The sequence below is a fragment of the Sceloporus occidentalis genome, unplaced genomic scaffold, assembly GCF_023333645.1.
Source record: "Sceloporus occidentalis isolate IW3139 unplaced genomic scaffold, rSceOcc1.0.p SCAF_286, whole genome shotgun sequence".
NCBI lineage: Eukaryota > Metazoa > Chordata > Lepidosauria > Squamata > Phrynosomatidae > Sceloporus > Sceloporus occidentalis.
The window spans coordinates 569,341-713,519 of record NW_028317266.1 but is presented as its reverse complement, the minus strand read 5'-3'; the positions used below and the strand labels follow the sequence as shown (position 1 = coordinate 713,519).

The 144,179-nt window shown below is 43.1% G+C and overlaps 2 protein-coding genes across 2 annotated transcripts in view; one reads left to right on the top strand and one right to left on the bottom strand.

The window, feature by feature from the left end:
• LOC149275462 (SAM pointed domain-containing Ets transcription factor-like) overlaps positions 1-2,965 on the top strand; it is a 16,653-nt gene extending 13,688 nt beyond the window's left edge. Inside the window, exon 5 of the mRNA XM_089504712.1 lies at positions 2,787-2,965. Coding sequence (XP_089360838.1) covers positions 2,787-2,965 — 179 coding nt within the window. The remainder of the gene's footprint in view (positions 1-2,786) is intronic.
• Positions 2,966-59,629: 56,664 nt separating this feature from the next.
• On the bottom strand, positions 59,630-133,919 carry LOC149275461 (protein kinase C and casein kinase substrate in neurons protein 1-like). Its single transcript, XM_089504711.1, has 8 exons — positions 133,826-133,919; positions 133,034-133,269; positions 132,790-132,945; positions 81,594-81,769; positions 71,986-72,106; positions 71,751-71,875; positions 70,546-70,739; positions 59,630-59,739 (listed from the first exon to the last, which is right to left on the bottom strand). The coding sequence occupies exons 1-8, from the start codon at positions 133,917-133,919 to the stop codon at positions 59,630-59,632; spliced, it is 1,212 nt and encodes a 403-aa protein (XP_089360837.1).
• Between the last annotated feature and the right edge of the window lie 10,260 nt (positions 133,920-144,179).

The following is a 144,179-nucleotide window of genomic DNA, read 5'->3' as shown; positions in this document are numbered from 1 at the left end:
ACAGTGAGCAATGGACACAGTGAGGTTTGTTTTCCACTTTAATGACTGAATCCTAAAGTGTTATTAGTATTGTTATATTAAGGGCTGTCTAAGGGCTGTCTTATCATGGTATGAAACCTGCCAGCCCTAACATTAAATAGAATGACAGGCCCAAAAAGCAAAGTCTGTTTTAATCTGATATACTATCTTTTTTGGGGTGTATAACATTTTATTATTATTATCTTTTATTTATATAGCCCTAACAATTCACGCAGCGCTTAATACAATACATATATTAAAGGGTGGAGAGGGCCCTGCTCGTGAGCTTACAATCTTGAGGGAATGGGGAATGAGAACAAAAATAAGGCACAAAGAGAGTGAGAGGTAGCGTGGGGGTTTTATCATTGACAGGTAAATTCTAGCAGCTAAGATGGTATGCTTCTCCGAAGAAGTGGGTTTTGAGATGTTTCTTGAATGTTGGGAGGGAGGGTGAATGCTGAAGGTTCCGTGGAAGTAAATTCCAGAGATATGGGGCAGCCCGAGTGAAATCTTGTAGGTGGGAAAAGGAAGAGGTGATAAGTGAGGAGGAGAGCCTTAGCGCCTGGGAAGAACTTAAGGATTGAGTTGGAGAGTATTTGTTTATGAGGGCAGAAATGTATGGATGAGCAGTGTTATGGAGGGCCTTATATGTTAGTACCAGGATTTTGAATTTAATGCTAAAGGTAATAGGGAGCCAGTGGAGGATTTCACAGACTGGGGAAATGCGTGCAGGGAAGATAAGCCTAGCAGAAACACTTAGGACAGACTCCAGAGGAGAGAGTCAAGACAACTGGTTGGAATGCCAACCAGAAGAGTGTTGTAGTAGTCAAAATGGGAAATAATAAGTGAATTAGTTTTTGTGGATTCCTGGGTGAGGAATGGGCGAATGCGAGAGATGTTTTTTAGGTGCAAACAGCTGGACCTGGCGATGGACTGTTTAATACATTTGTGTAACTTAACCAGTATATGTCTTGGGAAGAATAAGTTAAGGTTTTAAAGGAAAATTACTAATAAAGCTTGGGAAATTTCAGTGGGTTGCAAACAATATAGTATGTTCCATTAAACACCTTTTATAGATCTAGTCTGTCCATTTTCCCTGATGTAAAGACTAAACCTTTATCAGTCCTTGGTCTTAGATTCAGGATAGATTTATACCTATGCCATATTGGGTTGCCACCTGTACCAGTTTAATAGGACAATCTTCAAATACAGAGGTAGGTCCAGAGTTCTGGACCTACATTTTTATTTCCCAGAAACCGCCTGGCTGGCGGTTTCAAATAGAGGCAGAGGGGAAGTTCAGCTGGGTTAGGTAATGTCATGTTGCACTGTACAAACAAGCTGCATGAGTATGCAAGTGTGCCTCATCTGTTTCTACTATTGATTTTCTCTATTATGTCTTTCTCTTCTTTTGTGTTGTTTTCACTTATCTCACACTCTCCTCCTTGTCTCTTCTCTTTGGATTTCTCCTTGCTTCCTTTTCCTTCATGTCTGTCTTCAATCTCCTCTCATTCCTTCTTTTCTCTTGTTCCTCTCCTTTTTGAGTGTGTCCTTCTTTCACGTCACTCATCTTTCTTTTTTGCTCCCTTCTCTTCTAATGGACAAAATTTGGTTTAATTGATAATTGTTGGTTGATCTTAAAAACAACTACCGTATTTGTTCGATTATAAGACTAGGCTTTTATCAGAGAAAGACATCTGGAAAAATGACCTTGTCCTTTAACCAAGGTCATGCAGACACATTCCCTCTCCGATTGTATAAACGGGGAGAGGCTGCAGACATTCTTTTTCTCTGCAAATCCCTCTACAATATTCTGGCCTCTTGAGCACTCCAAAAAAGGGTGGAGTCTGTCCACTGTTCCTCCAATCCAGGGAGTGGTGTGTGCGGGACTCCACCCTTTCGCGGAGCTGTTACCATGGAGAAGGGGGAAGCCAGAAGATGCGGAGCTGCAAAAAAGGACACAGGGACACGGAAGTGCTCCTCGGAGAGGGTAGGGAGACATTGACAGAGCGTGAGAGAGAGTGTTAGAGAGAGAGAGAGTGAATTAGAGCGTGACAGAGAGTTAACAAGTGTGAGAAGTTTGGGGGGATCATCTAATAATCAGGGTAATTTTAAGATTGAGCAATTACGGTATACTGACTGATAAAAAAAACACAAGTTCTAGGTTCTTTTTAATAGACAAATTAAGTTATGCTAAAAGCTCAGAAAAAGATTGAGTTTATGCCTGTACTGAAACAGGATGGAAGAAAATTATGTTCTGATAAAATGTGTGCTTACTATTATAAGTGGTTTATTGAATAAGACAGGGAGACTGGAATTTTTGTCATAAAGGAACAGTATGTGATTTGTGTGATGGCCAAAACATGGTTTTGTGATGTACATAATTTGACTCTTAATTTAAAAGGTTATGCTTTCATCTGGGCGATTATTAGTACCACAAGGGTGTAGTGTGGATTTGTATGTCAAATCTAACTTGCTCTCCAGTAAAAGAGGCTGGATGAGTTTTTGTTATGTATGTGTTAACCACCCATTTTGTACAGCTCTGCGTACAATGTTGGCACTTAATAAATAAAGGGTAATAATAATTATTGCCTGTGGCAAACAAGACAGTGGTTCATTGTTAATCCCCTAGCCAAACACCCTGGGATCTATTCACTAAAGGGAGATATTTTAGGAGTTCTGCAACAGGTAGTTAAATAAGTAATATTTCTTCAAAGTCTCCTTACACATTAGATCATACATTTCCTTAAAAGGTACTTTTTGTATTTTAGGCATTTTCAAGATTGAAGATTCTGCTCAGGTTGCACGCCTCTGGGGAATCAGAAAAAACCGCCCAGCAATGAATTATGATAAATTGAGCCGTTCTATCCGCCAGTACTACAAAAAGGGGATCATCCGCAAGCCAGATGTATCCCAGCGCCTTGTCTACCAATTTGTGCACCCGCTTTGAGGTGCACATTTATGAAAAGACTAACTGGAATTGGCTACAAAAAAGCTAAATGCCTAGGTGCATTGCACTATGCTGCAGAGTAGCTTTAGAGGACATTTTTCCAGCAGAGCCATGGTTTTTTTTTTCTTCTTCTATAATACAGGTTAACAAACTGCCACCCTAAACTTACCAAGATCAACTGAGCATCCAATCCCAATAAACTGACAAATATCATACCTTTAGAAATGTAATACCCCACTGCTGTGCCTTGTTATATTTAACTGCCTCTGTCATCATTTTCTCTCCTTGTTTTTTTACTGGAAGTCACTGATGTGAGACCTCATGGACGCATTGACCTAAGAGGACAATGGGAGGTGGGAGCAGGCAGGACAGATTGACCACAGAGAGTTTTGGGCATACAAAAATTCTCACATGCCAAATTTCTGCAAATACTTATGAGACTGCCAGAGAAGAGAATTATACCAGCTATTCTAACACCCTGAAGAACAGCAAATTCCTTCCAGAAACTGAAACATGTCCAAATATTAAACTTGCATAATGTTCTTAGGATGCCATTCTGTTTTTTTTCCATAGAAGCTCCCTTTGGTATAATCAGTTGATAGGTCACACTCCAGGTATTGGTGAACTAGAGCTTCCTGCCAATCTCTTTTGTTTTACTTCCTATTGAATAATATAACTACTTTATGTACTTCATCCTGATTTTTTTTTCATATTTAGTCTGTGATGTCTGACACAGGTTTTTCTCCTGAGAGCAAGAAACTCTTGTGAAGTGCATCTACATTGCCATCTAGTCCAACAATTATGTATGATTTTGATGGGTCATAAGTGACAAATCCTGCACTGATGAGATTCAACACAGCTGTATATGTGTGCGGGCTTGTGCATTCCGATTCCATGCTGTACGTTAAAGCTAAGACTAAACAGCAAGTACAGACAAATGAGGGTGCCCATGAAAATCTTACTTGTTGGGTTCGTTACAGTGAAAGCTTTTAACACTTTTGACTTGTCATAACATACAGAATTATTGGCATTATTACACTGCTGTCTATTGTTTTGTGTATTTGCCTCCTCTTATTACAATAGTATAAATTGTTTAATTTGTAGAATATGTTACATTTTTGTTCTCTGATACATAGAATGTTAAACACGATTTCTGTGCCTTAATATATTCTTATAGCTTGGGTATATTTTCTACCAAGAACATATGAGGTCACTTCAGTTAATATAGAAACAGAATTTGAAAGCAAGGAAGAACCATTTTTAAATTTATCAACATTAAACTGCAGCTGTCAAACTCTAGACAGCTTAAATATTTAGCCTTTGTATTACACTTATTTATTACTCCTCTTGCTAACATTATCCACAGTGCTGTAAAATGTCATATTAAATGCATGAACATATACTTTTGCACATATAGATACAACAGGAGTTGAGGACCCTATAAGCTTGCTATGTAACCATTTGATAGTTTTGTACAAAGCTCCTGGCAGGAATGGTGCTTGTGAGTTTATAAAGTAAAATTAATTATAGTCGTAATTAATTAGTAGCTCAACAAAGAATGTAAATCGGCAAATAAGAACCATTTGGTCCACCCAGTCTGCCCAATTTCTGAATACCGTATTTGCTCGATTATAAGACGAGGTTTTTTCCAGAGCAAATACCCCTCTTATAATCGGGGTCCTCTTATAATCAGACCTAAAATAGGTCTGACTATGAGACTAAGATCCAGATTCCCTGCAGCGATGCAGGGGACCTGGATCCTCCTGTGTTATGCCCCCCCCCCAACTTACCGGTGCTTCTGAGTCCCCGGTGCTTAGTCCGGGCAGCGTGTAGAGCTCTACGCAATTCGCATAGAGCGGAAGTTGCCTTTTAACCCTCTATACGCCACTCTGCCTCCTGAAATGCCCTATACTGCCCTATATGCCACTCTGCCTCCAGAAATGCCTTATACCCCTATATACCACTTTGGCATTTAGGGGGTTAAAAGGCATATTATGGGGCAGAGTGGCACATAGGGGGTCAAAAGGCATATCATGGGGCACAGTGGCATTTAGAGGGTTAAAAGGCATATCATGGGGCACAGTGGCATATATGGGGTATAAGGCATTTCTGGGGCAGAGTGGCAAGCCTGGGGGCAGATGTGCATAACTGGGGGGGCAGGTTGAAAAAAAAAGAAATAAAAACAAAATATTTTTCTCAATCGTAGCTTTTATTAACAAACAATTGTTCACATAGTTTACATGAATTAACATTTACTGGTAAAACTTTTTTCCTATAGGGTCGTCTTATATTCAGGCTTTTTCTTTTTTTCATAAATTATTATTCAGATTTTGGGGGGTCGTCTTATAATCGAGCAAATACGGTACTTTCCTTAGTCCCTAGCCTTATCTTATATCTAAGATCGCCTCTTGTGGCACTTTTTTATCTTTTAAATATACTTTCCTCCTTTATCGTGTTAATTTTTTATGTACCGTATTTGCTCGACTATAAGACAAGGTACCCCTCGTCTTATATTCAAGGTCCTCTTCTAATCAGACCTCAAAACGAGGTCTGACGACAAGACTAAGATCCAGATCCGCTGCATCGCTGCAGAGCACCTGGATCCTACTCTCTGGCAACCTCCGCTACTGCTACTGCGGCACTTCCTCTGGGGCTTCTATGACTGAGCGCCAGTGTGACATGACCTTCTGGTGCTTAGTCATAGAAGCCCGGTGGAAGTACCGGCCAGCAGCGGCGGAGGTTGTCTGCGCACGTTCGCCGGCTGCCAGAGAGGTGGACCTGTAGAGGACCTGTATCCTCCTCTCTGGCAGCCAGTGGGCGCCTGGGGGATGCGCAGCGCGCAGCCATCCACCGGTTTCCCCCACTAGACACCAGGGAGTCTGATGTAAGGGGGACAAGTCTGGGGAAGCATTGGTAAGTCGGGGGGCGCAGAGTGGCATATAGAGGGTTAAAAGGCATTACTATAGGCAGAGTGGCATATAGGGGGTTAAAATGCATATCTGTAGGCAGAGTGGCATATAGGGGGTTAAAAGGCATATCTGTAGGCAGAGTGGCATATCAGGGAGGTATAAGGCATATCTGGGGCAGGGCCGTAGCAAGGGTGAGGGAAGAGAGGCACTCTCTTCGGGCGCAGCTGCGAGGGGGCGCACAGCCGCCCGATCAGCAGCTGCAGCCTCCAGGATTGGTTGGGGAGATCACTGATCTCCCTGACCAGACCAACGTTAATGTTACCATTCAAACGCATTGGGCACACTGGGCATAGTTATGAGGGAGCACTAAAGCAGAGGCATATAGTACCAGACCTTGCACTCTCATGACAGGATGGAAGATAGAAGATGATGGAGGATGAGAAAAGTAAGAGATGGGGAGAAAGGGGTGTAAGGGCTGTGTTTATGTGTGCATGTGTGTATGGGCAGTGTGTGTGTATATGCATGTTTATGGGCACGTGTGTGTGTAAGGGCAGTGTATGTGCATATGCGTGTTTATGGGCACGTATGTGTAAGGGCAGTGTATGTGTATATATGTGTGTGTTTGTAAGCTGGTGTGTATGGGCAGTGTATGTGTATTACCAGTGTGTGTGTGCAAGATCATTTGTATGTTTGTAAGCTGGTGTGTGTGTGTGTGTGTAAAGGGAGGGTTGTGTAAGGGCAGTGTATGTGTATATGCATGTTAATGGGCAGGTGTGTGTAAAGGCAGTGTGCAAGGGCAGAGTCAATAAAATAACCTCTATATAAAAATAGTTGGGGGGGCACAATTTTCCATTCTTGCCTCAGGCGCAAAAGGAGCTAGCTATGGCTCTGTCTGGTGGCAGAGTGGCATATCAGGGAGCCAGAGTGGCATATAAGGGGGTATAAGGCATTTCTGGGGCAGAGTGACATATCAGGGAGGTGGAATGGCATATAAGGGGGTATAAGGCATATCTGGAGGGCAGAGTGGCAAGCCTGGGGGCAGATGTGCATAACTGGGGGGGCAGCCTGGCAAATAAAACGCAATTTTCTCAATCATAGTTTTCATTAAAACATTTTTCCTATAGGGTGGTCTTATATTCAAGATTTTTCTTTTTTTCCTAAATTAATATTAACATTTTGGGGGTCATCTTATAATTGAGCAAACACGGTATTTAAATGTCTATCAAGCTATACATGTTAAAATTCTTTAACCTTTCCTGGTAAGTCTTATCCCGCAATCCATGAACTAGTTTAGTTCTCTCTCTAAAGTATCTTATTTCCTATGGAGATACATTCTCTAGTGCTGTATACAATACTCCATACAAGCGAGGTCTCACCAGTGTTCTGTAGAGCGGCATAAGCTTTTCCTTCTTTCTACTGCTAATACCTCTCCCTATACAACAGTGGTATCTCCAGCTTTCATATTTGGGGGGAACATGAGGGGACAGAGACCAAAGTAGGGGGGGGTAATTATAAAACACTACATACACACACACACACACACACACATATATATATCTTGTGGCAGGATGGCCCGATCAAAACAAGAAACTCCAAACACCAGCAGAATAAAAGCAAAATGTAGTTTATTGCAGCTTGCTGTAAGGTCCACAGTGTTGCACTTCACAGGATACATAAACAAACCAAAACAAAAACAAATCCTTCTCCATCTTGGAGACTAACTATACAAGATTCTTACCTCACTAACTAACCGAAAAAGTGTGAAGACCAGTGTAAAAAGGGTGTTTATGAAGAGTAAAGTGTATACTTTCCTTTCTTTCTTTTTCCGGATACCCAGCTGCAAACCTGTAACACCACACTCCTGGTGTTGGAAAGATAATTTTGGTCCATTAGGGGGCGCTTGTGTAAACCGGTAACCAACGGAGATATAAATAAAAAAAGACTATGATGGTATAGTAGTAGAGACACAGTGATCTAATGTATGGTATATTTATGCACTCACAACATGGATGTGCTGGTCTAGATCCATGTATAAACCCACCGCAATCCGGCCAGCTAATCCAGTCCCAGTCATCAAAGTAGTAGCAGCACCACACCGTTTGTTTGGACCATACCTTTTTTATTTATTTATTTATGTTTTGGGTTGGTTTTTTTTGTTTGTTTTTTTTTATAAAGTCTGAGGGCCTCTGGCTGACCTCCCAGCAATTAACCCCCTCATGCTGGGAATAATGAGCGTTCCAACCTGCTACTGATATACACAGACTCCGTTACCTTGCCACAATATATATACGCGTTAAACATGCATTTTTAACTACATAATTACTTATCTCTTTACTTCAAAGACCTTGATTGAAACATGATTTAAAAATAACAGCTGAACTGGCAGTTATTTTTCATTCTCCCTAGCATTCTCCCTAGCATGCAATCACTCCCTCCGCTACCACACAATAAAAATATTTGCCATGCTGACTGTAGATTAGGGAAAGGCTGTGAGAGTCAGTACAGTCTTCCCTCCTTCTGACCCTACCATGACTTTAAGAGGTCCTCTCCGTTTGTCCCCTCATTCACTAAGCCACACCTCTCTTTTACTTACTCCTTGTAGTTCAGGTACAGATCAAATAAACAAAAAAGGAAACAGCACGTGCAATTGAATAAGACATAATAACCCTGTATTTGCAGGTATACATAAATAATGTATAAAAATATAGCATTGCATGTATAGATCAATTGGAATTCACTTAAAAATTCAGCATTAAAGGAATAGATAAAAAACCCTAAATTACAGGCATAGATCACAGGTTGTACACCCCAAAGGCCAGCCTTGACATCCACACTGCCCACAAAGAACCTGACCAGCACCCAAATTACACACATAGGACTTGTCATTTTTGTCCCCAAACAGCCCAGCATATGACATATTTGTCCCCAAATAGCCAGCTTGGGCCATCTTTGTCCCATAAACATACTACCTGTGCCATCTTTGTCGCATAAACACCCTAACGGTGGCATCTTGGTCCCCAAGGCTTAAACACCCTGCTTGTGCCATCTTTGCCTTTCCACAAATAAATTATACACCTATGATTCACACAATAATTTACTCTTTCACACAAATTATTTACACATATTCATTAATGCATTCTCACAAATGCATTAATTCTCTTAACTTATTGACGCAATTTATCCACACATTAAATCATACTCTCACTCATTCACACAATTCATTCACACACTTATTCATTAATTCTCTCACTCATTTATTTCAATATTCTTGCTACCCCCCCCTTCTTACTATCCACGCCCCTCTCTCCCACTTCTCACTATCTACCCCCCCCTTCTATCATAGCTGCACAAAAAAAAGATGGCGTTTCAATTGGGGGGGCACAGCATGATGTAGGGGGGGACTCTGCCCCACCTGCCGACACCACTGCTATCATTTCCTGCTGCTCTATTGCATTGTCTACCTTTTCTTTCTCTGAACTAATTACCCCTAAATCCCTTAGGACTGTATCAAATATTTTAGAATCTGCCTTGGGTTTTATGCCCTAGGCGCATAATCTTGAGCTTATCCACATTAAACACATATCAGTTACCGTTAGCTTTGTGAATTCATTGCCACTTGTAGCGACCATTACAAGCCATTTTGGTGCCATTACAAGCCGTTTTGGCAGTTCTTGATGAGCTAAAGTGGGAGGAGACTGTATGTAGGAGGTTTTATGTAGTCGTGTGAAAAAGACAGGACATAATAACAATCATCTGTTCCTTAGCAGGTCTAAAGATTAGGCAAATAAAACCTCAGGTGAACAACACATAACATATTACATGGTGTCATGATTTATTCAATAAAAATGCAATCAAAATGGAAACAGTATTTGTGAAAAACTAGTTCACCCTAGGCCATTTTTTAAATTTGAAGTCCATTCTACAGCGAGAAAGATTATTCAAAAGTGGAAAATATTCAAGACAGTTGCCAATCTTCCCATGAGTGGAGGTCCCAGCAAATTCACCCCAAGGGCAGACTTGCAATGCTCAGAGAAATTGCAAAAATCCCAAGAGTTACATCTCAGACTCTAAAGGCCTCAGTTAGCATGTTACATGTTAGAGTCCATGACAGTACAACTGAAAAAAGACTGAACAAGTACAGTTTGGAAGGGTTGCCTCTTTTCTATAAAAAAAAAAAAAATAAAGAACATGGCAGCACAGCTTAGGTTTGCAAAGCTGCATCTGAACAAACCATAAGACTTCTGGAACAGAACAAGATCAAAGTGAAGAGGTTTGGCCATAATGCACAGTGCCACATTTATTGAAAACCAAACACATCAGCACAAACACCTCTTACCAACTGTCAAGCTTTCAAGCACAGGGGTTGGAGTGGGCATGTTTTGCAACCACAGGAACTGGGAATCTTGCAGTCATTGATTTGACCATGATCTTCTCTGTATACCAAAGTGTTCTAGGGTCAAATCTGAGGCCATTTGTCGGACAGTAAAAGCTTGGCTGAAACTGGCTCACACAATAGAGACAATAAGCCCAAGCACTCCAGCAAATCTACAACAGAATGGCTGAAAAAGGAAAGAATGAAGGTGCAATGGCCCAGTCTAGACCTTAACCCGACTGAAATGCTGTGGAGGGACTTTAAGAGAGGTGTGCATAAACAAATGCCCGCAAACCTCACTGAACTCACCCAACGTTGTAAAGAAGAGTGGGACAGAATTCTTCCACAACGATGTGAGAGGCTGCTAAAGTCATACAGAAAACGATTACTTCACATTATTGCTGTTAAAGGTGGTGTTAAATAAATGTAACACCATAGAATTCAGAGAGGGCATACTTTCTTTTTCCCTTTGGGAACATCTCCTAAATGTCATTCCTAAATCAGAAAACGCCCCGAAATTAGTCTGAGTGGAAAGGACGTTAAATAAAAATTGTTGCACCAAACGTGGCAAAAACAAAAATTTATTATGAAATGATTTTGCTTGCCGAGCACAAGCCTAATTTCCACAGCTCTGACCATTTTTCTAGTTTACCTAAATCATTTGTCATTTGGCTTTTCCGTCCAGGAACACCAACCCTGTGATAAATCTTTGTCTTCAACACATACCTTACCATCAAAACATTCTGCAATATCACTTTAAATATCATCCTAAAAATATGAAAGAAAATGAATCCAAGTATAGATCACTGGGGTACTACAACCCTCTGTTGTCTGTCACTCAGCCACCGCCTAATCCATTCAACAATATTGAGATCCAAACCCAAAGATTGCAGTTTATCAGTAACTCTCCTATGTGGGAGAGTTTCAAAAGCTTTACTGAAATCTAGATAAGCAATGCTCACTGCACCACCTTAATCTATTTACTCTCCAAATAAAAGAAAACAGTAATATTCATTTGGTATGATCTCCCTGAAATAAACATATGTTGTTACTGATCTTGAAATCCATGTGATTTTAGATTTCCAAAAATCCTATCCATTAACATAGTGTCCATTAATTTCCCCACTACTGATGTAAGCCTTACTGGCCTATGGTTGCCTAACGCCTACCTACTACCTGTTTTATGAATAGGGACAACGTTCACAGTTGTCCTCAATAATTCAACTTTTAAATACCGTATTTTTCTCTGAAAAATAACCCTCGTCTTATAATTGGGGTCGTCTTATAATCAGACCTCAAATAGGTCTTGGTGGGGGGGTGTTAAATGGGGGGCATAAGGCATTTCTGTAGGCAGAGTGCTCTATGATATGCCTTTTAACCCCCTTAATGCCACTCTGAATCCAGAAATGCCTTTTAACCTTATATACGCCACTCTGCCTCCTGAAATGTCTTATACCTCCCTATATGCCACTCTGCCCCATAATATGCCTTTTAACCCCCTAAATGCCAGAGTGGCATATAGGGGTATATAGGGGTAGAAGACATTTCTGGAGGCGGAGTGGCACATAGGGGGTCAAAAGGCATATCATGGGACACAGTGGCATTTACAGGGTTAAAAGGCATATCATGGGGTACAGTGGAATTTACAGGGTTAAAAGGCATATCATGGGGCACAGTGGCATTTACAGGGTTAAAAGGCATATCATGGGGCACAGCGGCATATATGGGGTTTAAGGCATTTATGGGGCAGAGTGACAAGCCAGAGTGATAGCTTTTTAAAAAAAATAGTTTACATAGTTTACATGAATTAACATTTACTGGTAAAACTTTTTTCCTATAGGGTCATCTTATATTCAGGCTTTTTCTTTTTTTCCTAAATTAATATTCAGATTTTGGGGGGTCGTCTTATAATCAGGGTCGTCTTATAATCGAGCAAATACGGTAACCCCATTTATCCTAGATCCCATTCAAACTGCTCCAGACTAATAATGAGTCTTACACATATTGTAATTTTGAAAACATGAGCATGAGGCTCATTTGGAATATGCATATCCAGATGGTTTTCAGGGAGGCCATTTGCTCACACTTGCCACAGTGATATGGAACTGCTGTTCCAAGCATGCATATTACATTACATTACATTTATTTATAAAGTGCCGGCAGATTCCGCAGCACTGTTACAGTCAGTAGAACAATTTAGAAACACGCACAATAACAAACTAGTGCAAAGGAGAAGAGGGCCCTGCTCTTGCGAGCTTACAATCTAGTCGGTGGTTGAGGGAGAAGTGGACTGCTTGGATGGAGCTGAGTTAATCTGGTTCCAATGATGTGTTGAAGCTGTTGATTGTTCAGATGGCTTGATTTTAATGATGGTTGGGAGTACTGGGAAAGAATGTCGTACACTTCCTTGAACATGTGGGCTTTCAGAGAGGTTTTGAAAGTTGCGTATTAGGTACAACGTCTGATGGAACAGGGAAGGGAATTCCACAGGAGGGGTGCAGCATGGGTGAAATCCTGAATAGGGGAGTAGAAGATAGCCGCAGGTCGTGAGAGGCTGATGCAGGCGGGTAGCGGTGTATTTGGATAGGATAGAGATGTAAGGGGTTGCAGAGTTATTGAGGGCTCTATAGGCCAGGGTCAGAAGTTGATTCTGAAGGGTATAGGTAGCCAATAAAGTGATTGGCATAGTGGAGCAGCGGTTGGAACGGCGGCAGAGAAAAATTAATCTAGCTGCAGTGTTGAGGATGGATTGAAGCGGTGAAAGGTAGGAGAGGGGGAGACTGGTTAGTAGGGAGTTGCAATAATCCAGGCGGGATATCACAACGGAGTGGATTAGTAACTTGGTGGTTTCTTGTGAGGAAAGGGCGGATTTGGGAGATGTTTTTCATTTGGAGGCAGCAGTATTTGGTGAGGGACTGGATATGAGGGATGAAGGAGAGAGCAGAGTCAAGTGTGACACCAAGGCAGCGAACCTGGTCTGTTGGTTGGATAATGGAGTTGCCAACAGTAATAGAGATGTCAGGAAAAGTGGACAGAGCAGATGGCAGGATTACCATGAGTTCCGTCTTAGAGATGTTGAGCTTTAGGTAACGGGACGACCATCCATGATGCAATACCTGATAGACAGTCAGTGAGGTGAGTTAGAAGAAAGGTCAGGAGCAAAAACATAGATTAGGGTGTAATCTGCATATAGGTGGTATTGGAAATTAAAGAAAGAAAGAGGTTGTCCGAGGGAAAAAGTGTAGATGGAGAATAGCAGAGGCTCAAGAATTGAGCCTTGAGGAATACCAATAGATAGCGGTAGTGGATGAGACACTGAAAGTACGGTTAGAAAGGTAAGATTTAAGCCATGAAAGAGCCGTGTCACAGAGGGGGTCGACTGTGTCAAAGGCTGCAGAGAGGTCCAAGAGAATAATTATTGAGAATTGGCCTTTTGTTTTAGCTGCGAGGAGGTCATTAGTAATTTTAGTGAGTGCAGTCTCTGTTGAATTCTGTGGATGGAAACCGGATTGTAGAGGGTCAAGTAGAGAGTTTGAAGAGAGAAAGTTTGTCAGTTGATTGTAAGTTAATCTTTCCAGCAGTTTGGAAGCTAGCGGGAGAAGTGAAACTGGACGGTAGTTTGATGGGTATGTGGGATCAAGGGAAGGTTTCTTTAGGATGGGGGAGATGATGACATGTTTGAATGAGGATAGAATAAACCAGAGGAAAAGAAGAGATTAAAGATATGGGTTAGGGTTGGGGTAAGGACACGAGAGAGGGGGTAGGAGATGTGAAGGTGCAGGGTCGAGGGGACAGGTGGTGAGGTGGGAGGACAACAGGACCTTGGAAACCTCAAAGGGTGTAACTGGGCTGAAGCAGGTAAGGATGGATTGAGGTGAGGAGGGAGGTTGAGGTACCATATGATTGACACTATGGGAGAGGATGTTGTCCTTGATGGTGTCAATTTTGTTTTTTAAGTAGGTGGCAAGCTCTTGGGCAGAGAAGTTGGAGGGCAAGGGTTGTGGGCCTGAGAAGGGTGTTAAAAGTGGTGAATAGAATAGAATAGAATTTAGGGTTATGGGAAAGAGAGGTGATTAATGAAATGAAACATGTTTGTTTAGAGAGATGGAGGGCCAATGTATAGGAACGGAACATGAATTTGTAGTGAATGAAGTCTTCAGGTGAACGAGACATCCTCCACAGGCGGTACGTGAACACCTTTGAAGGAGGCGCGTCTGTGTGGAATGCCATGGCTGAGGCGGTTGGCGTGGGGGATTGCATACCGTTATAGGGGAAACCATATCTAGGGCTGAGGCTAGTGTATGGTTATGCTGAGCTGTAGCTGTGTCAGGACAGGAGGAGGATATATTTGAGAGGAGTGGCTGTAGTGTATCTGTAAGCTGTGGCGCGTTGAGGTTGCGGTTGGTTTGTGGTGGTTTCTTGGGTAGAGAAGGTGTGTGTGGTATGTCAAGATTAAATGTAAGCAGGCTGTGATCAGACAGACGAGGACACAGCAGGTATGTTTCCAAGTGAGGCCTAGGAATTTATAGGGCTGCCTCACAAGTGGTCAGATAAGATGATTGCATACAAGAGGCCGATGTTTCACATCTTGGCTAACAATTGCAATTAAGACAGACTAGAGGGCACCAAATGTAACCCTTTGAGAGCAGCAGGGTATGGAGACAGGCAGGATACAGACATACCAGGTGGAAAACAGGGGTAACAGCAGGAGATGAAGGGTTCAAATAAAATATGTGATAGTTTTAGAGATTGGCAATAGAATAGTAGGTGCTAAGAAACAAAGAAAATAGAGATTATCTATTAAAAAAGGCCGACTTCTTTTTTAAAGAAAATATGACTCCTGAATTAGACTCGGCTACAATCTGGTTATCATATAAAGCAGTAATGACAGACTATATAATTAAAATAAGTAAACAAGACAAAAAAATAAGGATCCGGATTTGGCTGATTTATAGATGAAATATTTTAAATTGACCTCTAGTAACAAAAGAAGATAATTTAGTTGAAATCAAGGATCTGAAACAAAAAATAAATACTAAATTGGAACATAGGGTCAAAAAAGCTATTCGTAATTTAAAACTAAAGAGCTATTATAAGAGGAATAAAGCAGATAAAATCCTGACTAATAAACTTAAAAATAAAAGATCAGCAATTAGAATATCTAAAATCATCGAAGGGGATAAAATATTGTTAACTCCGGAGGATATTGGCCAGGTATTTAACGAGATATGTTCATTTACAGATCTTGCTAAAATGATACAACTTTCTGATAAAGACATATTCCAATACTTTCGCATGAAAAGTTTTTTGATAAAACACTTATTGTCTACCAGTCCCCTTAGTAACCTTCTTGAGGTCATTTTCGCTCATAAAAAAAAAATAAACTTGGTATTAAATGTAATGACTTAATTACTCTTAATTAATCTTTCCACCTCCATCTCTAAGGACTTGAGAAAAAGATTTAAATTTAAAATATCTCTAAAAGAATGGAACATAACAGCCTATCAAATAAAATACTGCAATACACTGCCTAAATTTAGTAGACAATCAATACAAATGATTATATAGATGCTATTTAACCCCCCAAAAAATAAATAAAATGTATTCTCATTTGGCTCATAATTGTTGGAGATGTGGCTCTTTTTTTGCTGTTTCAATATTTTGTTTATTATGTTGTTTCATGTTTGTATGAAATAAAGAATATTTTTTAAAAAAAATGAAATATGCATGAAATATGTCATACCAGGAGGAAACCAGGGGTAACAGCAGGAGATGAGGGGTTCAAATGAAATATGTGATAGTCATACCTGTAAGAGAAGGAGATATGGCAGACATTAGTGATTGCTAGAGGAGAGGTTGGATAAAAGCATGAAGACCAGGGATGGATGTGTGGATGGTCCAGTGTAACTCTTGTCCAATTATGAGGAGTTCACTTGGGAAGTAGCCACAGCAGCTGCATTTCCAAGCATACATATGGCATGATGTGCACTGAGTGGGATCTCCAAGCTTGCTAAATTATGTATGGAATGCACCAACTGATGTGGTGTACATACTCACATAAAGCAATGCAAGCCCTGTCCCTCCTCCAAGGAAGGTCCCATCCCTATCTATTTCTATATACGGATTAGATTATACATGTTTTATATGGCTGTTTTAAAAATGTTTTCACTGAGAAATATAAAAAAGTGAATTCTAGGCACAATATTTTAAATCCTGCTTGCCTCTATAATATGCAGTAATATTTACAGCTCTTATACAAACTGTTGTACATGCCATATGGTTGAGTCAGATATGGTTATCAACTACTTTTTGGGTGCAAAACTCCAACAAATATTTATATATGGGATGCACCTAAAAAGGATGTGACTGTGTGCCTTTTATGTTCAGATACGCTCTTGGTAGATTTTTTTTGAGAGTTTTGTGGGAAACCATGCTACTTTTAGCATTTTTTGCTCTCTGTTGTAACACTGTTAATTTAGGGGCAGTTATGGTTAATGGGGTCTTTAGGGTTAATTTAATGCTGAGGACTGAGAGTTAACTTCATTAATTTAATAAGGTTAACATAAGGTCCAGTTAGAGGTAAAGGTGTGCGAACTAAGGCGAATCTAAATCCTGGGCAGTGGAGATTAATCCCTTGACTGCTAACAGTGGCATGGTCTGATACAACTGTATCTCAGGCATCTAAGCAGCTACAGACCCCCAACATATACCGTTGGAAAGGTAATCACATCACATCACATTACATAAGGCTTGTATAAAAAAAAGAATACAAAATATTAAGTTAAAAAAATTAAAATGTAAAAAAAAAGTCTCTAAAGGCAGATAAATAAAGATCAAAATTGCCTAGAGACCCCCAAATTAAATTAAAATAAACTAGTTTAATTAAAAAAAAAAAAAGTTTAAGTATTCTAGCTAAATGATCACTGTGGTAGCCAATGTTACCACAGTGATCATATAGCTATGAAAAGTCACATTCCCTTTTTAAAAATGGTCAATACTAAATTTTAATCCCATGATCCCTTTGATCATGGGGTTAAATTTAGCCAATGGTAGAGGGAGGCAATTTTTGAAATCCTGATGAACTGTAAATGAACTGCAAATATTATTTAAATCAGCCATTTAGCTTGTGTGGTATGTGAGTAACCATCTCATCCCTGAAGCTCCTTGCATTTTTACTGCAAAACTTATTTTTGCTGTAAAAGGGATTTTTTTTCTCCCTTTACCATAGTTTCTTCCAGTGACATCCTCTCCCCCACTTTTGGGGAAATTCATAAGGAGATCACGTCCTAGGAGATGCAGACAAAGAAAGAAGACGACAGACATAACAGAGAAGTAGGGAGACATTTACAAAGTGTGAGAGAGAGAGAGGGAATGAGAGTGAGTGAACATGGACATGGGATAACAAATTTTGCCAACCTGCCCCTAGTTGTGTTAGGGGCAAACGAATAGCATTAGTGGAACCAAAGACCTAGAGAGGGTCCATTCGGTCTGAGGTGTGCCATGACCGACGTACCGTAAATAGAAATGAAAGAAAGGACAGAGGAGAAAAGAGTTAATAAAAGGAAGGAAATTAATAGAGGGGGGGGGGGCAAGGGATGGCAACGTTAGGCGCTGTAGCGTAGCTGTGGAAGAGAGAAGTGTTGGTTAAATAACCATAGCTCCTCTCACAACTACAGGCTAACATACATTAGCCTTAACATTTGTGTTAGGGGCAAACAAATAGGTTTAGTGGAACGGAGAACCAAAGACCAACAGAGGGTCCATTCGGTCTGAGTTGTCCCATGACCGATGTACAAGGTAGGCCTACAGGGGGCAAAAAGAAGACACAAAGTTAGTCGTACCATAACATGACAATATGAATGACCAAGCTTATAGAGCGAGTGACGTGAAGGCATTACGCATTTCCGAGATTGGTAGTGAGAGAAACAGGAGGAGTTACATCTGCCTAGCTTTTTAATCACATGGGCTGGAACCTTATTCTTAGATGCCACCGAGGTTGCCCCGATTATGCGAACGGGTTAAGGCCAGTCCTGGTACATAATAACCTAACATATCTGAGAAACGTTACTGACAACGGCTCCCTGGGGAAGGGCAAAAGAGGACTGGCTCTCGGTTTTCCAGTCAAAAAAACCACAACAAGGCTCCCAGGGCTGCAACTGGGCACCAAACGGAATTGGTAGGAAAGAAAGTAATTTGTGTACTTGGACCAGACTGATTAGTTGTCGTTTGACCAAGGGACAGAATGAACTGATCAGCAACAGGACACAAGTCTGAGACTTTCAGAAATGACGAACAATAAGGCATAATGGCCAGTACCCCAGGTCGCATGAACCAAAGAAGGCTGGCTTACTGTACCAGAAAAACAATAATGGTCCCAGGACTGGACACCAGGTGGCATTGGTAGGAAAAACTTGGTAGGAAGTACTCGGACTGGATTGATTTGTTTTGTATGACCGAATGACAGCCCGTAATGATCAGAAACGTGACACAAGTCGAAAATTTTAAGAACCGAAGCTGAATTAAGTACAGTAGCCAACTCACCAAGCTGCCTGCATCCAAAAAAAGTTACATAGAAGATTACACTATACATGTACCTAAACGGGATGTCCATTTAACATTAGCAAAGCTCTTACTCGCCATCAATTGGTAAATGACTGGGGGACTTCACTGGCTTGATCTTGCAGACCTTTAATAAGGTATTTCCGGTTGAGAAGAAACCAGAGAGGGTTCGTTGAAGAACTACAATATTTGATATTGGACATCTGTTAGGAAAAGCTTCATCGCTAAATGAAAAGGGCTAGTTTAGAATAACAATAGGCCGCGAAGGTTAGGAGAGTGCTAATCAAATTTAAAGGAAAACTCATCAGCTGGAATGAGGGAATTGATCCTGGGGCTCGTAGGGGGAATAAGGGGCAGACAAATCAAAATCGGCCTTTTCGATTTGAGAATTTGCTTACATCGATAGCAATCAGGCTAACCTTCTAGGTCAGAAAAGGAGGGGAATCAAAGGGCCGATAATAAAACCCTGTTGCCAACTCTTGTAACGAGAGAAAATCCTCCGCATCTGGGTCTACTTAAGGCCGAAATGAGGTTTAACATATGGAAGCTTCTTGAGGTACAGCCACAATACCTGTATAGGAACCACATGATAAACCCTTAATCAGGAATTTCACTAAACAGCAGCTTGTCTTAAAACCGGATTCCACACTAATAGGAGATACATTGCTTGAGAAATAATGGCCCGGGGCGCCTAGTTTTGGGAGGGCCCAATGGCATCAGTGCAAATATGCACTGCATTGACTAAATTGGCAACCAGAGGTGGCAGGGCATGTAGGAGAGGAAGGGGCGGCCTGCCGGTGCAGGCTGGGCTTCCAAAATTGGCTAACCTCTCGTGAATGTAGGCGGCCGATGCCACTAGTGAGTGGCCCTCATTGCGCCCCGTCCACAGAACTAGATTGTGGAGGGCTGGATCTTTGAAGAGGAGACAGGGGGACTAGCCAGAGCTGCCTAGCTGGAACTGCCTAGTTCAAGGAGGCCGACTACCTATGCGGTGACGAAACAAGGTCTCTGTAAAAGAGAATATTGCCTCCTATCTGAGGAACATCTGTTTCTTTCAATTATTGGAAGAGGGCCCTGTTGTAATGACAGGAACTGACCTGCCGGCAATCTAATTATAGGAATACGAGAAAACAAAGTATAACAGGAAGGGTGGTGCCCCTCACGAATAACCCGAAAAAACCTGATTTGCAACAATGTCCCTTCCTGAAGTTCCGTGACATCACTTCCTGTATAGCATCAGCCAACGTTAGGCTCTGTAACGTAGCTGTGGAAGCGAGAGGCGTCGGTTAAATAACCATAGCCCCTCCCAAAACTACGGGCTAATATACATTAGCCTTAACATTTATACATTAAATCCATTGCCCAGTGCTCACATTCACTCTTGTTCGCGCTCTCTCATGCTGTCTAAATGTTTTCTGCTTCCGCACCTTCTTGTACTTCATCTTTTCTCTTTTATCTTCTATCTTTGTTCACTTGCTGACATAATTTAGCGTGAACGTCCGCCAAAGTGCTGGTGCTTCCAGTAACATCCCCTCGCTTAATCATGCAATCTGGTGGGAGGATGTCATTGGAAGTGCAACAATTTTGGTGGAAGTTCACCTTAGGGTGGACAAAAATGTTGAGCTTTGTTTTCTTCTGCTTCATGGGGGGCCTAATTTGTCAAAATTCGGTAAATTTGCAGTTTGTATGAATCCGAATTCCTGCACATCTGCCCCCAGATATGCCTTATACCCCCTTATATGCCACTCTGCCTCCCTGACATCCCTTTTAACCCCTTATATGCCTCTCTGCCTCCAGAAATCCTTTATACCCACCCCATATGCCACTCTTACCCCCCCGTACTGTCAGAACCCACGACGGGGTTCTTGCCGGCATTACTTACCTGCTCCGGGTAGACGGTCCCACGCCGCGGCTGTCCCGTCCTCCTCAGCTGGCCGCGTGGTTTGTTCTAAGCGCGCGCCCTCACAAAACCTTATGTGTTCCCCGCCACAGCCCGCGGGGAACGCGCGCAAGTGACATCACGTCTATGGGCGTGACGATCACTAGCGGGAAGTTTAAAAACGTAAAAGTTATTGTTCCTTGTAGTTCCTGTTTCCTGTATTTTCCTTGCTGCCCTTCTCGTGTACCAGACCTAGGCTTTTTCTACGCATCCTATATTGGAGGTGTGCTCCAGCAGTTACCTGCATACCATGTTTCCACCTGTATTTCTGACACCGTTCCTGTCGCCTCACATAAGAACTGAGCGTTTATTATGGAACCCGCAGGCTTATCAGAAGCCATCACGGCTCTGTCTCAACAGATGGCTGTGATGAACCAGTCTTTGCAAGAAATGCATGCAAAACCAGAATCAATTGAGGCAACAAGTTAACCACCTCCAAATGCAACAGAACGCACATTCAGATCAAGCGGCTGCTGCCCCTGAACCTGCTATGGAAGGGGCCTCTGCTCTGGAACCTCAAGTTCCGCTTCCTGAGAGGTTCTCTGGAGAGCATAAGAAGTATCGTTCATTCATCACAGCCTGCCAGATTTTATTTAATCTCAAACCACGGATTTATTCCTCAGACTATGTCACAGTCCATACAGTAATTTCTCTGCTATCTGACGAACCTCAACTATGGGCACATCATTTGTTACATAGTCACAGCCCTCTCTTGGATTCCTGGTCATCGTTTTGTCAGGCACTCGACGCTCTATATGAGGACCCATACCGTATTTCTTCAGCTGCCTTCACCCTACGCACCCTTAAGCAAGGCCGTATGGCCGTAGAAGAATACATTACGGAGTTCCGTCGCGTTGCTCTAGAATCAACTTCGCTGGGGACTCTCGGACGCCATCAAGGATGAATTGGCTTGTACCAACATTCCCCCTGTTTTGGAAGACTTCATCAGATTAGTCACCCAAATTGATCGACGTTTGAGAGAGAGGAGACAGGAACGTCTTGTTTCCCCCTCAGCATGGACTCATGCTCAACCCTCGGTTCCTGTGCAGCCAGTACAGTCAACGGAAGAACCTATGCAAATAGGTATTGTTCGTGGACCCCTGTCACCTGCTAAGAAGGAGCGGCGCAGAACATTGGGGCTCTGCATGTACTGTGGCCGTGTAGGCCATCAGTTCAAAGACTGTCGTACCCGTGCCCGCTATTCTAAGGGTAAGGAGGCTGTTGGTCATTTATACACTTATACTGAGAAAGCACCTTGTTCTTCATCTCATCTCTTCCTTTCTGTATCATTACAGTGGAATAAGAGCTCTATACCCCTACGGGCTATGGTGGACTCCGGAGCCAGTGGCAATTTTATGGATTCTGACCTCATCAAGTCACTACTCATCTCTACTCATCCCAAGAAACATACAATTTCTATACAGCTGGTAGATGGCAGTCCTCTCCAATCTGGTCCTATCGGCACAGAGACTATTACTCTCACAATCAGAATAGGAACCAGCCATGTTGAAAGCCTACGATCCGACGTAGTTCCCTCTCCTATATCCCCTATAATTCTTGGACTCCCCTGGTAGAGGACCCACAATCCCTCCATCAACTGGGAGACCGGTGTTTTTAAATTTTCTTCAGCTCACTGTACTCAGACCCGTCTAAAGACTGTTTTACTTGGTCTCGCTCAAGACACTTCTGTTTCTGAAAATATTCCGATACCTTACAGGAGGTTCAAAGACGTATTTGAAAAGAAAAGCGCAGATAGACTTCCTCCTTCTCGTCCGTATGATTGTCCTATTGACTTACTCCCTGGATCTGCTATTTCTTTCGGTAGGATATACCCCTTGGCCGAACCTGAGTTGGCTACACTTAAAGACTACATCGATGAAAACCTTTCTAAAGGGTTCATCCGCCCTTCTACGTCTCCAGCAGGGGCCGGAATATTTTTTGTCAACAAGAAGGATGGGAGTCTTCGCCTCTGTATTGACTATCGCAAACTAAATAATGTGACTATTAAGAACAGATATCCCCTACCACTTATATCTGAGTTACTGGAACATGTACATTCGGCCATCATATTCACTAAGATCGATTTACCTGGTGCTTACAACTTAGTAAGGATAAGGAGAGGGGATGAATGGAAGACAGCTTTTAGATGCCGTTATGGTCACTTTGAGTACTTAGTAATGCCTTTCGGGTTATGTAATGCTCCCGCCACTTTTCAACATTTTATCAATGACATTTTTCGTGACTTCCTGGATCGCTTTGTAATTGTCTACCTGGATGACATCTTAATTTTCTCTTCCTCCTTGGAGGCTCATTGCGACCATGTGTGCCAAGTTTTATCCAGACTACATTCCAATGGACAGTATGCTAAAAACTGGAGAAATGTGTTTTTGAAGTTCAAACTGTCGAGTTCCTGGGATACATACTCTCTCCTACCAGTATACAGATGGACCCCCGTAAAATCTCCACTATCCTCCTTTGGCCTCCACCCACTGATCGTAAGGGGGTACAAAGATTCGTGGGATTCGCTAATTACTATAGAAAATGTATTCATTGGTCCACAGCTGCACAGAAGGCATTCTAACTTTTAAAGAACAAATTTATTTCTGCACCCATTCTCAAGATACCTGTTCCCCACAAACCTTACATCCTCGAGGTCGATGCTTCTGACACAGCTGTGAGTGCTGTCTTTTCACAAAGGCAAGATTCAGACGGTCACCTACATCCGGTCGCCTATTTTTCATGGACTCTATCTCCCGCAGAAAGGAATTATTGTATCGGAGAACGCAAATTACTGTCAATAAAGTTGGCATTAGAGGAATGGCGACATTTACTCGAGGGGGCCTTGTACCCCATTACGGTATATACTGATCACAAGAATTAAGAATATTTATGAACCGCCAAAAGACTACAACCCAGATTGGCAAGATGGGCTTTATTCTTTACAAGATTTCAACTCCATATTACTTACCGTCCAAAGCTGATACCTTGTCTCGGATCTACGAGATCTCCTCGGCACCTGGGGTGGATCACGATACCGTGTTATCACCCCAACATTCCATAGCGGTGACACATACACTATGGGACTCTATTCGGGATTCTACCTGTCAGATGAACCCTCCTAACGTTTCAGGATTACAATTTCGGCAAGGATTTTATTATCACCGTGATAGTATATTTGTACCTCCGGAGAATCGTATCCAGGTTATGCAAGCTTGTCAAGACTTGCCCCTTGCTGGACACGGAGGGGTGAAGCAAACACTGGAATTGATTCAACGTTCTTTTTGGTGGCCTAATATGACAGAAGAGGTTAAAGACTTCATATCCTCCTGTTCTACATGTGCACGTCCAAGGAATCACATCATAGACCCGCTGGCCTGTTACAACCCCTACCGGTTCCAACTAGACCATGGTCCCATATCTCTATGGACTTTATTACTGACCTTCCACCATCTAACCGTTTTACCACCCTATTTGTCATAATAGATCGATTTACTAAGATGGCTCATTTCCTTCCTTTTGATCATCTCCCCTCAGCTACGGAGACTGCACATTCCTTTGTTGGAGATATTTTTCGACTCCATGGGTTACCAGAGGACATTGTTTCTGACCGTGGATCCCAGTTAACTTCACATTTCTGGAAGGCTTTCTGCAAGCAATTACACATCCAACGCTCCCCTGTCGACAGCCTTCCATCCACAAAGTAATGGTCAGACGGAACGAACTAATCAGACACTAGAACAATATCTTTGTTGTTACACCACATATCTGCAAGACGACTGGAGTCATTACCAGAATTTGCCTATAATAACCATTTTCACTGTTCTATTAAGATGTCACCTTTCTATGCTACCTACAGGTTTCACCCATCTATGTTGCCTGTATCACCACTTCCCAGTTCCATCCCATCAGTCACCGAAGATGTCAAGAACCTTACCAAAACCTACCTGCTCTTACGCAATACATTACGTGAGGCCCAACTCCGCTACAAATTTTTTGCTGACCGTCATCGTCGTGTCGCTCCTTCCTATGGGCCTGGTGATAAAGTGTGGCTCTCTACTTGTCATCTCAAGCTTACGTGCGCTACGAAAAAATTAGGGCCTAGGTTTATTGGGCCTTTTTCTATCATCCGTGTCATTTCCTCATCTGCTCTGGAATTGAAATTACCTGATTCCATGGTCATTCATCCAGTATTTCATGTCTCCTTGGTCAAACCGTGGACAGCTAACCCCTTGTTCGTTGTTCTACTCCTTCTATCCTTGTCAACAATGACACAGAGTACGAGGTCAAAGACATTCTGGATTCCCGTCTATGGCTATGGCCCTGAGGAGGACTATTAGGAGTTTGCTTATGAGGTCCATGCTCCTCGTCTTGTGTCCTCGTTCCATCGTCACCATCCTAGTCGTCCGGGTCCCCCGGGAGTCCAGAGGCCTCTCCTTGGGGGGGGAACTGTCAGAACCCATGGCGGGGTTCTCGCCGGCATTACTTGCCCGTTCCGGGTAGACGGTCCCGCTCCGCAGCTGTCCCGTCCTCCTCAGCTTGCCGCGTGGTTTGTGCTAAGCGCGTGCACCCTCACAAAACTTTATGTGTTCCCCGCCACAGCCTGCGGGGAACGCGCGCGAGTGACGTCACGTCTATGGGTGCGACGATCACTAGCGGGAAGTTTGTGCCTTGTAGTTCCTGTTTCCTGTATTTTCCTTGCTGCCCTTATCGTGTACCAGACCCCGGCTATTCCTGACATGCCTTCTCGTGTACCAGTCCCTGGCTATTCCTGACATGCCTTCTCGTGTACCAGACCTGGGCTTTTTCTACGCATCCTATATTGGAGGTGTGCTCCAGCTGTTACCTGCATACCGGGTTTCCACCTGTAATTCTGACACCGTTCCTGTCGCCTCACACCTACTTACCAGTGCATCCCTAAATTTGTCAGGCATGCTTAAGATTCCATGGTGTCTAGTGGGGGCAACCGGTGGAGGTCTGTGCGTTGTGTGGCAAACACGGAGGTTGTCTGTGCGCATCCTGCAAACGTTCAGTGGCTGTCAGAGAGGAGAATCCAGGTCTCCTGCAGCGCTGCAGGGATCCTCCTCTCTGGCAGGCGGTGAATGCCTACAGGATGCACACAGACAACCTCCGCTGCTGCCGGCACTTCCGCGAGGGCTTCTATGGTGGAGCACCTGAAGGTCATGTGATGCCGGTGCTCTGTCAAGGAAGCCCCAGAGGAAGTGCCAGCAGCATCAGAGGTTGCGCACTCACACAAACATCCAATGGCTGCCAGAGATGGGGATGCAGGTCCCCTGCAGTGCTGCGGGGTATCTGGATCTTATTATAAAACGTCCTTGAATATAAGACGAGGTCTTATAATCGAGCAAATATGGTATTTTTGATCTGCATATCTGTACTTTCATCTGTAAATTACAGCACACACCTTTATTTGAGAGCCACAATAGTTACATAGTCTGAAAAAACACATGCGTCCATCAAGTTCAGCCTTTCCCACATCTGTTAATTTGCTGATACAAAAAAAAGGCAAAAAAAATCCAGTTTGTAGCTCTTTCCAATTTTGCAACAAAACTAGGGAAAAAATCCCTTCTTCTGGATCAAGAAGCAGTTTCCCCATAATTAAAAAAAATATATATCCCTGAATATTATGTTTTTGCAAGCATTCGTCCAGTTGCCGTTTAAACGTCTGTACAGACTCTGATAAAACTACCCCTGCTGGCAGAGAATTCCACTTTCTAATTGTCCTTACTGTAAAAAACCTTTGCCTTAGACTAAATCTCCTTTCATCTTCCTTTCATCTACAAATAGATTTCCAGACAATTGTTTGGCCCTGAATATATTTATATAATGCTATCATATCCCATCTGAGGTGCCGCTTTTCTAAACTAAACAGATTTACATTAGTTATGAAGAAAGGTTAACAAAAGTGTTCCATTTCTTTTATTAATTTTGTAGCCCGCCTCTGCACCTTTTCCAGTGCTATAATATCCTTTTTTAGAATAGGTGCCCAAAATTGCACAGCATATTAAAGGTGTGGTTTTACCATTGATGTATATCAATTGTATATTTATCCTGCAAATTGATGCCCCTTTTTATACATGACAATACCTTATTGGCTTTAGCAACTGCTGATTGGCATTGCACAGTGTTGGCAAATAAAATGAAATGAAAACAAGAAAAACAGGCTTTTTCTTTTTTTCTAAGGGGGTTGTCTTTTAATCGAGCAAATACAGTATATATGTGCTGACGCCATTTTAACTTGTCAGTAGCAGTAGTTACAGACTGATGAGTGTGAGACAGTGACAGCTTAGCAGAGTCTGAGATTAATGCTCATTGCTCACCTACCATACTGCAAATTAATTAATAGCATATTACAGGGAGTGCAGCAGACATTTTCCCCTGTTACTGAGTACATATTAGTTGATTAACACAATTGACCATTGTCTGTGGACAAGTTATTTTTTATTATCTTTCTATCGTATCATCTATTATTCTTCACTGATAAATATTAGTGACAATAAATATTGATGACAATATGTATAATATATAATATTGGGGAAATTCAGTCCTGCTCCATGGAGCTGCATGTGCTTATCCTCTATCGTTTATTGATCAATTACTATAATGAGAGGTGAGTCCCGAAGGTGTCAGGGAACCCCTTCTCTGGGAACGCTCCCCAAATGTTTTTGAATAAAAAAGGCCTCTGAATTTCATCCAAGCTGAACGGCCAGGAAACTAAATTGGTTGCCCAAAAACGAAACATGAATTTCCGCTGAAGCAATTTTGCTTGCAGCGCACATCTAGTAGCAACAGCAGAAAAGTTTTTTTAAACTTGTTGAAAATTTCTGGATTCGCTAATCTTCGCCATTTTAGTGGCTCCCGTCTGAACTCTTTTCAAAATGTCAACCTTCTTGAAATGTAGTCTCTAGAACTGTACGCAATACTCTAGGTGAGGAGACCAGAGATCTGCTACCACTGTCTCTAGCTATAAAACTCAGCATTCTGCTTGCATTTTCCTTTTTTTAATTTTTTTTATTTTTACAAAAAAGGTAAGGAACATATAAAATTAACAGACAATACTCATACAGCATAATTAAAGATAAAGTTGATAAAAATACATAAATTATACACATCACAAAGAAAAAAGAACACACACTTCACTAGGAGTCCCGGATCCGTTCATCTATTTCCTATAATTAATGCAAAGTCGTCTAAATTTCGCATATTTTATAATACCACTCAATTTTGTAGTGTTAAAATCGATCTATCTCAAATTTGTATGTCACTTATTGACAGATGTGGTCTTCTAATTCCTCTTTCCATTTGCAGCTGATATAAAAGTTGTTGTTTAAGGTGTAGTTCAGAAAAGTTTTTCCTTGCAATTAAGATTTTTGCAGCCATTATACAGTGGATAACTAAAGTAGTTAGTGTTTTACTTAAGGGGGCAATTTAAGTGTAATAACATTGTTTCAGGAAGGATTGTTGGAAGTTTTATATTTCCTAACCTTTGCGCTATTTTTAAGGTCATGTCCCACAGAAATTTAATTTGAGTGCATTGCCACCAAAGATGTATGTAGTTCCCTTTTTCAGATTTACACCTCCAGCACCAGTCTTCATGTATTTTAGCTAATTTTGCTGGCATTAAATACCACCTGTTTAATAATTTGAATTGTGTCTCTACTAGGGAGAGACTGTGTATTTCTTTATTTACTTTTTCAAATGCTTTACATCATTCAGCTTCCTCTATGGCGATATTAAGTTCTTTGTTCCAAGATATAATGGCTGTTGGGGATGTTTCTATTAATTTAAAGTAATACATTTTTTTTTTGATCCTGGTGTATTGAAAACTAATTTTAGTAAATTATAATTATTGTCTTTTAGTACTACTCCCCTGTTAATTAAATAGTTCTTAATTCTTAAATAATTAAAGATCTCACAATTAGGAAGTTTAAATGCTGAACAGAAAGTTTCAAAAGGTTTAATCTTATTTTCCTTCATGAGATCCTCTATACCTATAATCCCTTTTATTTTCCATTATTTCAAGGTTAAATATTCTATATCGTTTTCTATAAACTCTATTTTTAAAAAAAATCTAATATTTTTATTTCTATATTCAATCTTCTTTTAATCTTAGTCCATATTAGGATCACTTTTTTTTAGAATGTAACAGGCACTGTATACATAAAACCCCAGCTGACTTGTTTTCTCGAGATGCAGCGTCAAGTATGTTAATCAAACGCCGAACGATATTACTTGCTGCCCTACCGGAATAAACCCGGTCTGATCGGGATGTATAATTCCCGGAAGGATAGTTTTCATCCTTTCCGCCAGAACAGATGCAAACAACTTAACATCCACGTTAATAAGGGAGATAAGTCTATAGCTCTTTATATCTTCAGCTTCTTTGTATGGTTTAAGTATTGGTAATATATTTGCTCTCAGCATTTCCGATCGAAAACTACCAGTTTTTACTAGACTTGGGCGCAGGGGGGGTCTTCGGAGAATATCCGCGAATATTCACCCGGTCCTGTCTTCTCTTAGGGCGAATATTCGTGGACATACTTCTTGCGCGTTTTATCTTCGTTTTTCTCCCAGTTTCCTAGCAAGGGTTAATACGGGGGAAACACATCGGAGCAGCAGCAGACGCTTTGGCGCCATGAAGGTACGTGTGTGCGACTGTATTGGTTGCCGGCAGGGGGCTCGCCTGGCATCAACGAATGAAATGCAGAACTGCAGAATGCACTTAATTCGTTGATGGCAGACGAGCCCCCTGCCGACGACCAATACAGTCACATACACGGACATCATGGTGCAATCCGAGGTGTACACAAATACACATTGTCTGAGACGTTCTGAGCAACTTGGCCTTGGAGAAACGGGACTTATTTATTTATTTATCATACACACACATCCATAGATGTTTAATAAAAGAATAGGGATTTTACATTTTTTATTTGATTTTAGACCACTTTTAAATACATGCCTAACATTTGCTACTAATTTACAATGGCATACTTTCCAACAACCCAACTTTTATGGGACAGGACTGAAAAAAAGCAGGACTGTCCTGAAAAAGTTGGGTCTGTTGGCAGGTATGCGGATGGAAAAATGTTGGACAAGAACTAAAAATAGCTTAGGGTTAATGTACGGTTATGTTTAAGAGTAGTAATAGGTCACTGGTTTGGTTAAAGATGTATTATGTCTAAATAATAATTTAATTTTAAATTTAAAGGGTGTTTAAAAAAAATAAGGGGGTTAATTAATTTTATTATATTTTTAACGTTAGATTTATTTACTTTTTTATATTTATTTATTGTTTATAGTTCTACCTACCTAGCTACCTGCATTTGCATACCTAGTTTAGCTAAATTTGATGGGACAGGACTGGAAAAAAGCAGGACTGTCCCGAAAAAGTTGGTTCTGTTGGCAGGTATGCGGATGGAAAAATGTGGTTATAGGGTGAAGTGTGAGTTATAGCGTTAATTGTAGGCTAGTGAGTGTAGAAGTGAAGGCCAGGGCAAATAACAGGAAAGGTCCTTGTGATTTGTGAATTATTGTACATGTGTGTGTGTTATGTTTGGTTGGTTGTGTATCAGACGGAAAAAAATGAAATGAAAGATTTGCTGAGGAAAAAGGTAAATGAGTGGGCAACTTGCGACCCACTCCCCTGTTTCACCCCAGAGCAAAGAATCCAAACACTGTCAGTCCATGACGTTTGGCAGCGGACTTCCAGAGCTCAGACACTAGGGCCTGGGGTAAGCTTGCTACACCAGCGGAGGTAGCAGGCGGTGCCACACTGTAAACGGACGCAGCCAGGGGGGAGAAACTACCCTTACCATTATGGACATTTTGGGCATGACTCTAGCCAGGAAGTGAACTGTCAGAGAAGAGAGGCTGGCACCACCACCAGCAGCATTGGAAAAGATGCATGAGTGGGCAATTGGCGACCCACTCACCTGTTTCACCCCAGGGCAAAGCATCCAAAACACTGTCGGTCCTAGACGTTTGGCAGCAGACTTCCAGAGCTCAGACACTAGGCCCTGGTGTAAGCTGACTACTCTGGTGGAGGTAGCTGGTGTTGCCACACCACAAACAGATGCAGCCAGGGGGAGAAACTACCCTTACCATTAGGGACATTTGAGGCATTATTATAGCCAGGAAGCAAACTGGCAAAAGATGCTGGCACCATCACCAGCAGCATTGGAAACGGAAAAAGGCGAATGAGTGGGCAATTGGCGACCCGCTCACCTGTTTCACCCCAGAGCAAAGTATCCAAACACTGTCAGCCCTTGACGTTTAGGAGCGGACTTCCAGGGCTCAAACACAAGGGCCTAGCATAAGTTGGCTACACCGGCAGAAGTAGCAGACGTTGCCACACCGCAAACAGACGCAGCCAGGGGGAGAAACTATCCTTACCATTAGGGACATTTGAGGCATGACTGTAGCCAGGAAGCGAACTGGCAAAAGATGCTGGCACCACCACCAGCAGCACTGGAAACGGAAAAAGCGGAATGAGTGGGCAATTGGCAACCCGCTCACCTGTTTCACCCCAGGGCAAAGCGTCCAAACACTGTTAGTCCTTGACGTTTGGAAGCGGACTTCCAGAGGTCAAACAATAGGCCCTAGCGTAAGTTGGCTTCACCGGCGTAGGTAGCAGATGTTGCCACAACGCAAACAAGCGCAACCACCGGGAGAAACTACCTTGACCACTAGGGACATTTGAGGCATGACTTTAGCCAGGAAGCGAACTGGCAAAAGATGCTGGCACCACCACCAGCAGGATTGGAAACGGAAAAAGGCGAATGAGTGGGCAATTGGCAACCTGCTTCCAGAGCTAGGCCCTAGTGTAAGTTGGCTACACCGGCGTAGGTAGCAGACGTTGCCACATTGCAAAAAAGCGCAACCAGGGGGAGAAACTCACTTTCCAAGCTAAGAGCTGGGTACCCCAACTTGGGCGGATTGAATTTAAGAAAGGCAATCTGCTCCATCATATGAGGTGCCATGCGTGAGTGCTGTATGTTTCCATAAAACACGCGCTCACTTTGAACAGTGGTTGGCGGACATGATAGTTGCTGCTGCGCAACCCATGAGAGTGCAGGCCACACACTCTTCTTTTCATCCCAGTAGCTAAGAGGGTCAACATTAGGCGCAGAAGGAACTTTACTGAGGTAAAGTTTGACCATTTCAGCAGCACTACTCTTCTTTCTGCTGCTAGCTCTGTCAGATGGTCCAACTATACTCCTAAGTGCCTCTTCCCAAAGCGCAGCTGCTCCACTCAGCTGTGTTGTGCTGCTTGTGGAACTGCTGCTGATGCTGCTGCTAGGAGTAGCAGACAACATCATCTCTTCCTCCTCCTGCACCTCTCCCTCCTCGGACAGCATTCCCATTTTACGCTGCCAGTCATGCACCTTTTGAACCAATTGTTCCCAGTTGCTACTAAGAACATTGAATTTGATTGCTAGCTTTCCCTTAATCCTTGGATCACAAAGGCACGCTAGCATCATTTTGGGACTTTATTCCATGCGTTTGCGTAGCAGATCCTTCAGCTTCCTGACTATGGCTGGTACGTCAGGATGTAGAGTGCCACCTTGAACAGCCTCATGTTTTTCAAGGAACACATCCATCTTGCTGCCTAGATGGGAGAACACTGGGATTACCTGGGCCAGACTGGCAGTGTTTGAGTTTAAATTTTCTGTGGCATCCCTGATCCCCTGGTTTAAGGACTGCCACTAGCTGGGTGATCACTGTCCAATCCTCCCTATTCAATGGAGATGTAATCCCAATATTATGCTCTGAGGCAAGATTATGGATTGCCCTCCGCTGCTCCAAAAGCCTCTCCAGCATCTTTAAAGTGGAGTTCCACCGCGTACTGACATCCTGTGTATGGGAAGACTTGTCCTCTCTTGCTCTTCCCTCAAAAGCTGGCTAGCCTTAACACTATGGTGGAAGTGCCCAGCGATCTTTCTGCAGCGTGACAGAACTACTGCTGCTAAATTAGTTCCTTCTGACATTGCTGCCTTGACTACAAGATGGATGATGAGGGCTGCACCGCTTTCACCATATTGGCACCTCTGTCAGTTACCACAAAACAAACTTCAACATTGTTGCCCGCCTCTGCTCCAACCCAAAGGCTAAATATTTTCCTCATTGCATGCAGAATATTTTCGGAAGTGTCCTTTTCATCCATCACTTCTGCATGGAAAAGGAATGATAGGTAGCCTGCTGCAGCAGCTTCTTTTCCAAAGAAAGAAAGGCATGCTACCCGCTAGGTGCACTCCACAAATCTGTTGTGAAATGAACTCACTGACCAGCAGCCTTGGAAAGCTCCTCTTTAACTGCTGAAACACAGGACCAATACAGTGAGGGGACAATGTTCCTACTGAAAGTGGAATATGACGGAACTGTGTATTGTGGAGCCACAGCCATCATCATTTGAAAGGCTTCCCTTCAATCATGGAGAAGGATGACCCTCCAACAGCAATGAACTGACCAATAAGTTGGGTTACTTTATTGGCCTGCTGTTTGGACATTGACCTTTTGGAGTGGAATGCCCAAATTCTTCCAGGGTGGGCTGGACATGCAGTGCTCCAACCTGCCTTGGTCTCTGGCTGCCAGCACTAACTGTAGCTGCTATTGTCTCAGAAGTAGCTGTTGTTGTTGTTGCTGTAGTACCACGGCCACCAGCTATGCAGCCTGCAAATTGGTGTGCGGAGAGCCTTGGGTGCTTCTTCTACTGCTCTGGGTGGATGAACAGCGGCAGAACTAGTGGTTGGTCTTATTGGCACAGTTACAGTACTGGTGGTGGCACTGGTGGTACCAGTACTGGCCATAGTGGGACTGCTAATTGTTTTACTATGTGTAGCCCTCTCTCTGTCTTTACAAAAATATTGTAAGGACTTGGTGGCTTGCTAGAGGTGGTGCTAGGAGGACATGGAGTGGTGGTACCGGTGGGAACAGTAGGCGCAGCACTAGTGGTGGTAGAGGTGATGGTTTTCCGTGCAAAGGAATGAGATTGCTTTGGTTTGGAAAACCCCCTCTCAGTCTTGCTGCTAATTTTGCTCTGCTTGGTACCTTGCATGCTGCTCGTGAATGGGGAAGATGCTGGTTGGGGCAAAAGGCACTTCTTTTTACTCACTGGGCTAGTAGAAGAAGTACTAGTTGTGCTACCCTTTAACTTTAGTGGTGCTTTAGGCTTTCCGTAAAAAACCATAGAGCTTGTGGGCCTAGCAGCACTACTACTACCTGCTTTTGGTGCCTTTCCTTTACTTGGTGATCCTTCAAGCAAAGCTTCCCCAAACGATAAGCGAGAGCTTGGCCTACTTGGCTGACTAGACTGATGCAAAGGCTGCATCGTAGAAGAACTGGTGGTGGTGGTGGTAGATGGAGCTTGTCCCTCCTTAGTCCCAAAAGGAGGATCCACTTCAAATTTTTTGTTGTGTGTGTACTGTAGTGTTTAAAACTAGGGGGGCAGGGAAAATAAATTTATTAAGAAAAATAGGATAAAAAATAAATAAATAAATAAATAAACACAAAACAATTAGAGGATGTTTCTCTTCAGTGCTACTGCTGAAAAACTATGCACATCTGCACTGTGTTATTGTGTGCAATCTGCCAGAGTGCTCAGGTTATTTCAATTATTAACTAAGAGCCTATTACTATGCTAAAGTTATATTTCCTTACTATTCTAAGTCTACCTCTAGGCAAACGCAAACACTCTCAAGCCCACTAAGCTAAAGTGAGGTTAGATCAGTATATGATTTATTAATATTAATTTATATAATATTAACAGATTATAAATTACAATTACTTATTATATTATGTGGTTAAACAACTTCTAGTTTAAATCAGATACAAAAGCAAACAGATATAGTTGTCCTACTTCTGCTTACTTTACAAAAATGTGCTAAATTATTTTCTTTATTTTCTAGTACTACAGCTACCTTGAAGCTTTGCTTAGTACAATTGTCGTCACACAGTCAATCTTCCTTGAAAATAAATTAGAAAATAAAATTTAACAGCAAAACAGTTAGCTTCACTGCTTGCTGAACAAAAAAAACACAGCACTTATGGGGCTGCACTCACTAGCCCAGCAAGTTCACTTCACTGATGGACTAAGGTGAGCAAAACAAATGAAATTAAATTAGATAATAATTAAGTAATTTAGCTGTTGCTAAAACAAAGCACAAACTAAAGAGCTGCAGCACCAGTACTAATAAGATTAGCTTAACTATACAATTAAAATGTATTAACTAAGTAAGTAATTAATAATTAGGGTTTAGGGAGTTTTTATATTAATATAATTAATAATAAAATTAATTATCAAATTCTAGGTTGAGCTTAAGGGTAGTAGTGGACTGGTTCATCTTTACGTGGGATAAATTATTAACCCTTTTACCTGACAGACTGTCTCAAGCAAAATAAACTAATATATTAATATAGCTAATTCATTATTAAGCTAGCTAAAATGAATAATATTATTATTATTAATGATTTTAGATTACACACTAGTAGTTGTCTACACTAGTATACTATATGAAAATATTATTAATTTATTATGTATGATATATTATTTATGATTATATGAAATTTATAAATTCTATTATTTAATTAATAATTCTAACAGTGCAGCTAGGCACTGCCAGCCCCGGGCAAGGGAGGCACTGTGTGCAAACTGTCAACTCAACAGCACTACACAGTTGACAGACATAAGCACTGGGAAAAAAAAATTACTAAATTATTAATTCAGTAGAACTGAAGAAGAATCAGTACACTGTGAGAAATGGCAGGCTGAGGCTTACCAGTCTCACACAGAACAATCTCTCACTGTAACGCTCGGATGCAGCACAGCAGTGTTGCCAAAGCAGTCACAGCGAAAATGAATAGATCTCTCAGACAAGCTCTGGTCTTATAAATGCGGTTTCTGAATTAAAAAAACAGCAGCACAGGCATTGGACGAGACCCTTAGCTTGACGTCACAAGAGCGAGCTGATTGGACAGACGAGGATCAGCTCACTCAATCTGTCTCCTCCTGTTTGAATATTTGGTGGTTGCGCCGCAAAACGTGTTGTACGTCTTACCGGCACTGTATTCTGCTCTATGCTTCTTCAGAACGAACATAAAAACGCACTCTTTGTGTTCGTTTTCATGTTCGTCCGAAGACGAATGCACAAGTCTAGTTTTTACAGCATAATTAAAGGTTTTCACTAGGTGATCTACAATATTTGTTTTCATGGCTTTGTAAAATTCATTTCCAAAGCCATCTGGACTCGGTGTTTTACGATTAACCAATTTTTCCAATTGTGTTTCTTATTTCTTTTTTAGTTATGTCTTTATTGACAGTTGCTAATTGTGTCTGTGTTATAATTGGATTTTTTACTTCTAAGAGATATTTTTGTATATCTGTATCTGATCTTATAGATTTTAAACTCAAAAAATTTTCAAAAAGCTTTTTAAAAGCTTGTCATATTTCTGCTGGAGCTGGATTTTTTTTGTGTTCCTTAGACAGATTATAAAATGCAATATAGAGTAGATTTAAAGGGAGACCATTTTTTGTCTATACTCTTTAACTTGAAACAGTGGCCTCGCATAACTGCCTTGTAAGTGCACCAGATTACATCTTCTTTTATTCCTTGTGTCTTATTTTCCCTAAAGAATAATTCAGTCATTTCATCTAGATGTTCTCTATTTTCTTTATTCGTTAACAGACTTTCATCAAAACTCCACGTTCTATTCAGATAAGTTTTTTTCCCGGAGACTAGATCCATTATAACCGTATCATGATCTGACCATATCTCAATTTTTTTTTCTTTATTAAATAAATTTGGATCTCCCAGGAAAAACTCTATTCTAGAATGTGAGTTATGGGGCCATGAAAAAAAGTAAAATATTTTAACAAGGGATTTTTTAACCTCTAGACGTCCAGTAAATTGGATTTATCTTATAATGTGTTAAGAGATTTCGAATATTTTTCAGCTCTTTTATCTATATTACCAGAGTTTTTACTAAATTTATCCATACTTGGATCCAAAATGTAGTTGAAATATCCAACTTATGCCTATTGAAACCTTTTCAGCTCTGTCTAAAATTTGATTCTGGATGAATATTTGTTAAATATAAGTTTATTAAAGTATATAATAATTTTTCTATTGTACAAACTACTATCATACATCTACCTTCTGGATCTATATCTGTATGCTTGATTTCTATGTTAAGATATTTCGAAAAAAGGGGATTGCTACACCGCTTCTTTTTTCTTTATCTCTAGAAGCTTCAACTATCAAAGGATAGTATTTCACATACCATCTTGTTTTATCCTATTTTCTCAAGTGTGTCTCCTGAACCATAACCACCTGAATCTCTTCTTTACAGAGGAAATCATTCAAGGACCATCTCTTTTGTGGGATATTAAGACCTTGAATATTTATGCGAACTTAATTGTCTGCATTTTTCTGAAGTTTTAAAGGTTATACATGGTGACTCCCAGTGACTAAAGAAAACTACGCATATATAAAATACACCAACAAACACATCCCCGCAAATGGGTAACAATAATAATATAAGAAGGTAAACTTGTTTGTGTCCCCTTCTCTGTTGGTATTTGTGCCTTTCATCCGGACGGAGCCTCCCGGAAATGTAGAGTTCCTACTCTTTTTCCCGTCAAAACGAAGCTCCGGCAAACAACAGAATAGAGAGAAAAAAAAGGTCGAAGGGGCCGTCACGTCACTAGAAACGCGGAAATACTGAGCACATAAGAACCGACGGGACCGTAGACACACACGCAGATTCTCTTCAATTACCAGTGACAATTCTCCTGAGGAAGCCATAGAGAAGGACACTAGACTTGAAGATTTCGCTTTTTTACCGGATGGTCATGGACTTTTTTAATATTTGAAACTTTCAAGTTGTGCCACTACCAACTGTAAGTTCATCCTGATTTCTTAAAGCATTTTATCCAAAGATACTCCACCATTGTAGTCCACTTTCTTGCAGATTTTAAGAAGCCATTAAACTGAAATTTTATCTGAATTCTCTAATGGGTCCGATTCACCAAGTTTGTTTGTGAGTGAATTTCATATCACATATTACACAATTTTTTATTATTATATATTACACAATTATTATTTTTCATTTTTCCCCTTATGTACGTGCGCTCCAATGGTTATATGGTATACTTTTACACCCTGAGGAGAGTTTTATGGTAGCTGCTGTCATTTGGGAAGTATTTCACATTTATAGGGACGTACTAAACAGCATATTGGGATGATGGGATGATTGGCTGCAATGCTCAGCACTATCAATAGGTGTCAGTACACATTTTACACTCATGGTAAATCAAAGTATGTTCTTTTAGGTAGTTCTTGATACTAAATTGCAACGAATACATTGCAAAAAGAAGCTGCAAATGTTTAACTATTTACTTGCTGAAATATATACAGTTTTATAACGGAATCATGGTAAATTCTATAGAACAGAAAAATGTTATGTAATCAACATATTGATTTAATATGGTACATGAATGTGCAACACCATATTTTACCTGTTTTGATTGGCACAATATGGGAATATATATTTTAAACATGGGGATTATGGGTGGAATATTATAGTTACACATGCAAAGGAACACATTTGACCAATTTCTGATAAGAATATGGGCATTTTATTATTTTTACATGGGGATTATGGGTGGAATATTATAGTTACACATGCTAAATAACACATTTGACCCATTTCCGATCAGAATATGGGTATAATATTTTTTTTACATGGGGATTATGGGTGGAATATTATAGTTACACATGCTAAGTAACACATTTGACATGTTTCTGATAAAAATATGGGAATATTATTATTTTTACATGGGGATTATGGGAGAAATATTATAGTTACACATGCTAAGGAACATATTTCACCCATTTCTGATAAGGATATGGGTATAATCTTTTTTTACATGGGGATAATGGGTGGAATATTATAGTTACACATGCTAAGTAACACATTTGACCCATTTCTGATAAGAATATGGGTATAATATTCTTTTTACATGGGGATTATGGGTGGAATATTATGGTTACAGATGCCAAGGAACACATTTGACCTGTTTCTGATAAGAATATGGGCATTTTATTATTTTTACATGGGAATTATGGATGGAATAGCACATGCTAAGGAACACATTTGACCTGTTTCTGATAAGAATATGGCTATAAATATTTTTTTACATGGGGATTATGGGTGGAATACCATGTTTACAGATGCCAAGTAACACATTTGACCTATTTCTGATAAGAATATGGGCATTTTATTATTTTTACATGGGGATTATGGGTGGAATATTATAGTTACACATGCTAAGGAACACATTTGACCCATTTCTGATAAGAATATGGGTTTAATATTTTTTTACATGGGGATTATGGGTGGAATATCATGGTTACACATGCCAAGGAAGAAATTTGACCTGTTTCTTATAAGAATATGGGCATTTTATTATTTTTACATGGGGATTATGGGTGGAATATTATAGTTACACATGCTGAATAACATATTTGATCTGTTTCTGATAAGAATATGGGTATACTCATTTTTTTACATGGGGATTATGGGTGGAATATTATAGTTACACATGCTAAGTAACACATTTGACCTGTTTCTGATAAAAATATGGGAATATTATTATTTTTACAGGGGATTATGGGAGAAATATTATAGTTACACATGCTAAGGGACATATTTGACTCATTTCTGATAAGGATATGGGTATAATATTTTTTTACATGGGGATAATGGGTGGAATATTATAGTTACACATGCTAAGTAACACATTTGACCCATTTCTGATAAGAATATGGGTATAATATTCTTTTTACATGGGGATTATGGGTGGAATATTATAGTTACACATGCTAAGGAACACATTTGACCTGTTTCTGATAAGAATATGGCTATAAATATTTTTTTACATGGGAAATATGAGTGGAATATCATGGTTACAGATGCCAAGGAACACATTTGACCTGTTTCTGATAAGAATATGGGCATTTTATTATTTTTACATGGGGATTATGGGTGGAATATTATAGTTACACATGCTAAGGAACATATTTGACCTGTTTCTGATAAAAATATGGGAATATTATTATTTTTACAAGGGGATTATGGGTGGAATATTTTAGTTACACATGCTAAGGAACACATTTGACCTGTTTCTGATAAGAATATGGGTATAATATTTTTTTTACATGGTGAATTATGGGTGGAATATCATGGTTACAGATGCCAAGGAACATATTTGACCCATTTCTGATAAGAATTTGGGTATAATATTTTTTTTATATGGGGTTTATGGGTGGAATATTATAGTTACACATGCTAAGGAACATATTTGACCTGTTTCTGATAAGAATATGGGAATATTATTATTTTTACAAGGGGATTATGGGTGGAATATTTTAGTTACACATGCTAAGGAACACATTTGACCTGTTTCTGATAAGAATATGGGTATAATATTTTTTTTACATGGTGAATTATGGGTGGAATATCATGGTTACAGATGCCAAGGAACAAATTTGACCTTTTTCTGACAGGAATATGGGAGTATTATTATTTTTACATGGGGATTATGGGTGGAATATAATAGTTACACATGCTAAATAGCATATTTGACCCATTTCTGATAAGAATTTGGGTATAATCTTTTTTTTTACATGGGGGATTATGGGCAGAATATCATGGTTACAGATGCCAAAGAACACATTTGACCTGTTTCTGATAAGAATATGGGCATTTTATTATTTTTACATGGGGATTATGGGTGGAATATTATAGTTACACATGCTAAGTAACATATTTGACCCATTTCTGATAAGAATTTGGGTATAATCTTTTTTTTTACATGGGGGATTATGGGCAGAAATATCATGGTTACAGATGCCAAAGAACACATTTGACCTGTTTCTGATAAGAATATGGATATAATATTTTTGTTACATGGGGATTATGGGTGGAATATTATAGTTACACATGCTAAGTAACACATTTGACCTGTTTCTGATAAGAATATGGGAATATTATTATTTTTACATGGGGATTATGGGTAAAATATTATAGTTACACATGCTAAGGAACATATTTCACCAATTTCTGATAAGGATATGGGTATAATCTTTTTTTACATGGGGATTATGAGTGGAATATTATAGTTGCACATGCTAAGGAACACATTTGACCTGTTTCTGATAAGAATATGGCTATAAATATTTTTTTACATGGGGATTATGGGTGGAATATTATGATTACAGATCCAAAAGAACACATTTGACTTGTTTCTGATAAGAATATGGACATTTTATTATTTTCACATGGGGATTATGGGTGGAATATTATAGTTACGCATGCTAAGTAACATATATGACCTGTTTCTGATAAGAATATGGGTATATTTTTTACATGGGGATTATGGGTGGAATATTATAGTTACACATGCTAAGGAACACATTTGACCTGTTTCTGATAAGAATATGGCTATAAATAATTTTTATATATGGGGATTATGGGTGGAATATTATGGTTACACATGTTTAGTACCTTAATCGACAAGTTTCTGTTAAGAATATGGCTATAATTATTTTTCTACATGGGGATTATGGGTGCAATATCAAGGTTACACATGCCATGGAACACAATTGACCTCTTTCTGATAAGAATATGGGTAAAATAATTTTTCTACATGGGATTATGGGTGGAATATTATGGTTACACATGCCTAGTAATATATTTCACTTGTTTCTGTTGAGAAAATGGTTATAACTGTTTTTCTGCATGGGGATTATGGGTGAAATGTCATGGTTACACATCCCTAGTAACATATTTGACCCATTTCTTATAAGAATGTTGGTATATTTTCTTCTACATAGGGATTATGGGAGGAATAGCATGGTCAAAGGGACACATTTGACCTGTTTCTGATAGGAATATAAATTATAGATATTTTTTACATGGGGATATAAGGGGATTTTGCGTGGAATATCATGGATACACATGCTAAATCATATATCTGGCCTTTTTCTGATAAGAATAAGGATATTTTTCAACATGGGGTTTATGGGTGCAATATCATGACAAGGAACACATTGGACCTTTTTCTGATGGAAATATGGCTATAATTATTATTTTACATGGGGATTATGGTGAAATAGCATGGTTGCACATGCCAAATAACACATCTGTTTTTAATGGATAATTCTTATATATGGGAATCACTGATAGACTACCAAGCTTTCATATAGGGAAGGTAGGATCAGTCATGTATTGTTACCTTCATTTTGGGGCATTTATTGGTGTTTTATATGTAAGGACTCCTTATACTTTTTTGTTGGAATTGAGTATTACTTCATGGGGCATACAGAAAGCTGATGTCCTCTGCTAACTCATGAAAAAGCGAGTGGGCATTTTCTATAACCCTTATCGCAGACTGTTTTGTTGCACTATGATGTTTTGATATATTTTTCAATGTAATTGGCCATTAAGCCATCACTTCTAAAGAGGATTGTTTATTCCTTTTCTTATGCCGGTAAATATTTAGTGTCCAAGGTGTGGCATAGTGCACCATTTCCACCAGTTTCATTACTTACCTAATTAAGATGGAATCATTGTCCATAATGTATTTTTATATGGCCAACATTTGTTATTTATTTCTCCAAGCGTTTTCATTTGTACCCTACCGCCTGCTGACTACCACTCTTGGCTACCCTGCCTGGTGTGGCTGAGTACCTTGCACAGCTACCCTGCCTCTCTTGCGGCTTACTACCACGCACATCTACTCTACAGAGTCCAGTGTCTGCATCCAACTGCTTACTACTGACTCCTGTATCTCCTTCTGCAATTACTGTTGGCCTTAGTAACAGCCTGAGTTTTTTCTCATTTATTCACCCTACTATACTTCCCATCAGAGCACCTCAACCGTGTGTTCCTGCCTATCCAACTCTGGTATCCTCAGTAAGTTATTCTTTTTATGGTGTTTGCACAGAGATAAAAAGAATATGATTTTCACATAAACTTTTAATAAAGGATAGATGACAAGTACATGCTACAACTAAACGTTTCTACAAATTCTTCACGAGAAATATTTTTAGTTCACAACCTCAATCAGCCCTCAACCTGTTTTTATACGGTCACAATTTGCAGAGGCACTGTGCACTGTACACAAACAAAATATTTTGATATTCAACCCATTATATTCAACACATAATCACCATATATAAAAATATTTATAACCATACTCTTATAAGAAACTGGTCAAATATGTTACAATGAATGTGTAAGCATATTATTCCTTCCATAATCCCCATGTAGAATATGATTATACCCACATTTTTGTCAGAGACAGGACAAATATGTTACTGGGCACGTGTAACCATGATATTCCACCCATAATCTCCATGTAAAAAAATATCTATAATTATATTCCTATCAGAAACTGATCAAATGTGTCCGTTTGACCATGCTATTCCTCCCATAATCCCTATGTAGAAAAAAATATACAAACATTATAAGAAATGGGTCAAATACGTTACTAGGGGTGTGTAACCATGACATTTCACCCATAATCCCCATGTAGAAAAACAGTTATAACCATTTTCTCAACAGAAATAGATTAAATATGTTACATGGCACGTGCAATCATATCATAGTATCCATAATATCTATGAAAAAATTTAATCATACCCATTTTCATCAGAAAGAGGTCAATTGTGTTCCATGGCATGTGTAACCTTGATATTCCACCCATAATCCCCATATATAAAAATTATTTATAGCCATATTCTTATCAGAAACAGGTCAAATGTGTTCCTTAGCATGTGTAACTATAATATTCCACCCATAATCCCCATGTAAAAAAATGATATTCCCATAATTTTATCAGAAACAGGTCAAATGTGTTATTTAGCATGTGTAACTATAATATTCCACCCATAATCCCCATGTAAAAAAATATACCCATATTCTTATCAGAAACAGGTCAAATATGTTACTTAGCATGTGTAACTATAATATTCCACCCATAATCCCCATGTGAAAATAATAAAATGTCCATATTCTTAACAGAAACAGGTCAAATGTGTTCTTTGGGATCTGTAATCATGATATTCCACCCATAATCCCCATGTAAAAAAATATTTATAGCCATATTCTTATCAGAAACAGGTCAAATGTATTCTTTGGCATCTGTAACCATGATATTCTGCCCATAATCCCTCATGTAAAAAAAAAGATTATACACAAATTTTTATCAGAAATGGGTCAAATATGTTACTTAGCATGTGTAACTATAATATTCCACCCATAATCCCCATGTAAAAATAATAATACTCCCATATTCCTGTCAGAAAAAGGTCAAATTTGTTCCTTGGCATCTGTAACCATGATATTCCACCCATATTCCACATGTAAAAAAAAATATTATACCCATATTCTTATCAGAAACAGGTCAAATGTGTTCCTTAGCATGTGTAACTATAATATTCCACCCATAATACCCATGTAAAAAAAATATTATACCCAAATTCTTATCAGAAATGGGTCAAATATGTTCCTTGGCATCTGTAACCATGATATTCCACCCATATTCCCCATGTAAAAAAAATATTATACCCATATTCTTATCAGAAACAGGTCAAATGTGTTCCTTAGCATGTGTAACTATAATATTCCACCCATAATCCCCATGTAAAAATAACAATATTCTCATATTCTTATCAGAAACAGGTCAAATATGTTCCTTACCATGTGTAACTATAATATTCCACCCATAATCCCCATGTAAAAATAATAATACTCCCATATTCCTGTCAGAAAAAGGTCAAATTTGTTCCTTGGCATCTGTAACCATGATATTCCACCCATAATCCCCATGTAAAAAAATGAGTATACCCATATTCTTATGAGAAACAGATCAAATATGTTATTTAGCATGTGTAACTATAATATTCCACCCATAATCCCCATGTAAAAATAATAAAATGCCCATATTCTTATCAGAAACAGGTCAAATGTGTTCCTTGGCATCTGTAACCATGATATTCCACCCATAATCCTCATGTAAAAAAATATTTAAAGCCATATTCTTATCAGAAACAGGTCAAATGTGTTCCTTAGCATGTGTAACTATAATATTCCACCCATAATCCCCATGTAAAAATAATAAAATGCCCATATTCTTATCAGAAACAGGTCAAATGTGTTCTTTGGCATCTGTAACCATGATATTCTGCCCATAATCCCCATGTAAAAAAAAGATTATACCCAAATTCTTATCAGAAATGGGTCAAATATATTACTTAGCATGTGTAACTATAATATTCCACCCATAATCCCCATGTAAAAATAATAATACTCCGATATTCCTGTCAGAAAAAGGTCAAATTTGTTCCTTGGCATCTGTAACTATGATATTCCACCCATATTCCCCATGTAAAAAAATATGTTATACCCATATTCTGATCAGAAATGGGTCAAATGTGTTCCTTTGCATGTGTAACTATAATATTCCAACCATAATCCCCATGTTTAAAATATATATTCCCATATTGTGCCAATCAAAACAGGTAAAATATGGTGTTTGCACAGTCATGTACCATATTAAATCAATATTTTGATTACATAACATTTTTCTGTTATTTCTATAGCATTTACCATGATTCCGTGATAACCATGATAAAACTGTATATATTTCAGCAAGTAAATAGTTAAACATTTGCAGCTTCTTTTTGCAATGTATTTGTGGCAACTTAGTATCAAGAACTACCTAAAAGAACATACCGTATTTGCTCGATTATAAGACGACCCTGATTATAAGACGACCCCCCAAAATCTGAATATTAACTTAGGAAAAAAAGAAAAAGCCTGAATATAAGACGACCCTAAAGGAAAAAAGTTTTACCAGTAAATGTTAATTCATGTAAACTATTTTTTTTAATAAAAGCTATGATTGAGAAAAATATTTTTTTTGTTTTTATTTCTTGTATTTTCCAACCTGTGCCCCAGTTACGCACATCTGCCCCCAGGCTTGCCACTCCAATATGGCACTGTGGCCCATGATATGCCTTTTAACCCTCTATATGCCACTGTGCCCCATGGTATGCCTTTTGACCCCCTATGTGCCACTCTGCCTCCAGAAATGCCTTATACCCCTATATGCCACTCTGCCTCCAGAAATGCCTTATACCCCTATATCCCATTCTGGCATTTAGGGGGTTAAAATGCATATTATGGGGCAGAGTGGCATATAGGGAGGTATAAGGCATTTCAGGAGGCAGAGTGGCATTAAGGGAGTTAAAAGGCATTGTATAGAGCACTCTGCCTCCAGAAATGCCTTATACCCCTATATGCCACTCTGGCATTTAGGGGGTTAAAATGCATATTATGGGGCAGAGTGGCATATAGGTGTATAAGGCATTTCAGGAGGCAGAGTGCTCTATTAAATGCCCCCTTAACGCCACTCCAGAAATGCCCTATGCCCCCATTTAACACACACACACACACACACACACACACACACCCTATACCCCCATTTAACTAACACACACACACACACACACTCTCCCCTCCCCTCCCCTCTCAGCCCTCTCTTACCGGTGCTTCCAGCCGGGGCAGCGGGTTGACGTCGCCTTCTGCTGCAGCCGGAAGGAGGTGGAGTTGGCAGCGGGGGTTTGTATCCGTCCGTCGCGTATACTTTCCCCGGCTGTCAGAGATCAGAGTTCCCCGCACCGGTGCGGGGAACTCTGATCTCTGACAGTCGGGGAAGGTTTGCGCGACGGACGCAGACAACCCCCGCTGCTAGCCACACCTCCTTCCGGCTGCAGCGGACGTTGTCTACGCGGATCGCGTAGACGTCAACCCGCTGCCCCGGCAATACAGCAGGAAGCACCGGTAAGTGTGTGTATGATGGGGGGGGTGAGACAGGAGGATCCAGGTCCCCTGCAGCGGTGCGGGGGATCTGGATCTTAGTCTCCTAATCAGACTCTATTTGAGGTCTGATTAGAAGACGACCCCGATTAGAAGACGAGGGGTATTTTTCAGAGCATTTGCTCTGAAAAAAACCTCGTTTTATAATCGAGCAAATACGGTACTTTGATTTACCATGAGTGTAAAATGTGTACTGACACCTATTGATAGTGCTGAGCATTGCAGCCAATCATCCCATCATCCCATCACCCGAATATGCTGTTTAGTATGTCCCCATTTATATTTATTATTTATTATCATTTACTTATTTACACGAAAATTAGGTTTGCATATACATTGTTGTCAATTTATCTTTAACTGCAATATTGATAGGAGAGACTCCCTTCCCTATTTTTTCATCTTTTAAATCCCCTTTTTTTTCTCTTTTTTTTGACAGATTTTTCTTGGGGTCTTTTTGCCACCATCCTATTTCTTATAGTTGAGGGAAGAACAATCTCATCTTTTTTTTATTTTTTTTAATCCGTAATCTTCAACATACACCTTTCCACAGAGTTAAAGCAAAGTTAAATCATCAGGTAGCCCCAGTCTAGCGCTCTTATATGCTCAAGACTTTATAGTAAAGCAACATTAGAGGATTAGTCAGTTCAGCGTAAGCTTGAAAACTTTGTAAAAATTGCTTTAACTTTAGAATTCTAACACCTTTCATTCTCTGTATTAAAGTTTTTCCCTTTAAAGTTCAGTATCCATATAAACAAACAAACAAACAAAAAAACCAGAGTACTTATCATTCAGCCGTAGTTTTATAGAGTAGAGGAGGAGTTTTCTTAATTTCTTTTTTTTGTTTTCCACCTTTTCCTCTCTCTCTCTCTCTCTCTCTCTCTCTCTCTCTATATATATATATATACACACACCACACACACACACGTTCTTTTTATTCCCCTCTTCTCTTTTGCGCATCTGTGGCGTTAAAGCAGTTAATACCCCCCCTCCCAATTTGAGCAGGGTGGATTTGCTTTCAGTGGAAGTTGCTTCTATGAAGAGCTGAACACCTCCCGCCTCCATCTTTCAGTTAGTAGTGCAGCATTGTGGTGTTGAAGCAGTTAATACTCCCCCTCCCAACTTGAGCATTGCTTTCACTGGAAGTTGCCTTGAAATGTTTACATCCCAGGTGCAGTATTTAAGATTTGTTAACATTAACCCCTTCGTGACAAAGGCTGATTTTACTTTTTGTACCCTTCGCGACAATGGCCGTTTTAACATTTCTGCGCTGCTCGTGTTTAGTTGTAATTTTCTTCTTTCCCGTTTACTGAACCCACACACATTAGATATTATTTTTTTCAGGACAAGAAGGGCTTTCTTTAGATGACATTGTTTTGATTGTATCATATTATTTACTATTAAAAAAAGTATAAAATATGGTGAAAAATTTAGAAAAAAATGACTGTTTCTAACTTTTAGTTGAAAAATCTTTTACTCATCTATAAAAGGTAATGAAAAAACCTGCTAAATAGATTCTACTATTTGTCCTGAGTTTAGAAATACCCAATGTTTTTATGTTTTTTTGCTTTTTTCTACACATTATGGGGCAAAAAGTACAGGTAGCGTTTTGCTATTTCAAAGCCATTTTTTCCAAATCTGGTAATTCTTCCCCCCATGTGCCATTTCGGGTATCTTTGAAGCCGGCCAATGCAATTTACCCCATCAAGTCATATATTTTTGAAAACTAGACAGCCCAGGGTATTCCAAGTGCTAGTATTTTAACCCTTTCCAAGCACTATAATTCTACCATCAGCCTTTGTCAAACTTTATGGTAGTCATTTTTTTTGCATTTGTTTTTTCACACACTTTACTTTAGGTATGAATAAACAGGTTCTGGTATATGTCACTATCATAAAACACCCCAATATGTGTTTAGCAACATCTCCTGAGTACAGCGATACTTCACATGAATGATTTTGCCTGGGTGTTTGGGGGCAAAAGGGCCACATTTGGGGCATGCGCATTTTCAATGTTGAACTTTGGCATTTGGGGATCCACTGCCCATGCCCTATTGGCACATCTTTGAGCCGGGCCATTTCAGTATGCCCAATAAAGCCATATATTTTTGAAAACTAGACACCCCAGGGTATTTCAAATGCTAGTATTTTAACTCTTTCCATGCACCATATCTACCACCAGTCTTTGTCAAACTTTGTGGTAGTCATTTTTTTGCATTTGTTTTGTCACACACATTTTACTTCAGGTATGAATTAAAAAGTTCTCGTATATGTCACTATCACAAAACACCCCAATATGTGTTCAGCAACATCTCCTGAGCGCGGTGATACCCCACATGAACGATATTGCCTGGCTGTTTGGGGGCAAAAGGGCCACATTTGGGGCATGCGCATTTTCAATGTTGAACTTTGGCATTTGGGGATCCACTGCCCATGCCCTATTTGGTACATCTTTGAGCTGGGCCATTTCAGTATGCCCAATAAAGCCATATATTTTTGAAAACTAGACACCCCAGGGTATTTTAAATGCTGGTATTTTAACTCTTTGCATGCACACACTTTACCACCAGCATTTTTTCAAAGTTTGCAGTAGTATTTTTGTGTGTGTATTTTTCCCACACACACCTACGATCACGGATCGATTTTTTTTACCCGTTTTAACAAATGACGGTCCTGGCACGTCATTTGTCGTTAACGACATGTTTTTCCGTGACGTGCCCGGACCGGCAATTGTCATCAAGGGGTTAAACTCCAGCTGCTACACTCTTGACTGTTCTTCATGTATGTGAATAAAATAATAAATGGGATTTATTTTAGTGAAAATGTGGTTACGCAGAAATATCTAGTACTTAGTTGATGTGGCATTATTATTATACAGTAGATAAATATTTCTCCAACTTTAAATACTTCTAAACAAAGAAGCATTCAATATAATTGCATATATCAAGATTCCCTTTACTACTTTTGCAGTTGGAGCTGTGACAAGTTTATTTATATGTATGTATGTATGTATGTATGTATGTATGTATATATATATATATATATATATATATACACACAGTGGGGCAAAAAAGTATTTAGTCAGCCACCAATTGTGCAAGTTCTCCCACTTAAAAAGATGAGAGAGGCCTGTAATTTTCACCATAGATACACTTCAACTATGAGAGACAGAATGGGGGGAAAGAATACAGGAAATCACATTGTAGGATTTCTAATGAATTAATTGGTAAATTCCTCGGTAAAATAAGTATTTGGTCACCTACAAACAAGCAAGATATCTGGCTCTCACAGACCTGTAACATCTTCTTTAAGAGTCTCCTCTGTCCTCCACTCGTTACCTGTATTAATGGCACCTGTTTGAACTTTTTATCAGTATAAAAGACACCTGTCCACAACCTCAGTCACACTCCAAACCCCACTATGGCCAAGACCAAAGAGCTGTCGAAGGACACCAGAAACAAAATTATAGACCTGCACGAGGCTGGGAAGACTGAATCTGCAATAGGCAAGCAGCTTGGTGTGAAGAAATGAACTGTGGAAGCAATTATTCAAAAATGGAAGACATACAGGACCACTGATAATCTCCCTCGATCTGGGGCTCCACACAAGATCTCACCCTGTGGTGTCAAAATGATCACAAGAACGGTGAGCAAAAATCCCAAAACCACACGGGGGGACCTAGTGAATGACCTGCAGAGAGCTGGGGCCAAAGTAACAAAGGCTACCATCAGTAACACACTACGCCGCCAGCTACTCAAATCATGCAGTGCCAGACGTGTCCCCCTGCTTAAGCCAGTACATGTCCGGGCCCGTCTGAAGTTTGCTAGAGAGCATTTGGATGATCCAGAAGAGGATTGGGCGAATGTCATATGGTCAGATGAAACCAAGGTAGAACTTTTTGGTAGAAACTCAACTCGTCGTGTTTGGAGGAGAAAGAATGCTGAGTTGCATCCAAAGAACACCAACCTACGGTGAAGCATGGGGGTGGAAACATCATGCTTTGGGGCTGGTTTTCTGCAAAGGGACCAGGACGACTGATCCGTGTAAAGGAAAGGATGAATGGGGCCATGTATCGTGAGATTTTGAGTGAAAACCTCCTTCCATCAGCAAGGGCATTGAAGATGAAACATGGCTGGGTCTTTCAGCATGACAATAATCCCAAACACACCGCCCAGACAACAAAGGAGGGGCTTCGTAAGAAGCATTTCAAGGTCATCACTGCTCTAGAGAAGATCTGCATGGAGGAATGGTCCAAAATACAAGCAACAGTGTGTGAAAACCTTGTGAAGACTTACAGAAAACGTTTGACCTCTGTCATTGCCAACAAAGGGTATATAAGAAAGTATTGATATGAACTTTTGTTATTGACCAAATACTTATTTTCCACCATAATTTGCTAATAAATTCTTTAAAAATCAGACAATGTGATTTATGCACTTTGTTGTCTCATTCTGTCTCTCATAGTTGAAGTGTACCTATGGTGAAAATTACAGGCCTCTCTCATCTTTGTAAGTGGGAGAACTTGCACAATTTGTGGCGGACTAAATACTTTTTTGCCCCACTGTGTGTGTATATATATATATAGATATATATATACACACACATACCTCAAAGATGATTTGGTATATCTAAAATTATGCAGGTATTTACTTTTGTTGGAGTAATAAGCAATAGACTTGTGCACGAGGCTAAAAATCATTTCAGACAAATTTTATTCTGGCCTTTGAATTCGGACAATTAAATTAAGAAACTAAATTCAGGGACCAAAAACATCTCGCTCTCTCTCTCTGTCCCCTGCCTTGTATCTGTTCTCCCCACCTGCTCAATTACCTTCTCCAGCTGTTTTCTTATCTTCACTGGCAGATTTAGAGACCATGCTGACACGGAGCAGGAAGAGGGGGTCAGTATGTGAGACAATGTCCTGCTAAAAAAACAGGGGGAGGGGTGTGTAGTGCACATACAAAGTGCCTGCGATAGAAGCCGCTCATTTATAATAAAATCCTTGCTTGTCTGTAGAGGTTAATCAATGCACAGCTTTCCTTGCTGACATTAAAATGGTTAATTGTCATGTGCATATTATGTTCCCCCTGAAAGTTTTACTTTTATTTAATGTAATAAAAAGTTTCACCCAATGTAAGGAAGACTTACTTTACTGTGGGGGTTGTGGATATGTGGAACACCCTCCCAGTAGAAGTAACTTGAGGTCCACAGAACCCATGAGATCTTTATTTTTCTTGTATGTAGGTAGTGTGTATCGTGCATTGTAAACCCAAAACCAGTTTAACCCACCAAATAACGACACGGAGACCGAAATTGGATAAAGCAGGCCACAGCACAATTTTATTATAAAACCATAAAACACTGTGTTGGCCCAAAACACCATAAACCAATAAGAATAATATACAATAACCGATAAATAATAAATACAAATATACAAATATACATAACACATTACCGTAACATATTCAAAACATAACCAACACAGGAACCGAATTAACCCCGTCCTTGCCGGCCTCTCACACTGCACAATCCAGACCACAGGTACTCACCTCCCCCCTCGTCCAAACAAAATTGACAGCTACCTTTCGCTGCCCCACCACCAATGCTAACCACCAGCCGTCCAACAAGCTCGGTGGGCACGTCCAATAAAACACCAGAGGTTAGGGGAGGATTGAGCCGTCCATTACACCAGCATCCAAACTCCATCACTTACCAAAACCAGACCGGCAAGGGCACACAAACCGCCAGCTGTGACAAAAGAAAGAAAGGTAGTACACAAGAAATAGGGAGGGAGGGTGGGAAGCAGGTAAGACTGTTGGCCGTGCCTGTAAAAAAGGACAGTGACCGGGGTCACCCAGAGGGCACCTTATATCACCTAGGGTCTCCCACCCCTCAATTAACATACCCCAATCAAAACACGGACATGCCCTGAGCATGCACTAACCCACACACATACATGCTCCCTGTCCATTTAGCTACGCTGATTCCCAGGGGCCTTGTATGTAGGTAGTGTGTATCGTGCATTGTAAACCCAAAACCAGTTTAACCCACCAAATAACGACACGGAGACCGAAATTGGATAAAGCAGGCCACAGCACAATTTTATTATAAAACCATAAAACACTGTGTTGGCCCAAAACACCATAAACCAATAAGAATAATATACAATAACCGATAAATAATAAATACAAATATACAAATATACATAACACATTACCGTAACATATTCAAAACATAACCAACACAGGAACCGAATTAACCCCGTCCTTGCCGGCCTCTCACACTGCACAATCCAGACCACAGGTACTCACCTCCCCCCTCGTCCAAACAAAATTGACAGCTACCTTTCGCTGCCCCACCACCAATGCTAACCACCAGCCGTCCAACAAGCTCGGTGGGCACGTCCAATAAAACACCAGAGGTTAGGGGAGGATTGAGCCTTCCATTACACCAGCATCCAAACTCCATCACTTACCAAAACCAGACCGGCAAGGACACACAAACCGCCACTAACCCCGCTGTTTAACCCCTTAAATCAGCGGGGGCCCCCACCAACACACGCCATGGCCTGACTGATAGCCTCCTGCAGAGCCAAATTGAAAAGATCCAAACCGATGTCATTCAAATGAACGCCATCACTCCGAAACAAATTAGCCGCGTCCCTCTCAAACACCCTATGCCGAACCGTCACGCCATTAACGCTAGCCACAAACCTGGAAATCCAACGATTAAACTTAACCCGCGACCGCTCCAGGGCCCGCTGGTTAGTCGCCACCCGCCAAAAATTCCGAGACACCACCTCGGACCATACCAAGCGGACATCAGGAAACAAAACAAGAACCCTAGCAAGGTCCCGAAGAACCGTGTCACCCAGAGACCTGACCGGGACTACCCCAAGATCATTCCCCCCGAGGTGAATCACCAGGACAGAGGGAGGACCCAATAACCGAGACAACCGGACCAGCTCAGGGAGGAGATGAACCCACCGCATCCCCCGCTTCCCGAACCACCGCACCTCAACCGCAAGAGGAGAGAACCCCAACTGCTCCCCGTTCGGGCGGACTGCCGCCCGCCTCCTGGCCCAGAAGATGAAGGAATGTCCAACGAGCCAGACTTGAGGGAGAACCACACCTACAAAAAACAGAGAACATTAAACAGGCATATCCAAACGAACATACGACCTAAAACGACCCGATCGCCAGCGCCCAATACGTTGCACAGAGGAATCAGGCAAACCAACCCGGGTAGCCTCCGTGGCTGCACCAATCCGAAAGGAATGACCCCCAAAAGACCCGGCAGGAACACCCAAGACCGACAGCGACTTCCGAAAAACGCTGACAAACTGGAAATGGGATAAAAACGACCCGTCCTGATGCACCAACAGCGGACCCCCCACCGCCGGGCGAACCAAGAGAAACTCGTGAACTGACGACACCGGGCAAATAGGTGAGCCCGCAATGGCACCCAAACGAACACAAGACCCCCGACCCAGGACATCCGTCTTGGAGCGCCGAATGCGAAAGCACAGACCACCATCCCCCAAATCCACATCCTCCGCCAAAACACCGCCAGGCACACGCTTACTAGGGCTAACCAACTCCCCTATCCGCATAGCCCCGAAAAAGGCTAAGCTAAAAGCCGCCCTAAACAACCGAACCTCGAAGTCTGAAACACAAACAGAACCCAACACCCCACACAACCGAACCAGCAACGCAGCCGAAACCGGCCGCCGAGTATCCCTCGCAACAACCCCCTTGCGCCATCCCCTCAAGGCCTGGCGAACAAGGAAATCCTTGGTAAAATCGACGATGCCCATCAACTTACACAAAAAACTAAGACCCGACAGGCGAGCAGAAGCCGCGGACGGGGACACCCCGGTCGAGTCCCACTGACACAGGAGGGAAAGCAAGCCACGAACCCGAGCAGCGTGAGTCGGGAAACCCCCACAGCCATCCTCAAAGGCCGCCCACTCGTCCCACACTTTACCATACCTCCCCCAGGTGGACCTGGAAACCGAATTGCGAATCCACTCCGTCACTCGTCCAACCCAAGGGACCACAGGTCCACTGGACACGGGACCCCGTCTTCGTCCGCGAACGGTGCCGTAGCTCGAAACTCCGCCCACTGAAAGCGAGAAAGAGCATCAGCCGTCACGTTGTTGACACCGGGTATATGCACTGCCCTACAGGTCACATTCAGACCCAAACACCGCAACACCAGCCGACGCAAAAGGCGAACCACCGGAGGAGAGGAAGCCGTCAAAGTATTGATAGCCTGAACAACCCCCAAGTTGTCGCAATGAAACAGAACCCGCCGATCACGGAGAACATCACCCCATACCTCTACCGCCACCAAAATGGGAAAAAGCTCCAGGAACGCCAAGTTCCGGGTGAGCCCCGACTCCCTCCAGGAGACCGGCCATCTCTCAGCACACCAGTGCCCCCCCAGGATAGCCCCGAAACCCACCGACCCAGCCGCATCCGTGTAAAGATGCAACTGGGAATTAGAAACCTGGGGTGTCTGCCAATACGACCGACCATTGTAGGTATCCAAAAAGGAACCCCAGACAGCCAAGTCGTCCCGCAGCGGACGAGTGAGCCGAATAAAATGGCGGGGCCGGACAACACCCGCCGTCGCCGCAGCCAGCCGCCGGCTAAAAACCCGACCCATCGGCAAAATGCGACAAGCGAAGTTCAACTTCCCCAACAGCGATTGCAACTGACAAAGCTGAATTTTCCTCATCCCCCGCACCCTGGCAACAAACCCCTTCAGGTCAACCAGCTTATCAACAGGCAAGCGGCACTCCATCGCCACAGAATCGATCTCGATTCCAAGGAAACTCAGACAGGTCGAGGGACCCTCCGTCTTGTCGGCCGCAAGAGGAACTCCAAAACGACACATCACGGCCTGCACGGTGTGAAGGAGACGAAGACAATCCCCCGAATCCCCCGCCCCGATACACAAAAAATCGTCCAGATAATGCAGGATAGAAGCCAAACCCGCCTCCTCCCGAACAACCCACTCCAAAAACGTGCTAAAACATTCAAAATAGGAGCAAGATATAGAACAACCCATCGGGAGGCACATATCAACGTAAAAACAACCCTCAAACTGACAACCCAACAAATGATGGCAGGCCGGGTGAACCGGGAGAAGGCGAAACGCCGCCTCAATATCTGTCTTTGCCAACAGGGCCCCACGACCCGCCGACCGCACCATGTCAACCGCCTTATCAAATGACGCGTAAACAACCCGAACCATGTCAGCCGAAATGCCGTCATTAACCGAACTACCACGGGGGTACGATAAGTGATGAATCAAACGAAACTTACCAGGATCCTTCTTAGGAACCACCCCGAGCGGGGACACCCGCAAATTTGCCAAAGGCTGCACGGCGAAAGGGCCCGCCATGCGCCCTAACTCAACCTCCTTACGCAACTTGTCCCTAACAACATCAGGAACATAATGGCCAGCCACAGACCAATGTCCATCTGATCCCAACCGATAGACGGCCGGACCGCCAAGCGTTGGCGGAACTGCTCATCGTACCGCCACCAGCCCAGACCCCCATAAGTCCGACACGCACTCCAGATGAGATCCTGATACGCAAAAAGTGCCGAACATTTCTCAGGGCACTTTTCGCCTATCACACTAGCCAAAATAGAAAAGGCGCGAATCCAATTCCCAAAGGTCTTTGGAATCCGCCGATACCGATACTTCTCTTTTTCCTTCTCCTTTTCCTTATCCTTCTCCTCCGCCGCAGGGGGAGGTGCCTCCTCCAGCGGCAGAAGGGAGAAAATCTCCAAAAACTCCCCTTTCCAGATCTTGTCTTTAACCTCCTGTTTCAAATGCAGGCCAAGCGGGCCAGACCAACACATGTAGGCCGCCCCGCGAGCCACGTCCGCCACCCCTAAAGCGGCATCCACAACTGGCACCGAGCCAATCACCGCAGCAGCCCCGCCAGCCGGCGGGGCCACCGCCACCGGAACCCCGGGTGCCACCGGGCCAGACGTCCCGGCATCAGCAGACCCCGCCACAGCAGGCACAGAAAAGGAAACCGAACCTAAAGACCCCGCGCCACCACCAGGTTGCTCCCACACGGACCTAACCTGACTATCCAGCCCCGACCCCGATGTACCAGCACCCCTGTCGCGCTCCCACGCATCCAAAAAACCCCGCAGACCTGACAGAAAAGCACCCATAGAAGAGCCCGAGCGACCCTCCACCCCGGCTCCCAAGAGGCCCACAGAATGAGAAGGCAACTCACCACCAAGCGACCGGCAGACCTCCTGCGGCGCCGTAGCCGAAGCCGTATTGCTAGAAGGTCCCTGAAGTCCCGGTCCCAGCAGCGGCGAAGCATCCTGCAGCAGCCCACCAGACACAGCCTGTGAAGAGGAAGGGGGTGAGAGCATAGGTCCTGGAACAGTACCTGCAGTACCAGAAACCGCCACCAGGGGGCCGAAACTTGGCAAGCCACCAGCAGGCGCCGTAATGAAAGGGGGGAGGGGGGTAGCGAAAGCCTCCTCATCAGAGGAGCCGTACTGCAGCCTGGAAGACCCCACCATCCCCCCACCCTGAGGAGGTAAGCGGGCCGAGGGCCCTGGAGAGAGGGCCGGGTCGTCCCCGGAGGACCCCCCTGCCTCCTCCGAGACATCCCCCCCAGCAGGTCCCCCAGCCGCCCCCCGTGCAGCCCCGCCGGGCCTACTCACCCCCCCCCGCGGCTTGCCTGACCCCTGATGGGGCTGCCGCAACCGCCCGCGACGTCCTCTTCGGGCGGGCAGCGGAAACGCCGCCCGCCGCTTCCCGCGCGGCCTCCAGCCGGCTCCACCGATCGGCCGCGGCCACCGGAGCGGCCGCGGCGAAGTGCCGCATCCCGCGGCACCTGTGCAGGCGCCGGGGCCTCCGTCGCCGGCCCCGGCAAGGGAGCAGCAGGCCTCGCGAGCCGTGAGGCAGCCTCGCGAGACCGCCGCGAGGACGCACGCCGCCGCCATCGCGGGGACGACGGCGGCGAAGACGGCCGCCCGCCCCGAGGAGACGCCTCCCGGGGCGCGCGCGGCCCGGGATCCGGACTCCTGCTCCGGTACCGAGCCCCCCCACCCGACACGGGGCTCAGCCGAGCAGGAGGGCGGGCGCGCCGGCGACCCGAAACGCGCCCGCGAGACGGTGCCTCCGCGGCCCCACCAGACCCGGCAGGCACCACAGGCACCGCAGCCTGGGGAAGCAGGTGAGCAAACTGCTCACGCAGCGCCCTACCACCGTCCTGGTCCGCACCAGCCCTGAGAGCAGCGAGGATCGCCTCCACGTCCATACTCCAGGCCGTCACACCGAAGCTCAAGCAGGTAAGACTGTTGGCCGTGCCTGTAAAAAAGGACAGTGACCGGGGTCACCCAGAGGGCACCTTATATCACCTAGGGTCTCCCACCCCTCAATTAACATACCCCAATCAAAACACGGACATGCCCTGAGCATGCACTAACCCACACACATACATGCTCCCTGTCCATTTAGCTACGCTGATTCCCAGGGGCCTTTTCCTCATCTTTGATTTTAGCATTTGCTAATATGTAATAAGCAGCACCTGTTATATTTATTGAGCTCTGAATGCTTAACACATGTACCCACTTTGAATCTTAACCACATTTTCTGGGGATGCTGCCAAAATGCTAATCCTTGTTTAAGCCTGTATGACCCCAGATAAAGCCACATTTTGTAATTTCTGCCAACTGAAATTGTGTGAGAAGGAGAGGTAACTCATCTATAGCAGGCAAACCAACGAAGGAATTTAACAAAATGTTGGCACTTTTGCGCTTTATTTTCATTAGTTTCATCGGGGATCGCACTTGGTTTCGGAGATTCGTATGAATGTATAAAACAGTCACTGTCGTTTAAGTTCATACTGAATCCACAAGTCTAAGCAATATATTTTTTTTTTTATTGTAAATCACAACTGACATCTCATCTAGACAGTTTTCATCTATCATCCATATTATTGCTGGCATACAGGAGATTTGCAGAATGGACATAATTAGTTTGTTTCTAAAAGTGAAAGCATAAACACAGAGAAGAGTCCCATCTGTATTTGGATATTTTATGGATCATTAACAGACACTTAAGAGTCTGTAAATTGCTGCCTTGTTAGCATATTCTAGTTGGAGAGCTTGTTGCTATTACTGTCACATATTCATACTGGAGTGTCCTGTTTGTTAGCAGAATACCCAAAGGTTTCAGCCCCGGAGCATTGTACGATAATTTGGATGGTTTAAAGAGGGAGTTAACCAGGGCGTTTTGGAAGTGATGTGGTTTCAACTTACAAACTACACTATGCATTATGATGGGCAAACTCTGACAACTTTCTCCCACAGATTACCAGAGCTAGGAATTCTTAATGCACAGTTCGATTAGTGAGGTGATTTTCAAAATCTCTTGCTCAGTTAACTATAAATTATACAGGGCCAACCAAGCTCTTCATGCCAGAGGAGCTTGATGAGGTTGACTCTTCCTAATGCCTAGTACTATCAGGAAGGTGTAATGTTCAAACTCTCGTCCAGACTACCCTTTACTTAAAGACTTAAGCAAATATAATTTAAACTTCATCCGTATTTTTTTTTCTGGTGGTTGAATAATATTTATAGATTATGTTTAATGAGATGGATTTTTTTATTATGTGGGACAATATGAGAGAATAATTAAAACAAAATTACAAATGTAACATGCGGAATGTTTCCATATTTTTAATATCATCTAACATTAAAAGGAAATATGTATTCTGAATAATATTTTTTGGAAGCAGTGACAGGGATATTTTGGAGGGTAATGTCTAGTAACATGGTGTCAATCAATCATCTTCCTTCAGATTGTAAAGATCACAGCATGTTGGAAGATTGGGTTTTTTCAGACAGTTAACAAGACATGAAAAATCTCATGTCTTCAAATGGTTTCAACATAATTAGCTGGGTAGAGGCCTTCTCGCCCATTGTCCAGTTGTCCCCTGCACCAGCCTTGCTCATCTTCCTCCTCCAACTTTGTCAGTTCTTCACCTGAGTGAGATCATAAAGGCTATATTAAACATACATTTTAAATTGAGCTATAGGAATGCCTTATTGAACTGTATCTTTCATACATATGATGGATATTATGGTTTTTAGACCTTCACCTCAAAGGTTTGTAAACCAGAATTTTATATAACTACCTAATTGCAGAAAAAGTACTGTACTATCTTCTGTGATACTACCATTATTTTTATTATAAATTGTTGGCTAAAACTATAGCAAAACCATTTGGTCACTATATAATGGCAATACTTTCTTAAGACAAATCAATTTAGATACATTAACATACAAAATTTGTGAACATGATTAATGATTATTGTGATTTGCTATATGAAACATAAAACTATTAAATAATACAAAAGGCAAATTATGACCTTTGACATGGGTAAGTGGCAACAAAAAACATCACTGTGAACTTGCATACACAGAAAAAAAGCCCAACTGAAAAATAGGAAAGAAATAGAGAAGAAAAAAAGAAATATTGGAGTTAGGGTATATTTATAATAATATAAACGGATTAATTAGATCCTCCTGTTCCAGCAAGTGGGGGGTAATAATAAAAAAAAAAAAATTGAACCCCTGGGGAAGCATACTCTCACTGACCCACCACCAGCCCACTGGGTTAAATGGCATAAAAGAACACTGGATTTTCCCCCCTCTCACACCCAATACCTCCTCCCCATTGCCTATCTTTGTTGGCTCAAAAGATAGGCTTCCTGATGGAAGGCAAATGTTAATTACCCATTAATAAGAAAATATATATGATCACATTAGTAGTAGCTTACAGACTAGCAAGTACCTGCACAACATGAGAACTTCAGTTTACATTAGCTGAGGTGGTAAAGATTAGGCACAACTATTCAACAATAATAGGCCACCACAACTTCAGTCTAAAACTACAATTCCCACCAAGTTCAGCTAGCAATATCTGATGCACCTCCTTCTCTGTGGGACTCCTAAGGCGGTATTGTAGGAACAGTCTACCCCGCATGTAATGGGAGGTGTGCGTCGGGGAGCCCGGCTTGGAGTGCCCTGCGGTATATTTATCCAGAAATTCATATTCAGCAGAAGGGTCCACAGCAGGGGAGGTGATCTCGGGTCCCATGCATGTATGTATATGTGTGTGTGAGCAACCTGTATTTCTTCTGAAGTTCCCTGTGGGTTTTTCTTTGTTTCATGAACAATTCTTGTGCGTTCAGCTGTTTTTTTTTTTTTTTAATGCTATTACCCTGCCTCCTTCACCTGACGCCTAGACCACTCACACCTGACCTAATGAACAGGCTTTATTTCCCTGCCTCCCAGTAACAGAGTTGTGACTTCATTTGGAGCCGCAGTTAATGCCGGACTCTGGGTCTGTCTATTGGATTTACCTGCCTGCCTGTTACCGGACTGCCTTTTGGATTTGCCCTTTTGCCAGCCTGTTGCCTGTTTGACTTGGAATGCCTACTGGATATCCCCTTTTTGCTTGCTACCTGTCCCAGACCCTTTTGGATACCTACCTGGACTTTTCTACCTTCATACTCCGAAGTAGTCTGTATACATGATATGCCTCCTACTCTGCTGCGTATGATGTCTGCTTTGCTTTGTGTAATATACCTATAACCAAACATTCCGTTTGTTTCTATCTGTGCGTTCTTACACTCCTGCGCTCTGGACTCCAACGTTAAGGGCTGCAATATGATGAGCCTGACAATATGATGAAATATGTGTTCAGCAACATCTCCCAAGTACAGTGATACCCCCCATGCATGGGTTTGTTGGGTTGTTTGGGAGGTAAAACGCCACATTTGGGAAGTATGTGTCGTCCCGCCCCTTTGGTCAGTCTGTGCCTATGCCTATCTTTGAGCCCAGTCACTGCAATTTACCCCATCAAACCAATCATTTTTTAACTGGATGGTTACTCTGATGCATAATTATTTTTAAATGTTACCACTTTTTTTCCCATATTTTTTTTTTTTTTTAAATATTTTACTAATCACAGTGATTAGAAAGCTGGGCTCCATTGACTTGCATGGTTGAATGCAGTACCTGTTCAGTGTCGCTGAATGCCTCGTGATCGAGGCATTTCAGCAACACCACTGAAGTTAAGGAGGTAATCGTTGATCGCCTCCTAAATTTTAAAAACGGAAGTCCACGGGGAGGGGCCAGACATGGCCCATTATGCCGATCTCGGTGTTGATGAATGCCTCGACATCGAGGCATTACAGCAACACCGTTTAAGTGAAGAAAGTTATCGTAGATCCCTTTCTAAGCTTTTTTAATGAAATGACGTGTCAGGCATGTCATAGGTCGTTAAGTGACTGTTATTTCGTGATGTGCCTGACCCGTCAATGGATGTTAAGGGGTTAAAAAGGTAAAGAAATAATTTTTAATACCCGGGTAAAGCACTTGGAGGAAGGGGAGAAGTGCACTTGCTTTTTTTTTATACAAATATCTCAAAAGAGAGAGACCTAATTTTAGAAATGGAAGGCCAGTCCTCCACTGCAGGCATTTTAAACGTGTCACAAGAATTTTACCACAACCTTTTTAATGAGAAAGTTATAAATCCTTCCTTTTTAAAAGATACTCTATGGGCCATAACTAATGTTTTAGGATCTGATGATCAAGTGGGTTTTAAGCAGAAAGCTGTCGTTAACCGAAATGCATGATGCAATTAAAAGCTTTTCTGCTGGTAACTCCCTCTATTGAATTTTAGACATGTTTTTGGGAACTTAAAGGATGATCTTTTTAGTATTTTTATAGAGGCTTTTAATGCCCAGGAGTTTCTGTCTTCCTGGAGAAGAGGCATCATTACTCTAATTTTTAAGAAGGGTGACAGATCAAAATTAGAGGACTGGAGGCCCTACTGATGCCAGACTATACAATTATGACCAAGATTTTAGCTAACAGAACAAAAGATGTAATAGATAAGGTTATTCACGCAGATCAGATTTTGTTTATCTCTTGATTAAAAAAAAAAAAAGAAAAAAAAAAGCTTTTGATCGTGTATCCCATGAATATATCTTTATGGCTTTAAAGAAAATGGCATTCCAAGATGATTGTATTCAGCGTATTAATGTTTTATATAAGTTGTCTTTTAGCAACATTTTAATCAATGGCTTTTTAAGTCTCCCTTAATTCTGGGGTGAAGCAGGGTTGTCTGCTTTCACCCCGTCTTTTTGTCTGTGTCATTGAACTTCTTTTAGCCCTTCTACGAAAGGATACATTTATCCGGGACGTCCCCATCCTGGAGGGGGGCAGGGGTACAGGTAAAGGCTCTGGGCTACATGGATGATATTAGTGTATATTGCACAACCCCAGAGTCCTTGAAAACAGCTATTCGAACAACTGACTATTTTACATGTGCCTCTGGTTTTAAGCTGAATCCTACCAAATGTGACTGTTTTACTATTGGTGATTGGGATGCTGTCCAGACTTAAGGTGACTGCATTTTAGGAAAATTAAACCGCAAAATAGAATTATGGCAAACCCGAAAGCTTACAATGGAAGGGAGAGTTTTAAGCATGGCAATATTCTTACCGATTAATTATGTACTTAGGAGTGATATTTCCCCCTTCTGAATTGTACGCAAAGAAACTTATGAGTGTTTGTTTTATGTTTTGCTGGAACTCCAGAAGTGAGAAACTTAACCTCTTCAGTCCCCTATGGACATACCGGTACATCCTGCACTTCTTGCAGCGGCAGGGACACATCCCTGCCGCTGCACGGGAGATCAGAATGTCATTTCACAGCCTGGATTGCCCCCTGAATACATCGTTGACTTGCTGTTGCCCGAACTCACGTAACAGCTTCCGGCACAAAAGAAACTGTTACATTTTTAAATGCAGATCGCACGGTCGGGCATTCCCTTCTGGGTCGCGTTACTGCTGATGTCACCCGGAAGGTCATCAGAGGACAGGATATCCTCTGTGACTTGCATTGAGATCACAGTGTGATCGGTGCAGGGGGATCACAGGGAGGAGATTGAGAAACCATGTTTCTCACTGTCCTAAAAAACGATTTAAAAAAATTAAAATAAAAATCACTAAAATAATACAATAAATAATAATAAAAAAAAACAATAAAGTAAGCTAAGTGATGTCATTGTGACATCACTGGCATTAATAACATGTTCAAGAGGTCCCTAAGAGGACCTCTTACCATTAAAAAAAAAAAAATAATAAAAAAGATACAAAAAATAATATATAAAGATAATAATAAAGTATATCCCATTGCCCTAACACAACATCTGCATCAAATGGTTAGGTGAATGAGGCCCTGCTGACACCACCAATTTGCTGCCAGAGATCCAAAAACCTGTGAGCGTGAGCTCCAGAGCTGGATAAGCAATAAGCGGAATTAGACAGAATCTCGGCATGCAGGGTGGAACTTTGACAGCTTATCTGAATTTCAGTAAGGATTTTGACACTGTCCAATATATAACACTTATCAATAATCTGCAATTGGATTCCAATACTGTTGAATGGCTTAGGCAGTGACAGAAAACAGAGGGATGAACAGAGTATATTCGGAGGAAGGTCTTGTTACCAGTGGGGTACCTCAGTCCTCTGTACTTGGACCCAGGGCCGGAGGTGTGCGAGCTGTGCAGCCACACAGGGCACCATGGCAGCAGGAGCGCCATGCGGCCGTTCTATCACCAAGGCCAGGTGATAAGAGTGAGTAAGATAATGAATGAAGTAATGTGGGGATAAATTGTGGGAATGGGTGAGAGAATTAACTTTGTGGATGAATTATGTGAATGAGTGAGAATTAATTTTTTGTGTGTATCATAGATGTATAAATGATTTGGCACAGGCAGGGTGTTTGTGGGACAAAGATGTCACAGGACGGGCTGTTAGGGGACAAAGATGCCTCAGGTTGGGCTGTAATGTGTATAATCTGGGTTCTGGTCAAGTTCTATGTGGACACCAGGGCTGGCCTTTTGGGTGTGCAAACTATGATCTATGCCTGTCATTTTTTTTTTATTTTTTATCTATACCTTTTAATGCTGAGTTTATATGTGGTTCACAGTTGATCTATACCTGCAAATCCAGATTTGTGTATTCTGTTGATCAATATTTACTATGCTATGTTTGCATGCATTATTTATGCACCCTGCACATACAGGGTTTGTATATCTTATTTAGTTGATCTATACCTGCAGTGCTGCAGTACCTGCAGTGCTGTTTACCTGTGATCCCCAGTTGATGCTATACGTATACGGGAGAGAGGACCTTTCAAACATACGGTAGGGTCAGAAGGAGGGAAGACTGCCCTGACTTTCACAGTCAGTGTGGCAAATACTATATTTGAATATTAATTTAGGAAAAAAAGCCTGAATATAAGACTACCCTATATGAAATAATTTTTCACTAGTAAATATTAATTCACATGTAAACTATTTTCATATTTAATAAAATATTAAATGCCAATGCTTCCCCAGACTCGTTCCTCGTACTTCAGATGGTGTCTAGTGGGGGCAGCAGGAGGACGTCTGCGCAATGTGTGTAGACAACCTCTGCTTCCCGTTAGTTCTGCCCGGGCATCTATGATGGAGCACTGGTGTGACCTTCCGGTGCTCAGTCATAGAAGCCCTGGCGGAAATGCAGGCTGCAGCGGAGGTTGTCTGCGCGATATTAGCGCGATATTAGCAGTAGAAAGGAGGGGTTTGGGTTCATGGAGAACTGGGCCGACTTCTCTGTCGGATACAGGCTCTACGGTAGGGACGGGCTGCACCTCAATGGGGAGGGTGCAGCTGTGCTAGGGGAGAAGATGGCCAGAAGGGTGGAGGAGTGTTTAAACTAGGTAAAGGGGGGGAGGGAAACTACAATATAGAAGGGGAAGATAGTGTAGATAGAAAGCTGGGGCTTATAAATGTACCTGGGGGTGGAGCGGAGGGAGGGGTTAGAATAGTCAATAGGGATAGGCTTCATAGGGAAAAAAACCATACACCTCTAAATTGTATGCTTACTAATGCCAGAAGTCTGACCAATAAAACTGACGAACTGGAGTTAATAATGTCTGAAGAAAACTATGACATAGTGGGTATAACAGAGACATGGTTGGATGATAGCTATGACTGGGCGGTTAACATACAGGGTTATAGTCTATTCAGGAAGGATCGAAAAAAACGAAAAGGGGAAGGAGTTTGCCTTTATGTAAAGTCCAGCCTAAAGGCCACACTGCGGGAGAATATATGTGAGGGAAATGATAATGTGGAGTCATTATGGGTAGAAATATATGGAAAGAAAAATAATAAAATACTGATCGGGGTTTGCTATAAGCCACCAAATATAATGGAAGCAGCAGAAGATCAATTATTAAAGCAAATAAACAAGGCAGCAAATAACAATGAGGTGGTTATTATGGGGGACTTTAACTATCCCGACATAAACTGGGAAACAGAGACCTGTGAATCTCATAAAGGAAACCGGTTTCTGACTATAAGTAAGGATAATTATCTGTCCCAAATGGTACAGGACCCGACCAGAGGGGGCGCCCTACTGGACTTAATATTAACCAACAGACCTGACAGAGTAACTAATGTGCAGGTCAGGGGGCATCTAGGAAATAGTGATCACAATATGATACATTATAACTTGTCCTTCAATAAGGGAACTCTTAGAGGAGCCACAAGAACCATGAACTTTAGGAAGGCAAAGTTTGATCAACTAAGAGACACTCAATGGGAGATTTTTAAGGATATCTTAAATTCTCACTGTGAAAGGTACATACCGTATGGGAATAAAAGAGTCAGGAACAAGAGAAAACCAATGTGGATAAATAAAAATGTAAAGGGGGTAATAAATGGCAAAAAAAAGGCATTTAAGCTACTAAAACAGGAAGGCAGTGAGGAAGCACTAAAAAGCTATCGGGAAAAAAATAAAATATGTAAAAATCAGATAAAAGCAGCAAAAGTGGAGACAGAAAGACTCATTGCCAAAGAGAGTAAGACAAACCCCAAAATGTTCTTTAACTATATAAATAGTAAAAAGGTTAAAAATGAAAGCGTTGGCCCCTTAAAAAGTAATGAGGGAGAAGTTATAGACGGGGATCAGGAAAAAGCTAATCTATTAAATATATTCTTCTCTGCTGTATTCACAGAGGAAAATGAAATGCCAGGTAACATACAGCAGGATGAGATAACTGCCCCAGTACATGTCGCCTGTCTAACCCAGGAAGAAGTGCAGTGCCGCCTAAAAAAAATCAAAATAGACAAATCACCAGGTCCAGATGGCATTCACCCCCGCGTTCTAAGGGAGTTAAGTAATGTAATAGACAGACCCCTATTTCTAATATTCAAGGACTCTATAGTGACAGGGTCTGTTCCCCAGGACTGGCGCATAGCAAATGTTGTGCCAATATTCAAAAAGGGGACAAAAAGTGACCCGGGGAATTACAGGCCTGTTAGTTTAACTTCTGTTGTGTGTAAACTGTTTGAGGGTTTCCTAAGAGATGCTATTTTGGAGTATCTCAATGAAAATAAGTGTATGACTCCATATCAGCATGGGTTTACAAGGGATCGGTCCTGTCAAACTAACCTGATCAGCTTTTATGAGGAGGTGAGCTCAAGACTGGATCGGGGTGAATCGCTGGATGTCGTATATCTTGATTTTTCCAAAGCATTTGATACGGTGCCACATAAAAGCCTGGTACATAAAATGAGAATGCTTGGGCTGGGGGAGAATGTGTGTATGTGGGTAAGTAACTGGCTCAGTGATAGGAAACAGAGGGTGGTTATTAATGGTACATACTCTGAGTGGGTTACTGTTGCTAGTGGGGTACCACAGGGGTCAGTTTTGGGTCCTATTCTTTTTAATATATTTATTAATGACCTTGTAGAGGGATTGTATAGTAAAGTATCAATCTTTGCAGACGATACTAAGCCCTGTAACGTGGTTAACACAATAGAGGACAGTGCACGATTACAAATGGATCTGCATAGGTTGGAGGCTTGGGCTGGGATGTGGCAGATGAGGTTCAACACAGATAAATGTAAGGTTATGCACATGGGGAAGAAACATCCAGGCTGGGAATATGTATTAAATGGGAAAACACTGGGGACGACTGACATGGAAAAGGATTTAGGAGTTTTAGTTAACAGTAAATTTACCTGTAGCGACCAGTGTCAGGCAGCTGCTGCTAAGGCAAATAAAATCATGGGGTGCATCAAAAGGGGCATAGATGCCCACGACAAGGAAATAATTCTACCACTGTACAAGTCACTAGTCAGACCACACATGGAATACTGTGTACAGTACTGGGCACCAGTGTACAAGAAAGATATAGTGGAGCTGGAGAGGGTTCAAAGACGGGCAACCAGAGTAATAAGGGGAATGGGAGGACTACAGTACCCAGAAAGATTATCAGAATTAGGGTTATTTAGTTTGGAAAAAAGACGGTTTAGGGGGGATTTAATAACTATGTATAAATATATAAGGGGACAGTACAGAGATCACTCCCAGGACCTATTTATACCCAGGACTGTATCTATAACAAGGGGACATCCTCTACGGTTGGAGGAAAGAAGGTTTCTACACCAGCACAGACGGGGGTTCTTTACAGTAAGAGCGGTGAGATTATGGAACTCTCTGCCAGAGGAAGTGGTTATGGCAAACTCAATAAAAGAGTTCAAAAGGAGCCTGGACGTGTTTCTTGAAAGCAATAATATTACAAGTTATGGATATTAGATTAATAGGGACAGAACGTTGATCCAGGGATTTATTCTGATTGCCATATTTGGAGTCGGGAAGGAATTTTCCCCCTGGTATGGGGCAATTGGCATCTGCTTCATAAGGGTTTTTTTGCCTTCCTCTGGATCAACACAGTAGGGACACAATATGTATATAGGTTGAACTTGATGGACTTTGGTCTTTTTTCAACCTTATGAACTATGTTACTATGTAAAGTAGGAAATGCTTATACCGCTGTACGGAGGGCTGGTGAGACCTCACATGGAGTATTGTACACAGTACTAGAGAGTGTATCTCCAGAAGGATATAGATTTCTTGGAAAGAGTTCAGTGGGGCTACGAACCTGGTTCATGAATTGCAGGATAAAATTTACCAGGAGAGGTTAAAGAATCTTAACATGTATAGCTTGCAAGAGAGACTACACAGGGTGGATATGATAGAAACATTTAAATACATTAAAAGGAATTAACATGATAAAGGAGGAGACTATGAGTAAAAGAAGAAAAACTACCACAACTAAACCACAGTCTTAAAGAAGTTTAAGCATGGCATAGGCATACGGCTATCCTAGATATGAGATAGGGCCAGGGATTAAGGAAAGTATTCTGCGAACACATTCTATTAGGGCTGCAACTAATGATTATTTTCATAATCGATTAGCTGGCCGATTAATTTTCCGATTAATCGGATAAAAAGAAAATTTTCCATTTATTTTAAATAATTTAACAAAAAGGATGTTTAAAACAAACGGCAGAATAAAAAAAACTTCGATAAAAATGCATTTCTTGTTTTTATTTCCCAACCTGCCCCCCCCACTTATGCACATTTGAACCCAGGCTTCCCACACTGCCTCCCAAACATACCACATGCCTCCCAGATATGCCACACTGCCTCCTAGATAGGCCACTCCGGCCTGTAAACACATGCCTTATACTCCCTGATATGCCACTCCATCCTCCCCTGATATGCCACACTGCTTCCCAGACATGCCACACTGCCCTCACCACATATGCCTTATATACCCTAAATGCCTTATACTCCCAGATATGCCTTATAGCCCCAGATATGTCACTCCGTCCTCCCCAGATATGCCTTATACCCCCAGATACGCCATAGTGCCCTCATAGATTCACAGACTCGTTCACAGCACACTGACACAATACTTATAAATAAATACAGGATTAATCTACACTGCCCCCAGGATTTAGATTCCCCGTAGTTTGCCCCCCTTTACCTCCAACGGCACCTTAAGTTAACTTTATTAAATTAAATTAAATTAACCCTCAGTCCTCAGCATTAAATTAACCCCAAAGACCCCATTAACCATAACTGCCCCTAAATTAACCCTAACGACCCCATCAACCATAACTGCCCCTAAATTAACCCTAACGACCCCATCAACCATAACTGCCCCTAAATTAACCCTAAACGCCTCATTAACCATAACTGCCCCTAAATTAACCCTAAACGCCTCATTAACCATAACTGACCCTAAATTAACCCTAAACACCCCATTAACCATAACTGACCCTAAATTAACCCCCACCTCCCCTAACTTTCAGCAGCCTAAATATTAATTTTATACTCAGATGAGTGTCTGAGCAGTGTTTACTGGGACTGGGAGAAAAAGGGGCGGGGCAAATCATCAGTGATTGCAGGGAGGGACTAGGAGAAGGAAAGGGGCTGGCCAATCATCAAAGTGACTGCAGGGAGGGGACTGTAAGTAGTAACTGCTGTGAGTCACACTGAATGAAATGGATTATAAAATGAGGGGTATTTCTCAGTGCATTTGATCTGGAAAAAACTCATTTTATAATCGATTCAACTAATTGATAATGAAATTCATTGGCAACGATTTTCATTATCGATTATCGATTTTATCGATTAGTTTTTTCAGCCCTACATTCTATGTTTCTAACATTTAAAAAACCAACACATCTGTTATAGTTTCCATTTAAGTATTTACAGTAAATAACTGATTATTAGCCACATGAGAAGTTGTGCTGAGTGTGTAACACATTTCTGGAACCTTTTTACACTAGCTAAGTTAAATTTCCTGAAAGGTATGGGGAACATGGCAGATAAGGTTTAAGTAGTACTCAGACAATTAGTACTCCTGTACCTGCTTTAAAGCTCAGTTCGTCTTGCTCTTGTCCTTCATAGTCATAGAGTGCTCGAACACGAACTCTTCCAGCAGACTCCTCCTCAAATGGGTTAGCTCCTCCATTTGAGTCAACAGCTGGATATGCGCTGCTTCCACCCTCATCATCGGACCAATCCGCAGTGTAGATCTGGGCTTTTTCGTAACTACTCACACTATTAGATATATAAAAATGTATAAAAGCACATGTTTAACGTTATATGCAACTTTCAGCTTTTAAACATGCATTCAAAGCACGATTGAGCAAGTAAATCTAGGTGCGCATGGGAGAGGCTTCTATAACACAGAGGCTTCTATCAATGACACTATAGATCTGTGATGAGTAAAATTTTTTGATTCACGTCCTGCCTAGTTATCATATGGGAAAAGTGCAGTCAAAATATCTAGACATGTCCAAATGGGACAAACATGATTCAGACAAATTTTTCGGTTCACCTGACCTTTTCAGGCAACAAATTTTGTTCTCTGCCTATTCTGATCCGCCTAAAATTTTGAGACATTTTTAATTCGGGAATGCAATTTGTTGCATGGTGCCCGCATTCACTCTCACTAATTCTCATTCACTCTCTCTCTCGCTCATGCTCTCTAAATGTTTCCTTACCTTCTCTGCCGACCACTTCCCCATCTTAATCTTCACCCTTCTCTTCAATCTATCTTCGTCAGCATCTCCACCGACATAACACAGCGGGAACATTTGCCAAAAGTGCCCCCAGTTCAAGTGAGGACAAAATTACATCCTCTCCCCGCCAGGTCATGTATACAGGGATATGGATGAAGATAGTAGACAGCAGATCGAAGGGAGAAGATGAAGATACGGAAGAAGAAGGTAAGGAAATATTTGGAGAGACTAACTGTGAATGAGAGAGACTGTGAGGAATGTGGGCCCACAGATGAAAATTCTGAGCTTTTTGCTTTGTCAAATTCGTTGAGGGTTTTGCCTCGTTTTCAGGGATTCAAAGTTACCATAATTCTTGAAATTTGCAATTCTAACGAATCAAATTCACGAGTCTAATACTTATCTTGCATGCTTCCTCATATTGTTAACTTTGCCATTATTCATCCTTCTTACTTCCAGTTTTTTTTTTGTTTTTTTTTCCATTTTACCCCCTCCATTTCATTCTGTGCCTTGCCAAAACAATTCCTTCTTTGTCCTACTGGTCTCTCACCTCCCTCGGTCTCCAGCTTGGGAGCTGGTGTCAGAGGTTGAAGTCACATTGGAAGATGTAGTTCCCTCTACCTTACGAGTTTTCTCTTTGCGAGTGACAGTGTGGGTAAGATCTGGATTCCATTCCTAGGTAACCAGAGAGGTAAAGTGTCAATTCTAAAAATTAGTAAAGAGCTTACTATAATGTCTTCCACTGCTGTTTCTGTTTTATTAATTTCCATTTTATTTCACCTCACCTCAAATTGTGGCCAGTTCATATGCATTCCAGGACCATGGGCAGCTCTGAACCAGCGGAGGTCTTCTTGCACATCAGAACTTTGGATGGTTTGCTCCAACTCCTTGTAAACTACCGCATAACTGTTGAGATATTACCAAATTTAATGATAACATGCCCACAGAGCCAAAGCAGCATTCACAACAAATCATTTTAGTTGGGTATAGGAAAAGTCCTTCTCAAATATACAGGACAACTGGCTCTAACCTGGGTTTAACAGATGCCTGGAAGAGGATATGCGTCTCTATTGTCTCAATGCACTGTGAAGAGGATGGTACGAGTGGCTGAAAAATCTCCATGGATCACAACTGGAGAATTGACGAAGTTAGATAAGTCTTTGGGTCAGAAAGCCTTCAACCCTACAATCTGATGTTACCTACATCACCACAAGTTGTTTGGAAGGGTTCCATAAAAGCCTCATCCAAAAATAAACTCAACTATCTTTGCCAGACACTACTAGAACTTCAAATGGGATCAGGTTCTACGGTTAGACAAAACCAAAATAAAGCTTTCTGGCAAAGGTGGTGATGATTAAATATGGTGGTGGCTCTTTAATGTTTAGGGGCTGTTTTTCTGCCAGAGGACCTGGAAATTTTTATAAGATACACGGCATCATGGCCTCTGCCGGAAAGCTTAAAATTGTCCGTGGTTTTAGCTTCTAGCAACACAATAATTCAAAACATACATCAAAATCAACACAAAATGGTTTACTGGTTTAAAGAGGAGAGTCCACCAGCGTCGACCTCTAAATTTTAATTATCTGAAGAGATTCTGTATGGAGGAATAGTTTCAGATCCCTTGCCATGTATTCTCTCACCTTATCAGCCATCAGCAGAAGATACCACAATGTATTGACTAAAAGGGTGCCAATAATTTATATTTAAAAATTTTTTTTTTATAAACCTGCATTGTGTTGAGATCTATGAAAGAAAAGTATTTTTTTAAGAAAAGATCAAAGAGTTAAACATGACAATTTTATTTACAGCCTTATTTGATCATATTTATGAAAGGTACTAATATTAGTGGAGGGCACTGTATTTCTTCATAAAAATGGTATTAATCCACAAGTGATATAATGTGTGATTCTTATAGTGGACAAGAAAGAATTGTTGACGCTTTAAGGACTGAAAACTACCTTTCTGTACTTGTGCTGAAACTTCAGCAGGGATGTTATCTCTGTTGCTGGTATTGCAATTGGATAAGTTAAAGGCCCACAAGGCCAATTACACAGTTTGGTCTTTACAATTAGGAACTGTGTCTCTCCTGAAGATTGTCAAGCCAGCCAGAAGTAATTTTAGCTGACATACGAGTTGGAAACGATTCAACATTTTGTACAGGTGTTCCTATTCCTGTCATTACATGCACATACTCAGGGTTGTTGCAACATCATAACATAATACATTAATAAAAATTTCAAGAATTATATTTACATTAACTAACCAAGGAATTTACACTATATGGACAAAAGTATTAGGGCACACATCTTAAATATTGAATTCAGGTGTTTCAATCAGATCCATTGTCACAGGTGTATAAAATCAAGCACCTAGAGATGCAGTCTGCATTTACAAATATTTGTTAAAAAAATGGGTTCTGAAGAGCTAAGTGAATTCAGGCATGGTACGTGGGATCATGTGATTTTCCAGCATGGCGCTGTATGATCACCCGGGGGGGTACCGGGAAACGCGAAAGTGATGAGGTGGGTGTAGAGCAATGAGATTGCGCCCGGGTGTTTTTTGTCAGTCCAACTAAGGCGTTCAAACTGGGATAGTGATGCCATTGTGCGGGGAAATTTGAGCACGGATAAAAAGGACCTTCGTAATACCCTGCTCTCTCCACCAGCGGAAAGAAGCTGGAGCCAGGCCCGCGGGGAAGTCCGGGTAACGAAATAGGAGTGAGATTGGAATGTGAATGAAGCCTCTCTTTCCTCTTAGTTGAAGCTAACCTAATGAGGGTACCGTGGATAACCGCCTTGTGCACCTGCCAGAGTGTCCCAACTGCCAAGTTAGGGGAGGAGTTGACAGTAAAGTACGCCTCCAGGGCTTCCGCCACAGACTCACTGATGACAGGGTCTGCATGTAAGGAGTCGTTCAGTTTCGATGTGTAGCCTGGGGGGTGAGGGGAGAGACCCGAAAATACACCCTCGACTATCCCGTGGTCAGACCAAGTGATTTCGTGAATAGTGGAAGAGAGTAAAGCCGGAAGCAAGTTCTGTGAGGTAAAGAGAAGGTGCCAAAAGAAAGTGATGAAAACCAGTGGGAAAAGGGATATTCAAGGAAAAACAGGAATTAATATAAATACTTCCCTTCTTACGTTGACCGGATACCCAGCTGCAACCCGTAAAAAACACTCTCCAGGTGTTTGAAAATTGCTAGAAAGACCACTAGGGGGCGCTCGAGTGTACCGGTAAAAAAATAAAAATAAAACAAGAAAAACAATAATAGTGTAGTCGTATTTGTGAACGATCAAATTATGTAGCTATTGTATGCACTCACAATGTGTGTGTATATATTCAAGCCTCATGTACATCAAATCCTTAGGGTGGCAGTATGGGTTATATATGAAGGAAGCAGAAACACACATAGGAACACAATGGTGTAGTATCAAGGAACTCTGGAACACGCCAGAGTAGATGTGCACTTACACTTAGTGTAGGAATGTATTGCCCATACAGTTCAGATCTTTCTCCTCTGTTTGCCTCCGGATGTCCAGGGTATTACCTAGCTTTCAGCCGGTGTGGAAGTGTATCCAATAGGTAAAATTGAACAGATCCCAAGAGATGATAATGTAAGATAAATTCTATTTATTCAGGGCTACAAGCCCAAAAAATACTATAAAAACAATAAAAGATCTGATAAAATGTGATAAAAAAAAAGCTCTAAAAGAATGTCCTCAACGCGTTTTGCCAGGTTTGTGGCTTCATCAGGAGTAGTAGCTGTGCCGGTACGCGGTCCTTTTAAATCATGCGAGACGCCATCTTTGTTCTTAGACGCCCGTGCGTCTTGACGTCCGTGCGTCTGACCTCGATGTGTGTGGAGTCCGTCCTCCTACGTATTAGTGGTCCGTGATGCGTGCGGCAGGTCTCCGAGGTAAGTGAAGAAATAGAAATGATTAGTAACGGATAACGGGTCTCTCGTTTAAAAATATAACGAGGATCTCAGGTCCGTATTGAATAAGTGAATGTGGCTAGAGATATGTGATTGCCGATATTCATTTGATGGGATGGGGCACGAAGAAGGCTATTATCGATTATCGTTTAAAAGAGAAATACAATTCCCTCTATTGTCCCGGATAGGTAAGTATAAAATGCAGAGAATGAATGAAGGTGATAATGTGTAATACTTTCTTTCGTAGGTAATCAAAGAAGAAGAAGAAGAAGGTAAAGAGAAGGTCTATGCAGGAGTAGCTGTCATGAGGATTGGAGTTGATGGAGTAGTCCCTATCCCTGGGGTGGAGCGCGGGCCAGATATCAAACAGGTTAATGTGTTTCATGAAGTGCTGTAGGGGTTTGTCAAACTTTGTGGTAGTCATTTTTTTGCACACACATTTTACTTCAGGCATGAATTTATATGTCCTGGTATATGTCACTGTCACAACTCCCCAATATGTGTTTTGTAACAGTTCCTGAGTACAGTAATACCACCCATACATGGCTTTGCCTGGTTAATTGGGGGCAAAAGGGCACAATTTGGGGCACACACATTTTTCAACTTGGAACCTTTACATTTGGTGATCCTGTGCCCATGCCCTATATGGTACATCTTTTACGTGTAGTGCCAGGAATGTCACTGTCACTCAGTGCTCAGTTTTTGTGCCGTGTAGACCCTTTTGCCCTTGCTGTATTATTTTCCTTGCTGACTCACCCTGTAACAGACCCCGGCTTTTCAATTACGTCTTCCTGACTCTCCATGTACCACACCCCGACTATACTTTTGTTTTTGCTGCCCTCCGTGTTCCTGACCCCGGCTCTCCTTGTCGACCCTGGCTTTTGTTGTACACCTGACTCCATCTACCTTGGTGTTTTGTGGGTTACGATTGCCTGCATTCCGGACTCCACCTATATTCACCTGGCACCTATATCCACTGCTGCTTCCTGTCATATTAAATGCCGGCACCGCGACCGAGCTAGAGCCCAATTGAATCAAAACATATGCTACTGCAAACATTTTTAATTTTTAGATGAAAAAGTTCCATTTTATTCAGTGGAACAAAACAGTGATCACATTATTCTTCACGATATTCTTGTAAGAAACTTTTATTTCTTTATTAATTCATGTGAACTTTTTTCATATTTAATAAAAGCTATGATTGAGAAATGTGTTTTTTATTTGCCAACCTGCCCCCCTAGTTATGCACATCTGCCCCCAGGCTTGCCACTCTGCCCCATGATATGCCTTTTAACCCCCTATATGCCACTCTGCCTACAGAAATGCCTTATACCCCTATATATAGGGGGTTAAAAGTCATATCATAGGACAGAGTTGCATATAGGGGGGTATAAGGCATTTCTGGAGGCAGAAATGAATCTTCACTGCCCCGCCAGGATTTAGATCCCCTTTTGTTTGCACCCCTTTACCTCTAACTGCACCTCAAGTTAACCGTATTAAATTAACTCTGTCTTCACCATTAAATTAACCCTAAACACCCCATCAACCATAACCCCCACATCCCCTAACAGCCCAAATATTAAGTTTTATACTTACGGCTGAGCAGTGTGGACGCTCTACGGAAAGGGGTGGGGCCAATCATCAGTGTGACTGCAGGGAGGGACTGGTAAATAGTAACTGCTGTGACATCGAATGGACCGGATTATAAAACGAGGGTTATTTTTCAGAGCATTCAACTAATCGACAATGAAATTCGTTGGCAACGATTTTCATTGATTATTATCGATTTTATCTATTAGTTGATCCAGCCCTAGTTGAGAAACGATGAGTCTGACATTAAAAACTAGACACCCTATGGTATATTTAACGCTTTCCATGCACTAATTTTACCACCAGCCTTTGTCAAAATTTGTGGTGGCATTTTTTGTGTCTTTTTACACACATTGAAGTTCAGGTATGAATATACAGCTCCTGGAATATGTCCCTGTCAAAAACACCACTGTGTTCAGCAGCGTCTGAGTACGATATCACCGATGCATGGGTTTGTCGAGTTCATTTTTTTTTTTTTATTTCAACATCTGGTCCGTCTGTGCCCATATCCTATTTTGGGACATCTTTGAACAAGGAAAATTCAATGTACCCCATCAAATGATACATTTATTTAAAACTACACACCCTATGGGCATTTGGACTGCCAGTATTTAAACTCTTTTCATGCAAGGATTTTTGTGAAGATATGGTGCTAATTTTAAAACAATTGTTGGAAATGGATGTTCCCCTAATAGCATACCTCCCAACATTTCAAAATGTGAAAGAGGGACACTTTTTTTTTTTTTTAATCTCACTGAACCAATACAAGCAATTGCACTTTAAAATGTTGCGCTTGCGTCGCAATTTAAAACTTGCTTCATTTTTTGTCAGCACAGTCATGCATATTAAAAATAATTTTATTGAATTCCAATAAGGCTCAGCCAGACATACTACTACCATGATGCTGGATGAACGTCATGGGAAGTGCAGCAACAGTAAAGCTGCAGATGCTAGCTAAAATTCCTATGATTCTCAGCCATGTGTCCACCATGCTGGCTGAGCATCATTGGAAGAGTAGTCCACAGCAGCAGAGATTTTTTTTTTTTTTTTTATTATGCCACTCTGCTTCCAGAAATGCCTTATACCCCCTATAGGCCACTCTGCCTCCAGAAATGCCTTATACCCCTATATGCCACTCTGGCATATAGGGGTTTAAAAGGCATATCATGGGACAGAGTAGCATATAGGGGGGGGTTATAAGGTATTTCTATTGGCAGAGTGGCATATAGGGGGTTAAAAGGCATTTCTTGAGGATGAGTGGCATAAAGGGGGTTAAAAGGCATATCATGGAGCACTCTGCCTCCAGAAAAGCCTTATGCCCCCCATTAACCCCGACTTACAACTGCTTCTGACTCCCTGGTGTCTGGTGGGGGCAGTAGGTGGAGGATGGCGTTCATGAAATTAAAGGGGCTAGAGTGCACGCCAGCCCTTTTAATTTCATTAGGCGCCGGAAGAGGCGGCTTTCAATCTTGCTCGCAGCAGCTCGGCGGCTGTGTGGAATGTTGGTCTGCCGGGCACCCTGCCCACGGACCTGCCGGCCCACCGGGGATTTTATTTTTCTTACACTTCGTGGCAATGGCCTTAACCGCCTTAATGGTTTTAACATTTTTGCTGTGCTCGTGTCTTGCTGTAAATTTCTCATTTCCCATTTACTTAACCACACAAGTTAGAAATTGTTTTTTATCAGGACAAGAAGGGCTTTCGTTTCATTATTTTGATTGTATCGTATCATTTACTATAAAAAAAGTATAAAATATGGTGAAAAAATGACTTTTACTTGAAAAATCTTTTATTCATCTATAAAAATGAATGAAAAAAAACCTGTTAAATAGATTCTACTATTTGTCTAGAAATAGTTTAGAAATTTAGTTTAGAGTTTAGAAATACCCAATGTCTTTTTTGTTGTTGTTTTTTTCTGCTTGTTATAGGGCAATGATTACAAGTAGTATTTTGCTATTTCAAAACCATTCTTTCCAAATCAGCTAATCCGTCCCCTATGTGCTATTTTGGGTATCTTTGAAGCCAGCCAATGCAATTTACCACATCAAACCATATATTTTTTAAGACTAGACACCGCAGGGTATTTAAAATGCTAGTATTTTAACTGTTTCCATGCACTTATTCTAACACCAGTCTTTGTCAAACTTTGTGGTATTCATTTTTTTGCACCCCCCCCCCCATTTCAATTCAGGTATGAGTTTACAGGTCCGGGTATATGTCTGTCACACAACACCCCAATATGTGTCCAGCATCTTCTGAGTACAGTGAATGACAAATGTGGGGCAAAAGGGCCACATTTGGGGAATGCGCATTTTTCAATGTTGAACTTTGACATTTCGTTATCCTGTGCCCATGCCCTTTTTGTTACATCTTTGAACCTGTCCAATTCAATGTGCCTTTGAAAACAAGACACATTTTTTAATTTACATTTTGATAAGAAAGATGGGTCCCATTGACTTGCATGGTTGAATGCAGTATCTGTATTCAACATACAAGGAGAGCCAGAGTTCTCAGGTCTGGAGAAAAACTTTTTTTCTTGCAGGTGGCAAAATCTCTCACAGTGGCGCTCTTCGGTGTGCCTCGGGGTGGGTGTTTCGGTGTCGCTGAATACCTTGCTATCGAGGATTTTTAGTGAAACTATTGAAGCTTAGGAGGCGATCACTGATTGAGGGGTTAATGTATGATTGATCAAGAGTTAATTAAGTTCATTGCATGATTCATTAAAAATAAATCAGCTTTATTAGGGGTATATATTTTATCATGTTTAATTGGATTTGATATAGTATTTTATGCTTGCTAACAAAATCACTTGGATCACGAACATTATCAACATAACTGAATCAACAAAGGATTAATTGCAGTCCACACAGTACATCACTGTATGCTGGATATACCCCTGTAAGAATCATTACATTGATAGATTATATCCCACTTGTCCTGATCGGGACTACATCATGTACTAGATGTTTTGAACTATGATCGTGATGATCTGTTTACCATCATTATTTAATTCATCCTATATCCCCACAAGTTTTGCGTGTCAGATTTTCGGTTAGGAAGTCCTAGCTGGCGAGCCGTACCCATATTGACTCTCCTCCCCTAGAATGTGATCTTCAGATTGCTAAATCCTATGTTGAATACACCTATAGAGAGATTGGTTTTGTAGGTGCCTGTAAATTTTCCTTAGTTTGGTTGAATACCAGCCCTCTTTTTTTCAGAGCAGATCAAATACAAACTAGTTTTTTCTTTTTAGAAGACCTGGAATCTCTCTCTCCCTCCCTCCCTCCCTCCCTCCAGGGACTGCAGGTATGGCCACCGCTTTGCAGAACCCCAGCTGGAGGCCAGTTTAAAGCGGCCCACATGCTTCCTAGATGCACATAGGGGAGAGACCGTGTCCTCTATCGAAGACCACAAAAAAAACCAAAAAAAAACAAAAAAAAAAAACACTTGGGGGGAGGTTTCCTTTGGCTCACATGGTTGAGCAGGAAAAAACATGGGGTCTAGGGGAGGGGTAATTTATTGGGGGGGTTTTTTCCAGCCCTACCTGAGCTGGGACGACAATTCTCTTTCAATATTACAGCCGTCAGGGATGGCAAGGAAAAGTAAATCAGATAGTATTGTTGAAATCTCATCTTTTCTCTTTCCCTTTTTTTTCTCCTCCTCTCTAACACCTTCCTCATTCTTTCTCCTTTCACCTCATCTCTTTTTCTATTTCTCCTCCTTGACTCATCTTTCCTCTTCATTATGTCTCCCATTTCTCCATATCACTTTCTTTCTCGTTATCTCTCTTTTTTCCTTATCCCTCCTCGTACACATCTCCCCCTTCTCTCTTCTCCCTAGCTCCTTATCTCTTTCTTAATTCCTGTGGTGGGATCTGTTCCTGTTTCAGTGCTCCATCACGTTGTGCGCGGCTTACGTGTTGAGGACTGGCATATGGCAACATCGCTCATGTCAGGCCTACCTATGCAGAAAGACTGTACCATGCACTGCTCGCTGGCTAGGTGACAGGAGTGGTAACCTATAAGTGGACTGAGCAGGGGGCAGGTAAACGGGCTGATACAGGGACTCCAGGATATGAGCTAGCAGACCACTGTTATTCTCGAACTGGCAAGTAAGCTGAATTTGCAGACCACTGGCGATTCGCAACTGGACAGGAGCTGGAACTGGCAAATGCGAGGTAGTCTGGTGGCAGAAGAGTGGACGCATGCAAACTGTGGGAATTCTGGAGCCAACAGAAGCAGGAGCTCCAACAGTGGGAGTGTAGACAGCAGCTGACAGCAGAGAATACCTGGGACTTGTAGCAAAAATGAATTAGCAGACAACAGGAACTTGCATACTGCAGCAGATCTTGAAATGGATCTTCGCAGCAGAAACTGTAGAAAGCTGCCCCCAGCGGTCGACAGGAGACACAACTACTAATGGAGCGGGATGTAGTACACGGGGACAACAGAGGCACCGGTGATACTCTTCTGCCCTATACCAGTGTAAGAACACAACAGTGGTCAGGAGTCAAGCCGAAGTCAGGAGCTGATAAAGGATCAACACGGGTCAGGCAAAAGAGTAGTCAGGGTCAAGAAGCACAGTTCAGGGTAGGCTGCAATCAGCGGTAGCCAGGAACCAAGCAGAATTCAATACCAAAGACTCAGAGAATAAACAAATCGCTAGTGAAGAACAGAGGCACTATCACCTATATTTTTTTTAACATTCCAAGCCCAGAACAGGATCAACCCTTGGCATCACAGCTGAAGACAGCCATTCCCTAACACTTCTAGGAATTGGGTTCAACTCCTTACCGAAGACAACACTGCCAGCTAAAATGCTGAACCTCAAAGGATCATTTCATAAACCTAAAATTCAAAAGAACCTTAACTACCTGTTGTTTTCCGCAAGATTGAGATGATGTTTGATGTCTAGAAGAACTTCCTTGAGAAAAAGCAGACGTTTCTCTTCCAGCTGTTGACACTGCTCAAATACCAGGTCCATACTTTCCATGTACTGCGGAGTGAATTTCTGCATCTCATCCAATACTTTTTCATAACGCTCTTGTGTCTGTAATGATATATTAACATGTCTACAAGTTAAATAAGGTAAATGAACAAATGATATTTGTAATGAAAATATGAACACCAAATTATATGTGTAAAGAAAACTATCCAAGTAGTGAGTGTTAATTAGCCACATTTAGGGTAACCACATTTTATTTCTGCCACTCAGTGACACAGTATAAAACAGATGGGATTACACACACACACACATCACATACATACACTGTGACAGGCCTCCCTTTTCCTTGGGATTTTTGTCAAGGATCTTGGCTGTAACCACAGTCTTCTAGGGTAAATGAAGTCCAGGACACATCCAGCTCAGCTTCAATGTTTATTTTAAAGGAATAAACAGCAGCAATTAAAAGTAGAATAACAGTCTTTGCTTTAGCACTTGCTTAGGACAAAACAGGTCACAAGTTACCATCAATATGGCTTTGCAGAGAGAAACCACCCCTCAGTTTATCAGCTCTCCTAACTGGCATAACAGTGGCTTCCTCCTCTGAAGACACATTGGGGTGTTTGACAGTGACATATACCAGAACCTGCATATCTATAACTAAAGTACAATTTGTGTGAAAAAAAAATAATAAAAATTACTATTACAAAGTTTGACAAAGTGTAGTTGTATAATTGGTGCATGGAAAGGGTTAAAATAACAGCATTTTAAATACCCTGGGGTGTCTAGTTTTTAAAAATATATGGTTTGAATGGGTTAAATTGAGTTAACCGGCTTCAAAGATGTTCCAAAGAGGAGATGGAGGCAGACTGACCAGATTTTTTAAAAAAGGTTTAGAAATCATAAAACGCTGCTTGTACTTATTGCCCTATAACTTACAAAAAACAGCAAAAAAACATAAAAAAACATTGGGCATTTCTAAACTCAGGACAAGTAGTAGAATCTATTTAGCTAGTTTTTTTACTTGCTTTTTTAGGCGAGTAAAAGATTTTTCAAATAAAAGTCATAAAATATGTTTTTTTTTCAATTTTTCACCATGTTTTTTTTTTTTTTTTTTATAGTAAATAAGATGATACGAAAGCCCATCTTGTCCTGAAAAAAACAATATATAACTTATGTGGGTACACTAAATGGGTGAGGAGAAAATTACAGCTGAACACAAGCACCACAAAAGTATTAAAACAGCCTCGGTCCCACAGGGTACAAAAAGAAAAAATGAGCCCGGTCCTTAAGGGGTTAAAGCAGGCTACTATTGACCAAGGCTGGTCTAATATACCTGCCATCTATCACTTTACCACACCTTTTGTCACAACACATTGTGAGCAGGGCCGGCCCAAGACAAAATGCCGCCTGGGGCGAAGTTTAAAATGCCGTCCCCCCCCCCCCAAATTATCTACCCTTCCTCTCCCTGCCACCCCCCCATTATCTACCCTTCCTCTTCTCCCCTGTACTTACCTTTCAGCAGTCCTGCGGTGAGTCTCCCTGCTCTCGTGACGTCATCTTCCGGCGCTCAACGTTACAAGCCGGCACCGAGCTAGAGGGCTCGCAAAGGAGAGAGAGAGGGGCGCCGAGTGGTTACTGACAACTTGGTAAGATAAAACCACTCGGCGCCCCTCTCTCTCTCTCTTCTCGGCCTTAAAAAAAAATAAATAAAAGGGGCCTGCCCCACTCGGCTCCATTGTCGGGCCGGCCCCGATTGTGAGGTTTTCACCCTGCCTGCCTGTATCCTGTCTGTTATACATTGCCTTGCCTACCTGCAGCCACTAGTGGCCACCCTTCCATCTCAGGAGCCGTAAAAAGTCCAAGTTGTGCAAAGGATGTGGCACGCCAGACCATGTATATAAGGACACACAGGACCTGAAGCAGCCTATCACTTTACCACACCTTTTGTCACATATCTTCCCCCCAGCTCAGACCTAAGGGGTTGAGCGACCATGGATATCAGAGCATGTACTCTGGAAAGGCCATCAGCATTTCCCTGTTTGAGGCCTGCCCTGTATTCCACTGTGAAATTAAAGGATTGCATACTCAAAAACCACCTGGTAATTCTGGAGTTTTTCTCTTTGTTTTGACACATCCAAGTCAAAGGTGCGTGATCTGTTATTAATCGGAATTTCCGACCTAGCAGGTAGTATTTAAGAGACTCTAATGCCTTTTTAATAGCGAGACACTCCTTTTCTACAATAGAGTAGTTTTTCTCTTGTGGGTTTAGTTTTTCACCCTGATATTCCTGGGAAAGGACAGCTCCTAAGCCCACATCAGAAGCATCCGTCTGAACTATGAAGCTTCTGGAGAAGTCCGGAGTTACTAAGACTGGTTGGGCACAGATAGCCTCCTTCAGTCTTTTAAAAGCTTTGTCTGCTTCAGGGCTCCATTTAACCATAACTGGGTACCTTGCCTTAGTGAGGTCAGTTAGAGGAGCAGCAATGGTAGCAAAATCTGGAATAAACCTCCTATAGTAACCAGTCAAACCCAAAAATGCCCTTGTTTTTTCGTAAGTGGCTGCGGCCATTTTTGTATGGCTTCCACTTTTGCAGTTTGTGGTTTAACCAATCCTCTCCCAATTGAATATCCTAAGTACTTAGCCTCTTCTAAGCCAATAGTACATTTGGAAGGATTGGCAGTTAAACCTGCCGAGCGGATAGAATCAAGCACTGCTTGAACTTTTGGAAGATGGGATTCCCAGTCTGTACTGTGGATGACAACATCATCCAAATAAGCAGCGGCATAGCGAGTATGGGGTTTAAGAATTCTGTCCATCATTCGTTGGAATGTGGCAGGTGCACCATGTAACCCAAATGGCAATACAGTATACTGAAACAGGCCACTAGGTGTTGAAAAGGCTGTTATTTCCTTGGCCCGGTCTGTGAGAGGGACTTGCCAGTAACCTTTTGTCAGGTCTAGAGTTGTCAAATAGCGTGCTTTACCCAGTCTTTCTATTAACTCATCAACTCTTGGCATTGGGTACGCGTCAAATTTTGAGATGCCATTCAACTTCCGATAGTCATTACAGAATCTCCATGTGCCATCAGGTTTTGGCACCAATACAATAGGACTGCTCCAGTCACTCTGAGATTCCTCAATGACTCCAACTTTTAGCATTTTTTCGACCTCTACGTTTATAGCCTCCCGCCGGGCCTCAGGTATTCTATAGGGTTTCAGATTAACCCTTTTCCTGGTTCCTTGACTATGTCATGTTTGATAACATTAGTCTTTCCTGGGACTACAGAGAAAACATCCTTATTTCTTCTGATAAAATCCCTGACCTCTTGCTTCTGATGTATAGCTAGTGTCTCGGCTATATTTACCTCAGGAGGTTCTGAAGGCTTTAAAGCCACCAAGACCTCTCTGTCTTTCCAAGGTTTCAGCAGATTTACATGATACAACTGCTCAGGCTTTCTTCTACCTGGCTGCCTAACTTTATAATTGACGTCACTCACTTTCTCGATTATCTCGTATGGTCCATGCCAAGTTGCCAGGAACTTATTCTCTACTGTAGGGACCAGCACCAACACCCTGTCTCCAGGCTGAAACACTCTGATTCGAGCATTACGATTATAACTGTTTTTCTGAGCCTGCTGAGCTTTCTGCATGTGTTCCCTGACAATAGGCAAAATAGTAGCCATTCTATCCTGCATTTGAGCTATGTGCTCAATTACACTCCGGTGGGGTGTGCTCTCCTGCTCCCAGGTCTCTTTAGCTATATCCAGCATTCCACGGGGATGCCTCCCATACAACAATTCAAAAGGAGAGAAGCCTGTGGAGGCCTACGAAACCTCCCTAATGGAGAACATTAGATATGGCAATAAACAATCCCAGTTTTTCCCGTCAGTGTCAATTACTTTACGTAACATACTCTTAAGGGTTTTATTAAATCTTTCTACTAAACCATCAGTCTGTGGGTGATATACAGAGGTCTTAAGGTGTTTAACCTGCAGGAGTCTGCATAGCTCTTTGGTGACCCTGGACATAAAAGGGGTCCCCTGGTCCGTCAGGATTTCCTTGGGGATACCCACTCTGCTAAACATCAGCATTAGCTCCTTTGCTATTGACTTTGCAGAGGAATTACGTAAGGATATGGCTTCAGGGTATCATGTTGCATAGTCCAGAACGACTAGTATATACTGATGCCCTCTAGCGGATTTTATCAGTGGCCCTACTAAGTCCATAGCGATCCTTTCAAAGGGTACATCTATGATAGGTAGGGGAACTAGCGGACTACGGAAAGCCTTGAACGGGGCCCTGTGCTGGCATTTAGGGCATGAAGAGCAATAGTTTGTTATAGCAGCAAGCACTCCAGGCCAGTAAAAACGTTTAGGGACTCTCTCTCTGGTTTTATCAACTCCAAGATGTCCTCCTAGTATGTGGCTGTGAGCCAACCTCAATACTATATTACAGACCCCCAATTAGTTCCTCTCCCAGGCCTATTATGTCTGGTTAACCCTCTGAGTCCTGGAGTATTGTCCCTGGTGTCCTGAGAATATAGCTGCAGTTCTTCACCCCCCCTTAAACCCAGAACAGTCTTACCAAGTCTTGCAGAATCCTTGACCTTAGAATTGCGGGGTTTATCTGGTGAAGCAGGGCTTAACAGTTCTCCTGCAGCCACATATCTTTCCACCAAGGCAATTAGCTGGTCTGCTGTGTGTGGATCACTCTGGCTGACCCATCGACGAAGGGCCGCTGGTAAACCACGCAAAAATTGATCCATCACTAGGATTTCCATAATGTGGCTAGCTGAATTAACTTCAGGTTGTAACCATTTCCGGGCCAGATGTATGACGTCAAACATTTGGGATCTTGCAGCTTTGTCCTGGGAAAATGCCCATGAGTGGAATCTTTGGGCACGTACCGCAGAGGTTAACCCTAGACGTGCCAGGATCTCAGCTTTCAATTTTCTGTAGTCGCTTGCTTCTGCAGGCTCTAGGTCATAGTACGCCTTCTGCAGCTCTCCGCTCAGGAACGGTGCCAGTACGCTTGCCCACTCGGTAGCCGGCCATTTCTCTCTCTCTGCTGTGCGTTCAAATGCCAGAAGGTAGGCTTCAACATCATCTGATGCAGTCATCTTTTGGAGGTAGTGGCTTGCCAGAATCATCTTTGGTCCTGGGGATCACACCTCAGGGTCCAAGTCCAGCTTTTCAGAAATAGCTTGGATCTCCTGCTGTAGCACACGGGTAGCATTTTGCTGCTCTTCCCGGGTTACTTTAAATGCCTCAACTTGTGCCACTGCAATCTGTTGCACTAGGGATTCAGTGCTTTCTATTTGTGCTTTGGCCAGGAGTTTAGCATTCTCTGCCTGGGTCAGTACCAATTGCTGCAGAACTGCACTGTTTTCTGTAGCTCTCCTGTTGCACAGTGGTGTATTGGATCAAAGCCTTGATAATATCCTCCATGCTGAGCTGTAACTGACTTCTACCCACAGACTTACGTGGATGCCCGCATTCTCCACCATATGTGACAGGCCTCCCTTTTCTTTGGGATTTTTGTCAAGGATCTTGGCTGTTACCACAGGGTAAATGAAGTCCAGGACACATCCAGCTCAGCTTCAATGTTTATTTTAAAGGAATAAACAGCAGCAATTATAAGTAGAATAACAGTCTTTGCTTTAGCACTTGCTTAGGACAAAACAGGTCACAAGTTACCATCAATATGGCTTTGCAGAGAGAAACCACCCCTCAGTTTATCAGCTCTCCTAACTGGCATAACAGTGGCTTCCTCCTCTGAATCAGGCTCAAACCCTTTAACCTTCTGCCTGCTAATTAATCAGCCACAGGTGAGCTGTTACTTAGTCCACACCTGTGGAGCTCCTGTCCAGAATGCAAGCTCTGGACTGGATCAAAACAGCAATTAGTGCTGTTGGAGCACTGGCCCACCCTGCTCTTCCAGATGCTCTGCCCCAGGGACCCTTACCATGTTTTGCAAACTGCCAGTAGTGCAGTTTGTAAACAAACAACATATTTCCCTGGGACATATTTTAACCCCTTCAATCCCAGGGGTTTTTGGTACCTCAAAGCCCAGAGCAATTTTGCCATTTTTGGGGTATGTCGGTTTAGCGATGATTCTCTGTTCCTGTGAATAGTGTACCCATGTAAACTATATATTGTTTTTTCAAGGAGAGATAGAGCTTTCGTTTGATACCATAGTTGGGTGATTAGCTGAAAATTTAGAATGAGAAATTTAGTAAAAACTAGCGAAGATTAGAAAAATAAACTAATTTTTTTTACATTTTCCCTCTGAATCCTCACAAAATTAGGTAAAGTGATGGAAAATCCCCTCCAAGTTTATCAATTCAGGTGTCCTGATTTCAGAAATACCTAATTTATATAGATTTTCCAGACTTTCCCAGCACCAGGGAGCGTTCTATTAGGTGTACAATTTTGTATAATTTTTATGCCTATGGCTTAACGGGTTTGGGGGTTGTGAACGAGGGTTATACTGGCTAGATGTTATGCTAGGGCAATGGGAAGTAAGGTTTTTTAATAATTTTTTTATTATCTTTTTTTATATATTTATTTTTAATTTTTATTTTATTTTAATTTTTTAAAATTTTTTTTTATTTTTTATATATTATTTTTACACAGTAGTGGTTAGAGGTCCTCCTAGGGACCTCCTGAACATGTCAGTGATGTCACAATGACATCACAGCCCACATTATACATTTTTTATGTATTATTTATATTAATATTTTAATGATTTATTTAATATTATTTTTAAATGAATAACGGGGTTTTTTTTTTCTGCTTTTCCCCTACAGGACGGGAGGGGGAGTGAGAGAGATGGTTTCTCACTCCCCTCCCCGCGATCCCCCTGCACCGATCACACTGTGATCTCTATGCAGGTCCTCACAGACCTGCATAGAGATCGCAGCGTCTCTGTGCCTCATCGGAGGGCAGGATATCCCCGCAGGGGATATCCTGTCCTCCGATGACCTTCCGGGTTACGTCAGCAGTGACGTAACCCGGAAGGGAATGCCCGATCGCGCGATTGCAACTGCGCTCGCGCGATCGGGCAGTTTACCGGTAACAGCTTACCGGCTTTCATGCCGGAAGCTGTTACGGGCGATCGGACAGCAGAAAGCCGGCAAAGCCGGCTTCTGCTGTCAGTGGGGAGTCCAGGTTGTCAAACGACAGCCTGGTCTCCCTTGCAGCGGCAGGGATGTGTCCCTGACGCTGCACGAAGGGCTGGACGTACCGGGACGTCCATAGGGGTTTCTTTGTGGGCGTTTTTTGGACGTCCCGGTACGTCTATAGGGGATTGAAGGGGTTAACCCCTTCGTGACAAAGGCTGATTTTACTTTTTGTACCCTTCGTGACAATGGCCTTTTTAACATTTCTGCGCTGCTCGTGTTTAGCTGTAATTTTCTTCTTTCCCGTTTACTGAACCCACACACATTAGATATTGTTTTTTTCAGGACAAGAAGGGCTTTCTTTAGATGACATTGTTTTGATTGTATCTTATTATTTACTACTAAAAAAAGTATAAAATATGGTGAAAAACTTAGAAAAAAATGACTGTTTCTAACTTTTAGTTGAAAAATCTTTTACTCATCTATAAAAGGTAATGAAAAAACCTGCTAAATAGATTCTACTATTTGTCCTGAGTTTAGAAATACCCAATGTTTTTATGTTTTTTTGCTTTTTTCTACCCATTATGGGGCAATAAGTACAGGTAGCGTTTTGCTATTTCATTTTTTCCAAATCTGGTAATTCTTCCCCCCATGTGCCATTTCGGGTATCTTTGAACCCGGCCAATGCAATTTACCCCATCAAGTCATATATTTTTGAAAACTAGACACCCCAGGGTATTTCAAATGCTAGTATTTTAACTCTTTCCATGCACCATATCTACCACCAGTCTTTGTCAAACTTTGTGGTAGTCATTTTTTTGCATTTGTTTTGCCACACACATTTTACTTCAGGTATGAATTAAAATGTTCTCGTTTATGTCACTATCACAAAACACCCCAATATGTGTTCAGCAACATCTCCTGAGCGCAGTGATACCCCACATGAATGATTTTGCCTGGCTGTTTGGGGGCAAAAGGGCCACATTTGGGGCATGCGCATTTTTCAATGTTGAACTTTGGCATTTGGGGATCCACTGCCCATGCCCTATTTGGTACATCTTTGAGCCGGGCCATTTCAGTGTGCCCAATAAACCCATATATTTTTGAAAACTAGACACCCCAGGGTATTTCAAATGCTAGTATTTTAACTCTTTCCATGCACCATATCTACCACCAGTCTTTGTCAAACTTTGCGGTAGTCATTTTTTTGCATTTGTTTTGCCACACACATTTTACTTCAGGTATGAATTAAAATGTTCTCGGTTATGTCACTATCACAAAACACCCCAATATGTGTTCAGCAACATCTCCTGAGCGCAGTGATACCCCACATGAATGATTTTGCCTGGCTGTTTGGGGGCAAAAGGGCCACATTTGGGGCATGCGCATTTTTCAATGTTGAACTTTGGCATTTGGGGATCCACTGCCCATGCCCTATTTGGTACATCTTTGAGCCGGGCCATTTCAGTGTGCCCAACAAAACCATATATTTTTTAAAACTAGACACCCCAGGGTATTTTAAATGCTGGTATTTTAACTCTTTGCATGCACACATTTTACCACCAGCATTGTTTCAAAGTTTGCAGTAGTATTTTTGTGTGTGTATTTTTCCCACACACACCTACTTTATGTATGAATTTACAGCTCCTGGTATATGCCGCTGTCACACGACACCCCAATATGTGTTCAGCAACATCTCCTGAGTACAGTGATACCCCACATGCATGAATTTGTCATTTTTGGGGGGAACTAAAAGGCCACATTTGGTACGTGTGCATTTTTCTAATTGGAAATTAGATGTGTGGCCATCCTTCCCCCGGTGTTAATTGGGACCTTGTTGAACCTGGCCAATTCAGTTTACCCCATCAAATCATACCTTTTTTAAAAGTAGACACCCCACGGGCATTTAATATGCCAGTATTTTAACTCTTTCCATGCGAGAATTGTTTTAAGCTAATATGCTAATTTTAGGACTTGCTCACAAAAATATATTTTTTATATATATATTTTATATTTTGTTGCCTTTTTTAAAAAAAAATTTTAAACATTTTTTTTTCAACTTGGAGGTTCCCCTGATAGTGACATCAGTGGGAAATGATTTTTACATTTTACTGTTTTTTTACTATTTTTTTCTAATTATTAATTTTATTTTATTTTTTTTATTTTTTTTTTACTAATCACAATGTGATTAGAAAGCTGGGCTCCATTGACTTGCATGGTGAATGCAGTACCTGTATTCAACCTGCAAGTGGAGCCAGAGTTCTCTAGATGGTCTGGAGACCGTCTAGCGAGCTTTTAAAACTTGCTTGTTTCTCTTGCAGGGCGGCGGCCATCTTCCTTGATGGCGAAGATCACCGGCAGCTGCGGCTGTGACCGCTCTCCGGAGCGGTCACAGCCCACCGAAAGGTAAGTGTTTGGTGTCGCTGGATGCCTCCTGATCGAGGCATTCCAGCGACACCATTTAAGTTTAGGAGGCGATCGTTGATCGCCTCCTAAACGCTTTTAAAACGGGCGTCCGCCGCCATACAAAGTATGGCGGATGTTGACGCCCCATGGAGGGGCCAGAGATGGCCCCTTCGTGCCGATCGCGGCGTTGCTGAATGCCTCGAGGTCGAGGCATTCAGCAACGCTTTTTGGGTGCAGAAAGCGAAAGTAGATCGCTTTCTGCACCCGTTTAAAGACGTGCCGGTTCTGGCACGTCAATTGTCGTAAAGCACATGCTTTTCCGTGTCGTGCCAGGACCGGCAATTGTTGTTAAGGGGTTAAAGCAGGCTACTATTGACCAAGGCTGGTCTAATATACCTGCCATCTATCACTTTACCACACCTTTTGTCACAACACATTGTGAGCAGGGCCGGCCCAAGACAAAATGCCGCCTCCCCCATTATCTACCCTTCCTCTCCCTGCCACCCCCCCATTATCTACCCTTCCTCTTCCCCCCTGTACTTACCTTTCAGCAGTCCTGCGGTGAGTCTCCCTGCTCTCGTGACGTCATCTTCCGGCGCTCAACGTTACAAGCCGGCACCGAGATAGAGGGCTTGTAAAGGAGAGAGAGAGGGGCGCCGAGCGGTTACTGACAACTTGGTAAGATAAAACCACTCGGCGCCCCTCTCTCTCTCTTCTCGGCTTTAAAAAAAAAAGGGCTTGGGGCAAAGTGCCGCCCCTTCAAAAGTGCTGCCTGGAGCGGTTGCCCCACTCGGCTCCATTGTCGGGCTGGCCCCGATTGTGAGGTTTTCACAAAAAACAAACAAACTCGGCTTTAAAAAAAAAAAAGGGCTTGCCCCACTCGGCTCCATTGTCGGGCCGGCCCCGATTGTGAGATTTTCACCCTGCCTGCCTGTATCCTGTCTGTTATACATTGCCTTGCCTACCTGCAGCCACTAGTGGCCACCCTTCCATCTCAGGAGCCGTAAAAAGTCCAAGTTGTGCAAAGGATGTGGCACGCCAGACCATGTATATAAGGACACACAGGACCTGAAGCAGCCTATGATGGTGATGCCGCCACTGGATGATCTTGCTGTGAAACCGGTTGTTTCGGGTCCAATGGATCCCTCTCCAGTGGTCGGTCCTGCAGATCCCAATGTGTTTTTAAATCCCTGTGTACGTCCTTCTACGAGCCATGAGAGTCGCATTCCTGTGGAAGACCTTGAGAGCAGTCCTGACAGCAGAGGTGGAAAGTCCAGCAGTGAGATCTCACAATCAAGTCCAGGACAAGTGTAATATACAGCTGTTGTAGAGGAGACTGTCCAATCACTAATCTCCATTAACATTATACGATTGCTTTGATGGAAGCTGATGTGGAGTATCCAGCTGGTCCCATGCCTAAGAGGTGGAGGTCTGACAGTGAATCCTGTTTGGTACCCTTTCTGGAGGCTGAAGTGGAGGTCCTGGGAGACAACACTGAGGAGAAATCCAAAGTAGAGTTTTCCGGGAGCCCTGGAGATGGGCCCTGGAGTAAGAGCTAGGAGATCTTCCGGAGTCATCTGTCCGGATGGTGGCTCGAAGCATAAAGAGCTGTGCAGGTGTTGCTGATATGGGGCTTTCTCTGTCTGATCGTTAGATTACAGCAGCATATCAGAAGCTTCAGACTCTGAAGGTGAGAGGGAAGCTGATAAAACATACTAGACCTCTCACACTGGATCTCATTGTTGCCTCATTTAGTCGAGGAGTATGAGGAGCCCTGTCAGAGGGGCTGCTTTATTTGCATATTTACAGAATTTAAATGTGGACATCGTTTTCTTACAGGAGTGTGCAATAGATTATGGACTGTTTTATGGACATTTAAAGAAGGACTGGACCTCTGGTCCGCGTCCGGGTCTTACTGGTCCGAGTCAAATGATAATAAAGCTGCTGGGGTTGGAATTCTTTTTAAGAACAAAAATGTGGTTTTAAATTTTATTATTGAAATTGCTCCCGGGAGAGCAATTTTAATTGATGCTGTTTTTAAAGGTTTTAATGTTTGTCTTATGAATGTATATGGTTCACCAATTAAGAACGAAAGAATGGAAATTTTAGAGCATACAGTGGGGCAAAAAAGTATTTAGTCAGCCACCAATTGTGCAAGTTCTCCTACTTATAAAGATCAGAGAGGCCTGTAATTTTTACCATAGGTACACTTCAACTATGAGAGACAGAATGGGGGGAAAGAATACAGGAAATCACATTGTAGGATTCTAATGAATTCATTGGTAAATTCCTTGGTATAATAAGTATTTGGTCACCTACAAACAAGCAAGATATCTGGCTCTCACAGACCTGTAACATCTTCTTTAAGAGTGTCCTCTGTTTGAACTTGTTATCAGTATAAAAGACACCTGTCCACAACCTCAAACAGTCACACTCCAAACCCCACTATGGCCAAGACCAAAGAGCTGTCGAAGGACACCAGAAACAAAATTGTAGACCTGCACCAGGCTGGGAAGACTGAATCTGCAATAGGCAAGCAGCTTGGTGTGAAGAAATCAACTGTGGGAGCAATTATTTGAAAATGGAAGACATACAGGACCACTGATAATCTCCCTCGATCTGGGGCTCCACGCAAGATCTCATCCCATGGTGTCAAAATGATCACAAGAACGGTGAGCAAAAATCCCAGAACCACACAGGGGGCCTAGTGAATGACCTGCAGAGAGCTGGGATCAAAGTAACAAAGGCTACCATCAGTAACACACTACGCCACCAGGGACTCAAATCATGCAGTGCCAGACGTGTCCCCCTGCTGAACCCAGTACATGTCCGGGCCCGTCTGAAGTTTGCTAGAGAGCATTTGGATAATCCAGAAGAGGATTGGGCAGATGTCATATGGTCAGATGAAACCAAGGTAGAACTTTTTGGTAGAAACTCAACTCGTCGTGTTTGGAGGAGAAAGAATGCATCCAAAGAACACCATACCTACGGTGAAGCATGGGGGTGGAAACATCATGCTTTGGGGCTGTTTTTCTGCAAAGGGATCTGGTAGATAGAACTTCTTGCCAGCCTAACATTTTTAGGGCTGCAACTAACGATTATTTTAATAATCGATTAGTTGGCCGATTATTTTTTCGATTAATCGATTAATCGGATAAAAAAAAACCAATATGCAAACTTTTCGTTTATTTAAAATTTAATGAACTGGATGTTAAAAAAACAACTTAAAATTTACATTAACATTCTTATTTTGTTACGAGAACCCAAACACAATATTTATCAAACTAGTAGTTTAATACCTAAACCACTCACTTTGCACCCTGCACTTTGCACCCAGCACTTTGCACCCAGCACTTTGCACCCTGCACCCAACACTTTGCACCTAGCACTTTGCACCCTGCACCCAGCACTTTGCACCCAGCACTTTGCACCCAGCCCTGGCACTTTGCACCCGGCACTTTGCACCCAGCACTTTGCACCCAGCCCTGGCACTTTGCACCCAGCACTTTGCCCCAGCACTTTGCCCCAGCACCCAGTCTCCAACTCTGCCCTACACCCAGCCCTGCCCCTACACTCACACCCTGCCCCCACACTCTGCCCTGCACCCACACTCTGCCCTGCACCCACTCTGCCCTGCACCCACACTCACACCCTGCCCTGCATCCCCCCCACCCCCACTCTGCCCTGCACCCACACTCACACCCTGCATCCCCACCCCCACTCTGCCCTGCACCCAGTCTCCTGCCCTGCCCCCCCCCAGCCCTGCACCCACACTCACACCCTGCCCTGCATCCCCACCCCCACTCTGCCCTGCACCCAGTCTCCTACCCTGGCCTGCCCCCCCACCCCGCCCTGCACCCACACTCACACCCTGCCCTGCATCCCCTGAAACCCCACCCCCATCCCGCCGTGGACCCCCACCCCGCCGTGGACCCCCCCACTCTGCTGTGGACCCCCACTCTGCCGTGGACCCCCACCTCCACTCTGCCGTGCACCCCCACTTCCACTCTGCCGTGCACCCACACATTCGCACAGAGCAATTCGCACATAGACATTCGCACACACACATAAAGAATACTTACCTCCGCTACGGACTTGTTCCACTTCCAACCTTCAAGTTTAAAACTTTATTGAACTCTTGATTGAAGCGCGTCACATCCGTCACGTAGCTAAAAGAAGGCGGAGACTGCAAAGTGTGTAGCAGAAGCGGGGAACGCTCGCGGAGGTAAGTAAAAGGAGCCGAGTGCTCCAACAACGAATCGATGACTCGATTAATCGATAACGGAAATCGTCGACAACGATTTCCGTTATCGATTATTATCGATTTTATCGATTCGTTGTTTCAGCCCTAAACATTTTTATCACTGATTTTAAATTGAAAGATGCATGGAGGCATTTAAAACCCTCTGACATATATATACATGGTCTAATGGCCAGGTCATCACCCACATTGATTTTATGTTGTCCTCTGCTGGTTTTAATCTCCAGGACATGTTTTTAGAAGATAATGTAGTCTCAGACCATAAGCTTTGAAAAACTAGCTTTTTCATTCCCAATGAATGTAAAACTAGGAACGGTCTGTGGAAACTCAATTTATTGTTACTAGAGGATGAACAAATCAAGGTCTCATATGGGAGATGGCGGTGCCAGAAACATCCAAGTCAGAATCTTTTGGACTGGTGGAAAACCATCAAGTCCAAGATTAAGAACTATTTTTATTGTTGCTGGCAAGAGGAAGAAAAAAAAGAGAGCAAACAAGTTTTAAAAGATCTTAATGTGCGTTTGCAAACCCTTTTAAGTTGAAAGAGGCTGGTGTAAACAATACTGATTTTTAACCCCTTAAGGACCGGGCTCATTTTTTCTTTTTGTACCCTGTGGGACCGAGGCTGTTTTAATACTTTTGTGGTGCTTGTGTTCAGCTGTAATTTTCTCCTCACCCATTTAGTGTACCCACATAAGTTATATATTGTTTTTTTCAGGACAAGATGCCATTATTTTGATCATGTCATCTTATTTACTATAAGAAAAATAAAAAAAAACATGGTGAAAAATTGAAAAAAACATTTTATGACTTTTATTTGAAAAATCTTTTACTCACCTAAAAAAGCAAGTAAAAAAAACTAGCTAAATAGATTCTACTACTTGTCCTGAGTTTAGAAATACACAATATTTTTATGTTTTTTTGCTGTTTTTTGTAAGTTATAGGGCAATAAGCACAAGCAGCGTTTTATGATTTCCAAACCTTTTTTAACAAATCTGGTCAGTCTGCCTCCATCTCCTCTTTGGAACATCTTTAAAGCCGGTTAACTCAATTTAACCCTGTCAAACCATATATTTTTGAAAACACCCCAGGGTATTTCAAATGCTGTTATTTTAACCCTTTCCATGCACCAATTATACAACCACACTTTGTCAAACTTTTTAATAGTAATTTTTTAAATTTTTTTCCACACAAATTGTACTTTAGTTATAGATATACAGGTCCTGGTATATGTCACTGTCAAACAACCCCCCAATATGTGTTCAGGAACATCTCCTGAGTACAGCGATACCCCACATGTATGGGTTTGTTAGTTTTTTTGGCTGGTAAAAGGCTACTTTTGAGGCAACACAGACTTTTAGCATCTGGCCATTCTGCCTCCATCTCCTCTTTGGAATATCTTTGAAGCCGGTTAACTCAATTTAACCCCGTCAAACCATATATTTTTAAAAACTAGACACCCCAGGGTATTTCAAATGCTGTTATTTTAACCCTTTCCATGCACCCATTATACAACTACACTTTGTCAAACAAATTGTACTTTAGTTATAGATATACAGATGCTGGTATATGTCACTGTCAAACAACACCCCAATGTGTGTTCAGGAACATCTCCTGGGTGCAGTGATACCCCACATGCATGGGTTTGTCGTGTTGTTTGAGATTTAAAATGCACATTTGGGAAGTGCGCTTTTTTTCTCCATTTTGGTCAGTCTGTACCTATGCCCTATCTTTGAGCTCGGCCACTCCAATTTACCCCATCAGCCATTTTTTTTTATATTAGACACCCCTTGGGTATTTGAAGTGCTTTTATTTTAACTCTTTGTTGAGATTTTTGAGAAATTTTAGCACTTGCTCAAAATAATAAACTTTATTTTTTTATTTTATTTAATACTTTTTTTTTTATATTTTTTTACACATTTTGCTGGTACTGGGTGGTTCCTCTAGTGACATCACTGCATAATTATTTTTAAATGTTAGCACCTTTTTTTAAATTCCATTTTTTTTATTATTTTTTGAGTATTTTACTAATCACATTGTGATTAGAAAGCTGGGCTCCATTGACTTGCATGGTTGATCTTGCAAACTTTTAAAACTTGATTTTTTTTTTACAGGACGGCCGCCATCTTGCTCATAGTGAAGATCACCGACAGTGGCGGCTGTGACCGCTCTCCGGAGCGGTCACAGCCCGTCTTGAGGTAAGTGTTTGGTGTTGCTGGATGCCTCCTGATCGAGGCATTCCAGCGACACCATTTAACTTTAGGAGGTGATCGTTGATCGCCTCCTAAACACTTTTAAAACTGGCGTCCGCCACCATACAATGTATGGCGGATGTTGACGCCCCGGGGAGGGGCCAGACAATACGATGCATTACAGCAACGCCGTTTAAGCGAAGAAAGTGATCGTTGATCACTTTCTAAGCTTATTTAATTTTTTGACCGTTCAGGACCGTCAAAGGTCATTAAGTGACCGTTTTTCCGTGACGGTCCTGAACCGGCAAAGGTCGTTAAGGGGTTAATTTAAAGAAGGAGATTAAAAAGGTTTTAGATTTTAAAAGGTAAACAAATTATTTTTAATGCCCGGGTACAGCCCTTGGAGGAAGGGGAGAAGTGCACTCACGTCCTTTTTAACCCCTTTGTGACAAAGGCTGATTTTACTTTTTGTACCCTTCGTGACAATGACCGTTTTAACATTTCTGCGCTGCTCGTGTTTAGCTGTAATTTTCTTCTTTCCCGTTTACTGAACCCACACTAGTTATATATTGTTTTTTTCAGGACAAGAAGGGCTTTCTTTAGATGACATTGTATTGATTGTATCATATTATTTACTATTAAAAAAAGTATAAAATATTGTGAAACATTTAGAAAAATGACTTTTACTCATCTATAAAAGGTAATGAAAAAACCTGCTAAATAGATTCTACTATTTGTCCTGAGTTTAGAAATACCAAATGTTTTTATGTTTTTTTTTATTTTTTCTACACGTTATAGGGCAATAAGTACAGGTAGCGTTTTGCTATTTCAAAGCCATTTTTTCCAAATCTGGTAATTCTTCCCCCCATGTGCCATTTCGGGTATCTTTGAACCCGGCCAATGCAATTTACCCCATCAAATCATATATTTTTGAAAACTAGATACCCCAGGGTATTTCAGATGCTAGTATTTTAACTCTTTCCATGCACCATATCTACCACCAGTCTTTGTCAAACTTTGTGGTAGTCATTTTTTTGCCTTTGTTTTTTCACACACATTTTACTTCAGGTATGAATGAAAAGGTTCTGGTATATGTCACTATCATAAAACACCCCAATGTGTGTTCAGCAACATCTCCTGAGCACAGCGATACCTCACATGAATGGTTTTGCCTGGCTGTTTGGGGGCAAAAGGGCCACATTTGGGGCATGCGCATTTTCAATGTTTAACTTTGGCGTTTGGCGATCAACTGCCCATGCCCTATTTGGTACATCTTTGAGCCGGGCCATTTCAGTGTGCCCAATAAAACCATATATCTTTGAAAACTAGACACCCCAGGGTATTTTAAATGCTGGTATTTTAACTCTTTGCATGCACACATTTTACCACCAGCATTTTTTCAAAGTTTGCAGTAGTATTTGTTTGTGTGTATTTTTCCCCCACACACCTACTTTATGTATGAATTTACAGCTCCTGGTATATGCCACTGTCACACAACACCCCAATATGTGTTCAGCAACATCTCCTGAATACAGTGATATCCCACATGCATAGGTTCGTAATTTTTTGGGGGAACTAAAAGGCCGCATTTGGTACGTGTGCATTTTTCTAATTGGAAATTAGATGTGTGGCCATCCTTCCCCAGTGTTAATTGGGACATTGTTAAACCCGGCCAATTCAATTTACCCCATCAAATCATACATTTTTTTAAAGTAGACACCCCATGGGCATTTAATATGCCAGTATTTTAACTCTTTCCATGCGAGAATTGTTTTAAGGTAATGTGCTAATTTTAGGACTTACTCACAAAAATATATTTTTTATATATATATTATTTTTTTTTTGCCTTTTTTTTATTTTTTTTAAAATTTAACTGGAGCGGTCATAGCCCGTCCTGGGGTAAGTATTTGGTGTCGCTGAATGCCTCCTGATCGAGGCATTCCGGCGACACCATTTAAGTTTAGGATGTGATCGTTGATCGCCTCCTAAATGCTTTTACAACGGGCGTCTGGTGCCCCTGGTGCCGATCGTGGAGTTGCTGAATGCCTTGAGGTCAAGGCATTACAGCAACGCCTTTTGGGTGCAGAAAGCAAACGTAGATCGCTTTCTGCACCCGTTTAAAGACATGACGGTTCTGGCACGTCAATTGTCGTAAACGACTTGTTTTTCCGTGACGTGCCAGAACCGGCAATTGTCATCAAGGGGTTAAACAAATATCTCAAAAGAGAGACTTAATTTTAGAAATGGAAGGCCAGTCCTCCATTGCAGGCATTTTAAAAGTGTCACAAGAGTTTTTTAATGAAGAGCTATAGATCGTTCCTTTTTAAAAGATACTCTGGGGACCATAACTAATGTTTTAGGATCTGATGATCAAGTGGGTTTAAGCAGAAAGCTGTCATTAACCGAATTGCATGATGCAATTAAAAGTCCCCAGGAGCAGATGGAATCCCTATCGAATTTTATACATGTTTTGGGAACATTTAAAGGATTCACTTTTTAATATTTTTATACAAGCGTTTAATGCCCAGCAGTTACCCTCTTCCTGGAGAAGAGGCATCATTACACTAATTTTTATAAAGGGTGATAGATCATAATTAGAGAACTGGAGGCCTATCACCCTACTGAATGCAGACTATAAAATTATGACAAAGTGTCAGGAACCAATTTTTCACGGCCTGAACCATGGCTTTTTTATACCTGTGGCGTTTACATCTGCGACCACTAGTGGCCACCCTCCGCCCTCTGGAGCACTCAGAACTCAGGTGTGCCTTGTTCTCTGGGTTGAGCCCTAGTCTACATCCAGCTGGGTCTTGTTACCTGGAGTACCCTGCCTTTATGAACCTGCCCTGCCCTTCAGTCAGGGCCTTTGTATTGAAGTCTATGGACCTGCTGTGGCTCTGCACCTGTACTGTTCCTGGTTCCCTGCTTTGTGTCCTGATCAAGTGGACTCCCTGCTATTGTGTCCTTCCACGTGGACTCCCTTTTATTGTGTCCTTCCACGTGGACTCCCTGCTATTGTGTCCTTCCAAGTGGGCTGTGTGCCTTTCCGTGCCCTTCCAAGCGGGCTCCCTGTCAAAAGACTTATTACCGGTATTTATTTTGCCATATGTCCGGTTTCTTGCTTTGACTGTATTACCCTTATTTGCTGGTCCTGTTATACATAAAATTCACTACATTACCTGGAATTCTGCTTGTGGTGTCTTTGTTTGCATAATCATGCACCGTGGGTTACATACTGAACCCCAAGTATCCCCTGCGCATGGGCTCCTGCCCGACCTGATCACCCGAGTCCTGACAGAATACAAAGGCCATTACAAGGAGTCTGCGGGGTTACTTTCAGTCATCAAAGTGATAGGAGAATGTTTACTTGAACTGTGCAAATCATTAATGCAAATCTGGGACTCCAACTCCAATCACTCTCATGAAGACCATTCACCTACACCTGCTACATCACCTGAGAAATCCAACAAGCCTGTTACCAGTATTAAAAAGGAATCTCCTAGGAAAACTAGGAAACGTGAACCCCTTACCACAACCGAATTACAACAAAGGCGTGATGATGAGGCTTGCTTTTACTGTGGCAAAAAGGGACACTGGATCACCCAATGTCCTCTGAAACCTCCTAAACCCTCTGTACCGATTGAGCAGTCTACGTCACAACCACAGAGCTCTGCTAAAAGGGGAAGTAGCTTTATTCCCCAGGATAGTGAACCCATGGAGTATATACCAACCCTGGTGATTCCTGGTGCTTCTCAACCTCCGGTGGATGTCCAGCTGAAGCCTGATGATTGTTCTGTGATGGAATGCAGCGTCTGTGATCCTACAGTCTGTGGCAGTGTGGGTTGCTCCCATATGGATGAACTTCCTATTGCTTTCTGTTCAGCCGTGATTGCAACTCCTATCACTGCTACCTCAGCAAAGTGTGATACACCAGAGACTACCATAGCCCCTAGTATCACCTCTGGACTGGTAACAAAGATGCATGACCCTATTCCATCTCTGGGTAAGAAGGGGCCTTCCATCAATGCTTCCCATAATGAACTGCCCTCAGTGGTGCCCTGGGTACAAGGCAGCTATGTGACCCCTGGTACATGGAAAGAGAAAGCACTGACTCATAGCTTCTCCTCAACTTCTTCAGCATCCAGTCCTAATTTGACCTACAATTGCACCACAGATAACCTTTCCTTTGATTGTGTTATTACCTCTAACGGCAATTTAATCAGAAAGGAAGACCTGGAGATCTGTGAACAAGCTTTACCGAAAAAGAAGAAGAAGAAATCACGTTACGTACACCCTTCTGCTCAGTTTATTAAAGGTGTACAGATTTTGTTCAGTCTGTTTGTGTTCAGTGACTGCTCCTTGGGGAGGGGGGTACTGTCAGGAACCAATTTTTCACTGCCTGAACCATGGCTTTTTTTATACCTGTGGCGTTTACATCTGCGACCACTAGTGACCGCCCCCTGGAGCACTCAGAACTCAGGTGTGCCTTGTTCCCTGGGTTGAGCCCTAGTCTACATCCAGCTGGGTCTTGTTACCTGGAGTACCCTGCCTTTATGAACCTGCCCTGCCCTTCAGTCAGGGCCTTTGTATTGAAGTCTATGGACCTTCCTGCTGTGGCTCTGCACCTGCACCTGTACTGTTCCTGGTTCCCTGCTTTGTGTCCTGATCAAGTGGACTCCCTGTTTTGTGTCCTTCCAAGTGGACTCCCCCCTGCTATTGTGTCCTTCCAAGTGGACTCCCCCCTGCTATTGTGTCCTTCCACGTGGACTCCCTGCTATTGTGTCCTTCCAAGTGGGCTGTGTGCCTTTCCGTGCCCTTCCAAGGGCTCCCTGTCAAAAGACTTATTACCGGTATTTATTTTGCCATACGTCCGGTTTCTTGCTTTGACTGTATTACCCTTATTTGCTGGTGCTGTTATACATAAAATACACTACATTACCTGGAATTCTGCTTGTGGTGTCTTTGTTTGCATAATCATGCACCGTGGGTTACATACTGAACCCCAAGTATCCCCTGCGCATGGACTCCTACCCGACCTGATCACCCGAGTCCTGACACCACGATTTTAGCTAACAGAACAAAAGCTGTAATAGATAAGGTTATTCACCCAGATCAGATCTGTGATATCACAGGACGTGCTATTTGGGAACACCTCAATGTACTACGCAATCTGATCTGGTATCAGAAAGACTGTAAACAAAAAGAAAATGGCATTCCCAGATGATTTTATTCAGCATATTAATGTTTTCGCTAAAAGACAAATCAATGGCTCTTTAACTCAGAAAGTCTCTCTTAAATCTGAGGTGAAGCAGGGATGTGAGCTTTCACCCCTTCTTTTTGTCTGTGCCATTGAAGCCCTTTTAGCCCTTCTAAGAAAGGATATGTTTATCCGGGGGGGGGACAGGGGTACAAGTAAAGGCTACATGGATGACATTAGTACTGTATTTGCTTGATTATAAGACAACCCACAAAATGTTAATATTAATTTAGGAAAAAAAGAGCCTATCCTATAGGAAAAATGTTCTACTAGTAAATTTATTTTTTTTTTAATAAAAAAAAAACAAAAAAAACCCCAGAACTTTTATTTCCTTTCATTTGCCAACCTGCCCGCCAGTTAGGCACATCTGCCACCAGGCTTGCTGCTCTGCCCCCCAGATATGCCTTATACAGTGGGCCAGTCTCCAGATCTCAACCCCATAGAAAATCCTTTGGAGGGAGTTGAAAGTCTGTGTTGCCCAAGGACAGTCCCAAAACATCACTGCTCTAGAGGAGATCTGTATGGAGGAATGGACCAAAATACCAGCAACAGTGTGTGAAAACCTTGTGAAGACTTACAGAAAACGTTTGACCTCTGTCATTGCCAACAAAGGGTATATAAGAAAGTATTGATATGAACTTTTGTTATTGACCAAATACTTATTTTCCACCATAATTTGCAAATAAATTCTTTAACCCCTTAAGGACCGGGCTCATTTTTCGTTTTGTATCCTGTGGGACCGAGGCTGTTTTGACACTTTTGTGGTGCTTGTGTTCAGCTGTAATTTTCTCCTCACCCATTTAGTGTACCCACATAAGTTATATATTGTTTTTTCCAGGACAAGATGGGCTTTCTTCAGATATTCAGTTATTTTGATCGTATCATCTTATTTACTAACACATTTTATGACTTTTATTTGAAAAATCTTTTACTCACCTAAAATAGCAAGTAAAAAAACTAGCTAAATAGATTCTACTACTTGTCCTGAGTTTAGAAATACCCAATGTTTTTATGTTTTTTTTGCTGTTTTTTTTGTAAGTTATTGGGCAATAAGTACAAGCAGCGTTTTATGATTTCCAAATCTTTTTTAACAAATCTGGTCAGTCTGCCTCCATCTCCTCTTTGGAATATCTTTGAAGCCGGTTAACTCAATTTAACCCATTCAAACCATATATTTTTGAAAACTAGACACCCCAGGGTATTCCAAATGCTGTTATTTTAACCCTTTCCATGCACCAATTATAGAACTACACTTTGTCAAACTTTGTAATAGTAATTTTTTTCATTTTTTTTTTCACACAAATTGTACTTTAGTTATAGATATACAGGTTCTGGTATATGTCACTGTCAAACAACACCCCAATGTGTGTTCAGGAACATCTCCTGAGTGCAGTGATACTCGACATGCATGGGTTTGTCGGGCTGTTTGAGATTTAAAATGCCACATTTGGGAAGTGCGCTTTTTTTTTCTCCATTTTGGTCAGTCTGTACCTATGCCCTATCTTTGAGCTCGGCCTCTCCAATTTACCTCATCAGCCATTTTTTATATATATTAGACACCCCTTGGGTATTTGAAGTGCTTTTATTTTAACTCTTTGTTGAGATTTTTGAGAAATTTTAGCACTTGCTCAAAATAATAAACTTTTTTTTTAATACTTTTTTTTATATTTTTTTACACATTTTGCTGGTACTGGATGGTTCATCAAGTGACATCACTGCATAATTATTTTTAACTGTTAGCACTTTTTTATTTCTTTTTTTTTGAATATTTTACTAATCACATAGTGATTAGAAAGCTGGGTTCCATTGACTTGCTTGGTTGAATGCAGTACCTGTATTCAACCTGCAAGTGGAGCCAGAGTTCTCTAGAGGGTCTGGAGACCGTCTAGCGAACTCTTTCTTCTTTATTGTGTTTTTTCCCGGGCCGCCGCCATCTTGCTGATGGCGAAGATCACCGGCAGCTGCGGCTGTGACCGCTCTCCGGAGCGGTCACAGCCCATCCAAAGGTAAGTGTTTGGTGTCGCTGGATGCCTCCTGATCGAGGCATTCCAGCGACACCATTTAAGTTGATCGCCTCCTAAACGCTTTTAAAACGGGCGGCTGTTGACGCCCACGGGGAGGGGCCAGACATGGCCCCCAATCCCGATCTCGGCGTTACTGAATGCCTCGACATCGAGGCATTACAGTAACGCCGTTTAAGCGAAGAAAGTGATCGTTGATCACTTTCTAAGCTTATTTAATTTTTTGACGGTTCAGGACCGTCAAAGGTAATTTAGTGACCTTCTTGTCATGACGGTCCTGAACCGGCAAAAGTCGCGAAGGGGTTAAAAATCAGACAATGTGATTTATGGACTTTGTTGTCTCATTCTGTCTCTCATAGTTTAAGTGTACCTATGGTGAAAAGTACAGGCCTCTCTCATCTTTTTAAGTGGGAGAACTTGCACAATTGGTGGCTAACTAAATACTTTTTTGCCCCACTGTATACCCTTATATGTCTGCCCCAGAAATTCCTTATACCCCTCTATATGCCACTCTGCCCCCAGATATGCCTTTTAACCCCCTATATGCCACTCTGCTTACAGAAATGCCTTTTAACCTCCTATATGCCACTCTGCCTACAGAAATGCCTTTTAACCCCTATATGCCATTCTGCCTCCCTGATATGCCTTTTAATCCCCTATATGCCACTCTGCATATAGTAATGCCATTTAGCCCCCTGTATGCCACTCTGCCCCCCCCCCCGATTTACCAATGCTTCCCCAGACTCGTCCCTCCTACTTCAGACTCCCTGTTGTTTAGTGGGGGCAGCTGGTGGACGTCTGCGCGCTGCAGTTAGTTCCGCTGGGGCTTCTATGACGGAGCACCCGAAGGTCATATCACGCCGGTTCTCAGTCACAGAAGCCCCGGCAGCAATGGAGGTTGTCTACGTGTATCGCACAGATGTTCACTGGCTGCCAGGGAGAAGTAAGCAGATGCTATGATGGAGCACCAGAAGGTCATGTCAATGCTTTTTGCATTGCGGTGTATCTGCATTCTGCCTGGCCCTGTTAGCCAGCGTTCTGATTTTGTTTAATTCATTGTGACCAGGCCTGCCTCTGACTTTGTTCCTAGATTCTTGATTTGGCTTCGTTACTGACCTGTTGACCCGGCTTGTTTTGACTCTCCTGTATCACGATTTGGTATTTGATATCATCATTCTGGTTCTAACCTGGCCTGCCTGACTATGTGTGTCCTGCCTGAGGGCTCCCAGCCGTGTGCCTTGCCGTGTGTCCAGTGCCCTGCCTGGGGGCTTACTGCCGTGTGTCCAGTGCCCCGGCCGGGGGCCTCAAAGTAGTTTCCCTTGTCCTCGCTACAGTTCCCTTGTCTTCACTACAGTTCCCCTTTATTCTTTGATTCCAGTCCTGCTTTTCTGTCTGTGTGCTTGCCTGTACCTACCTACCAGTCATGATGCACCAAGGGGTACACACAGTGCCCCTGGTATTCCCTGCAGCTAGGCTCCTACCCAATCTGCCTGGGTCATGACACACATAAAATGCATTTTATATTACATTTTTAGGAAGCCTTGGGAACCATATAAATATATTTATATTATAACAAACATACAGCCATTACCGTACATGAACAGTTTGAGATAACCTATTACTAGACATGAGCCGTTTCAGGGGCTGCCATAATGATCAGATCACTCCTACTGGCCAGGAGTGATCTGATCATCATCAGTCCACTTCGATTGATACTTAACTCACAGCAATTGACCTGGAAGCACCCTTGACTTTCAGCTCAGTGCTGTTATTTTTTTTTTAACACTATAGGAGCCCAGGATTGACTGATATTTAGTTCCCACATGAGCCAGCTAGCCTGGCCCTGTCACAGATCTCCCCCTTGACCAACGGTCCGGCAGACCAGGCAGATCCACACGGGTCTGCTGCAGGCTGTCCGAGTGGACAAAGTTCACACGTGCAGGCCTTAGTTCATGGTGCCCTTTGTCAGAAGCATCCAGAGAAGGTGGGCCAGGGCCCTGGTTGCCCAAAAAGATAGTCAGTAGTCCTCTGTGAATTGGAGGACGGTCCTAGCTCAGCCGGGGGCACATGGCTATCCCCCTCACCAGGGTAACAGGGTCACCTGGAAACTGTTGCTCCCTAGTCTTGGGAACTGAGTCTGGGGCAGCTGCCAGGCCAGGGCGGTTGCATGGAAGGAAAGCCCTGCTGATGGGACCGGGGGCACTCGGGGAACCAGGGAAACACGTAGAGGTAGTAAGAGGGGCCTCTACCGGGACACTGGAGTGACCTAGGGGACACTCTGGGACAGGAACGGGTGTCCTTACGGGGTTATTGGGTGAGCTAAGCAGCTCTGCGGGGTACTCAGGGGACCCAGGGGAATACTCCGGGGCAGGGACAGGTGCCAATACTGGACCACCGGGAGGGTTAAGCAGACCCTCGATCTTCCTCTCTGGGACAGGTGCCTCTGCCTGGGCACGGAAAAAGTCAGAGGAACACTCTGGGAGTGACCTGGGCTTCTACCAGGACACTTGGGGAACCAGGGATCACTTCGGAGACTAGACCTGGAGCCTGTATTAGGTCACCGGAAGGCCCTAGGAAAGTACACAGCCCCTTCAGCGTCCTTACTAGTTCAGGATCCGGTACCTCTCTCAGGTCACAGGTACTCTCAGGGGCGCACGCAGAACCAAACAGCTCTGCGGTAATCTCAGGGAGACAAGGGGGATACATAGGGATAGGGACCTGGGCTTCTCCCAGGATACTCAGGGAATCGGAGAACACTTCGGAGAACACAGGGATAGGAACCAGGGCCTGCGCCAGGCTACTGAGAGGACCCAGGGAACTCGGCAGCCCCTCTGGCGCCCTCGCTAGGTCGGGGAACGGTGCCTCTACTGGGTCACCGGGGACTTCAAAGGGAACCTCTGGGGCAGTGACCCGGGTTTCTTCCAGGACACTCAGGAAATCAGGGGGACAGTCTGGGGTACTGGCTTCTACGGGCATAGCTAGGGGTTTGGTGAGGGGGATTGTGCCACTTACTCGGGAGGTGGGGACAGTCATCTCTTCTGCCGGGGTAGAGCAGCCAGGGTTGTTGGTGAGGACTTGGGTCGGAGCTTTTGGCTTCCTCCTCCGCTTCTTCTTGCTGGCGAGGACCTCGGTTCTTCTCGCCAGGGCAGGGGCCGCGGAGTAGGTGAAGAGGACCTCGGTCCCACTCCTGCAAGTTGTAGTATCATGCTCCCAGTCTCCTTGTAACTCCTGAAGCTCCACTCTCCGCAGCAATTCTTTATAGTCCCTCTCGAGCTGCCATTCCTCTTGGACCAGGCAATCCATAACAGCCTCCAGCTCGGGGGGAATAGCATTAACCAGGACTTCTGCACGGTTGTCCCAGATTGTATCTCTGCGGTACTGGCAGGGGCTTCCGAAGGACGAGTCAAATTGGAAGGCATCATATATCAGTCCTGGGTCGACGGGGCTATACAGCATCAGAGGGTCGCTGTGGTCTTCACCTGCTAACTGCTGGGAGAATCCCTGGTAGCGGCTCTGGAGGTCGAGCTCTACATATATGAGACCTCTCAATTCGTCTTCCCACTCCGGCAACGGGTTCTCCCCCAGGAGTGGAACTCGTATATCCCACATTGTCCAGTATTGTGCCCAGTACGTTTCAAAGTGGGGATGGAAGAAATCATCCCTCCAATCTGCAGGCGCAGACTCTAACTGCTTCTGCTGGTGTTCCAGCTCACACACCTCGGCTGTAACTCGGTCTGTCTCATCCTCTGGTTCTCGGAAGGGTTGGATATCCTGGTATGATATTTTGGTGTTCTGTTCCCCTAGTCTGGGAGATACAGACCCACTCTGGCTCAGTTCCTGGTGACACATTTTAATCACCGCCGTCACTTGCTCCGATGTAGCCCCTCCTGGGTACAGGGATAAGTGCCATAGAATGTTCTTTTGTAGAGCACTCAGTCCGAGGCTCTCCTCTGGGGCATCCTGGTGCTGGTCCATCTCTCTGCAGTCCGCAATCAGAGTAGCCTTTCCTTTGCTACAAGCTTTCAGGAGCTCTCTTGGTGTCTCTCGTCTGCAATCCCAGATGGTGGTTTGGATTTCACCCAAGTCGTGGGATTCATCCCACCGCTGCCAACCAATGTTACAGGGTCACCGTACCCAAGGCTGGGTACCCCTGTTTGAGGGCTGAGGAATCACCAGTCAGTCCCTCATACGGATAGCACTCAGCTATCCACGGATCATCCAGACCACCATTCGTAGTAAACCAAGAAGAACTCTCTTTATTACAAACACACAGAATTTATATACAATCTCAATGCAATGTGTACCAAACCCAACCCCCAATCCCATCAGCCACATCCCATCACAAATCCCATTAGTATACAGGAGATGTATCAGGTGAGGGGATTACAGAATACAATGGGTTTCCCCACCTGTGTTATCCCCCCTGTAGTGCGGGTGCCGTCTGGGCAGACAGGGCTGTGTTGGCTGATTAAGAGCCCCAGCCAGATTATAGGATTGTCTCTTTGAAGGCTGGAGCTGAAGCCACATCAGTCTCTGGGCCGGTTATACAATAATACACAATATAAAATGTTACCGGGTCATGGTATACGGAACCGGACAGAAAAGTGCTCCGTGACCCGGCTAAACTTCATATGACACATGAGCCAGCTAGCCTGGCCCTGTCACACACATCCAACCAGTAAATGCTGGAACCTAGGCATGATGGGACTGTGATTGCTGTTAGCAATCACACTCCTATCATGCCAAGTCAGCCAGTACATGCTGGTACAGGGTGGCTGTAAGTGATGTGCAGACCCCATACTGCTGGCAGCATCAATACACAAGGGGGGCAGCTAGCTAGGTTTCAGCATGTACTGGCTGATTTGGCATTATAGGAGTGTGATTGCTAACAGCAATCACAGTCCCATCATGCCTAGGTTCCAGCACATCCATGCTATCACACACACACTCATTCATTCATAGATTCATTCCCTCAATCACGGATACTGATTCAAACACCCTCCCCACTCCCTTACCTGCATTGCAGCTCCTCGATGCCGCTCACAGCCTTCAGCAGGGGGCGCGGCCTCCCTCTGCCTTCTCTGGTACTGGACAGAGGAAGCAGGATGTGATGTCATGTGAACTTTGCTGGGTTCCGCTTCCTCTGTGCAGTACAGAAGACCCTCCCACAGGTAAGTAGCAGGGCTCGAGGTGCGGACCTCGTAAGATCGGTTGCCCTGGCTGCCGATCTTACGCGGGCCGCACCTCGAGGTCTCGCGGGCCGCATTTGCGGCGTTTCTATTGGGGGGGTTCCTACGGCCCTGGGGGGGATTTCTTCATTATCGGTCCCCCCCGCATGAGTTACTAGGGGGCATCTGTCCCCCCCGGTTCCTACGCCCATGCACATAGCTACTTTCGTGGAGATAACCCACGGGTGGGATACAGACAATAAGGTGGTTCGGAGAGGGGACCTCCTGCAGATTCCGGTCGCTAGGACTGCCAGGAGAACGGAGATCAGCCGGCGTGGTTATCATACGCACGCTGGCTATCTCGCGGTCCGTCTCGGGGAAACTTTGAACTGTTGTCGCTCGGGGTCGCGCCGGTTTTTCGACAGGATACCCTCAGGACCCCGAGCTATCCATCGGCACCCTGGGATCACCCGAGAATGACGGCTAAAGTTATACAGACATTGCGGGGCTCAGCGGCCTAAGCGTGACGCCGGACTTTCTGGGCAGGGTGGGAAGATGTGGACATGATTTATAGTCTTCTGCTCATCTAACCTGTATATAAGCCCGTGTGTTTCACCAATAAAGTGTGTGTTGCTTCCCTGGACATTACCGTATTTGCTCGATTATAAGACAAGGTTTTTTCAGAGCAAATCTGAAAAATACCCCTCGTCTTATAATCGAGGTTGTCTTCTAATCAGACCTCAAATAGGGCCAGGCTGCTTACCGGTGGTTTGATCGCACAGTGTGTGAGCAGCGTCTCTAGTACCGGCCAGGGAACAGGAACAGACCAGAGTCACGTGAATACACATCAAGTGCCTCTGCTCCCCTCCTTCTTCCTCTGGGGGCAGGACAAGAGGAGTGGCAGAGGGAAGAAGCCAGGCCCCTGCAGAAGTCTGCAAGTGAGAGATCTGCAGTTCAGGTAATTGGTGGGGGAGGGTTTATGAGCAGGTATGCGTGATTAAGGGAATGAATGAGTATTTAAATGTTTGTGAATGAGTGTGTGTGTGATAGCATGGATGTGTAAGGGGGGGTAGCATGGCATAAAGAGGCTGTAATCACACTCCTATCATGCCCAGGTCCCAGCATGTAGTGGCTGCCTGGGCATGAGAGGAGTGTGATTGCTGTTAGCAATCCTATATATATATATATATATATATATATATATATATATATATATATATATATATATGCCTCCAGAAATGCCTTTTAACCCCCTATATGCCACTCGGCCACATGATATGCCTTTTAACCCCCTATATGCCAGAGTGACATATAGGGGTATAAGGCATATCATGGAGCACAGTGGCATATAGGAGGGTATAAGGCATTTCTGGAGGCAGAGTGGCAAGCCTGTTATGTACTTATACCCCCTAGCCACCCCCATTGTAGCTGTGGCAGAGTAAATATGAAAAAATAGTTTACATGAATTAATATTTACTAGTAAAACTTTTTTTCCTATAGGGTAGTCTTCAGGCTTTTTCTTTTTTCCTAAATTAATATTCAGAGTTTGGGGATGTCGTCTTATAATCGAGCAAATACGGAAGTCTCGTCTAATGCTTCAGGGGCTCGCTGGAACAATCATTGTCCTTACCAGGACAATTACAGCACTGTATTCAGCTACGCCTACGGGGTTGGGTGGGCTACGGTGCTATTACATCAAGGATACTGAGCCAGTTCCTGATCCCTTCCTCGCTAGTATCATCTAGTGCTGGGTCTCGCCTCTGTCTCTATCTGGATGTCTGCACATTTCCTGAAACTCAATCTCTTCAAAACTGAACTTCTCATCTTCCCTCCCTTCAACGCTAGGATTCCATCAGTTTCCCTCAATGTTAATGGTGCTATCATCTCCTAGTCTCCTCATGCCCGCTGTCTTGGTGTCATCCTTGACTCCGACCTTTCGTTTACCCCCCACATCCAGTCTGTCTCTAAAATCTGCGGCCTCCATCTTAAACATTGTGTTATGTTGTAAGCGTCCTTAAAGAAGTGGGTCTTGATGGATTTTTTTAAGGAATAAAGGCAGGGGGAAAGACGGATAGGCCGGGGGAGAGCATTCTAGAGGATAGCGCAGGTCTTGAGAAATCTTGTAAGCAGCGGCGGCCCATTTAAATGGACGATTCGGCCACGCCAGGGCCGTCTTTAATGCCCGCAGCATCCGCGGTGGGCCGCCCGAACTGGCCGGCACACCGAGATGCCATTGCAGACGATGTGGCTGTGAGTCTTAAAGCGGCGGTTAGACGGGCTGGCCGCTTTAAAATCATTAAGTGGTCAGCGTGCCTGCACAGTGCCGCCCAGTGTCCTGTTCCGTGTGACTCCGCCCCTTGAGCGGCACGTCTTATCGTCAATCTGATGGGCCGCTCAAGGGGGCGGAGTCACACGGAACAGCTCCTCGTGACAGCTAGAAGAGCATGTTGGAGGACAGCAGCAGTGAAGGACAGCAGCAAAAACGTAAGTATTAAAAAAAAAAAAAAAAAATTATTGTGGTAATGGGCGGAAGGGGAGCCATATTCAAAGGGGGGGGCTGCATTGGGACAACAATTAAATGCAAAATGGGGGTGGCTAGGGGGTATAAGTACATAACAGGGTGGTTGGGGCACTACTTAAATCAATACACAAAGGTGGGGGGTGGGTGGCTGGGTTCAATATACATTATTGACATTAACAATGCAAAGGGGGGCATCAATACACAAGGGAGGGGGGCTGGCTGGGGACATCACATAAATCAATACACAGGGGTGTTGGGGCATAATGTACAAAGGGGGCTGGCTGGGGGCACAAATCCACATGGGGCAATACACAAGGGGCATAATGTACAAAGGGGACTGGCTGGGGGCACAAATCCACATGGGGCAATACACAAGGGCCATAATGTACAAAGGGGGCTGGCTGGGGGCACAAATCCACATGGGCAATACACAAGGGTGTGGGGGGAAATACAATAAAACCAAAGGGGGGTGGCTGGGGCATCAATACACAAGGGGTGTGTAAAAAGGAAGGCATGATTGACAACCAACTGTATGCCAATGAAGTGAAATGGTGTTCTGATGCAGAGATCCAATGGGCAAAGCCTCTCTATACAAGACCTTAAAATGGTCTCAAACATTAATGGAGATTCTTCTCTGCAGAGCACATGGCAAATCAGTTAGGACATTTGGTCACCTTCCACTCCCTCCCCCAGTGCAATGTCCTTTCCCTTTTCTATCACCTTGGTCTCTAAGGGTCACTGGAGAAGATAGGTTACCAGGGGAGTGTCCAGCAGAAGGAGGACTTATTGTGTTTATAAAGTCCTGCCAACTCTCTCTCTCTCTCTCTCTCTCTGAGTCTGCGTGGAGATGATCACAAGGGAGTGGTAATTGTATCACGTGTTTACAGGCTTATCCTGCTGTTTCTTTGTTATTTCCATTCAATCAATGAATAGATAGTTTGGTAACAGCATATACTAATTTATAGTAATTTGTATATGTATTGTTAATTTGTTTAGCCTCTCTTAATAAATGTTGTTAATTGCAGAAAACAAGGAGTGTGGACTCTGACTTTACACTCAATAGTTAGTGGTTATTGATAGCATAACAGTGTATATATATATATATTCATACATTAAATGTTATTCAGTAATCACAGTAAGATACAGACACGTTTTTATATTTATAACATTTGGCGAGCCAGGTAATTATTTTTTACCACTTTTTGCTCACTTGCAAGGGGGGACAATCCAGTTTTCTCCAGATACAAGTGAGCTAAAAGGGACAAAATAACCGAACCGATTTTGTTTTACTTGCTGGAAGCGTTTTCTGCAATACGTCTCGGGCCAAGACGTGAGAGATCCTAAGAGGCAACCAGAGTGAGACGCAATTAGTAAGCCGGACATCATTTCTGGAGGATCGTGTTTTATCCAGACCGAGGATTCAAAGTGGGGTGCACACCATTTGATTGCCTGCAGTCTGAAGACACAAGTCGTGTGAGTAAATTATAATTTATTTTTTGATATATAAGAATGGAAATTGTAGCACAGTATGCAGAAGCTAGCACTTTTGACCCATTAATGATGGAAAATGAAAATGAATTTAAACAAATGCATAGCTTGTGGTTGCAATGTGAGAAAGAGAATTGCAGAGTAGACAATAAGAAGTGGTGCCTGAATAAAGATAGACTGAAAATCCAGAACTGTATGAAGTTGCTGAAGTTATTGAGGAATCAGTTGAACCGTATACTTGTGGGGCACACTCCTGTGGCCTCCATAATAAACAACACAAGTAAATATAGTGATTGTCCAACCTGTGGATTAAATGGAGATTATGTAAACACATTAGAGGACAATTACGAAGCGAGAGGAGAGTTGATATCATCCCTTAGAACATGTTTAGCCACGCAAACCCCAGTTGCTGTATGCAGCCAGGGGGAAACATGTGCAGAAGAAGAAGAGGCACAAAGTATTGTAGAGAATGAGAACCCAGGAACAAACATAGGAAACCGTATACTGGATGAGCTAGATAATGGTGGTATTCCTGTATTAACCCCTCTTGTAACAAAGCCAACAATACCACATTTTATGGACCCTTTATCTGTTTCACCTAGTGTTAAAAGCAGGACATCTGCCACCCTGCAAACTGCTAAAATTCTACAGCAGCAGGATAGAGATAAGGTGATGAAACAGCTGATGAAGTTAAAACCCCTCTTTCCCCCATATGTCCTTTCAAACATGTCTAATTTTGAATCAGCAGTTAAACAATATATGCTCTCTCCTAAAGAGGCATGTATGATGCTTAAAATGTGGGCCCCAAGCAGCATTGCATGTAGATTTAATCCACCCATAAATGGCCCTATTAATCGAGACCGAGATTGGTTTAAAGATGATAAATGGGGTACAGAGGGAGACAGACTTAGAGCTGTCTCCAAATTTGTAACAGGAGACAGAGATTTAGATAGTCATTCACTTGCTGAGATGAAGGTGAATTTACAAGATGATCCGTGGGTTTTTGCTTCCAAATTCGAGCAAGTCTATCGGCTAACCCACCGCATTCCACCAGATCAAACCCCTCCTGATCTACTACAATACCTGGTAAAAAAATTCACTTACTTAGACCCTGGAGTGCAAATGATGGCCGAGGAAAAAGATACTTTGGAAGGGGTATTGACCATCATAGGGAAGGCCAGGCAGAATTTAATGAGGAAAGGAGTCATAGGACAGCGTAAGGTTGCGATTGTAACTACCAATGAAGGGAAGCAATCTCTACCTGAGATTCCCTTCAGAGGTATTTGTTATTATTGCAATAAACATGGTCACAGACAGAAAGAATGTAGGAAGGCCAAGAGAGACCAAAGGGTGACTGAGGGATGGCATGTTAGTCCATCCCCCTCTGGGTCTGCCAAAGAAAAAAGTGATCAAAGAGTATCTGTAAAGATGAACAGAAATAACATTCCTGAAAAGGCGCATCATTCTAACCCTCTGCCTAGGACCAATCTGTATGGTCCGGCGCGGGAGGCTCTGAGAATGATGGCAGTACAGGGAGCGGTTACTAATGAGCACAAACTGAAACTGGGGGACGAGGCTCCTCTAATTTTATTTTCAGATTGACTAGCACTGGACGATATGGTTCCTATTTGTAAAACATTAAGGGACCATTCCGGACGTCCATACGTGCATGGTATTATGGCAGGACATCACACTAAGATTCTGATTGATACAGGAGCTTCAGTGACATTAACCAATCTACCATTAAGTCCTCCTTCTGGGGCGAAAAAGACATTTCTTGTAGGACTTGGTGGCTCCCAGTCTCAGGCATTTCTTATTCCACAAGTGATCTTGACTTTAAGTGCTCAGTGGAGTAAGGAAATACTGATCTGGCAAAGTAAAAACACTGAAGGTACCATACTGGGTGCAGATGTAATGAGAACAGAAGGAATGCTGGTAGACCTTTGCAATAATGTTTTGTGGAGAGATATGCAAAACCTGTGTTCTCTATTAGGAATACAGCAGAGATTTCATATACCATATCATCCCCAGTCATCCGGTATAGTGCAAATAATGAATCGTACTCTGAAGTCCAGGTTATCTAAAATGCTGGTACAATATGGCAAATCATGGGTTAACCATCTCCCAGCAGTACTCATGGCTATCAGAGCTACACCCTCTAATGCCACTAGGTGCTCTCCATATGAATTAATGACAGGGAGAAAAATGGCACTAGGCCATCCAGGTGAACCACAACTTTCAACTCCACTGAGAGAATCTGTATCTAGAGACCAGTATCTCTCCCAAATTCAGGAGCAATTAAACTCATTGCTTCACTTTGCTGCCTCCAATATGGCCCCAACAGATTGCAAAATTTTATGCACACCTCAAACTCTGTTTAAGAAGGGGGGATTAGTAATGATTAAAAATTTTCAGAAAAATTCTCCCTGGGATGCAAATTGGGAAGGGCCCTATGTAATTCGAGACACACTGGGCACAACAGTTCTACATGTACAGAGGTCTAACCCCAAAAAGGCCAGAAGGCAGCCTGGATATAAGTGGGTACATGTAGATCAGTGTAAATTATATAAAGGGACTTGTGCTCCAGATACAGAGTTAACTGCTAAGGACTGATGCTTCTGCTTGATCTTTTTAGGTGCTTGAAGTATGACAACGTGAAATAATATTCTAAGAAGAATGAAGCTCAACATCTTTCCAGTCATGTTGCATTTCCTTAAACAATTCAGGACATGTGAATCCGATAATAATTCCCTATTGGAACTGAATGCAACTCCATCCACTCAGCAACATAATGGAAGTTATACAGATACCAAAAATGAATCTTCCAATACTTGAACTTAACACAAACTCATTTGACCAACATCCTGAAGGCAATTATACTAGAAACAGCTCTTGGACTGATCTGGGCATCACTCCGCCCTCTCGAGACCGCAGAGGGAATTACGCCAATGGAATAGAAGGATGGACTAAAATATGGAGTGGTGACAATGTATATGATGTGTGTTTATATGTAATACTCAGTGCGGGTGTGGGGTGTTGTTAAAAATTGATGGGGAAATTTTTGGGGAAATAATTATATTCTGGGATTATGGGTGGATAACAAGGGCAATTCAAGATGATTGGGAATGTAAAGGGTCGGTTTGGGGAAAATGTACTGTAGTTTTAAGTGGTAGGGATGTAAAACTGACTGATTGGTTAGTGTCTACACATTTCAAATTTCTACACATTTTCTAAATTGTTCCAGAATTACCTATACTATAAAAAGAGCTTTAATAAGGTGGGCAGAATGGGTAAAAGTAGATATAGAAGAGGGATTGTGGACACAGTTCTGGGAGGTGTAGGGCCTGGGTTGGGTTAGTGAATGCAGTAGACATAGCCAGTATGACAGCAGCATTATAATTGTTAACTGATACTTCTTATATTGTGTGTTTCTGTAGTATGTATTGTTATTCAAGTTTGTATGTGTTGTTACCTGAAGTCATTGATTGCCAGAGTATATCACCTCCATTATGGAATGCAAATGGAAAGAACTCTGTGAATAGCGGGCTGGGCATGCATACATAGTAGATACGCTGCGAGGTACGCTCTCCCTCTTGTCTCCAGTGGGTTTTATAGAGTCCAGGGGTCTCATCCACTTCATTGTCAAAAGGAGGGATGTAAAAAGGAAGGCATGATTGACAACCAACTGTATGCCAATGAAGTGAAATGGTGTTCTGATGCAGAGATCCAATGGGCAAAGCCTCTCTATACAAGACCTTAAAATGGTCTCAAACATTAATGGAGATTCTTCTCTGCAGAGCACATGGCAAATCAGTTAGGACATTTGGTCACCTTCCACTCCCTCCCCCAGTGCAATGTCCTTTCCCTTTTCTATCACCTTGGTCTCTAAGGGTCACTGGAGAAGATAGGTTACCAGGGGAGTGTCCAGCAGAAGGAGGACTTATTGTGTTTATAAAGTCCTGCCAACTCTCTCTCTCTCTCTCTCTCTCTGAGTCTGCGTGGAGATGATCACAAGGGAGTGGTAATTGTATCACGTGTTTACAGGCTTATCCTGCTGTTTCTTTGTTATTTCCATTCAATCAATGAATAGATAGTTTGGTAACAGCATATACTAATTTATAGTAATTTGTATATGTATTGTTAATTTGTTTAGCCTCTCTTAATAAATGTTGTTAATTGCAGAAAACAAGGAGTGTGGACTCTGACTTTACACTCAATAGTTAGTGGTTATTGATAGCATAACAGTGTATATATATATATATTCATACATTAAATGTTATTCAGTAATCACAGTAAGATACAGACACGTTTTTATATTTATAACAGGGTGAAAACAAACAAACAGCAAACCAGTGTGGAAAGCATTTTGGATGTGGATGTCAGTGTCGCAGAGCCTGTCCTGGTGCGTGTGTTTGGGTGTCGGTGTGGCAGAGCCTGTCCTGGTGTGTGTGTCTGGGTGTCGGTGTGGCAGAGCCTGTCCTGGTGTGTGTGTGGGGGTTTCGGTGTTGCAGAGCTTGTACTGGTGTCAGGGCGTGCTGTTTGGGGACAAAATTGGCTCACACTGGGCTGTTTGGGGACAAAGTTGGCTCACTCTGGACTGTAATTTGTTAATGTTATCTTGGTGCTGGTCGGATTCTATGTGGGAAGTGTGGACACCAGGGCTGGCTTTGGGGGTGTGCATCCTGTGATCTATGCCTGTAATTTAGGGGGTTTTATCTATACCTTTAATGCTTAGTTGTTATGTGATTTCCAGTTGATCTGTACTTGCAAAGCTGGGTTTGTGTGTTATTCTGTTGATCTGTATCTGCTATGCTATGTTTTCATACATTATTTATGTATACCTGCAAATACAGGGTTTGTATTTCTTATTCAGTTGATCTATTATACATGCACATGCTGTTTACATGTGTTGTTTATTTGATCTATACCTGAACTACAGGGAGGTGTGGCTTAATGAATGAGGGACAAAGGGACTCTGGGGATGATTACAGGCAGGGGCCCAAGGAAATACCTAGGGTCCAATTTTTCCATATTTAAATTTTATTTTTTTAACCCCTTAACGACAATTGCCGGTCCTGGCACGACACGGAAAAGCATGTGCTTTACGACAATTGACGTGCCAGGACCGGCACGTCTTTAAACGGGTGCAGAAAGCGATCTGTTTTCGCTTTCTGCACCCAAAAAACGTTGCTGAATGCCTCGACCTCGAGGCATTCAGCAACGCCGCTATCGGAACGAAGGGGCCATCTCTGGCCCCTCCACGGGGCGTCAACATCCGCCATACTTTGTATGGCGGCGGACGCCCGTATTAAAAGCGTTTAGGAGGCGATCGACTATCGCCTCCTAAACTTAAATGGTGTCGCTGGAATGCCTCGATCAGGAGGCATCCAGCGACACCAAACACTTACCTTTCGATGGGCTGTGACCGCTCCGGAGAGCGGTCACAGCCGCAGCTGCCGATGATCTTCGCCATCAAGCAAGATGGCCGCTGCCCTGTAACAGGAACAAACAAATTTTAAAAGTTCGCTAGACAGTCCAGACCATCTAGAGAACTTTGGCTCCACTTGCAGGTTGAATACAGGTACTGCATTCACCATGCAAGTCAATGGAAGCCAGCTTTCTAATCACAGTGTGATTAGTAAAAATAAATTAAAAAATAAAATAAAATTTATAATAATTAGAAAAAAAATAGTAAAAAACTAGTAAAATGTAAAAATCATTTCCCACTGATGTCACTATCAGGGGAACCTCCAAGTTGAAAAAAAATGTTAAAAATTTTTTTTTAAAAAGAAAAAAAAAATATATATATATATAAAAAATATATTTTTGTGAGCAAGTCCTAAAATTAGCATATTAGCTTAAAACAATTCTCGCATGGAAAGAGTTAAATACTGGCATATTAAATGCCCATGGGGTGTCTACTTTTAAAAAAGGTATGATTTGATGGGGTAAATTGAATTGGCCGGGATCAACAACGTCCCAATTAACACCGGGGGAAGGATGGCCACACACCTAATTTCCAATTAGAAAAATGCACACGTACCAAATGTGGCCTTTTAGTTCCCACAAAAATGACACACCCATGCATGTGGGATATCACTGCACTCAGGAGATGTTGCTGAACACATTATGGGGTGTCGTGTGACAGCGGCATATACCAGGAGCTGTAAATTCATACATAAAGTAGGTGTGTGTGGGAAAAATACACACACAAAAATACTACTGCAAACTTTGAAAACATGCTGGTGGTAAAATGTGTGCATGCAAAGAGTTAAAATACCAGCATTTAAAATACCCTGTGGTGTCTAGTTTTGAAAAATATATGGTTTTGTTGGGCACACTGAAATGGCCCGGCTCAAAGATGTACCAAATAGGGCATGGGCAGTGGATCCCCAAATGCCAAAGTTCAACATTGAAAAATGCGCATGCCCCAAATGTGGCCCTTTTGCCCCCAAACGGCCAGGCAAAATCCTTCATGTGAGGTATCGCTGTACTCAGGAGATGTTGCTGAACACATATTGGGGTGTTTTGTGATAGTGACATATACGAGAACTTTTTAATTCATACCTGAAGTAAAATGTGTGTGGAAAACCAAATGCAAAAAAATGACTACCACAAAGTTTGACAAAGACTGGTGGTAGATATGGTGCATGGAAAGAGTTAAAATACTAGCATTTGAAATACCCTGGGGTGTCTAGTTTTCAAAAATATATGGGTTTATTGGGCACACTGAAATGGCCCGGCTCAAAGATGTACCAAATGGGGCATGGGCAGTGGATCCCCAAATGCCAAAGTTCAACATTGAAAAATGCGCATGCCCCAAATGTGGCCCTTTTGCCCCCAAACAGCCAGGCAAAATCATTCATGTGAGGTATCGCTGTACTCAGGAGATGTTGCTGAACACATATTGGGGTGTTTTGTGATAGTGACATAAACGAGAACCTTTTAATTCATACCTGAAGTAAAATGTGTGTGACAAAACAAATGCAAAAAAATGACTACCACAAAGTTTGACAAAAACTGGTGGTAGATATGGTGCATGGAAAGAGTTAAAATACTAGCATTTGGAATACCCTGGGCTGTCTAGTTTTCAAAAATATATGATTTGATGGGGTAAATTGCATTGGCCGGGTTCAAAGATACCCGAAATGGCACATGAGGGGAAGAATTACCAGATTTGGAAAAAATGGCTTTGAAATAGCAAAACGCTACCTGTACTTATTGCCCCATAATGGGTAGAAAAAAGCAAAAAAACATAAAAACATTGGGTATTTCTAAACTCAGGACAAATAGTAGAATCCATTTAGCAGGTTTTTTCATTACCTTTTATAGATGAGTAAAAGATTTTTCAACTAAAAGTTAGAAACAGTCATTTTTTTCTAAATTTTTCACCATATTTTATACTTTTTTTAGTAGTAAATAATATGATACAATCAAAACAATGTCATCTAAAGAAAGCCCTTCTTGTCCTGAAAAAAACAATATCTAATGTGTGTGGGTTCAGTAAACGGGAAAGAAGAAAATTACAACTAAACACGAGCAGCGCAGAAATGTTAAAACGGCCATTGTCACGAAGGGTACAAAAAGTAAAATCAGCCTTTGTCACGAAGGGGTTAAGAAAAATTAGCTGTTTTTTTATGTATTAAACATATTTTTTTTTACTCCCAGTTCCATCACATTACATCAATATGCGTTAGAAAATCAGGAAAAGATGGGCATGGATGGTGTGCTGATTTGGTGGCGCCCAGGCCCTAGGCTGCCAGCCCTCCCCTGCTTGTAAGCCGCATGAGAGCTAGAAATCAAAGGAGAGAATAGAAGGAGATCATTGGATGAGCAGAGAGACCGGTGAGGTATGTATTTAGAAAAGAGTGAGAAAATATAGGTAGAGGAACTGCAGTGAAGGGTTTTGAAAGTAAGAGTCAGGATTTTGAAATGAATCCTGAAGCACACAGGCAGCCAGTAAGAGACTGACAGAGAGGAAGAGAAGTCTGGCAGCAGCATTCATTAAAGATTGTAGAGGGGTGACACGGTTAAGAGGGAGACCAGCTAAGGCAGAATTACAATAATCAAGGCGGGAGATAATGGGCATGGGCAAGAGCTTTAATGGCATGCTGTGTTAGGAAGGGACGGAGACGGAGACAGACTGAATTTGGGGAGTGAACGAAAGGTCGGAGCCAGGGGTGACACCAAGACAGTGGGCTTGAGGAGACGGGGAGATGATAGCAACATTAACTTTGAGGGAAACTGATGGAATCTTAGCGTTAGAGAGAGGGAAGATGAGTTTGGTTTTGGAGAAATTGAGTTTCAGGAAAGGACATCCAGGTAGAGACAGAGGTGAGACAGTTAGTTACACGATCTAAGACAGAGCGAGGGAGATCAGGAGAGGATAGCTAGGTCTGGGTGTCATCAGCATTCAGGTGGTATTGAAAGCTAAAGGATGAGATTAGTTTGCCAAATGAGGAAGTGTGGAGGAGAGAGAACAGAAGGGGTTCTAGTACTGAGCCTTGGAGTAATGGTAGCATGTTAAAGGAGGATGGGACAGACCCAGTAGTGAGGGAGAGGTTGAAGATGTGAGCTAGAGCAGGGACAAGAGTAGATGAAAGTGTATGGGTAAGATGGGAAGGCATCAAGTCAAGGGGGCATGTGGTTGGACAAGAGAAAGAAGAAGAGCACGTACCTTCTCTTCAGTGACCGCAGAGAATTGATGTAATGTAGTGAAGGGAGAAGAGGTCAGTGGGTAGCAGGGCACATAGTCAGGAGGGAGGGTGAGGGCAGGGTGGTCACTGTGCACATATGTCATATCTGATAGTTTTGATTTTATTATTGAAATATGTGGCAAAGTCGGTTAGTGAAAGGGGTAGTAGGGATAGGTTGTAGAAGGGAATTGAAAGTGCTAAAGAGTTGTTTAGGGTTATGAGACAGGGAAGAGATGAGGGAGGTGAAGTAGGTTTCTTCAGCAAGGTTCAGAGCGGATTAGTAGGAACGTAGCATACATTTGTAGTGCAGAAAGTCAGCCATGGAATGAGACTTTCACCAACTACACTCAGCAGTGCGGGAACAACGTCGTAGGTGTCTGGTTACAGTCTTGTGCCAGGGTTGGAAATGTGAACGTCGGGAAGAGCAAGTAGTAACTGGGGCTACATCCTCAAGAGCAGGTGTGATAGTGGAGTTATGGAGAGAGGTAGCGTTGTTAGAGATAGGAGAGAGGAGAGGGAGTAAGTTGGTTAAGAACTTCTGAAGGTTAATACAGCTGAGGTCTCTGGTTAGGCGAGGATGGGGTGCGGGTGAGTGAGTAGGAGGCAAGGTTAGAGAGCAGGAAAGGAAGTGGTGGTCATAGAGGGGGAAAGGAGAATTAGAAGAGCGAGTGAGAGAGCACATGCTAGAAGGTGCAGGGTGTGACCATCATTATGAATATGGGAGTTATATGTTGTGTGAGATCAAAAGAGGCGGTAATAGAAATTTTGAAGCATGGGACTTTATGGGGTGTCAACTGGGATGTTGAAGTCCCCAAGGATAACGGAAGAAATATCAGATGAGAGAAAGAGAGGCAGCCACATGGAGAAGTAGTCAAGAAAGAGGTTATATGCATCAGCTATGCATAAGGAGATGAGATTAAATAGTAGGATAGCATGGACTTCAAATGAGGAGAAAGAGAGTGATTAAGTGTATGTATGTATGTATGTACGTATGTATATATAATAGCTGCAAGCCACTTGGGGGGGTCACAGAATGGGGCCTTGGGCAGAACATGGTTAACAGGAAAGACAGCTGTAAAAAGTGAATATCACACCTACATGCTATTTAGGGAAGGAAGGAAATCCATCTCCTGGAGATAGGCATGGGAAACATAGCAAGTCAATAAAATCACACGGTGGGGTCTGTCACCTGAGTCACCTGAGTACCCGCTGCGTCCAGGTCCCGTCCGGTGTGCGCAGCCCAAGTACCCGCTGCGTCCCGGTCCCCTCCGGAACGTGTCGCCCGAGTACTCGCGGCGTCACGCTCCCATCCGGAGTTCATCACCCGAGTACCCGCGGGTAGTGGGTACTTGACACTAACCTTCCCTGCATGACAGGCAGAGTCTTCGTATCGCCGCTGCGTCCTCACAGGAACAAACCACCACTAACTGACGGACGTGTACGACGCTGCACACCACGCCCCCTTCCTCTCCCACACCCCCATTGGACGTCATCACAATTGGGGGCGGGACCTAGAAGAGCGGCTGATTTAAAAACTGAGAACTGATACTTGTTCACAACTGCGCTGTGTACTTACCTGCTTAACAATGTTCTATGCTTGATTTCTGTTGCCGACTCCTGCTAGTATTTTGACCACGTTGACCTCTCTGCTCCTGACTTGGATTGCCTGATCATTCTCTGCCTGATACCTGGTAACGACCCTTGCTTGTGTTTTGACCACGCTGATCTCTCTCTGCTCCCGACCCGGATTGTTTTTACTTACTCAGATTATTCTTGCTGCTGGACAATACTATCTGTTGCACTGTGCTGTCTACTCTGGTCCTACGCAAGAGTCGTCCATACCTGTTGAGTACACTAAAGAGACTGATACCTCATTCCCTGCATCCTGGTTTCCTCACCTGTTCAAACGTAATATAACAACTGAGCCCTTATGGATACCACGGGGTTAGCTGAAGCAGTGACTTACATGAAGTCCAAACAAGACAGAATCAACTGCAACAACAGATAGTACAAATGCAAGGTGCTCTCAATATTCCTGGTGAACCTCCTCCGGTACCCCCTGGGGTACTACAAGGATCAACCGCACCAGAACCGCAGGTGCCCTTGCTGGAAAGATACACCGGAGACCGCAAAATACAAGACTTTCATAACCTTGTGTCAGATCCTGTTCAAACCAAGAACCTATACCACAGATTACATCAAGATCCACACGGTCATCTCGCTATTGTCTGAGGAACCACAGCTCTGGGCCCCATCACCTTCTCCACAGCAACATCCCTGTACTAGAAACATGGACTTCCTTCCGGCAGGCCATGGATACCCTATATGATGAACCTTTCAGGACCACTCCTGCTACAAATGCCTTAAGGGCCCTTCGTCAAGGCAAAAGACCGGTAGAGGACTACATAGCAGAATTTCGGCGTGTATCTCTGGAGACAACATGGAATGAATCAGCATCGCATGACCAGTTCCGGTTGGGTCTGTCGGATTCTATACGTGACGAACTTGCCCACTCCGCTATTCCGTCCTCCTTGGAGGACTTCGCCAGGTTGTGCATACAAATAGACAGGAGGTTACGGGAGAGAAAGGCCGAACGACTAACGTCTCCTTCTCATGCTTGGTCCACCACTAGACCACAACCAAAGAAACCACAGAGGAACCTATGCAGATAGGACCCATCCGGGATCCCTTGTCTGGTGCCGAAAAGGAACAACGTTGGTCTCTTGATCTCTGTCTCTATTGTGGCAACAAGGGCCACTACGCCAACGAGTGCCGAACCAGGAGACGGCCATCCAGGGGTAAGCTACCCTCACTGTCTATTCCTGCCACCCACGGTGTTTCTCCATCTTCAATCCATCATGTGCCCCTCTCCATTTCATTGCAGTGGAAGGGGTATTCCGTCGCTCTCTCAGCAATTATTGACTCAGGAGCCAGCAGTAACATTCTCGACACCGGCTTAGTCCAGCAGTACGGCACACCTGTCCAGTAGAAGACGACACCTTTACTGCTGCAGTTAGTGGACGGACAACCCTCTACGGCACAGAGACAGTACCTCTACGCATGCACGTCAACCCTCATCACACGGAGGACATATCGTTCGACGTGATTCCCTTTCCTGTGTTCCCTGTTATCTTGGGTCTTCCCAAAACCCTGACATTGATTGGAACTCATGTTCTGTGACATTCCTCTCGAATAAATGCAATCGTCCTAATAAGCCGCCTCTGTCCATCAATGTAGCACATGACTACAGCTCCCTTTCAATCCCCACGATTCCGAGCCATTACAGCCGATTTGCAGATGTATTAGGGAAGCAGCCAATCCATTACCGCCACATAGGTAATACGACTGTCCGATCAACTTATTTCCGGGTGCCCCTATCACATTTGGCCGCTTATATCCTATATTCGAACCTAAACTCGTCACTCTCAAGGACTATATCGACGAGAACCTAGCCAAAGACTTCATCAGACCTTCCACCTCCCCTGCTGGAGCAGGGATATTTTTCATCCCTAAGAAGGACGGCAGGTTACATCCTTGCGTTGGCTACAGGGAGCTGAATAACGTGACGGTAAAAAATCGATACCCTCTACCAGTGATTCCAGAACTCATGGAACGTGTTGGCACCGCCTCCTTCTTCACAAAAATAGACCCGAGAGGAGTGTACAATCTGGTGAGGATAAAAGAGGGAGACGAATGAAGGACCGCATTCAGATCCCGATACGGACATTTCAAGTACCTAGTTATGCCTTACGGTCTGTGCATTGCCCCAGCCACATTACAACATTTCATGAAATACATGTTCCGAGACATGTTGCATTAGTTCGTTGTTGTTTATTTGGACCACATGCTGATCTACTCTCCATCACTGTTAGAACCCAGAGAACACGTGTCCAGGGTACTGGAGCACCTACAAGACAAAGAGCTATACGCTAAACCTGAGAAGTACATGTTTGAAACACAGTCAGTAGAGTTCTTGGGCTTCATGTTAACCCCTACACAGGTGGAGATGGATCCAAAAAAAGGTCAACGCCATCCTTCAGTGGTCTTCCCCGATGGACAGGAAAGGTGTCCAGAGGTTTGTCGGTTTTGCAAACTTTTATTGGAAGTTCATCCGGAACGTCATACAACCAATCACCGCCCTGACTTCTGTCAAAAGAAAATTTAGCTGGACCGAGGCTGCTCAAAGAGCTTTCCTTTTCCTGAAGGAGCGGTCCACGTCAGATCCATCCAGTACACCAAAGACCTTATACGCTGGAGATTGATGCCTCCGACACCGCGGTTGGTGCTGTTCTCTCACAAAGGGCTGATAACGACAACCATATCCACCCAGTTGCCTTTTACTCACGAACCATGACTCCCGCATAACGGAATTATGGGGTCAGAGAAAAGGAAATGTTAGCCATGAAATTGGCACTTGAACAGTGGAGACATCTGCTGGAGGGGACACTCTACCCCATTACCGTTTTCACGGATCACAAAAACATGGAGTATTATAGGACCGCCAAACGGCTACAACCCAGACCCGCAAGGTGGTCCTTGTTCTTCACCAGATTTCGACTCCACATCACCTACAGACCAGGTGCATGGAACACTGAAGTGGACTCGCTATCCCAGATGTGCGGCATGTCTTCGTCTCGCCATCAAGACGAGGAGACCGTGTTTTGACCCGGGCATTTCTTGTCTTGTACACGCTCTTTCTGGGACTTGTTTCATCCCCAAGTGTCTGACCCTGTTCCCCAGATAACCACCAACTACACAAGAAAGATGGGTACTACCGTATTTGCTGGATTATAAAACAACCCTGATTATAAGACAACCCCCCAAAATCTGAATATTAATTTATGAAAAAAATAAAAAGCCTGAATATAAGACGACCCTATAGGAAATTTTTTTTACCAGTAAATGTTAATTCATGTAAACTATGTGAACAATTTTTTTTTTAAGAAAAGCTATGATCGAGAAAAATATTTTGTTTTTATTTCCTTTTTTTTCAACCTGCCCTCCCAATTATGCACATCTGCCCCCAGGCTTGCCACTCTGCCCCAGAAATGCCTTATACCCCCTATATGCCACTGTGCCCCATGATATGCCTTTTAACCCTCTAAATGCCACTGTGCCCCATGATATGCCTTTTGACCCCCTATGTGCCACTCTGCCTCCAGAATTGCCTTATACCCCTAATGCCACTCTGGCATTTAGGGGGTTAAAAGGCATATTATGGAGCAGAGTGGCATATAGGGAGGTATAAGGCATTCCAGAAATGCCTTATGCCCCCCATTTAACACTCCCTCCCTCCTCCAAACTTATCAGAGCTTCTGAGTCCCCGGTGCGTAGTCCGGGTAGCGTGTAGAGGTCTACGCGATTCGCGTAGACAACTTCCGCTGCAGCCGGGAGGAGGTGCGGTTAGCAGCGGGGGCTGTCAGAGATCACAGGGAACTCTGATCTCTGACAGCCGGGGAAGCTCTGCGCGATGGACGCAGACAACTCCCGCTGCTTACCGCACCTCCTCCAGGCTGCAGCGGAAGTTGTGTACGGGAATCGCATAGAGCTCTACACGCTGCCCGGACTAAGCACCGGGGACTCAGAAGTACCGGTAAGTGGGGGGGTCAGGAGGATCCAAGATCTTAGTCTCATAGTCAGACCTAGTTAGGAAAAAACCTCGTCTTATAATCGAGAAAATATGGTACTTCCGTGGTGACCTGCTCTACGTGCCTCCGGCAGTTCGTCTCCAAGTCCTACAACACTGCCATGAAACACCAGCAGCAGGATATGGAGGTGTTGTCCAAGCCATAGACCTGATAAAAAGATCGTTTTGGTGGCCCACTCTACGTAACGATGTCCTTAAGTTCATTCGTTCCTGTACTGTTTGTGCCAGAGCAAAAAGCACCGAAAAAAAACGGCTGGTCTCCTGTGCCTACTCCCAGTACCCACAACACCCTGAACGGATCTGTCCATAAATTTCATCACCGACCTGCCGGTATCGCATCACCACACCACTCTTATGGTGGTGGTTAACAGGTTCACGGAGATGGCCCACTTTAATCCAGCCAAGCGATTATCTTCAGCAGACGAGACAGCCACTCTTTTTATTCGCAATATTTTTCTTTACATGGATTACCGGATGACTGGTATCAATTGCTACCCATCGCCGAATTTGCGTACAACAATCATATCCACTCCTCCACGCGTCTGTCCCACTTCTTTTCCACCTATGGCTTGCATCCTTCTATCACGGCTGACCCGTGAGCCAAAAAGGTAGATGTTCCTAATAGCAGATGGCTACCACAAAGTCCGAGGTGAGGTACAAAGGGAAAATCCAGAAACAAGGTCAGGTCACACGCAATGGTCGGGGCTGGCAGCAAGGAACGTAGGTCAGAAATCACAGAGAAGGGTCTGGTACACAGGTAGAATCAATCAGGAACGCTTAGGTACAGAGGCAATAATTAGCTTATACTTGAGCAATGATTTCTCAGTGGAAGGGGCTTTTATAGTTTGAATTTGGCGCCAAAATTACGTCATACGGAGAGATGCGTTGCCATAGCAACGCGTACGCAACTTCTATGGAGCCGGTGTCTATCTGCAGCAGCAGCGAGTAGACGCGTCTCCATAGAAACCTGAGAACGCGTCCTCCTCCCTGCTGGTCTCTGCTGGCAACGGAGGGGGCGTGCCTGCACCCAGCCTCTGCTCGTATCTGTGTCGGCGAGCAGAGGCTGAGGGGAAACCCGACGCTGCGTTCTGCCGTCGCTGGAGCCGGGGAGAGGGTAAGTAGATTTATGACACCTTCCATGCTCTCTGGTTCCCCGATCCCCAGTGTAGTTCCTTCAATGACGGAACGGATAACAAATATCATAGATACGCACAAGATGTTACGCAACACCCTCACCAAGGCACAAGAACGATACAAAGCACAAGCAGACAGACGTCGTTCCACTGCCCCCGTCTACAAACCAGGTGACAAGCTGTGGCTGTAGGGATCTGCAGAGGATATCCTGTCCTCAGATAACCTTCCGGGTGATGTCAGCAGTGACACGACCCGGAAGGGAATGCCCGATCTGGCGAGCGGCATTTAAAAATGTACGTTTTCCGGCTTTCATGAATCCCCTGCCGCTGATCTCCCGTGCAGCGGCAGGGATTTGTCCATAGGGGATTCTTGAGATGGGTTTTTTGGGCATACCGGTACGTCCACAGGGGACTGAAGGGGTTAAAAGCTGATAATTTGAGGAGAAGAAAGGTAAAAAATTTGAGTTTTGCTGTTGATGCTGCAAGAATTTTTAGGGTAGAGGGGCAAGAGAGGAGAGACAAGTCTGGCATGTATTCTCAGAGAACAGTCAGGGGGAATAGGTTTCAGATTTTATAGAAAACTGATTTTTCATGAAATTAAACATGAAAGAGATTGCTTACAGGAAGAACTAGATAATGTGAAATATGAATTGGATAAGATCAAGAATGCAAAGATAAGGGTAGCTACTGTGGAAGACAATAGGGTAGTTCACTCCAAAGAAAAATGTGATTGTTAGGAATTCCCGAGCCCCCCAAGCCCGTTCTTGTCATTTTCTCACAAATTTGATCTAAGATCCCTGGGGCAGCCCACTGTTGATTTTTCATAAGGGGGAACTCCAGAACAAGCACTGCTAGATAGTAGGGAAGCTGTAAATTTTAGCAAGCATGTTAATCCACGAAATGAGAAACATAGAATTACAGGGCATTCCATTCAAGCTCCTTCTGTACGTGATGTGAAAATGCTAATTGGACAGGAAAGATGGGTGTGTGATGTTGTACGTGAAAATCAAGAAATTATCGGAGCAGATGTTTGTTTGTAACAAGGACTGGTTGTTGATTTGGCTAATTTAAAATTGTGGAAAATGAAAGGAAAAGGAAATATAGGCCATGTATGGCACTGTCAGGGTCCATCCAGGCTGCGGAGCTGCGTATCTCTGTTTTTCCCTGCCTTGCCTCAGTTCCCATGGTTTTCTGTGGTCCACTCACATTTCTGTATGCTCTGTCCTGAACCTCTGATTCCTTGATTACAGTCTGCTCTTTGCTTCAGCTCCTGTTTCCTTTATAAGGTGTGTCCCACCCGTTTGTTCTGTTTGTCTCAGTCTGCAGTCTAAAGGTATGTCCTTCTCGGTTCTGTGTTTGGATACAATGTTTAGTTTATTAGTAATTCAGTAAGCAGGCTTTAGTGTTAGGACCCGCCGTCATTGGAGTACTTTGGTGTAGTGGTGGGCTAAGTATACTATGGCCATATGATGTGACGGAATCTCCAATTGTTATCTTATAGTCCTAGGCTAGTTCCTATATTCATGTTTGTCTGTCTCTTATGTACCTTTGCCCTTCTTCCCTGAATCATCTGAGGATTTTGGTTCCTCTCTCCTCTCCCCACGTCCCAGTTAAGATGTCCCAGCCTGCAGCACTCGACATGATTCTAGTGCTATGTCTCATGCCTGCTCCAGGGTGCCTGCAGAATATCTCCAAGTTTTGCTCGTTTTGTCAGATCCAAGTTTTGTTCGGATTTCCACATCCATTTTCTTAGTTGAGATATACGGTGTGTGTGTATATATATATATAGTGTGTGTGTATATATATATATATATATATATATATATATACACACACCAGCTTACAAACACACAAATACCTACACTGCTCTTACACACACCTGACCATACACATACACTGACCATCTCACACCACCCTTTCTCCCCATCTCTTACCTTTCTCATCTTCTTTCTTCCATCCAGTTGTGGGAGCGCGAAGTCTGTCATTTCAGACTTCTGCTTTACTGCTCCCTCGTCACTACGCGCCGGCAATTGATGCCAAGCGCTGGGACATGACGTCATCCCCGCGCTCGGCAACAATAGCCAGTGCGTAGTGATTAGGGAGCACGGAAGCCGAGGTCTGAAGTGCCAGACCTCGAGCTCCCTAATGTTAATGTTAATGTAATGCTAGTTAGAGGGAGGTCGTGATCTCCCCAACCAGCCCTGCTGATCAGGGCTAGTTGGGGAGATCACGATCTTGCTTCTCCCCTCGCCCCTCCCCTAGAGATTCGTGGCTTCGTGGGGAATCTCCGGCTCGGTAAATAAGTATACTCGGCGTATAAGACGACCCCCGACTTTTGAGAAGATTTTCTAGGGTTAAAAAGTCGTTTTATAAGCCGGAATATACGGTATATATTCTCCGGAAAAGGGGCTAAGGTTATATGTTAGTTATTGGAGGAGGTAACAAGGGTATTACATTTATCGCAGAACAGATTATTCTCCACACATATCAATTGGTGGTAGTGGTTCCTTCCTATCAGATGTGGGAGTGTGAGAGAGGTGGAGGCCACCATAGGAGACAGCAGCGGGAGAGGCAGTGTTACAAGAGGATAGCCAGGTTTCAGTTAGTGCGAGAAGGTGCAGGGAACTAGAGGCAAAGTGGTCGTGTAAGGCTGTTAGTTTGTTACAGACAGAACATGCATTCAAGAGCAGGGTTTGTGGACAAGATTAACTGGGAGAGGATGAGAAAACCAAAGGGGGCCAGAATTTGGGGAATAGGCATAGGACTTGTGTGAGCGGAGAGATTGTTGGGAGTGAGGGGAGGTGAAGTTGAAGAGTGCTTGGGATGAGGGAAGGGGAGAAGAAAGTAATGATGGTGTAATACAGACATAGTATTGAGGTGCTGGTGGCTGGAGAGAGATAACTTTTACTAACAATAGAGGAAAGTGAAAAGAGGAATAAGATGATTATGAGCATGGTAACTGGAGACAGATGGTGATGGGAATGGAACGGTGGTGTAGCAAACACAATAAGCAGTAGGCAGCACTTGCTGACAGTTCGGTGGAGTATTGATTGAAAGTACTTTCTTGGTGAACTCCCTTGGTAAACTTCAAAACAGTGGAGCCAAACCAAACCAAAGAGGACAAGCACAAGCTAGGGTTTTGTAAATAAATGCAATAACTGATGCAAATGAATCAAATTTGAAAAAAGGAAGATACAGATAAAAATGTTACTGACCTTTTGCACATCCTGCTTGCACTTTTCGACTTTATCTTGCATTTTCCGTAGCTGATCTGTTGTAATGGAGGAGTCAGCCTTGCTACTGGCCTCTCGAATACTGGCCAGTTTTTCTTCTTTGCATGCCATATGGAATGCTTTCTTAGCCGTCTCCACCTGTAATAAAGCATTAAATATGGACAAAATCAGGGACCTCACTCCATTTCATCTTTATGTTTGCTGACAACTAGTTTCCATATCTAACCTCCTTAATCTTTTTGGCCCAAGGTTTTTGTGCCTTGCGGAATCCATCCTCAGCTTCTTTGCTCTCCTTGAATCCTCCCATCATTTGTTTGTGATAAGCTTCCTTCTGCCAATTTCGAACCTTCTCCATGTCTTCTGATACCAGTCGGTTTTTTACCTCCTGGTGTAACTCAGCCACTTTTTCTGCTTCTACTAGTAGGGATCCCCATGCCCGCTCTAATGTGCCACACTGAGGACCTGTGGGGTACATGTTTACAGCTAATCATTTTGTATGGTAAACTTAATTACTTCTAAAGAAGACATTCATTTTTGTGAGAATCATCACAAGAACAAGGTTAAATGCCCCTTGAATCTAGGCAAGAGCTGCTTGTTAAGTTTATCAGCTCTGAAAAATTGTGGCCGAGCTATGGCTTAGGGCTCATGAAAAGTGATTTGTGGTATATCACTTGAAATCATTTCCCTGTGTGTAGTCAGTTTTATCTATTTGTCCCTAGCCATTTTCATGTACTGAAAAAAAGATGAGAAATATTAGAACAAGAGATCATTGTCTAAAATGTCAAAAGCCTAGATGTAATGTAAGGACGCTTTATTTTACTGATGGTGGTGAGAGCATGTAAACATGCATGGGATAGGCATACGGCTAACCAGAATCTAAGACAAGAGGTTGCTTAAGGATTTACATTTTTCTTTACAGCAGGAAAAATGGATTGACTATTTTCCTTCAATATCTACATTTCTATGTATTGTAGATTGTGTATAAATGAATGGTGTGTACTTTAAAGATAGCGAATACCTTTCTCAATAAGCTGACGCCAACGCTTAGCCCACTCAGTCAGTTGCTGCGCGTAACCTTTCTCTATTTTAGCTCTGTCTTGCAGGCAGCTCATCAAATCATTACATAAGCGGTGTCCATCATCAATCCTCTTCACTGTTCTTTTGTAGTGCCCGACCTACATACACATAAATGTTTAGTTGAACATAAAGAAAGTGCACTTTCATGTAATTGGGAATAATTCATTATAATAAAGAGCAGTTATATTTGTCCTGCCTGTGGGATGAATAGTTTTTCTCGAACACCTTTATATTAACTGACTAGTGTATATGTCCTTCATTGTAGGACTCCTGCCATTTATCTCTTTCTCCCTCTTCTCTCCCATTATCTCTTTCCTGTTTTCTCTCCCTCTCAACCCCCTGCTTCTTAAATTTTGTTCTGATAGTCTTTTAAAGTATCTGTGGGAATGTTTGTTCTGTACTCCTCTCATGTACCCTTTCTTCTCACCTCTAACATTCCTCTTCTTTTTCTAGATACCCTACCCACCCCTCCCCTAACCTGCCTTTACCTCCCCTCAACTCACATAAACCTTTACCTAACTGACATACATTATATGGACAAAAGTATTGGGACACACCTCTGAAATATTGAATTCAGGTATTTTAATCAGACACATTGCCATAGGTGTATAAAATCAATCACTTAGCCATGAAGTCTGCATTTACAAACCTTCGTGAAAAAAATGTATTGTTCTGAAGACCTCTGTGAATTTAGGCGCGATACTGTGATAGGATGCCCCTTTTGCAATATTTCACGGTCAAGTGTACGTGGTATTATTGGAAAGTGGAAGCGTTTAGGAACAGCAACAAGATCCCGTAAAGTCACAGAGAGGAGTCACCAAGTGTGAAAGAACTTTACCGACCCACACAGATCCCTGACCTCAACCCATCGAACAGCTTTGGGATGAACATCAGTGCCTGACCTTACAAATGCTCTACTGGATGAATGAGCAAAAATCCCCACTCCAAAATCTTGTAGAAAGCCTTCTCAGAAGAGTAGAAGCTGTTATAGCTGCAAAGGGGGAACCCCCTACATATTAATGTCTATGCAATGTCATAAAAATCCCTGTTGGTCAGGTGTCCCAATACTTTTCTACATATAGTGTATAATCTCCTTACCTACCTTCATCATATTTTCTTTCCCTTCTTACTTGACCCCTTCTACACTCTGTTCAATTTGCCTACCATCTCCTCACTTCTCCTCCCCTTACAGCAGTGGGGGTGGGGAAGAGCAAAAGGAGGTGGCAGAGGGCAGAGAGGGGCATAGGGTGAGGCTTAGCAGAGTAGAGGGGGGTCAAAAGAAAACAAAACTGATGAGTAAAGGTCAGAGGTAAACTGAGGGGAAGACAACAGAGGGGATCAATGGGCAGTGACGGGATGCGGGCAGAACATAGCTGAGCAGAGGGGGCGGTATGGAGCAAACACACACGGAAGGCACCAAAAGGAGAGTCAGGCAAGGGTGTAGAACAGAGCGGCAATATATATTATGCCATTACAATGTTCACTTAAAATTGGAACATATGCCCCCATTGTCCAGCCAAGTCCAATGTCTCAAAACGTCCTCAAATTAATCTGAACCCATTTATTTCATAATTAGCAGGTATATTCTGTTAATTTAGTTCACAGTTATTTAACATTTAACTGGCAATTTCATTAGACAGGAGGCTCATATTATACTTTACTTTCTTTACTACTCCCAATAACAGCATAAATGGAGTACACTTTTTTAAAACGTATATAAACAGAAAAAACTTATCAGGTACATATACATGTGCATAACATAACCTGGATAACTGATAACTAGACTTGCGCATTCGTCTTCGGGCGAACATGAAAACGAGCACGAAGAGGCCGTTTTTTTGTTCGTTCCGAAGACACGCCGAAGAGAATATAGTGCCGCCAAAACGTAGGTGAAGACGAAGACTCAGTTCTTCGTGATCGTCTTCGTTTTTGCCGCGCAGCCGCCAAAATTTCAAACAGGAGTGAGCTGATCTCGTCTGTCCAATCAGCTCACTCTTGTGACGTCATGCTAAGGGTCTCGTCCAATGCCTGTGCTGCTGTTTTTTGAATTCTGAAGGCGCCTTTATAAGACCAGAGCTTGCCTGAGAGATCCATTCATTTTTCGCTGTGACTGCTTTGGCAACACTGCTGTGCTGCATCCGAGCGTTACAGAGAGATTGTTCTGTTCTGTGTGAGACTGGTAAGCCTTAGCCTGCCATTTCTCACAGTGTACTTCATCCTCACTTCAGTGCTACTTAATATAATTAATAATAATAATTTGATTAATTTAATTTTTTTTAATTTAATTTGTCATCAACTGTAGTGTAAGTGCTGTTGAGTTGACAGTGCACCCAGTGTCTCAGTGGCACTGGGGTGCCCTTGCCCTGGGCTGGCACTAGTGCCTACTGCCTGTCCTGCTTAAATAAATTAAATAGAATTTATAAATAATAATTTAATAGAGTCTATAATTTAATAGTTCATTATAATAATATATATATATATATTTGTCAGTCATATATATATATATACTATAGTATACTAGTGTAGAGTGTACTGTAGACATTCATCTACTAGTGTCTAATTTAAAATCAGTAATATTAATTAATATAATTAATAATTTAATTCATTATAAAATTATATATATATTTGTCAGTTATAGTTAGTAATAGTATACTAGTGTAGAGTGTACTGTAGACATTCAAGACATCTACTAGTGTCTAATCTAAAATCAGTAATATCAATAATTCTATAATTCTTTCTTATCTTAATAGTTAATTAAATTAGCTATAAATAAAAGTAATAATATTAATTAATTACTACTAGCGTATAGTTCAGCTAATCTTATTAGTACTGGTGCTGCAGCTCTATAGTTTGTGCTTTGTTTTAGCAACAGCAAGAGACCAAGTCAATTTTTCTTAATTAATAATCTTTCATTTTATTTCATTTGTTTTGCTCACCTCAGTCAATCAGTGAAGTGAACTTGTTGGGCTAGTGAGTGCAGCCGCATAAGTGCTGTGTGTTTTTGTTCAGCAAGCAGTGAAGCTAACTGTTTTGCTGTGACATTTTATTTTATTTCTAATTCTTTTCAAGAAAAATTGACTGTGACGAGCTGTACTAAGCAAAGCTTCAAGCTACTAGCTGTAGTACTAAAATAATTCTAATCTTCTTTAATCTTAATCTATAATATATTATAAATAATATATAACAATATAAATTCTAATTCATAATCTATAATATAAGTAATTCTAATTCTAAATTCTAATTCATAATCTATATTCTTCTATCTATAATATATAAGTAAATTATTTCTAATCTATTAATATTATATAACTTAATATTAATTAATAAATCATATACTGAATCTGATTTAACCTCACTTTAGCTTAGTGGGTTTGAGAGCGTCTGCCTAGAGGTAGACTTATAGTAAGGAAATATAGCTTTAGGCTAGCATAGTAGTAGGCTAAACTCTTAGGCCCGTGTAAATTCAAATTAAAAATAAAATACTGCTAGTTATTAAATAGTTAATCTTGAGTTAATAATTTAAAATAACTTTAGGACTTTGGCAGATTGCACACAACAGCACAGTGCAGTAGTGCATAGTTTTACTTTTTAAGCAGTAGCACTGAAGAGAACTTCCTCTAATTTTTTTGTCTTTAATTCGTTTTTTAAACACTACACTACACTACACTACACACACAACACAAAATTTGAAATGGATCCTCCTTTTGGGACTAAGGAGGGACAAATTCCATCTACCACCACCACCAGCACCACCACCAGTTCTAAGATGCAGCCTTTGCGTCAGTCTAGTCGGCCAAGTAGGCCAATCTCTCGCTTATCATTTGGGGAAGCATTGCTTGAAGGATCATCAAGTAAAGGAAAGGCACCAAAAGCAGGCAGTAGTAGTGCGGCTAGGCCCACAAGCTCTATGGTTTTTTACGGAAAGCCTAAAGCACCAGAAGCACGTTCAAAGTTAAAGGGTAGCACAAGTAGTACCAGCCCAGCCCAGTGACCCAGCAGCATCTTCCCCATCCACAAGCAGCATGCAAGGTACCAAGCAGAGCCAAATTAGCAGCAAGACTCAGAGGGGTCCCAAACCAAAGCGATCTCATTCCTTTGTAGGGAAAACCACCACCACCACCACCACCACCTCTACCACCACTAGTGCTGCGCCTACTGTTCCCACTGGTACCGCCACGCCATGTCCTTCTAGTACCTCTAGCAAGCCACCAAGTCCTTACAAAATTTTTGTAAAGACAGTTAGAGAGAGGGCTACACATAGTGGAACTCCACCTAGCGAGGTAGCAGAGGAGCCTGAGACTGAGAGGCCAAGTGCAGAGTCTATTCTTCCTGCTCGCACTACTACTAGTCACGAGTCTCACGACGATATCAGTTTTAGCTCCAGCCTAGCAGGAATTCCATTCAATCTGGCTAATGAAGAGCTAGACTATGAGCCAGAGGAAGTAGAGGAGATGAGTGGTCAGGAATCAGATTCCTCAGGGAGCAGTGTCCAAATGACTAGTGCACAATTTTCCCCTGAGCCTCCACCTTCTCCGCTACGATCATCACCATCACCACCACCACCAGCAGCAGCAGCAAAACCTAGCAAATCTAAAGCAATTAGCAGTCCCACTATGGCCAGTACTGTTACCACCAGTCCCACCACCAGTAGTTCTGCCTCTGTTTATCCACCCCGAGCAGTAGGAGCAGCACCCAAGGCACACTCCAAGGCTATGCGCGCCCCAATTTGGGAGCACTTTGAAAATGTTAAAGAAGGGCGCTATGGAAAGTGCAAACATTGTGGGAAGCTAATAAGCAGAGGGAAAGTGTCTGGCCATTTTACCAGTGCTAGCATGAAGCATCACCTCAGCACTCAACACAACGCTGTGCTATTGGGGAAAGATGCAGAAGTAAAACTTAGTGCAGGCAGCATAGCTGGTGGCCGTGGAAAAACCCCAACAGCTTCTTCTTCTGAGCCAATAGCAGTAGCAGCAGCAGCAGCAGCAGCTAGTGCTGGCAGCCAGAGACCAAGGCAGGTTGGAGCACTGCATGTCCAGCCCACCCTGGAACAATTTGTGGCATTCCAATCCAAAAGGTCAATGCCCAAACAGCAGGCCAATAAAGTAACGCGACTGATTGGTCAGTTCATTGCTGTTGGAGGGGCATCCTTCTCTATGATCGAAGGGGAGCCTTTCAAACAATTGATGGCGGCTGTGGCTCCACAATATACAGTTCCGTCACGTTCCACTTTCAGCAGGAACATTGTCCCCTCATTGTATCGGTCCTGTGTTGCAGCAGTGAAAGAGGAGCTTTCCAAGGCTGCTGGTCAGTCTGTTCATTTCACTACAGATTTGTGGAGTGCACCTAGCGGCCAGCATGCCTTTCTTTCTTTGACAGCACACTGGTGGTGTCAGACACCACTAGGTGTCTGTGTTCTGTTCAGAGAAGGAGCCCAATACGCAGGACGACCAAAGGAATAGGGAAGCAAAAAACAGGTGTAGTTCAGACTCACTTTACTAGGTACAGTCCAGGGTCTGGATCAAGCACAGGTACAGGTGACGGTACAGGTGCAGGCACAGTCACAGGTATAGGCGCAGGCACAGGTGCGGTAGCAATACAGGTGCAGGCACAGGTGTGGGTAACGATACCGGTTCAGGCACAGGTTCATGTAACGGTACAGGTGCAGGCACAGGTATAGGCGCAGGCACAGGTATAGGCGCAGGCACAGGTGTGGGTAACGATACCGGTTCAGGCACAGGTTCAGGCACAGGTTCATGTAACGGTACAGGTGCAGGCACAGGTATAGGCGCAGGCAGAGGTGTGGGTAACAATACCGGTTCAGGCACAGGTTCAGGCACAGGTACAGGTTCAGGCACAGGTTCAGGCACAGGTACAGGTTCAGGCACAGGTACAGGTTCAGGCACAAAACAGGGCAAGGAGCACAGCACTTGGGACGCTATGTAGCATACAGAGCGTCTCAGAATATCTGAGCACTGTTGAGAGGGAGCTTGGGGCTTTTATAGGGATCACAGGTGTGACGTATGACGTCACGCCTGTAGATCCAGCCCTAGTACCGCCTTTACCAGGAACTCTAGAGGGAGACGGCGCTGGAAGCGCCGCCCCTCTACCACTTGCCTCCTCAGTGTCACCTCCCATATTCCCCTGCACACAGACGGCAGAAGGAGGAGGTGCCGGAGCGGCATGAAGAAGCGCCGCCCCTCTCTCGGCACCCGACGCCGCTCCATCGCCATCTTCCCCAGCTCCCCACGTGGATGTGGGGAGCGAAGAAGCAGCCAACCGAGACGACGCCGGCACCAGGGATCCGGGAGAAAGCCGGTGCCGACCCTGCGTGCCGGTACGTGCGTGACAGGTGGCAGCCCGGTGTGTCTAAGGAAGCTGCTGCAGCAGGCTACCGATCTTTCCTTCTCCATGCAGAAGTGATGGATGAAAAGCACACTTCCCCAAATATTCTGCATGCAATGAGGAAAATGTTTAGCCTTTGGGTGGGAACAGAGGCGGGCACCAATGTTGAAGTTGGCTTTGTGGTAACTGACGGAGGTGCCAATATGGTGAAAGCGCTGCGAGATAGTCATATTGTTGGTGTGCGCTGTGCAGCCCACATCATCCATCTTGTAGTGAAGGCAGCAATGTCAGAAGGAACTAATGTGGCAGCAGTAGTTCTGTCCCGCTGCAGAAAGATCGCTGGGCACTTTCACCATAGTGTTAAGGCTAGCCAACTTTTGAGGGAAGAGCAAGAGAGGTCAGGTCTTCCCGTACACTGCCTACGTCAGGATGTCAGTACACGGTGGAACTCCACGTTAGACATGCTGGAGAGGATTTTGGAGCAGCAGAGGGCAATCCATAATCTTGCCTCAGAGCACAATATTGGGATTACCTCTCCATTGAATAGGGAGGATTGGACAGTGATCGCCCAGCTAGTGGCAGTCCTTAAACCATTCAGGGATGCCACAGAAAATTTAAGCTCAAACACTGCCAGTCATTGCCCAGGTAATCCCAGTGTTCTCCCATCTAGGCAGCAAGATGGATGTGTTCCTTGGAAACCGTGAGGCTGTTCAAGGTGGCACTCTACATCCTGACGTAGCAGCCATAGTCAGGAAGCTGAAGGATCTGCTAAAAGTACACCTTCGCAAACGAATGGAAGAGAGTCCCGAAATGATGCTAGCGTGCCATTGCGATCCAAGAATTAAGGGAAAGCTAGCTTTGAAATTTAATGTTCTCAGTAGCTACCGGGAGCAATTGGTCAACAAGGTGCGTGACTGGCAGCGTAAAATGGGAATGCTGTCCGAGGAGGGAGAGGTGCAGGAGGAGGAAGAGATGATGTGGTCTGCTACTCCTAGCAGCAGCATCAGCAGCAGTGCCACAAGCAGCACAACACAGCTGAGTGGAGCAGCTGCGTTTTGGGAAGAGGCACTTGGGAGTATAGTTGGACCATCTGACAGAGCTAGCAGCAGAAAGGAGAGTAGTGCTGCTGAAATGGTCAAACTTTACCTCTGTGAAGTTCCTTCTGCACCTAATGTTGATCCTCTTAGCTACTGGGATGAAAAGAAGAGTGTGTGGCCTGCACTCTCATGGGTTGCGCAGCAGCTACTATCATGTCCGCCAACCACTGTTCAAAGTGAGCGCGTGTTTTCTATGACTGGAAACATACTGAGTCCACAGCGCTCACGCATGGCACCTCATCTGATGGAGCAGATTGCCTTTCTTAAATTCAATCTGCCCAATTTGGGTTACCCAGCTCTTAGCTTGGAATGTTAATTTTTTTTCTCTGTAATGTTTAAGGTAGTTTCTCCCCCTGGTTGCACGTGTTTGTGGTGTGGCAACGTCTGCTACCTCCGCCGGTGTAGCCAATTTACGCTAGGGCCTAGTGTCTGAGTTCTGGAAGTCCGCTCCCAAACGCCATGGACTGACAGACTTTCATGCTTTGCCCTGGGGTGAAACAGGTGAGCAGGTCGTCAATTGCCCACTCATTCACCTTTTTCCTTTTCCAACGCTGCTGCTGGTGGTGGTGCCAGCATCTTTTGCCAGTTCGCTTCCTGGCTGAAATCATGCCTCAAATGTCCCTAATGGAGAGGGTAGTTTCTCCCCCTGGTTGCACTTGATGCGGTGTGGCAATGCCTGCTACCTCCGCCGGTGTAGCCAATTTACGCTAGGGCCTAGTGTCTGAGTTCTGGAAGTCCGCTCCCAAACGCCAAGGACTGACAGTCTTCGGATGCTTTGCCCTGGGGTGAAACAGGTGAGCGGGTCGTCAATTGCCCACTCATTCGCCTTTTCCAATGCTGCTGCTGCTGCTGGTGGTGCCAGCGTCTCTTCAATGCCAGTTCGCTTCCTGGCTAGTGTCATGCCTCAAATGTCCCTAATGGTAAGGGCAGTTTCTCCCCCCTGGCTGCGTCTGTTTGCGGTGTGGCAACGCCTGCTACCTCCGCCGGTGTAGCCAGCTTACGCTAGGGCCTTGTGTCTGAGTTCTGGAAGTCCGCTCCCAAACGCCAAGGACTGACAGTGTTTGGATGCTTTGCCCTGGGGTGAAACAGGTGAGCGGGTCGTCAATTGCCACTCATTCACCTTTTCCAATGCTGCTGCTGCTGGTGGTGCCAGCGTCTCTTCAATGCCAGTTCGCTTCCTGGCTAGTGTCATGCCTCAAATGTCCCTAATGGTAAGGGCAGTTTCTCCCCCCTGGCTGCGTCTGTTTGCGGTGTGGCAACGCCTGCTACCTCCGCCGGTGTAGCCAGCTTACGCTAGGGCCTTGTGTCTGAGTTCTGGAAGTCCGCTCCCAAACGCCAAAGACTGACAGTGTTTGGATGCTTTGCCCTGGGGTGAAACAGGTGAGCGGGTCGTCAATTGCCACTCATTCACCTTTTCCAATGCTGCTGCTGCTGGTGGTGCCAGCGTCTCTTCAATGCCAGTTCGCTTCCTGGCTAGTGTCATGCCTCAAATGTCCCTAATGGTAAGGGCAGTTTCTCCCCCCTGGCTGCGTCTGTTTGCGGTGTGGCAACGCCTGCTACCTCCGCCAATATAGCCAACTTACGCTAGGGCCTTGTGTCTGAGCTCTGGAAGTCTGCTGCCAAACGTCTAAGACTGACAGTGTTTGGGTGCTTTGCCCTGGGGTGAAACAGGTGAGTGGGTCGCCAATTGCCCACTCATTCGCCTTTCCCAATTCTGCTGCTGCTGCTTCTGGTGGTGCCAGCGTCTCTTCAATGCCAGTTTGCTTCCTGGCTAGTGTCATGCCTCAAATGTCCCTAATGGTAAGGGCAGTTTCTCCCCCCTGGTTGCACTTGCTGCGGTGTGGCAACGCCTGCTACCTCCGCCAATGTAGCCAGCTTACGCTAGGGCCTTGTGTCTGAGCTCTGGAAGTCTGCTGCTAAACGTCTAAGACTGACAGTGTTTGGGTGCTTTGCCCTGGGGTGAAACAGGTGAGTGGGTCGCCAATTGCCCACTCATTCGCCTTTCCCAATTCTGCTGCTGCTGCTGCTGGTGGTGCCAGCGTCTCTTCAATGCCAGTTTGCTTCCTGGCTAGTGTCATGCCTCAAATGTCCCTAATGGTAAGGGCAGTTTCTCCCCCCTGGTTGCACTTGCTGCGGTGTGGCAACGCCTGCTACCTCCGCCAATGTAGCCAGCTGTCACGGCTAGAGGACCAGCAGTGCAGGAACTTGGTATAATCCACCGGTACAGGAGCAGAGCAGTATACTGGTAGCAGCAGGCAAAAGAGTAGTCGTTACACGGAGCCGAAGTCAGGAGTAGGCGAGGACAGGATAATCAAAAACAAGCCAAGGTCAGAAGCCAAAATCACAAGGTATTTAATAAGCACAGCCAACACGCACAAGGCACTATCACAGGCAATGAGCTAATGCAACAGCCAGGTTTAAATAGACATACTAATTGCATTTCCCGCCCAGCATGAAACGGAGGCTTGGAACGCACAAAGGTAGTTCCTATAAGAGGCCGCACGGTGGCGCGCGTGTACACAGAACCAGAGTCCATGCAGTCTGTGTTCAGGAAACCTGCCAGTGGCTACAGGCGTCGAGGGGTTTCAGAAGAACGGCGGTTGGGACAGACAGAAGGTAAGTACCCTGCAGTTACACTACCCCCCCTTAAAAGGGAGCCGTGCTGGCGACCAGGAGCTGGTTTGGTAGGATGACGGCGATGAAAAGCACGAATCAGACGGGGTGCATGGACATCTGCAGCATCAATCCAAGATCGCTCTTCTGGTCCGTATCCCAACCAGTGGACGAGATATTGTAGTCTGCGTCTGAATATTCTTGAATCGATGATAGCCTCCAGCTCATACTCATCCGGACCTT

Bases quoted from the DNA above. Each gene is read 5' to 3' on its own strand.
- LOC149275461 (XM_089504711.1), bottom strand. From the start codon at position 133,919: ATGAGCTGCCTGCAAGACAGAGCTAAAATAGAGAAAGGTTACGCGCAG. The intron at 71,876-71,985 runs GTGAGGTGAAAT...CTGGTTACCTAG, and splicing joins TGAACTGGCCACAATTTGAG to GAATGGAATCCAGATCTTAC. The intron at 59,740-70,545 runs GTACAGGAGTAC...GATCTCACTCAG, and splicing joins CGAACTGAGCTTTAAAGCAG to GTGAAGAACTGACAAAGTTG.